The sequence below is a fragment of the Carcharhinus amblyrhynchos genome, chromosome 5 (assembly GCF_965287045.1).
Source record: "Carcharhinus amblyrhynchos chromosome 5, sCarAmb.v2.hapA, whole genome shotgun sequence".
NCBI lineage: Eukaryota > Metazoa > Chordata > Chondrichthyes > Carcharhiniformes > Carcharhinidae > Carcharhinus > Carcharhinus amblyrhynchos.
This window is the reverse complement of record NC_137328.1, coordinates 59,957,871-60,102,049: the sequence shown is the minus strand read 5'-3', so window position 1 is coordinate 60,102,049 and position 144,179 is coordinate 59,957,871. Positions and strand designations below refer to the sequence as shown.

The following is a 144,179-nucleotide window of genomic DNA, read 5'->3' as shown; positions in this document are numbered from 1 at the left end:
TGGCACTGCTTACTCAACATCCTGGCACTGCCCATCTGGCATTGGGCAGTGCCAAGGGGCAGGATCTGAAGGGGAGAGGTAAGGCCTGAACGGGAAGGATCAGGGCTTGAAGGGGAGGGGCAGGGCTTAAATGGGGAGGGGGCAAAGGGGAGGCAGGGAGCTGTGCAAATGGGGATTGGTCAGGGCGGTGAATGAGCTGGGAGGCAGGAGGTAATCGGACAGCAATCGTCAAGAGAGTTGGGGGCAGGGATGAGGGCAGGAATGGCAATCAGACAGAGGGGGATGGGCTGGCGATTGGCCTGGAGAGCGGGACAGGGATCAATCAGGGTGCGGGGTCGTCTAGGAGGGGACAGGGTGACGATTGGCTGGAGGTGGGGTTCTATGATCCGGGGGTGGGGGCAGTGAGATATGTTATTATCACATTGCTATTTGTGGGAATTTACTGGATGCACGTTTTCTGCCATGTTATATTACAATATTGAATGCAATTCAAAAGTATTTAGTTAGGTATAAAGCTCTTGAAGTTTCCTGTGGTTATAAAAGGTGATATATAAATGCTAATCTTGATTTCTATTTAACATTTCCATTTCTATTCTAATTTCTGATTTCTATTCTAATTAATGCCATCAGAGGGACCTCTAGTGTTCAGTTAACAATGTTCAAGTACAATTTATGCAAGTGGGAAGCAGAGCGGAATCGGAAGGGGTACTTTCAAGTATTGTAAGGTGTTGGTAATAATTCAGTAGGTCTGAAAAATCTACCTTATATGTAGAAAAAATGTAATTCTTCATCAACTCTTAGAATTATTTACAAATATATAGTAATGATAAAAGCTAGGAGCTGTTTCCATGCTTGCTGGTACACATGGCTCTGTCCAACTAGTGACAGTTGGACACTAATGACCAACTCTGGATGTGTGTTATATGCTCTCTTCTATCATTGTGTGGGTGGTAATGTACTCATTTTGATATTAATCCTGTATGTGGCAAACATTTATACTAAAACAATGCTTTATGCAATTTGTTTAAAGTGTTTATAGTTTACAGTTATTACTATCATACATTTACATTGTCATTATTACATTATCACTACACTGTCTTCCCCATTCAAGTCCTTCAATTCAAAGTTCAGGTTGTCTACAGGCCTTATACCCCCTCCACAATATGTTCATGCCTCTGTTGGAGGAATGGTAGGCTCTGTCGTTGCTCGTTCTTTCTGTAAGTTTAGAGATTATTCTGGAACTGGGGTATGTTTTCATCCTTTTCTTCTAGTCATTAATGTTGAACCACAGTTTGTCATTTCAGCTGTTGCATTGGTTGATGATTGCTACCCTAACTCATTTCATGTGGGTTGAATGAGCATTGTTTTCATCCCTTGTCATTTCTTTTGCTTCTATTCCTATCGTATGGGCTGTGGTGATTTCCTCTGTGTCAAGGATGAACATTCCTGTAATTAGAATGAGGTTTAGTGTTTACTCACCTCCATGTTTCACTGTAAGCAAAGGATAACTGCTTCCAAGTTCCAGCATCTTTTGTGGCTTTGGCATGCTGGCTGTTCAGTGGTTGCTGTTGTAGGGGCAGACATTAGAAATTTGTATGGGTAGACATTAGAAATAAGGTATAGTTTTAGGTGGGTTTAATTTAATGTTTCTGTGCCTGGAAAGAATTTATATTTGAATTTATGCTGGACGAAGGTATTTGTATGTTTGGGGGTTGGTTAAGTTTCATCTGTGTTTCGATTGTGCTTAGAGAGAGAGCTATGGTGTGAAGAATAAACATATCATAGCAAGAGCGTTGCTTAGCAACAGGAGGCCCACTTTCCTTTGTTCTTTCATTTTAACTGCAAGCCAGAGCAGTTAGAGACAGATCACTGAGAGTGTGCAGCTCTCAACTCTGCCAGGACAAGCTGGACAAGACAAAGAAGTCGCAAAGATATGGACTTCCTAAGAAACAAGATATAGTTCAGACAACCAGGGAACTGGGACAGAAAGAGGGTTTCAGCCAACTGAAGTTAAGTCAACCAAGGACACGTTATTGTTGAAAAGAATTCAAGGAAGAATGCTGTGAGTTAAAGGGACAATTGAATTAACTAAATTTAAAATGTGACACAGACGTTCAGACACAGATGAAACATTTTGATGTAATTTTAATATGAGTCTGTGATTTGAGAGTTAAAGTAATTGTAACCAGTTTAGACACCAGTCAAAACAAAAAAAATCTTAAAAAGGTTGGTGTAAAATCTTTGACTGGATTTACTATCAAAATTGGAACGGAAGCTTTTTTTAAAAAAAGTTACTTGTAAAACCTGGACTGGATTTCAGAATGAAACCTGCTAACAGAAAGCAGAAAGAGAGAAGATTCTAAACTGTGCTTTTGGGAGTGGACTTTGGAAACTGTCATATGACAATCATCTGGGGAATTTCTGAGGAGAAATCCACAGACACTAACTTGGGTTCAAAGCAGAGTGTGAGCTTTATCACAGCCAACATGCTTTATAAGGGACTTTGTTAATGAGACCATTGTAGTTTAAGGTTTACTTTGTGTTCCCTATTAATCTTAAAATCTGTGTACATTTAATAATACAAATAGTTCACTATCTAAATTGCAGAAATAAAGAAAGCATGTTTTTCTTATACTCACAATACCATCAGTGCTGAATAGAGAAGGAGAGAGTGCAAGACTGTGTCCTCAGCCCCCTACTAAACTCCTTATACACCTATGACTGTTGTCAAATTCCCCACCAGCTCGACTTATAAGTTTGCTGATGACACCCTCGTAGTAGATTGGATCTCAAAGAATGATGAGACAGAGTACAGGAATGAGATAGAGAATCTAGAGAGCTGGTGCAACTACAATAATCTCTCCTTCAATATCAACAAAACAAGGAGATAATCACTGACTTCAGAAAGCATAGTGGAGAACATGCCCTGTCTACATCAATTGGGGCGAAGTAAAAATGGTTGAGAGCTTCAAGTTTTAAGGTATCCAGATCACCAACAATCTGTCCTGGTGCCCCCATGCTGACACTATAGTTAAGAAAGCCCACCAACGCCTGTACTTTCTCAGAAGACTCAGGAAATTTGGAATGTCAACTATGACTCTCACCAACTTTTACAGATGCGCCATAGAAAGCATTCTTTCTAGTAGTATCACAGCTTAGTATGGCTCCTGCTCTGCAAGATTGCAAGAAACTACAAAAGGTTGTGAATGCAAACCAGCTTCCCAATTCATCCACTCTATCTACACTTCCCGCTGCCTCAGAAAAGCAGTCAGCATAATTAAGGGCCCCACTCACCCCGGACATACTCTCTTCTACCTTCTTCCGTCAGGAAAAAGATATAAAGGTATGAGGTCATGTACCAACCGACTCAAGAACAGCTTCTTTCCTGCTGCCATTAGGCTTCTGAATGGACCTACTTTGCACTAAGTTGATCTTTCTCTACATCCTGGCTATGACTGTAATACTACATTTTGCACTCTCTCCTTTCCTTCACTATGAATAGTATGCTTTGTCTGTATAGCAGAAACAATACTTTTAATTATACTAATACAGGTGACAATAATAAATCAAATCAAAGGAAAAATCCAGTTCCCAGGATTTTTTGACCTTTGAGCATAGCATGAGAATCAATAGTGGTCTCCACCATCAGAGACCAGATGCAATGGCCACACCAAAGATGCTCAGAGGCCATTGAAGTGCCTGGGTGATTGGAGATGGCCAGGCAGTGCCCACATACCTTGGCAGTGCCAACTGGGTACTGCCAGTGAGTCAGGGGCAGGATCTGAGTGGGCTTGGGGTCTAAGTGGAGGCTATGGTAGGGGAGGAGTCATGCAGGGGGGGCTATGCAGTGGCGGGGGGTAGGGGGGTGCGTACGGGATAGAACAAAGAACAACCCAGCACGGGAAACAGGCCCTTCGGCCCAACGAGCCCGCGCCGCCGCATCACCCTACACCTATTCTACCCTGCATGTCTACGAATGGGACCCTACTCAGTCAGATTCAGGGAAGAAATAGTGTCAATTTGGTAAAAACCGATTAGCCTAAGAGCACATCTTTGGGGTGTGGGAGGAAACCGGAGCGCCCGGAGGAAACCCACGCAACCACAGGGAGAATGCGCAAACTCCCACAGACACAGGCCCAAATCCATTTGTACAGGATTGTACAGGAGCATGAAGGGATGATGATGGGTTAGCATGTTGGGGGTCATGATAGGGGCACATTAGTGGCCAGGCAGGGGAATCCACTGGTAAGGCCCCATGCCAGCAACCCGTGTCAGGGCGGAGGTGGGGGAAAATGTCATTGATGAGGGCAAGTGTCCTGATGTTCGGGGAGGAAGAGAAGGGGCCTCCCAGTCTACTGAGAGATTGAATTAACTTTGTGAAATGGCACCAGAGCTCTCTGAACCCAAACTTAACAGAAAATTCCAGTCTTAATTTTTTTGAGAGAAAATTCTGCCCATTGTTTTCATTAATGACTTAGATGATGAGATAGAGAACCAAGTATCCAAGTCATCAATGTAACAGAGATGCATTGCAGGCCATGTAGGTGAAAGATTTGATCAAAGTTTTCAAGATACTGAAGAAGATTACAGGGTAAATGGAACTAAGCTTTTTTTGTTAGTTAGGGAGTCTAGGACCATGAGACATAACTTAAAAGGTGAAGTTAAAACTACTTCTACACACAAAGTGTGGTACAGATTTGGAACTCTCTTTCACAAATAGCAGTTAATGTTCAGTCAATTATTAATTCTAAATCTCGAATGGATGAATATTTGTTAACCAAATATGTTAAAGGATACAGAGCAATGGCAAGTATACACAGTTAGAGCAACAATGATCTTACTGAATGTAGAACAGGTTTGAACTGTATACTCCAGTGTCTGTGATTCCCATATTGTAATCCTCCTTAGATAGGAGAAGGGTGCCAGAGAACTGGAGGATTACAAATGTTACATCCCTGTTCAAAAACGGCAATGGGATAAATCCTGCATTTACAAGCAGATCAGCCAAACTTGAATAAAATTAATTTGTTTTTGGAAAAATATGTATTAATAAATCCAAGTCAATATGAATCGTACAAAAAAATTTAATTTGACCAATTTGATTGAGTTCATTGATGAAATAAAGGATGGTAGATTTGTTAGCTCTAGATTTGGTTACTTGAACTTTCTCCTGACTTGTCTCCCATCTTCCATTCTCAAGGTTACCCTCATCTCTGCTGTCTGTCCCGACCAGCAGGACACCCCATTTTTCCATGACACTTATACTATCTGACCTACATTAGTTCCCAATTAAGCAATGCTGATTTTAAAATTCTAATCCTTGTTTTCAAATTGCTCCATTCCTATCTCTGTAGCCCTTCCAGCCCTGCAACCCTCTAGCTGACAAGTTCCTCAAGTCTGATATTCTCTTTCTGAATTTTTCCATCTCTCAACATTACTTTCTGCCTTTACACACTCCTTCTAACTGACCTCTTTGATCATGTATTTAGTTATCTGCCCTGACATCTTCTTACATAGTTTGTGTTAATTTGTTTGATAATGTTCTTGTGTAGCATTTTACTTCATTAAAGGTGTTACATAAATGTAAGTTATTGTTGTTGTGAACGGTGGTGCATTTGACGTTGTTTACATGGACTGTAACGTGGGCTAGTATTCTCCCAGCTCCCTGCTCTAATTCTTTAGCACAGAGGGCTGGGAGATTCTTGCATCAGCCAATACATGGGGTTTGTACAAGCGGTCATGCCCTACTCGCATCCCCCAGGACCGGATTTCTGGTGGTGTCTGCTCCATGCCAAAATCAGCGGGGAGGCACAAAGAGCCATTTATGTGCTCATTGTAATATAATTTAAATACTTACATTTTAAGTATGTAAATCCTTAAATTATATAACATTTTTGGGGAGGGCTTGATCCTGCTGGAGTGAAGGAGAGCCATCGGGGCCCCCCTCAAAGGGTTGAACTCTGGGTGGGGCAGGGGGAGGGTCCCCCTGGGCATTGGCACCCTGGCCAGCCTGTGCCCCCTGGCACTCCCCAAGAGGCAAAGTGCCAAGAAGGTGGGGCATATTGAGGGCTGGGGGGTCCTGCTGCCACTCTGCATAGGGGTCGGTGGCGGAAGCAGGGAAGCCAGCAATTGGGGCAGGTTGGGAAAGGTGGAGAGGGTAGGGGGGTGTTTTAGCTGGGGGGGGCGGTCAGCCTGCTTAGAGGGGTCAGGGGAGGGGACAGTTGGCACTGAGAGGAGGAGATTGGAATTGCGGGGGAGGAATTACTGTATTACTGTCAAGGGAGAAATCAGTGGGGGGATAGCTGAAGATTGCAGCAGTGCAGGGGGTGGGGTGGGGGGGTGGTCAGGGCTGCGCCAGGAGTGGTCAGGCGTGGGGGGGGGTGGGAGGTGGAGTGCCGCTGTTGCAGGGGTCATGGGTCTGGCCAGAGATCAAGCTGGCCAGCAATTGGGAGACCATTAGTGCAGGGCCACTGCACATGCACCGATCTCAGTACTGACAGTAACCCGCTCAGTGCACTCAGTTCATCGTCATCTCCAGTGGGAATAAGACCCACCCCCTTAAATTTAATGATATTCATACTGGTGGCCTCTGCAGTACAACGTGGGAGATTCTTCTTTGAATTCCCACTTTGACACTTAGAATTTTTTTGGGAGAACCCTGCCCATGATGTTTTATGAAGTATGACATAATAGATTTCATAGCAAATTGAAGCTCATGGGATTATAGGGACAGTGACTGAAGGGATGCGAATTTTGCTGATAGATAGAAAGCAGAACATGGTGGCAAATGGTTATTTTCACTCTGGAAAAAAAGTGTGAAATGGTGCCCCCCCCCATGGATTGGAAACTTGGAGTTGTAGTAAATAGTGAGGCTGATTGTAATAGACTCAATGAGGATTTAGACTGGGGAAATGGACAGACAAATGGCAGAGGGAAATTATTGCAGAGAAGTATGAAGTGATTCCTTTTGGTAAGAAGAATGAATAGGTACAACATAAACTTAATGGTATAATCTTAAGGTTTTGTCAGGAACAGGCAGACGTAGATGTGAATATTCACGTTTTTGAAGATCATAGAATCCCTAAAGTATAGAAGGAGACCATTCAGCCCAATAAGTCTGCACCGACAACAAACCCACCGTATCCCTGTAACGCTATGTATTTACCCTGGTAATCCACTCAAAAATAGGGTCAATTTAGCATGGCCGATCAACCTAGCCCGCACGTCCAATGTCCAAAGATAGCAGGACAAATTGAGATGGCTGTTTTAAAAGTTTAGCATTGGGAGTGGAGGCATTAGGTATAAAAGCAAGGAAATTATGCTTGCTATAAACACTTAGTGTTTATAAAATACAGGTTCACCGCCCCCCCACCCGATGGAACATTATGGACAATACATCACAGGAAGAACGTCAACATTCTGGAAAGGATATAGACAAGGAATGTTGGTAACCAAGAATACAAATTTAAGTCAACTGGCAAATTAAAGAAGGTGAAAACAAAGGCAAAAATGAACTATTGCAATGTGTTAATATGTATGTTATGCTCTGCATTTACACAAATTCAATAAAGATTTGGAAAATGGTTGGATTATTATGGGGAAAGGAAACATTTGCTGGCTTTGTGGAAACAGCAAGGGACCGGGACTAATTCTAATCATGGAATCACAGAATTCTAATTTTAGAATTCCTACAGTGCAGAAGGAGGCCATTTAGCCTATCAAGCCTGCATCAACAACAATCCCACCCAGGCCCTATCCCTGTAACCCTGCCTATTTATGCTGCTTATCCCTTTGGGGGTAATTTTGCATTGCCAACCAGCATATCTTTGGAGTATGGAAGGAAGCCGGAATATTGGAGGAAATTCATGCAGATACTGGAAGAACGCGCAAACTCCACACAGACAGTGACCCAAGGCTTGAATTGAACCTGGGTCCCGAGGGCTGTGAGGCAGCAGTGCTAACCACTGAGCCACCGTGCTTTCCTAATTGAGTAACTCTTTCAAAGAGCCGATACATCTGCATATTTCTTTGCTGTAAATGTCCATGACAAACAGATTGTTTTGGAAACATGAAGGATTGTGCTACAGATGTTAATGAAAGAATAAAAGATGCAAATTAGTTTCATCTACTCATTGTTCACATAGCCTTCCTCTTTGATATTGATTTGGCTGATTTTCAAATGAATTGTCATTTCTCAATTTTTCCTCAAAATATTATATTTTATGGGCTGAATCTTCTATGTAGGTTCATCATTAGAAATACACTGAAGTAGGGCTTTGAATCATTGCCCAACCTCACTGTAACTCCACCTATTACTTGTTTGAAGCTCATTAGATTTACTACAGGCTTTTTGTACTTTCACTCATTCCCTTCAATTTCTGCAATATTAGAGACAAAGCAATCAAAATATTAATATTTAAGCTTTATTTAAAAAAAATTGAAGCTAAAGCAATTTGATTTATGTGCTTTGCTTTATAATGGACTTTAGAGAAAAATAAATTTTATGTTATAAAGTTTATGTGACTGTTTCATGAGAAATGCCTATCATAAATAGTCAGTTGATTTGATATTGCAGCTGCCAGTGAAAGCTTGTCTCAATTACATCACCTTTGTAACTGAATAGAAGTTGATATGTCTCAAATAATGTGCATATCAGAGAAATTACACTATTATTGTTTATTTACTTATACTCTTTCATGGGATGTTGGCATTACTAGTGAGGCCATCCTGTTGCCTATCCATAATTGCCCCTGAACTGAGTGGCTTGCTAGATCAATGCAGTGGACAGTGAAGAATCAAATACATTGTTATGGGCCTGCAGTAACATGTAGGTTAGACTGGCTAAGAAGGGCAGCTTTCCTTTCCTTGAGGGATGTTAGTGAACCAGATGGGTTTTTACAAAAATCAATGATAGTTTTATGGTCACTATTACTATTAGGCAATGGCTTAGTGATATTTTTGCTAGGCTATTAATCCGGAAACTCAGTTCATGTTCTGGGTACCTGGATTTGAATCCCGTCACAGCAGATGGTAGAACTTGAATAATAAAAAACAATCTTGATGACAATGAAACTATTGTCGATTGTTGGAAAAATCCATCTGGTTCACTAATGTGCTTTTGGGAAGGAAATCTTCCACTCTTACCTGGTCTGGCCTGCATGGGATTCTAGAGCCACAGCAAAGTGGTTAACTCTCAACTGCCCTCTGAAATGGCCCAGCAAGCCACTCAGTTGTATAAATAAAGACAACTAAGGATGGGCAATAAATGTTGGCCAGCCAGTGATAGCCATGTCCCAGGAATGAACAAAATGAAAACCAGCTTTATATTCCAGATTTATTAATTGAATTTGCTCAGAGCCCGGCCCTCTGGATGACAAGACCAGCGACAAAAAGATAATAATAGCCTCATTTAACTGAGAAGCAGGCCAATATCTAGGTTAGTATCGAAGAGTGGAAATTCTTATCTCCATGACCCATCACAGATTTATTTTTTTCTGTAAGTGCAGCAAGGAAATATAACAAAGTAAGGTATTTATTTACTAACATCAGTTGGTAAGGAAGACAATTTGTATATTTTTCAGAAACTAATTAAAAACATTTATTTTGTTACTTCTGCATGGTGGTTATGGAACTGATTAATAATCAGTTTGGACTAATAATCAGAGCCATGAGTTCAAATCTCACTATGGCAGTTCAATTACTTAAATAAAAAATGTAGAATATAAAGATAGTATGAGTAACGATTATCATAAAACTAATGTTCTTGACGTAAATACATTTGCAGTCCTTATCTGCACTGGCCTATTGTGACTTCAGACCCTCTCCAATGTAGTTAATTCTTAACTGCTCTCTGAAATAATTTAAGAAAGATATTCAGTTGTATTCAGGAAGACATCTTATCATCAAAGGCAATTAGGGATTGACAATAAATGCTGGACCCAACAGCAATGCCAACTTTCTGTGAATGCATTGTTTTTAATAATTAATTACCTTGAATTAATTATACTTCTTTTTGAATCATTTTTGTGGAGGTGCACCCCATCTTAGAATCAGTTTAATCTGTGATTTAACATGAGCAAAATCATATGTAATATGTTAGAATGTTTTGAAATAGATTATAATGGGATGGCTTGAATCTTTAATATGTACAAGACTTCTTGATTAGGTTCTGCATATCATAGTTTGCAAATCATAACGGGTGGGATTTTCCAGCTGCATTCCCCCCAAGATTGGAAAATCCTGCCGAAGTCAACGGACTTTTGCATGGTACATGTCCCACCCGCTACAATTCCTGTGGCAGGTGAGACGGGAAAATTCCATCCTTAAAATGTTTAAAATATTTCAATACAGAGCTCAGAGTCCAAGTTAAGCTGAATACTGTTGCAAAGTTTTAAGGCCCGTGCTAGTTTATTATAATCATCTAAAAATTTTCAGCCCAAATGGAATATACAAATATTTCATTTCACTAAGATAGGGATTTGCCTGAGGTTCAACAAAAAAACTGATGTGCCAATGCGTAAGTTCAAGAAAATATAAATATTAAAGTAGGAATTTATCAAAAATGGAATTTTGTAGGATTCTGTCTAGAGTAGAAAATCTGGATGACTGATTAATGCAAAGAAGGTAAGGATCACATCATCTGGGAAAAATCAGGATGGTGTAAATATTATTATTCAAGGAGATGCAACTGACCATTTGGAAAGAACATAAGAACATAAGAACATAAGAAATAGGAGCAGGAGTAGGCCATCTGGCCCTTCGAGCCTGCCCCGCCATTCAATAAGATCATGGCTGATCTGTCGTGGCTCAGTTCCACATTCCCGCCCTCTCCCCATAACCCTTAATCCCCTCTCTTATCAAAAACCCATCAACCCTCTTCTTAAAAATATTTAGCGAGGTAGCCTCCACCACTTCAACAGGCAGAGAATTCCAGAGATTCACCACCCTTTGAGTGAAGAAGTTCTTCCTCAACTCCGTTCTAAACCGCCCCCCCTTTATCTTGAGGCTGTGCCCCCTAGTCCTACTATCCTTTCTGAGCGGGAAGAGTCTCTCCACCTCTATCCTATCCATCCCATTCATCATCTTATACGTCTCAATGAGATCTTCCCTCATTCTTCTAAACTCTAACAGGTACAAGCCTAGTTTATTCAGCCTCTCCTCATAGCTCAACCCCCTCAACTCCGGCATCAGCCTAGTAAACCTCCTCTGCACTCCCTCCAAGGCCAAAATATCCTTGCGTAAGTACGGCGCCCAAAACTGCACACAGTACTCCAGCTGCGGCCTCACCAATGCCCTATACAGCCGCAGCAAGACCTCCCTACTTTTATATTCAATCCCCCTCGCTATGAAGGCCAGCATCCCATTCGCCTTCCTGACCACCTGCTGCACCTGCAAGCTGGGTTTTTGCGACTCATGCACAAGGACCCCGAGGTCCCTCTGCACCGTCGCCTGCTGCAGTTTTTCTCCACGTAAGTAATAATCCTTCCTACCATTATTCCTACCAAAGTGGACCACCTCGCACTTGCCAACATTAAATTCCATCTGCCAGTTCCTGGCCCATTTGCCCAGCCTATCTAGATCCTTCTGCAGACTCTCCATACCCTCCGCACAATTTGCCTTTCCACCAATCTTGGTGTCATCAGCAAATTTCGACACCATACACTCGGTTCCCTCCTCCAGATCATCTATATAAATGGTAAATAGCTGAGGCCCCAGCACCGACCCCTGAGGCACTCCACTAGTCACCAACCGCCAATCCGAATAGCACCCATTGACCCCCAATTGTATAACTTTTGTAAACAATTGTATAACTTGGTGGGTTTGTGTGAAAGAATGACAGTTGCAAAGTGAACATAGAAAGATGGGACTGGAATTGCATCTGTTCCTTTTTGAATATTAAGGTGACAGATATTTCTGTGAAAATGTAGGTAAGAATTTGAAATGAAAGCTATCTTATATATGATCGGCGTGATGGAACATGAAAAATGTTAATGAGCAAAAGATATAACCGCAGAAATAAGTTGAGGAATAAAAGCAAATTACTGCAGATGCTGGATAAATGAAATAAAAACAGAACATGCTGGAAAGATTCAGGTCTAGCAGAATCGGTGGAGACAGAAATATAATTAATGGGTCAAATTTTCCCACAAAATGGGCCAAGTCTCATTTTCAGCAAGAAAATCGGTGCAATTCCTGCCAGCATGGCAATGTGACCCACACTACAATTTGCGGGCACTTTGAAAATACTTTTCCCCGCCTGAAAAGCTCCGTGCATGAAGCACAAAGTGTCTGATTCACCCAGCCCAGGGATTATCTGAACAGCTGCATTTAAACAACTCCGGAGCACTTGCTGTCATTCAAGCAAGGAGGATGGCAGCAAAAAGCCAGTTCCTAGATACACAGAAGGGGCCCTCACCCCATTTGCTGGATGCGGTAGAGAAGATATCCAGGAGGTAACAAATCCTGACTGGGATACGGTGACAACATTGGTCAGTACCAGCAGCCTGACCAAGAAGGTGGGAGACGCGATGACCTAAAATTAATGACCTACTTTGATCAGCCAGGGTAAAAGCTTCCTTTCTCTTCTCTGCACTCTATCCTTTTGTCACCCTCCAGAATATCACCTCGATCCTAATGCGCCACCTCGCAGGACCCAGTATTTGACCTTCCCCCGGCATCCTCAACCCACCTCCCCGTCACTCCAGTTCACAACCTCTCCCTGTTTAAGCTCAGTGTCCACAATGTCAGATGTTATTGACATCTGACCCACCAGGAGGAGCTTGTCCACAGCTAATCCAAGTGAGAGAGGATAGGAAGAGGGATGCCTGAATTGAGGATCTCTATATAAGACAGCCATGGAGCTTACGGGGGAGAAGCGCACAGAAGGAAATGTTCTGTGAAAAAAAAGAGGAATTTTTGCACCCTCATCCAAGTAACCAGTCTTAAGTGAGTTCTGTGCAGTCCAAAACCTTGACTAGGCCATATAGTAAAACCATGACCCTTGCCTTGCAGGCACATCAACCGAAGGACCTGGCCCATCTAAAAGCATCTCACCCCTCACCCTTGATCCCACTTTGGAGGACACAGGTGAAGTGTAATGTCTTTCATTCACACCACTTATTGCTATGGAGTGACACAGTTTGATGGGCAAACTTAGCAAGCAGACTTATGAGTCTCTATCTGGTGACCAACCTTCAGCAGCCTTCAACCGAACTGGGACCTTTTCCTGTCCCTGACCCCTTTCTGGGACTCCTTGTTTGGAACTTCTCCCCTGAGCCCTGCCTTGGACTCTAATCTTCTATCCAATTCCAGTCACTTGACCAGATTTTTGTGCTATTTGTCTTCCGGCAAAGCTGTACTGAGTTTAAAAAACGTAAAAATATTTAGCTGTGCATGTGCAGTCTGGATCCAGTTTGCACAGGTGCAAAAATTCCAAGGCCTTTCAAGAGTTGAGGTTCCCAATTTCCATTCTTAATGTAAAAATAGGTTTGACTTTCATAAAAAGTTTGAAGTAAAACACAGTGTCATTATAGAATGGAACAGCCCTAGTGAAATAACTGGTTGTGATGGCAAGGCAGCGCTGATCAAACATTGCAATCAAACTGTCAAAGTTCATTCATAATAATTAATAACTGGAATGAAATGTAAATCTTGAACTCTGAGCATCTGATAGAAGTAAACGCAGCAGCTTGTGCTTTGTGATAAAGAAACAGAATTAGGTAGATCAAGGATGGATAATGATAATATGAGAGATCAGGACATTTCCCAACATAAGTGAAGGGACTGATCAGACAGAAAACTACAAAAGGATACAAAAGATTGTGAACTAAGCCCACTCCATCACTCAAACCAGCCTCCCATCCATTGAAACTGTCTACACTTCCCGATGCCATGGAAAAGCATCCAGCATAATCAAGGACTCATGCACCCTGGACATACTCTTTTCTGCCTTCTTTCGTTAGGAAAAAGATACAAAAGTAACAATACATTCTGCACTCTCTCCTTTCCTTCTCTATGTACAGTATGCTTTGTTCATATAGCATGCAAAAAAAAACACTTTTCACTGTATACCAATACATGTGACTATAATAAATCAAATCAAATCACTTGCAAGGATATGTTTAAAAAGGCCAGACTTCCAGTTGACAAAGCAGAAGAACTCTCTGAGCACAGGAATCCATGCAAAGAGCAGTGAAGAAAATCTGTAAAAAAGGCATGCCCCCTTTTTACCACACAAGCTAGTGTACAGGAACTTAAATGTCCAGTGTGAATGGTAGTGAATGGATGAATGTTGGCACATGGGTGAGTGGATGTATGAGTGAATGGATAGGATGTTAAGGTAGGTAGGTTGGTGAGGTAATTATAAGTGGATAGGGTGGCAGGTGGGTGAGGAGATTATTTGATAGGGTTTTAATGTGTGGAGTGTGGCAGGTAGGTACGGTAGCAAATCAATAATGTGGCAGGTTGGTGAAGTGAGTCGGTAGGTGCAGGTTGGGTCGGTTGGGGTTGTCAGGCTGGGGGCTACTCAAGTTGGGTAGCTAGGTAGTCAGGTGGAGTTGGGAAGGGTGGTTGGGTTGGATAGTGGGGGCATCAGTGGGTCAGGAGTATAGTTAGGATGTTGGTTGGGGTAGTTTAAGAGGTCAAGCAGAAGGGGTAAGTCAGTGTGTGATTGCAGCGGCATGGCGGGGGGGGTGGGGGCACTGGTCAGTTGTACAGTTATCCAGGAATTAGAATACGATTTTTCTGTCTAATGTTTCCTGGGTGTCCTGGGTAATTATTCATATAAGTTGCTACAGAACTACTCAAAGTCTCTTCTTGCAGTCATACTTACTTGCCCTGACGGCTGATGGGCAGGTGAGCCAGTAAGATCGCAATCAAGTTGAGAAATTGGATTTGTGCTTGATTTCACACCTCTCCCGATCTTACTGGCACTGGAGATCTGGCAAATTCAGTTGCAAGGCTGATCTCAATATCTAAATGCTATCTTAAGTAGCACTTAAATATTACTAATGAGCCCCGGGATGCTATTGTCCGGGCTCACTTGCCTCTGTGGCCTATCTGGTGAAGTTTCTTTCTGTTGAGGATCATGTATGGTCCCCATCAATGGGGACCAGATGTAATGGTCTTGCCTGTAGGGCTGGAAGCCATTGAGGCCCCCGGGAGGTCGAGAAGGGAGAGGAGATGCCCCTTGGGCAGTGCCAGTGTGCACCCTGGAACCACTAACCTGGCACAGTGGCAATGTCCATCAGGCGCTGGACAGTGCCAAGTGGCAGGCACTTAGGGGCAGGGCCTGAGGAATGGGCCAAATACAGAGCGACAACACTGTGCAACAGCAATTGAGGGGGCGTGACACTCTGCAACAGCAATTGTGGGCGGGCCACTGCCACTCTGCAACAGTGGTCGGGTGTGGGGGGACTGCTGTGCATTCTGCAACTGGTGACTGGCTATCGCAGGGAGGGCAGTATGGCTGTGATCGGTCCATGTGGGAGTGAGGGGATCAGACAGCCTGTGCAGGGTATGCGGTTGGCAATCAGTCTGGGTGGGGATGGTGGGGGCGATCAGTCAAGATCGCCCCCACCAGGGGGGGATTGGTTGCAGAACCCCACAGTTGAGGGGGATGTTGGGGGGGGAGTTTTGGCCAAAAAAGCCAGCTATAGCTGGGGGAGGCAGTCACAGAGCTCTGTGCTCACAGAACACAAAGATCTGCACATGCGCAATCTGCTGCTATCAGCTGGCTTTCGGGCGAGCTAGGCCCCAGCCATCTCCCCTGCAGGCGAGAAAGTGGTTTGGCCTCATTTTTTTGAGAGTCAATTAAGATTCGATTTTGAAGTCGCCCAAAAAAAAGTGCAAATGTCTCCCATTTTCATGTTCGTTTGGCACTTAGAATGTCTCTGGTAAAATTGGCCCTCTCTGATTCTAACTCAGAGTCTGATACTTCTTTGGAGGGTACTGGGGTGCACAAGAAATTTATCCATCAGAAGTTCAAACCTCCTGGGCAATTCCCACAAAGTCAGTATGTCGGATCTTCTGTGAGAAATACAATACACATCTTGGATCATGCATCCCGTCTCTGAAGATCCAGAGATCTGGGCCATTAGTTTAAATATTTCGATCCAATTTCCCTCAACCCTATGCACTTAAAGATTAAAAGATTGATCTCCCTAAGAATATTATGAGAACTAAGTGATTTTAAAACTAGGTACTAGTCGAATGACTCTTCGCTCCCATTATCATGTGAGGGAACTAGAACTGGCCACAGTATTCTTGATGGGGCTTAATTGAGGCTTTGTACAAGGACGCTATGATGTGCTTTTTTTGTATTGTACATATGATCTCTTCTATGCATTCTACTACTCTACTTGCTTTTGTTCTAACCTCACAATGCTGATCCTTTAAAAATTGAGACGCTTCAACAGCTGGGCATTTTTCTTCCTCAACAGACTTTAGTTGTGGGTGGCACAGTGGTTAGCGCTGCTGCCTTAGCGCCAGGGACCCAGGTTCGATTCCCAGCTGGGGTCACTGTCTATGCGAAGTCTACATGTCTCCGTCAGTTTCCTCCGGGTGCTCCGGTTTCCTCTCTCACTCCGAAAGACGTGCCGGTTAGGTGCATTGGCCATGCCAAATTCTCCTTCATTGTACCCGAACTGGCCCCAGAGTGTGGCAACTGGGGGATGTTCACAGTAACTTCATTGCAGTGTTAATGTAAGCCTACTTGTGACACAAATAAATAAAAAAAACTTTAAAATCCTGCATGGCATGTTTATTCATGACATTTGCTTACTGATACATATTATATTACATTTATCTACGTTAAATGGCATCTGTTATATGTGGGACTATTCCCCCATTGCATCAAGGTCTGATTGTGGTCTTTTTTTCTTGTTAAGTGTTCTGACACTAGCACTAATCTTTGTGTCAAATGGGAATTTGCAGATCCCAATGTCTTCATCCAATCATTAATATAGATAGTGAAGAGCAATAGTCCTATTGCCAATTCCCGTAGACCCCATTAGTAACTAAACACCAAGTAGAAGCGTTGCTATTAATAATATTATGCCTATGAAAATGCAGCAAATCTTTACATAACCATTGGTCTTCTCTCCCAATTTCCCAGTTCTAGATTATAAATTAACCTACTGTGCAGGACCTTGTCACAGCCTTTTAAAAATCAAAGTGTACTGTGCAGAGTAGACTATTTTAATTTACAAACCTATAAATCTCGTCACAAAAGTCAGCCAGGTTAGTTACATATGACCTTCTTGCCAAGAATACAAGTTGAGAGCCTCAAATTACCCCTTCTCAGTCGAGGTTGTCATATAAGATATCTCTAATGATTCCTTCTGGCAATTGACCGAGAGCTGAATTCATGTGAATAAGTACATAATTTCCCAATTCCAACTTGTTTCCCCTTTTGAATATTGGCACCATGTTAGCTTCCCTCCAGTTCATGGAAAAATGTTCTGATTTCAGCATGTTGTTGAATATATAAGGAATGTGCTCACTGCACAGAGATTTGAACACCATCTCATGAATGCTTTCAGGAAAAGCAGTCTAATTTCAAGTTAAGACTTTTCATTCTTCCCACAACTACATCAGCACCCAACTTGGTGGTTAATTCTTCAGTGGCAATTGTATATTGGAATCTTGGTAGCTGAGCCTTGTCTGCCTGACAAAAGACTGAACAGTCAATCTGCACTTCTTGAGTTCCCTGCCCACTGATAGGTCTGACCCACAGTGCCACAGCTGTCACCAAGTGTTAGGTCAATCTTAAATCCACCCCAACTAAAATTGGTTACATACAGGGCGCAACCTGGAGCTATACATAGTGATTTCTTTCCATCAATTGGCTGACTAGGAATCCTTCCTGATCTTACCACCTGCCAGTAGCATATGCTGGAAGGATTTACAATTTGATACTAAACTTACCATGTTGCGAATGAACACGCCAGTGAGCTCAGCTTCTAAGCATCCCATTCTCACAGTGCAATGCATGATCCCCCCCCCCCCACGGACATCTGGACACCCTTGATTAGCATGTACCCCTACCCCGTCCCCAACACAGGTCACCAGCAACAGTTCCCCCAATGGATCTCCCAGCCTGACCCCAGACTTGTCCCTCCATTATGACTGCCTTCGTGATCCACCCCTGCATGACCCCTCCCTATCTGAATCCCCCCTTAGTCCCCACTCAGGACCCCCCAACCATGACACTGCTCTGGCACTTTGTCAGTGTCCAACTGGCATCACTAGGGGTGCCAGGTGGGCACTGCCCGGCCATCTCCTTATCACCCAGGGGTTTAATGGCTTCTGAGACCCCGATGTGACCATTGCACCAGGGTTGCCACTATTGGAGATCAGTCGTGACTGTCACTGATACCTTACAGTGCCTGAAGTGCGGAGACTTCTGTACGCTGGGATTTAAACAGGTCATGTATATTGAAATGCTACTTTAAATATGCTAATTGATCTCATGCCCTTTCTGGTCATATGCAGGGCTGGATCATGAAGGCACCACTGGTATTCCAGACTTTTGACCCAGTATAGCTACTAAAGATTTGTGACCTGTTTACTAAAGTGAAATTTCTAACCAATACAAACTGGTGAAACGTGTTGCGATTCAAGCACTCCATTTTCTGTCTGTGCATGTGATACCCAATATGGTGTTAATCTCACTGCTAATGACTGGTGATCACATCCTGGTGGACATTAAACTCACTGGAAACGAGCTGCAAGATGTGGAATATTGATTTGATTTATTATTGTCGCATGTATTGGGATACAGTGAAAAGTATTGTTTCTTCTGAGCTATACCGTTAATTGAATACATGTGGAAAAGGAAAGGAGATGATGCACAATAAAGTGCTGCAATCACAGATAGGATGTAGGGAAAGATCCACGTAATATATGGTTGGTCCATTCAAAAGGCAGCAGAGAAGGAACTGTTGTTTATTGTCTGACAACATTACAACCGAAGTTATTAGATTTCAAGCCAGAAATGCCCTCACCAACAGGTGGACCATGGTAACCTGTTGTGTAAAATAGGACAAGAGACAAGAAGTGCTAACTATGGGCCATTCAGCAGGATGGACTTAGGAGATAAATCGGTTACCTAGTACAAAACGGCTGATGAATTGAATTCCAGTGGTTGGGAAGAAAGGAGGATAAAAGAAGGCTTAGACCTTTCATGCAGGAGAACCCACGAAGAGAAAGACCGGGACCAACTCTCCAAACGATAATCCAAAGTTAGACTTCGCAAAGAATAGCCCTGCCAGGCCTGATCAACCTGAGGACAGATGGGGAATATCACCAACTCACATGAGAATAGTTTTAGTTTATGTAATTACGGTAATTTGTTAGTGAGTTGTTTTTAGAGCAATAGAGCATTGTGATTGTTTAAACAAGAATTTTTGTCTTGGATTACCTCTGAAAAGTGTGTGGGATGTGCTTCCAGACACAGGTCAACATAAATGCCAACTACGACAGGACTCAGCCTTGATATCTCGAGTTAAATAGGTTCTGTCAAGTCCGACTTGAACGTAACTGACCAGTGAACCATCTTGAGTAATAAACTAAGAGAAATGGCTACAAATTTTAAATCAGAATGGGTGCAGGTACTATGTGCATATCTGGATGAGAAGTGGCCACATTGGTATTAAGTTCTGGGCTGTCTAACAGAGAAAGAAGTCTCACAACACCAGGTTAAAATCCAACAGGTTTATTTGGTAGCAAAAAGCCAGTAGTTTTCGGAGAGCTGCTCATTTGTCAGGTAAGTGCGAGTTCTGTTCACAAACAGGGCAGATAAAGGCACAAACTCAATTTACAAAATAATGGTGAGAATGCAAGTCTTTACAGGTAATCAAGTCTTAAAGGTACAGACAATGAGAGTGGAGAGAGGCTTAAGCACAGGTTAAAGAGATGTGTATTGTCTCCAGCCAGGACAGTTAGTGAGATTTTGCAAGCCCAGGCAAGTCATGGGGGTTACAGATAGAGTGACAGTTGAGGCCATCCTCATGGGTGTGGAACTTGGCTATCAGTCTCTGCTCAGCGACTCTGTGCTGTCATGTGTCGTGAATGCTGCCTTGGAGAACACTTACCCAAAGATCAGAGGCCGAATGCCTGTGACGGCTGAAGTGTTCGCCAACAGAAAGAGAACACTCTTGCCTGGTGATTGTCAAGCAGTGTTCATTCATCCATCCATTGTCGTAACATCTGCATGGTCTCCCCAATGTACCATGCCTCAGGACATTCTTTCCTGCAGTGTATCAGGTAGACAACGTTGGTTGAGTTGCAGGAGTATGTACCGTGTACCTGGTGGATAGTGTTCTCACATGATGATGGCATCCATGTCGATGATCTGGCACTTCTTGGAGAGATGGCTGTGGCAGGGTTATGTGGTGTCGTGGTCACTGTTCTCCTGAAGGCTGGGTAATTTGCTGCGGACAGTGGTCTGTTTGAGGTTGTGCGGTTGTTTGAAGGCAAGAAGTGGGGATGTGGGGATGGCCTTGGCGAGATGGTCGTCTTCATCAATGACATGTTGAAGGCTCTGGAGAAGATATTGTAGCTCCTCTGCTCCGGGGAAGTACTGGATGACAAAGGGCACTCTGTCTACCATGTCCCATGTTTGTCTTCTGAGGAGGTCGGTGCTGTTTCTCGCGGTGGCGCGTTGATCTGTCGACCGATGAGCTGAGCGCCATATCCTGTTCTAATGAGGGCATCTTTCAGCATCTGGAAGTGTCTGTTGCGATCCTCTTCATCTGTGCAGATCCTGTGTATACGGAGGGCTTGTCTGTAGGGGATAGAGGAAAGGTAATAAGCCGTGGATAACGAAGGAGGTGAAGGAAAGTGTTAAATTAAAAGCGGAGGAATTTAGAGTAGCTAAGAGTAGTGGGCGAGAAGAGGATTGGGAGAGGTTTAAATGTCAACAAAGATTGACAAAGAAGTTGATAAAGAAGGGTAGGAGAAACTATGAAGCTGGGCTAGCGCTTAATATAAAAAAGGATAGCAAGAGTTTTTATAAATATATAAAAAGGAAGAGGCTGGCTAGGGTGAACGTTGGTCCTTTAGAGGATGAGAAAGGGGACCTTGTGGTAGGGGATGGGGATATGGCTAAGGTATTGAATAACTTTTTTGTTTCTGTCTTCACGGAGGAGGACGTGAATAATTTGCTGGGTGTTAGTGATGGAAAGGTGGTAGGACTGGAGGTTCTTAATGACATTACTGTTACTAGAGAGGCGGTGCTCGACAGACTGGAGGGGCTGATTATGGACAAGTCCCCAGGACCGGATGGAATGCATCCGAGAGTTCTGAAAGAAATGGTGGAGGTGACAGTGGATGCCTTGGTGGTTATTTTCCAGACATCGCTGGATTCCGGGGAAGTACCGGAGGATTGGAAAACGGCTAATGTTACGCCGTTGTTTAAGAAGGGTGCCAGGCAAAAGGCGGGGAATTATAGGCCGGTTAGTTTAACGTCTGTGGTAGGTAAAATGTTAGAATCCGTCATTAAGGAGGAAATTGTGAGGCATCTTGAAGGCAATTGCTTGACAGAGCAGACGCAGCACGGTTTCATTAAAGGGAAGTCGTGTCTGACAAATTTACTGGAGTTCTATGAGGATGTGTCTCGGGCGGTGGATAGAGGAGAGCCAGTGGATGTGGTCTTTCTGGATTTTCAGAAGGCGTTTGACAAAGTACCTCACAAGAGGTTATTGCAGAAGGTCGAGGGACATGGAGTTGGGGGTAGGGTGTTAGCGTGGATAGAGGATTGGTTGTCAAATAGGAGGCAGAGAGTGGGGGTCAACGGGTGCTATTCGGATTGGCGGATGGTGACTAGTGGAGTGCCCCAGGGGTCGGTGCTGGGGCCTCAGCTTTTTACCATTTATATAGATGATCTGGAGGAGGGAACCGAGTGTAGGGTGTCGAAATTTGCTGATGACACGAAGATTGGGGGAACGGCAAATTGTGCGGAGGGTGTGGAGAGTCTGCAGAAGGATCTAGATAGGCTGGACGAATGGGCCAGGAAATGGCAAATGGAATTTAATGTTGGCAAGTGTGAGGTGGTCCACTTTGGTAGGAATAATGGTAGGAAGGACTATTACTTACGTGGCGAAAAACTGCAGCAGGCGACGGTGCAGAGGGACCTCGGGGTCCTTGTGCATGAGTCGCAAAAACCCAGCTTGCAGGTGCAGCATGTGGTCAGGAAGGCGAATGGGATGCTGGCCTTCATAGCAAGGGGGATTGAATATAAAAGTAGGGAGGTCTTGCTGCAGCTGTATAAGGCATTGGTGAGGCTGCAGCTGGAGTACTGTGTGCAGTTTTGGGCGCCGCACCTGCGCAAAGATATTTTGGCCTTGGAGAGAGTGCAGAGGAGGTTTACTAGGCTGATACCGGAGTTGAGGGGGTTGAGCTATGAGGAGAGGCTGAATAAACTGGGCTTGTACTCGTTAGAGTTTAGAAGAATGAGGGGAGATCTCATTGAGACGTATGAGATGATGAATGGGATGGATAGGATAGAGGTGGAGAGACTCTTCCCGCTCAAAAAAGACAGTAGGACTAGGGGGCACAGCCTCAAAATAAAAGGGGGGCGGTTTAGAACGGAGTTGAGGAGGAACTTCTTCACTCAAAGGGTGGTGAATCTCTGGAATTCTCTGCCCGTTGAAGTGGTGGAGGCTGCCTCGCTAAATATTTTTAAGACGCGGGTTGATGGGTTTTTGATAAGAGAGGGGATTAAGGGTTATGGGGAGAGGGCGGGAAAGTGGAACTGAGCCACGACAGATCAGCCATGATCTTATTGAATGGCGGGGCAGGCTCGAAGGGCTAGATGGCCTACTCCTGCTCCTATTTCTTATGTTCTTAACGTGTTTAGGGTGAAGTTGGAGAAGTGGAGCATCGCAAGGTTATCTGTGGGCTTGCAGTACAGTGAACTGCTGAGGTGACCGTCCTTGATGGAGATGCGTGTGTCTAAGAATGCAACCGATTCCAGAGAGTAGTCCATGATGAGTCTGATGGTGGGATGGAACTTGTTGACGTCATCATATAGTTGTTTCAGTAACTGTTCACCAATTGTCCAAAGGAAGAAAATGTCATCGATGTATCTAGTGTATAGCATCAGTTGAAGGTCTTGTGCAGTGAAGAGGTCTTGTCTGAACCTGTGCATGAAGATTTTGGCATATTGAGGTGCGAATTTGGTCCCCATGGCTTTCTGTGTGTCTCGCTGGAGAACTGGATGAGGAAGCCCTCCACTCACATTGTCTGTACCTTTAAGATTTGATGACCTGTAAAGACTTGCATTCCAACCATTATTTTGTAAATTGAGTTTATGTCTTTATATGCCCTGTTTGTGAACAGAACTCCCACTTACCTGACAAAGGAACAGCCCTCCAAAAGCTAGTGGCTTTTGCTACCAAATAAAACCTGGTGTTGTGAAACTTCTTACTGTGTTTACCCCAGTCCAAGACAGGATCTTTTCCACATCCTGTCTAAAAGATCCCAAAAAACCTAACGGAAGTCAAGTGTGGGAGACAGCAGGATAACATAGCAAACAGGTTGAGTGGACCAAGCGCGATGCTTGTCTGCGACTTGGAGAGAGACCATCTGAACAGAAAAATTAGAAATTAGAAGAAAATCGGAAGTCAGAGAGGAATGAGAAAAGTTGAAATAGGGAGCTGCAACTGCTGAAGCAAATCAGCATAGTTTAATTATACATATGGCTCACTTCCAGACTGAGACTGAAGTCAAGTTAAGTAAGACTGAGAAGGAAGTGTGAGCTGAACAAAAGATCTGTGTCGTGCCCAACAAATGTGCACCAATTTAATGACAGCCCTTACAGTGTTGAGAAAGAAACCACACACTGATAAACAGGACCATACTAAATGTCAGAAAGACATATAAAAAAACAAAAACACAACTGTCCATTCAGAAGCATCGTTTGCGCAATGGATCACAACAATGCAAGTGACTGAAGGAGTCAAAAAGGAGTCTGACTGAAGAGGCATATAGATATGAACACCACGATGATAGTGAGTGGGACCAATCTCCTCCAGAACCCATACTGATATCCATAGCTCCACCTATGTCAATAGCCCCCTTTACAAAAAGTGCAGCAGGAACAAACCATGACCAGTACTCCCTATTCGGTCACCCAGTTAACTGATTTGTCTAAATTAGTAGCAAAGTACGACAGTACAGGGGATCCATTTCAAATGTTTGCTGCCGTCACCCAACAGAGAGAGATGCATGGGTTGGATGACAAAAAGGAAGTAAAGCTTTTGGGTATATCTGGGTTCGATGCTGTTTTCAGCATCGGACCCAGAAAAACAGAGGACAGGGCACCCTAGACAATGAAAGATGCAATTTGTAATGCAGCAGGGTGAGAAAGAGAGGATTACGGAAGGATTACACGGGTGTCGTCAGGGTGTAAAGGAACACTCATCCACTGTTGGCAATCATTTGTGGGGAAATTTTAATGGACTATATGGGGCAGACCTAGATAGAACTTATCAGACAATAAGTAGATGGTTGCAGATCCCGATATCCAATTCTAACTCAGAGACACAGGATGCGTGTGACGCATTTGAACCCGATGACAATAGCTATACAGAAACTTGGGTTCTGAGGCCTGTGACCCTCGTATGGGAAAGGGGGATAAATATGAAAGGCCAGAAAATGAAGGAATATGCCCCTCCCCAGCCCAATCTGCGAGGAGAACATGGGCAGTATCCTGGAGGAATGAAGGTCAAGGAGGGCCAGGACTTTGTGGACCTCCTCCCATATTCCAACCAGACCAAGGGCAGAGCTGAAATTCACACCAGAATAACTCTCAGACCTTTGTGGGATTTGGTCCAGACAATGGTGGAAAGATAACAGGAAATGTGGAAAACCAGGCCACAGGGCAAGCTATTGTACAGCCCAAAGATGATCCCCAAAGGACTCCATCTGAGGAACAACCCTTTGGCTTGCAAGATGGGAATGAAACTAATGTGGAGGGTGCAATCCACCTTAAGGTAGAGGAAAACAAGGGAAAGCTGTATCTAGTGTGCGATTCACGACAGGTCAGATTATGGTGGACTGTGATGAGGAATGATGGGGGTAGGCCTCGGTTTGATGGGTGTGTGAATATGAATGAGATTCTTTTGACTGACCAGTGATTACCTGCTTGGTAGGAGGCCACTTTGCGAAATGTTTATGGGACACTGGAGACTCTAAAATCTTAAAACTCTAGCCAACGTTACGACTCAGACTGGCAAACCACAAGACCATAGTTCTGAGCAGAATTACCAATAACAGACTGGTATTTTCACTCAAAAATTACCTTTCCGGATGGGAAATTATGAATTCAACATGTGTTCTTGTAGATTTGGGGAGGGATGATCTTGAACATTTTGGGAGTCGAAGTTACCAGGAAGCAAGGCTTCACGTGGGACACAGCTAACCACTGTATCTGACATTGCCCTGATAGAATGAGACCATTGCTAATACCCTTAGGTATTAGCTGGTATGCAGAACGAGTTTCTTGTATGGTTACTCTTTGGGTAAAGCTGACAGAAATGTCAGATTATCCAGATGTGCAGAGGCTATTTCAAACTCATGAACATGTCTTTGCCATCAATAAGCATGATTGTGGAAAAATAGAGGTTGAGATCCTCTTGGAGAGACCAGGCTATCACCCTCAGAAACAGTACCGCATAATGCTGAGCAAGATGTAAGAAATATAGTGGATAGATTGATTTATTATTGTCACATGTATTGGGACACAGTGAAAAGTATTGTTTCTTGCGTGCTATATAGACAAAATATACCATTCATAGAGTACATAGTGGAGAAGGAAAGGAGAGGATCTAGAATATAGTGTTACAGTCATAGCTAGGATGTAGAGAAAGATCAGTTAAATATGTATGAGGTCCATTTAAAAGTCTGATGGCAACAGGAAAAAGGCTGTTCTTGAGTCATTCGGTACTTGATCTCAGACTTTTGTATCTTTTTCCCAATGAAGGTGGAAGACAATGTCCAGGGTGCGTGGGGTCTTTGATTATTTCTTGTTTAAGGGATGTAAGTGGTATTGAGAAAATTCCTTATAATCCCCAATGCTCATTGCAGTGAGAACACTGTGATGAGTCTCCTTGAACTAATCGTGCTTATGATGGTGCCCCATGATGATGTTAGGTAAAGAATTCCTTTCTTCATCACTATCTTTCCTGTCATATGAAATCATTAACATAGTGAACTTCAAATGCAGCGAAGTAAACAGAAGTACTGATACACCAAACTTGATGTTTTCACAAATGAATCAATCTGTCAAATAATATCCGAATGAAATATATCTGAAATGGAGTTAATCCTACAAAATCGACAGCAAACCACTGTTCTGCTACTGTACATTAGTTTAATATGAGTATTGTGTAGAATGGGAGGAATAGGACTTAGAGAATGCTGACTAGGAAAAGGAACAAAAGAGGAGAAAATGTTCCTTTGCTAATTAATCCACTGTGTGGCATGTGGTCTAGCAAATACCTAATACTTTGTTGAATTATCTGAGAGAAATCAAAGTTCCTTTTAAAGTCAGTGTGAAAATGTTTGAAAATTAACTACAGGCTATTTACGATTAAAAGGAATCTGAAACATTTTCTGCTCATATCTGTTCTATTTGTCACAATCTAGGTGCAGAAAGAATTACAGTAAATTGTATTTGCTGAATTACTTTGCTTACGTGGAAGGGACTCTGTATAAAATTTATTTTATATAGTATTTTAAACAATATACATGTATTGATGAATCAATTAATTGCTTTGTAGCCACCTTGTGGACTAGTCATGTAATAACAGAAACAATTATTTGAGAAGCAATTGTTAAAAAGATAAGGATACTTGTGTCTGAATAATTACTTCTACTACCTTGGACAAACCATAAAAGTTTGCGTCGCTATGGTTTTATTTGACTGACGGATATTTCTACTTTATCACCTCTTGACCCTTGAAGGTAATCAAGCATATCTGTAAATTTCCACCTAATTATATAATCTAGTTATTCAACCCTGTCAAGATAAAACATTCTTTTAACTGTACCCAAACTATTTTCTTCCAGACTGTCCAAAATATTTTAGAATTTTCATACAGTTCAATACCATAATATCAACTCTTGTTCCCGGGTGTCAGATTCACATATCCACCACTCTGGGGCACACAAGGAGTTCTTGCAATCTCCAGTATTGCTCAAGACTTTACAAATGTGAACTTATGGGCTGAGAAATTCAATCATGCAGTGCTTGTTTTACAGGTGCTAAATGATCCTCTAAACCTTTGATTTGAAACAGCAAGCAGATATTAATAATGAACTGTAAGTACAGATGGCAAAACAGCAGCATCAAGAGCCCACACCTGAAACAGGAGGTAGGCTGTTTGCATTTTTAAGTACATGGTGAAACACTTTACCATATTGAGTCAGCTGCAATCAAGATAACCAGGGATGCCCGAGCCCTAACAGACGGTTCTTAAAGATCGTAATATATATGGTATATGATATAAAATGTCTTTAGTATGATTTAATAATGATATATTTACCAGAATATGGAGCTGGGAGCAGGACTGCATCATGTCACATTAAAATGAGGAAGGTAGTGAGCAGCCTCTTAGCCTATTTCTAACCACCCCATCCTCACCATCCAGACGTTATCAGGGGAATTAGGTGCCTGTCAATAGAAAGGACTTCCTCATTCCAGATTGTTTTGTGACCACAAGAGATACTGTAGGTTTGTGCAAAGTATCCAGAAAGCTGCCATGATGCCTACATCCTGTGTCATTCCCAGATGCTAAGGCTGATCACTATACAAGCTGGTGCTGAGGACAAAGGCTAATCGCTGAAAAGATGATTGATGATACCGCTAATACATCCTAGGATTCCAGTTGAGAAGATCTGCAGTGGTAGTTGGGGTAACATGGTGGCATAGTGGTTAGCACTGCTGCCTCACAGCGCCAGGGACCTGGTTCAATTCTGGCCTCAGGTCACTGTGTGGAGTTTGCACATTCTCCCGTGTCTGCATGGGTTTCCTCCGGGTGCTCCAGTCTCCTTCTACAATCCAAAGATGTGCATGTTAGGTTGATTGGCTATGCTAAATTGACCCTTAGTATTAAAGGGGATTAGCAGGGTAAGTAAGTTGGTAATGGAAATAGGACCTGGGTGTGATTATGGTCAGTGCAGACCCAATGGGCTGATTGGCCTCCTTCTGCACTATAGGGATTCTATGTAGTCAAGCCTCCAGAAGTGCAATAATTGAGAAGACAATGGGCTTGCTAAAGATTGGTTCAGGCAATGAATCTCTTCAGGGGGAGCACTGCAATATTTCTTTGTAATGTGTCTTCCTTATTGTAGTGGGCGGCTATACTCTACACAGGCTTGCTCTCAAGGGGACAACTGATTGCAAAATGAAAGCAACGATGCTATTCCAGAAGCTGCAGAGGAAGATTCCAGTATCAAATCTGAGAGAGCCAAAACAGCCCTAAGGTAAGAAGCAAGATCTCGAATTGAGGATGCTTGTGAGACACAGGGTGGCCTTGATTCAGAGGTCTTTCAGTTAGGACTCGAAAGCAAGGAATCAAGATGATGGCAAGGGAAATGCCATCTTGCTGGCTGGTGTTGAGGCACTCCTGGTCACCCTCCACTTATGTCCCTAGCTCTGAAATAAACCTTGCAGCCCTTTGTATGTGTGACATAGAACTCTGAGGCCTCTTCCCTAACAAATGCACATTTAAGTGTAAGATATATCTGCACCATTATATACATGTCAATGAAAAATTATTCACCCGCAAGACTTCTTACATTTTTTCAAAGTTTCATGTTTATTTATTAGTGTCAAAAGTAAGCTTATATTAACACTGCAATGAAGTTACTCTGAAAATCCCCTACATGATAAAAGTGACTTAAATTTCCACTTAGTGCTACATCTTGGTGCTTCCTGCTCAGTGGCAGCTGAATTAGAGGCATGCTGCTAACTCTGATGACCTGTCAGCCATAATGATTTTGCCGGCTATCCTCTGATCGCTCGGGCATTTGTAGGTCCCGAGTGGGCAGGAGAATTCAGTGCCATGGATGGGCATTTTCAGTCATTGCAGTGTCCTCGGACGCAATTGTCACTGATAGAGAAGCTGCTGCCATTATCAGGAGCATCCTAACCCTCAGATGCATGGATCTGGAGGTCATCTGCCAACATAAAGTTCATTTGAACTTCCCTGCTCAAAGATGGACAGGACCCCAGCAGTGATTAGGTACCTCATCGGTTGTTCACACTGGCAGTGACCTGCTGAGGTCACTCACTGATGGACTGGGCTTCTAGGTCTGAATGCAACCCAGAAATCCCTGATTGAGTTCCTGGAGCTGCTTTTCTCTGAGAGTTGCCACTCTCACTAAGGAGGAAGCTGCGCATTTAAAGCTGTGAGCTAACGCAGCCCTCATGCTTCCCTAACACAGAGATTGTGGCATGCAGGGCCACAGGGATCTCTATCACACCTTCACATGCATCCCACTAGACAGCTAGCATTTGCTGCATAATAGACAACACCAGGGGCTTATCATCTGCCTCAGGTTCAGCATCGTCCTGGTTGCCAGCAATAGTCTGACTGCATGGTGCACTGGGGGAAATCTGCCTCTACTAGTTTTTCAAATGAGTGTGATGTGCCTTCCCTGGTGCGCATTGCTATCTGCTCCAAAATGCTTATGCCTACCAACGTGCCTGTATTTGCGCTGTTGCATGGGAAGAGGGAGGATAAGATGTGGGTGCATCTGTTGCAGGTCATCCGCTGATTTCAAAGAGGGGCCTTGGGATTCCTCAGGCGTTTAGAGGATGTTCCATCTGAGGGAAGGAGAGAAAATGTCAGTCTTGAACAACAAAATCAGAGTATATGCATTCTGGTTGCTTTTCAGAATGGACATCTGGCTGAGCAAAGACTTCTAAATGGATGAGCAATGGGGATAACTGGATTTCACGTCAGCACAAAGGAGGAAATAATGAGAGCTCATCAGAAAAGTATGGCAATAATGACAGGGGATTTTTGACTAGAAAAATCAAGACAGGCAAAGATAATGTTGATGAGGAATTCAGAAAGTTTTTGGGATAGTTTCTTAGAACAGCAAGTTCTGGTGCCAACAAGCTATATTAGGCCTGATTATTGTGCAAAAAGATAGATTTAATTAATAACCCATAGTAAAGGCACCCCCACATGGCAATGATGATAATATAATTGAGTTTTACATTCAATTTGAAGGAGGGAAGACTGAGTCTGAGATCAATATTTTAAACTTAAATCAAGGCAATTATGATAGCTTGAAAGTAGAGCTACCTAAAATGAACTGGCAAATTAAATTAAAGGATAGGCAGTGATCTTGTTAAAAGACAGAGCAGGCCCAAGGGTCTGAGTGGTCTACTCCTGTTCTTAATTCATATGTTTATATATCTTGCCTGAAATCTTAAATCTGTGTTCCCTAGATCATCAGCTAATGTGAAGAAATCGTTTTTGTCTAAGCCTGTCATATTTTTGTACACCTCTATTAAATCTCTCCAATCTCCTGTGCTACAAGGAGAACAATGCAAGTGTTTTCAAGCTAACCTTGCAACTGCAATCTCCCAACCATGGAACAATTCTGGTCAATCTCCACGCCCTCAAGACCTTCACATCTTACCTAAGGTGGATGACCAGAACTGGATGCAGTATTCTAGTTGGGATCTAATCAGAAAGTTTTACTTTTAAAATTATGCTCAAGGTGTTAATATACAAACAAATTGTACACAAACATACCTTGTGGTAAATATTCCCTATTTTATTTTGAGTATTTAACTGGTCATTCATCCTTTTGCTGTTTGTGAGATTTTGCAATGTAGTAAACAGTTGCTAATTTGTATAGATAATGAGGGTGATCTTCTGAACTTGTTATACCTGGTGCTAATCGCCCTGATCCAGAAAATAGCCTGCGGGCCTAAAAATCAGTTTTGCACTGGGCAAACAGTTTGCATTATCCCAGTCGCTTACTAATGGCTCAAACTGGATCATGCCCTTTGCGGGTACAAAGCAGATTTGCACATTGCTGCATTCTCCCAGCTCCTGGGATCTTTTGACCTTCGGGCGTGGGTTCCTCAGGGAACACCAACAAATACTCCCCTCCAGCTTGAAAACATTTTTTGTCACTACATTCTGCCTTTTTCCCCTTGGTAACTTTCATATCCATATTGTCACTGTCCTTTTAATCCTGTGGTCTTTAATTCTGCTAACAAGTCTATGATTGCCTGTTAATGACTTTTCAGAGCATACACTCTTTTTAACCTTATCAATAGCATAGTTGGAGATAAATAGATTTCATCCAGTAACCATTAGGTAAATGTGATTGAGGGGACCAAATTTAGAAATTAAATACTCCACTTTTACAAAAGAGAAAAAACTGAGGATTGGGGGACATATGCTGGGTATCACTGATAAAAATATGATAAAGATAATAGAAGGAAAGAATCCTAGCTCAAAGTCCAGATGTAAAATCAGTTCAAGTGGAACCACAAAAAAGTAAGGGGCAGAAAATACTGGTGAGAGTAGTTATATAAACCTCTAAAAGTAGCAGAGGTGAACAAAGCATCCATTGAGGAATTAGATGTGCAAACAACGAGGTAAATAAAGCTCCTGACCTCAATTCAGCTTTGGTTCAAACATGGACAAAAGAGCTGAATGCCAGTGGTGAGGTGAGAATGACTGCCCTTGACATCAAGGCAGCATTTGATCCAATATGGCATCAAGGAGCCCCAGCAATACTGGAGTCAATGGGAATCATGGGGGAAACCCTTCGCTGGTTGGAGTCATACATGTCACAAAAGAAAATGGTTGTGGTGATTGAAGGTCAATCATCTCAGCTCCGGGATATCACTGCAGAAATTTCTCAGAAGTTTTGTATTCTCGGCTCAACCATCTTCAGCTGCTTCATCCATGACCGTCCATCTATCATAAGATCAGAAGTGGGGATATTCGCTGATGATTCACAATGTTCAGTATCATTCGCGACGCCTCAGATACTGAAGCAGTCCGTGTACAAATGAACATAAGAACATAAGAAATAGGAGCAGGAGTAGGCCAACTAGCCCTTCGAGCCTGCCCCGCCATTCAATAAGATCATGGCTGATCTGTCGTGGCTCAGTTCCACATTCCCGCCCTCTCCCCATAACCCTTAATCCCCTCTCTTATCAAAAACCCATCAACCCGCGTCTTAAAAATATTTAGCGAGGTAGCCTCCACCACTTCAACGGGCAGAGAATTCCAGAGATTCACCACCCTTTGAGTGAAGAAGTTCCTCCTCAACTCCGTTCTAAACTCCGTTCTTATCTTGAGGCTGTGCCCCCTAGTCCTACTATCCTTTCTGAGCGGGAAGAGTCTCTCCACCTCTATCCTATCCACCCCATTCATCATCTTATACGTCTCAATGAGATCTCCCCTCATTCTTCTAAACTCTAACGAGTACAAGCCTAATTTATTCAGTCTCTCATAGCTCAACCCCCTCAACTCCGGCATCAGCCTAGTAAACCTCCTCTGCACTCCCCCCAAGGCCAAAACATCCCTGAGACCTGGACAATACCTAGGTTTGGGTTGACAAGTGGCAAGTAACATTCATGCCAGACAATAACCATCCCCAAAAAGACCTGAAACGTTAAAAATTGTTTCTCTCTCCATAGATGTAGCCAAACCCACTGGGTATTTCCTGCAACTTTGTTTTATATTTCAAATCTTTAGCATCCACATCATTTTATCTTTATAATAGTGGGATTTGCTGATTTATAAATTGAAATGAGAGGTTCACTGATGGCATTTTCATACAATTGCAGAAAGCAACAGGTTTGGAACCAGAAATCAATTGCCTAGTGAGGATATTGCAGACCAAAGGATATGGGGGGGAGGGGGAGATCAGGATATTGAATTTGATGATCAACCCTGATCAAAATGAATGACAGAGCAGGCTGAGGGCCAAATGGTTCTACTTTCTGTGTTTCTATGAGAAGGCCCTAAAAATAGCAGTAGAAGTACTAAAAGTCATTTACTGGAGGTTAGACTTACATTGCCTATTTGTGAAGACAGAGTGCTTCAGCTGCAAGAAGGTCATCTTGTCAAGGTATTTTGAAAGAAACAGCAGTTACCTCAACCAAAAGAGAAAATGTTGGAAAATCTCAGCAGGTCTGGCAGCATCTGTAAGGACAGAAAAAAAGCTGATGTTGAGTCTAGACAATCCTTTGTCAAAGCTAAAAGGCATTGAAAGTGGGGGAGATTTATACTGCAGGGAGAGGGGGTGCAAGATGAGTGGGGTGCCAGAGAAACCAGTTAATAGCTGTCACAGAAAGAATAAAGGGTGTGAATGGCCAAACGGCAGAGAAGCTAAAAAGGTGGGATGGGGATGGGGCGGGGGAAGGAGGAGGAGGTGGATGGATGGATGGGACAAAGATAAGATTTAGAAAAGGAGAAACAAAGGCGGAGAAACAAAGTAGTGGAAAAGAGTGGGAAGAAAAACATAGAGAACAATAAAAAATTACATAAAATAGAATGAAAAAGGATCGAGGTGGGATAGAGCAAATCATCTGAAGTTGAGTTCGATGTTGAGACTGGAAGGCTGTAAAGTGCCTAGCTGGAAGATGAGATGCTGTTCCGCCAATTTGTGTTCAGCTTCACTAGAACATTGCAGCAAACCAAGGACAGACAGGTGGGCATGGGCGTAGAATTGTGTGTTAAAATGGCAAATGACTGAAAGGTCGGGGTTCTGATTGCGCAGAGATGAAAGGTGCTCAGCAAACCAATCACCCAGATTACGTTTGGTTTCTCTGATATTGTCACTCACCTGATGAAGGAGCAGTGCTCTGAAAGCTCATGCTAGCAAATAAACCTGTTGGACTTTAACCTTGTGTTGTGAGACTTCTTATTGTGCCCACCACAGATCAACACCGGCATCTCCACGTCAATAGGAGCATCATGTATAGGAACAAGGAGGTTATGCTGAAATCTTACAAGACACTAGTTGGACCTCACCTGGAATACTGAGTACAGTTCTGGGTGGCACAATACTGGAAAAATATGAGTGCATTGGAGAGAGTACAAAAAAGGTTTACAAAATGGTTCCAGAGTTGAGAAATTTCAGCATAGCGTTTTGGCAAACAATCGCAAAATATTTTGAAACTCTGGAAAGTATTTGAATCACAGGGTAGATGATGATGGTCTACATAAGAACATAAGAAATAGGAGCAGGAGTAGGCCATCTAGCCCTTCGAGCCTGCCCCACCATTCAATAAGATCATGGCTGATCTGTCGTGGCTCAGTTCCACATTCCCGCCCTCTCCCCATAACCCTTAATCCCCTCGCTTATCAAAAAGCCATCAACCCGCATCTTAAAAATATTTAGCGAGGCAGCCTCCACCACCTCAACGGGCAGAGAATTCCAGAGATTCACCACCCTTTGAGTGAAGAAGTTCCTCCTCAACTCCTTTCTGAGCGGGAAGAGTCTCTCCACCTCTATCCTATCCATCCCATTCATCATCTTATACGTCTCAATGAGATCTCCCCTCATTCTTCTAAACTCTAACGAGTACAAGCCTAGTTTATTCAGCCTCTCCTCATAGCTCAACCCCCTCAACTCCGGTATCAGCCTACTAAACCTCCTCTGCACTCCCTCCAAGGCCAAAATATCCTTGCGTAAGTACGGCGACCAGAACTGCACACAGTACTCCAGCTGCGGCCTCACCAATGCCCTATACAGCCGCAGCAAGACCTCCCTACTTTTATATTCAATCCCCCTCGCTATGAAGGCCAGCATCCCATTAGCCTTCCTGACCACCTGCTGCACCTGCAGGCTGGGTTTTTGCGACTCATGCACAAGGACCCCGAGGTCCCTCTGCACCGTCACCTGCTGCAGTTTTTCGCCACATAAGTAATAGTCCTTCCTACCATTATTCCTACCAAAGTGGACCACCTCGCACTTGCCAACATTAAATTCCATTTGCCAGTTCCTGGCCCATTCGCCCAGCCTATCTAGATCCTTCTGCAGACTCTCCACACCCTCCGCGCAATTTGCCGTTCCACCAATCTTGGTGTCATCAGCAAATTTCGACACCATACACTTGGTTCCCTCCTCCAGATCATCTATATAAATGGTAAATAGCTGAGGCCCCAGCACCGACCCCTGGGGCACTCCACTAGTCACCAACCGCCAATCCGAATAGCACCCATTAACCCCCACTCTCTGCCTCCTATTTGACAACCAAATAGGATACATCCTATTTGCATCCTATCTGCAGTAAGGTTCAAGCAATAAGAAATGCTCCACACTCCTAGAACATGTTTGAACTCAGGTCTTCTTTGTATTTGATGAATTACAACGGTAAAGTCATACCAAATTTGGCAACCTTATTTAATCCATTGAATGAGCCTCTCCTGAGGAAGGATTTCCCATGGAATTGGACAAAGGAGAGTGATGAAGCATTTCAATTGTCTAAAAATAAATTGATAGATGGTACATGCTTGGGTATTATGTATTCGAAAGAGTAAGCTCGCATGTGGTTCCTCTCCATTTGAAGTAGGTGCTGCGATCTCTCATGTATTAGACAATGGGATTGCATTATCGATTGCATTTCCTTCAGTGCCAGTGAGTAAAATGATGCTCAAATAGAACAGGAAGTGTTGTTTTTGATTTTTGGAGCAAAAAGCATTCATAAATACTTGTACAGTTATACTTTCATGATCACATACCCTCACACTCAATTACTCACCTTCACTAAATTGTATGACAGGAGGGGGTGCAGGAAGAGCAGCCTAGGCACTCAATCCCAGGTGCCTGTCAAGGGGAGGGCCAAGAACCCAAGGAACTCTGGGAGAAAAGGGAGTGCTGGGACAAACAGTGGGAGCCAGGCCAAGTGGCTTTAGCCATGAGAAAGCCTGGTGAGCAGAGGCCCTGCACATTCCAGCACCTCTGTCTCTCTTTCTCTCCCTACAATTGGGCAAGCAGTTCCTTGCAAAAATCTTCAATCTCAGTGACCCACTGTACCAGCATTACAGCCATTGCTCCACAGACTGCAGGTTGGATATGCCTGCCTAAAACAAAGTTTTCATTGTGGGAACGACATTTAGCACGATCAAGAAAAGAGAAACACAACAGGCAACAAGAGAGTTGTGAGACTGGTAGCATAAGAAAGAAGTCGGAAAGTAAATCAGAATTTAAAGGTGAACAAGTGGTTGAAGTGGTTACTGTGTAAATGTGGTCCTTGCACAAATTTAATCAAGATATTTGGTTAGGTTTGGACATATAGATCATTTTTTACTCTGGCAAATGGACTACAATGTGGGCAAATGTGAAATTGTCCATGTTGGCAGGAAAAATAAAAAAGTTTATTAGCTAAAATGGTGAAAGATTGCAGAGCTCTTAAATATGAAAGTATCTGGGTGTCCTAATTCATGTATCACAAAAGGCTAGTATGCAAGTATAGTAAATAATTAGGTAAGCCATCGTTTTATATTGAATGTTATCGTTCATGGGGAGGAGAATTGATTAAAAAAGTAGGGAGGTTATGCTTTGCTTGTATAGGGCATTGGTGAGGCAATATCAGAAGTATTGTGTACAATATTAATCCTCCTTATTTAAGGAAAGCTGTAAATGCGTGAAGCAGTTCAAAGGCTGACTCAACAAATGATATGAATGGGCAGGTTATCTTACAAGGAAAATTTGGAAAGCTTAGGTTTCAGGCACAACCAATTCAAACCTGAGTCAGGGTCAGACACATCTGACGAAGTGGAAAATTCAATTCAAGATCAAAAATCGGTCTTTGTTGCAGAAAACACCTCAATTGTACCAAAATGCGTCAAGGTCCTTCCCCAACTTCTGGAAGTTTGGGACAAGAAAGGAAGTATCTTCTGAGAATAGAACTAGTGGTTAAGTTGAATATAATTAAACATAAGTTTCATAGATTTTGAACTTTCATTTATCCTTATCATTAAGGAGGGAGGAGTGCAACAGCATCCTCTTAGGAGCTATTTGTGTATGCATGCATATATAATTAAACCAGAATAAACTAATTTTAAGTTGGGTACTTTGAGCTTTTTATATTGCATAATCTTTTTTCTGTCCTGCAAAGATATCACAATTCGAGAAGAGTAATGTATCTGTGTGTTGAGTTTAAAACAGTTATTTTATCTAACACCTCCTCAGTATTCAATAAAATACTTTCTTTATAATTTTAAATTATAATACCAGGACCAGAAAAAAGTTTTTTCCCTATTCACTAATTCCAATTGGCAGTATAAAACAAATAACACTGATTTGCAACGGCTGCAATAGCTACTATGTCTGATTAAACAACACTGATCATTTCAGCAGACAATGAATTACCTGTCCTGGGGCTGTGCCCGGCCGCCATGTTGAGCAGTGACAGTTGGAGCTGGCGGGAGGGGGCGCGGGCTGCGCAGCCTCAGTGCTAGCTGCAGTCAGCGGAGCAACGGCGATAAGAAACCCGCCGCCAAACACTAATGGTAGGTCAGAATTTGTGCGTTAATATAGTGATGTGTTCCGAGCAAGAAGGGGAGCCTGGACGATTGCAAACACGCAGAATTAGAGATGGGCGGCCAGCCTTAAGATGAGCCGGAAGGCTCTTTTGTTTTGCTTGAGTGACACATCCCCTGTGATTTTCTTGGTGCGGGGACGGGAGCAGAGTGAGCAAGTATCTGGGGTACTGCATTGTCTCTCAGAGGCCCGGAGTGATCCTCAGGAGGCAGGAGTGGAAATTCCATCATGACTCCTTGCCCCCTCCCCCCGCCGTCCCCTTGCCACCCTTTTGCCCTGCTGCCCCCTTGCCACCCCATCGCCCCCTTACTGCCTTGCTGCTCCCTTGCCCTGCAACCCCCTTGCTGCCCCCTTGCCCTGTTCATCACCCTTGCCACCTTACCCCTCTCTGCCCCCCTTGCCACCCCTCCCCGGTCCCCATGGCTGCCCCATCTCCTCCTCTCCCTTGCACTTTCCAGATCTGACAGTGGCCATTTTAAACTCGTTTGTGAATTTGTGCCATATACAATGATCTGATCGGAGTAACCATTTATTCCACACAATTGCTTTAACGTATCTTTTTTTGTCAAGATTGTATGATGAGAAAGTGGCTCGGGCCCTAATTGTGACATTGTCGACAAGGCCAATCTTATAACGTGAGAAACTGAGATTGCCAACATGTATGTTGACAAGTGAAGGTAGAGGGTGGCAGAGAACCCATTCGTGGAATTCTTAACAAACATATCAAGGAAAGGGAGCTTGTTGGACTGTTCCATTTCAAAGGTGAAATTGAGCTTAGGCTGGTGTGCATTAAATAAATTGTTACATGCAGTTACAGATTCAAATATAATAACAATCATCTACATATCATCAGAAATATGCAACAGACAGGAAGTTAGGGGTCATTGCATTGAAAGCGTGTTTCTTGTGGGATCCAACAAAAATGTTAGAGCCAAGAGGGATCTATTGACAACACCATATATGGAATAGCAGCATGAGTGGCATTTCCACTAACAGGATGCTGCTGTCAGATTAAAAAAGTTCTACTTGCCCAACAAATAAGGTAATGTGGTATATGGATTTCAGTGTCAGTGCAATGCCAGGTATTTTGGCCAGTCATTAGGATGTACAGCGTCTCATATTGGCTGTTCACAACAAGCAGAGTACTGACTGTACTCAACCAGCCTCTGTTGCATAACTCAGAACATAATTTCAAACATTAGACCTGATTCCACAATTGGACAGCACTTGCTGAACAATTCTGTGTGTGCTAAGACTTATGAAGGCTCACATTTACTCCAATGTATTTTCATGATAGGGCTCTGTTCTCTGCAAGGACCTTATCAGCACAGTTTCCAATTGAATGCACCCCTTGCTGTCATGAAACTCGTGGCAGGGGTGTACACCATCAGAGAGACTGGAAGATCTTGCCAGCGTGAAGAGCCGGAAGGTTCTGGCCAACGTATCGAGGCATTGCGTCCTTTTTGAATTAAACCAAAACATGGGAACAGTAGTTCCTTCATGTTTTTTCTGTGGCAGCACTCATCCAATCAGAGTTGATTTGCCAACCAAGCAGCATCCTCTTCTCATGCAGTATAAATAGTTTCTCCCTTTGAAATTTGTATTGATGAGAACAAGATAAAAGACTTCAACACCATGGCCTTTTCCTTTTTTTTCAGCAATAAAAGAAAGACCATATGATGAGAATTTTTGCTTGGGCAAGGCAGGTACTATGGCAGCAGAATTACATGTTTTGGGCTGAAGTCTTTAGTTGAAAATTGAAATTAATAATCTAGGATCCTGGAGTTTATAACAGTTTATCACAGTTTTGTTTTTAATTATAAGCTATTTTTGGATGATAAATAAAATGTATAATTTGCATGTAAAGTGCTCTGAAGAAATGAGATACAGATTTTTACATTCTGGCCCATTGCTTCACATCAGTTTCTTACTTTTGATTCTTGGGAGAGTTTGGAGATTAAGAAAATAATTACATTTTTCCCTTGCTTGTTTCTCCTAGCATTAAATGATTGAATCAACTCACTTGTGCCAGCGAAGGCCCATGGATTTTGAAGCTCATTATGATCACTTGTGTGCTCTTCATGACCTGGTTCCATTGAAAGCTGTCAAGGCAAACTTAAATCAAGGTGTTTTAGATATTGATGGTGATGGGATCAAGCCATCAGAGTGGGCACCGATTCTCAGCTCCATTAGCATTAACAAGAATTTAACTTTCCTTGCAGTTAAAAGTTACTACCAGCCTGGTCTTGGAGAAACAGGTAAGATACCTGACTAGTTTAAGAAGGTTGTTGAAGAAGTAGAGAAATAATAATGAAGTAATATAGAGAAACCTCTCTATCAAATCCCTCCATAATTTTAAATATTAAAGTTTATTTATTAGTGTCACAAGTAGGCTTTCATTAACACTGCAATGAAGTTACTGTTAAAATTTCTGAGTTGCCCCACTCAAGTGCCTGTTTGGTTATACTGAGGGAGAATTCTGCACGGCCAATGCACCTAGCCAGCATGTCTTTCGGACTGTGGGAGGAAATTTGAGAACCCAGAGGAAACCCATGCAGACACAAGAGAACGTGCAGGCTCCGCATAGATAATGAGCCAAGTTGGGAATTGAACCTGGCCTCCGGCACTGAGATAGCAGTGCTAACCACTGTGTCACCATGCTGCAAGAACTTGTTCAAGTCATCTCTCAGCTTTCCCTTTTCTAGAGAAAAGATCCGAAACTGCTCAATCTTTCCCATAGTTATAACCTCCTCAGTTCTGACAGCATCTTTGTAAATTTTTTTTCATCTACAAAGAACAACCCAGCACGGGAAACAGGCCCTTCGGCCCAACAAGCCCACGCCGCCGCATCCTCCTACACCTACCCTGCCCTGCATGTATGCGAGTGGAACCCCTAACTTAGCCAGATTCAGGGGAGAATAGTGTCAATTTGGTATGCCAATCAGCCTAAGAGCACATCTTTGGGGTGTGGGAGGAAACCAGAGCGCCCGGAGGAAACCCACGCAACCACAGGGAGAATGCGCAAACTCCCACAGACACAGGCCCAAATCCATGTATCTGCACAGCTAGCAGTGCTAGTCACTGAGCTGTTGCGGCGCCCGTCTACCGGTCCAGGATCAAGCACACACACCGACACGAAGTACTAGGCCACTCCCGGAACCTCCAAGAGCAGCCCACGCATAATCCACCGTGTGCATGCCCCTTGTTTGACAACAAGGTGGACCGCCACCTGCGGAATAAAAAGACAAAAACGTTAACATGTAAGTCTGCATTTCCGGTGTCTCCCGAGGCTCTGACCCTATTTAATACCCCCTACTATAACCCTCCATCCTTGTTTCGCTCATGTGTCTATCTAAGTAAACCTTAAACAAGTCCAACGTTCCTGCCTCCACCACCCTACTCGGTAGCGCGTTCCATACCCCCACGACCCTCTGCGTGAAGAACCTTCCTCTCATATCCAAATTATACCTCTCCCCCCTCACCCTTAGATCATGACCTCTCGTAATTGTACCCAATCTAGGGAGCAGCCTATCGCTATTGACTCTATCTATTCCCTTCAGTATCTTACATACCTCTATCATGTCTCCCCTCAATCTCCGTCTTTCCAAGGAGAAGAGTCCCAGTTTCTCCAACCTTTCCTCGTAACTCAGTCCTTCCATGCCAGGCAACATCCTGGTAAACCTCCTCTGCACCCTCTCCAGAGTCTCCACGTCCTTCCGGTAGTAAGGTGACCAGAACTGGACGCAGTACTCCAAATGCGGTCTAACCAACGTTCTGTACAACTGAAGCATTAGACGGCAGCTCCTATACTCTATACCCCTTCCTATAAAGGCTAGCATTCCATAAGCTTTCCTCACAACCTTCTCTACTTGTGTCGCAACCTTCATAGACTTGTGAACCTGCACTCCCAGGTCCCTCTGTATTTCTGTACTCCTAATCGGTCTACCTTTTATCACGTAGCTCCTCTCTGCATTATTCCTTCCAAAATGCATCACCTCGCATTTGTCAGGATTAAATTCCATCTGCCATCTATCTGCCCAATGTACCAACCTATCTATATCCTGCTGTATCACCTGACATTCCACCTCAGTATCCACCAATCCTGCCATCTTGGTGTCATCCGCAAACTTGCTGATCATACCACGTACGCTCTCTTCCAAGTCGTTTATGTATACTACAAAGAGGAGAGGTCCCAGTACTGAGCCCTGCGGCACACCACTGGTCACTGGCCTCCAGCCCGAAAAGGTCCCCTCAACAACTACCCTCTGTCTCCTATTGCCCAGCCAGTTCTCAATCCACCTAGCTACCTGCCCTTGTATCCCATGCGCCTTAACCTTTTCTACCAGCCTACCATGAGGGACTTTGTCAAACACCTTACTGAAATCCATATAGATGACATCAACGGCTCGCCCATCGTCAACCTCCTCAAAGAATTCTACCAGATTCGTAAGGCAAGACCTCCCTCTAACAAAGCCATGTTGCGTATCCCTAATCAGATCGCAACGCTCCAAATGCTCATACATCCTACCCCTAAGTATTTTTTCCATTAATTTTCCTACCACCGATGTCAAACTCACTGGTCTATAATTTCCAGGGTTATCCCTACTACCTTTTTTAAACAGTGGTACCACGTTAGCTACCCTCCAGTCTTCTGGGACCTCACCTGTGTCCAAAGAAGAGACAAAGATTTGCGCCAGAGGCCCAGCAATTTCATCTTTCACCTCCCTAAGCAGCCTGGGATAAATACCATCAGGCCCCGGAGCTTTATCCGTCCTTATGCTACCTAAAAGCCTTAGCACTTCCTCCCTCGTAATGGATATTTCCTGCCACTGATCTACAGCTCCCTCCAAGACACTGCACAACACCGAACCCCTCTCCTTCGTGAATACCAACGCAAAGTATTCATTCAGGATCTCCCCCATTCCCTCCGACTCAATACATAACTCCCCTCCTATGTCCCTAAGAGGACCAATTTTCCCTCTAACCACTCTCTTGCTCCTAATATAGGAGTAAAATGTCTTTGGATTTTCCTTAATCCTATCAGCCAAAGCCATTTCATGCCCTCTCTTCGCCCTTCTAACTCCCCTTTTTAGCTCCCTCCTACTCTCTCTATATTCCTCCAGTGCACTCTCCGTACCCAGTTGTTTTGACCTAACATATGCCTCCCTCTTCTTCCTAACCAAGTCTTCGATACCCCCTGTAATCCATGGCTCTCTAATCCTACCTTTCCCATCCTTCCGCTTAACCGGAACATGCCTTTCCTGCAACATTTTCAGTTTGCCCTTAAAAGCCTCCCACTTGCCAACCGTGGACTTGCCAGCTAAGAGTCCCTCCCAATCAGTGTCCTTCAGCTCCCTCCTAATCTGGCTATAGCACACCTTCCCCCAGTTCAGCACCCTCCCGTTTGGCCGGCACTCATCCCTTTCCATTTTTATCCTAAAGTAGACGGACTTGTGGTCACTGTTAGCCACATGTTCGCCTACCTCAACCTCAACCACCTGGCCCGGCTCATTACCCAACACTAAATCCAGTATAGCCCCTTCCCTAGTTGGGCTACTCCAGTGTCTCTATCTCCTTTATGTAATATAAAGACAAGAACTGACTACTCCAGTCCGATCAAACAAAGATTCTATGCAAGTTTATTCAATTCTTTTTGTTTTGAAATAAATGGCAGAGTTTTGTTTGCATTTTTAATGCAGTTGTTAACTAGCATTGCTACTTTAATGATTAACAAATGTACTGCTAGATCCCTTTGTTCTTCGAGCGTATTCAGACTTCTAGTTTCCAAAGACTATGTGGCCTCCATATTCTTCCTACCAAAATGCACTGCCTCTCACTTAACTGTATTGAAATTCATTTGCTGTGTTTGTTAACATGCAGTGATAATAGAAAGCAGAAATGTGTGGGTATAGCTGTCAGGAATGGATTTTCAGCTCAGGTCTCTTCTCTTGAAAAAAGATTGAAGTGAGGTAATGGGAACCTTTACAATGATGAATGGTTGGATATAGAGAAAATGTTTCTTTTTGTAAGGAAGAGCACAAATAGAGGCCATCAGATTCAGCTAAGTCATAAAATCAGTTTGGGGAATTCATGAAATTATTTGCATAAGATGAATGAGAACGTGGAACTCACTACCTTAGGTAGTGGTTGAAGCATTTGATATTGGTACATTTAAGGGAAATCAGCAAATATTTGAGGGAGAACAGGATGGTAACAATGGTAGATTTAGATGGGGAAAGATGGGTGGCTTAAATGGAACATAAACACCGACATGTTGCAACTATACCGGACCTTGGTGAGACCACGTTTGGAATATTGTGTGCAGTTCTGCTCACCTCACTATAAGAAGGATGTGGAAGCATTGGAGAGAGTGCAGAGGAGATTTACCAGGATGCTGCCTGGTTTGGATGGTAGGCCTTAGAGGAAAGGTTGAGGGAGCTGGGGCTTTTCTTTTTAGAGCAGAGGAGGATGAGAGGCGACTTAAGAGGTTTGTAAGCTGATGACGGGAAGAGATAGAGTGGACGTGCAGAGACTATTTTCTCGGGTGTATGTAGCTATTATTAGGCGACAATTATAAGGTTCGTTGTGGGAGATATAGGAGAGATGTCCGAGGTAGATTCTTTACTCAGTGGTTGGGGTGTGGAATGCACTTGCCTGCTGTGACAGTGGAGTTGGACACTTTACGAACTTTCAAGCAGTTATTGAATAGGCACCTGTAACACACCAGAATGATAGGGAGTGGGATGGTTTGATCTTGGGTTAGGACATAGCTCGGCGCAACATCGAGGGCCAAAGGGCCTGAACTGTGCTGTACTGTTCTATGTTCTATGAACTGGTTGGTCCAAATGACTTGTTTGCCCTATATCTGATGCAATCCTGTACAAAGATAATGCTGACCTTTCAAGGAAAAGTTTGCTTTAAAAAAAAGCCAATATCAAATATTTTGAACTTATTTTAGTGTAAGATTGTAAACAAATCTACTGTGAAGTGAAAGTCTGGTCTAGATACTAAGATTAGGATTATTTAGGATCATTTAAGAAATCAAAGAATCTCTACAGTGCAGAAGAGGAACTATTTAGCCATTGATTCTGTGCCAACTCTTTGACAGAGTATCTATTATTTATTTATTTATTAGTGTCACGAGTAGGCTTGCATTCAGTTACTGTGAAAATTCCCTAGTAGCTACACTCCGGCACCTAAGAACATAAGAAATAGGAGCAGGAGTAAGCCATCTCGCCCTTCGAGCCTGCTCCGCCATTCAATAAGATCATGGCTGATCTGAAGTGGATCAGTTCCACTTTCCCACTTTCTCCCCATAACCTGTTTGGGCATACCGAGGGAGAATATAGCATGGTCAATGCATCTAACCAGTTCGTCTTTCAGACTATGGGAGAAAACCAGAGCACCAGGAGGAAACCCACAAAGGCCAGAATTGAACAACAGTTCCTGGAGCTATGAGGCAACAATGTACTACTATATGACTGAACACTGGGAAATAGCATTTCTTTGGAAAAACGTGAACTTAGTGCCCACTTTTAAAAAGATAGTAAACAGACTTGTGCTGCTACATGGAATACTTAAGGTGGATAGCAAGAATGCTTTTAAGGGGAAATTGGATTAATAAATGTAGGAAAATGCTACGCAATAGAGTGAGATGAAGCCAGGAGATATGTTGTACCTAGTTTCTTATATGATTTTTGTTGAAATTCCATGAAAGGCTTGAAGATAGTGGGTTAAGGTCCCACCGTAGGACTTCAACCGTGCAGGGTGGGCTTCCTTGGTTTAGGAAACCTGATGGGTAAATGGGAGGCATGAAGAACTGAATCATGAGTTAATTGTGTTGACAGAGTTGGTTGCAGGCAAATTGCATGTAAATATTCGTGTTTTAGGACTTTTTTCTCTTCTTTGTTTTCTAAAGGGAGTGAAAGATATAAACAGCACTTCAAAAAATGCATACCAGCTATCCGGTCAAAAGACTTTACAATTCAACTCTGCAAGTCAATTAGAGATTGTCTAAGTGTTTCCAGTGCTCTAAAATCTTTAGAATTACAAGGATTACCTTTGAGGCACAGAGATCTTATAGTATTAACAAAGGTGAGAAAGTATTAATTGCAAAGCTGCATTACTGCAGAAAAACATATCACTAACATTTGTTAATTACCTGTTGCAATTTACTTAAGATCATTCTTGACATAAGTGATGTATTTGCTATCTTGATCAAAGAATGGTTAAAAACTTACAGCACATAAGAAAACCATTTGGCCCAGTCTGCTTTTGTTGGCATTTTGAAAGAACAGTCCCAAGCCCCCCTCCTTTCTTCCCTGTAATCCTAAAAATTTCTTAATCTCAAGTACCTGTTGACTGTCTTTCAGAATAAAAGCAAATTACTGCAGTTGCTGGCATCTGAAACCAAAAGAAAAAATGTGAGAAAATCTCAGCAGGTCGCGCAGCATCTGTAAGGAAAGAAAAGAGTTGACATTTTGAGTCCAGATGACCCTTTGTCAAAGCTGAGATATATCAAAGAATATATTTTCTCTATATTCCTGTCAAGGCTCCACATAGATAATGTTTGCCTATAAGTTCATCTCTTGATCTGCCTGTTTCTTGGAAAACGGACCAATTTTTTCCACCTTTCCACATAACGAAATTACCTCATCTCTGTCAACATTTTGGCAAATCTGCTCTGTATCCCTTTTCAGACTGTTGCACCTTGCCTGAAGTATGGTGACCAGATTTGTCCACAACCTCTGATCTGAACACTGATTAACACAATTCCAGCATGTTCCCTTTGCTTTTATATTTCCCTCATTATAAATCCAGATAATCCATATCTGTATGGACACCAAAACTTCCCTGCCCTTCAATTTCTTTCAACATTGTGCTATTTATAGCATGTTCTCTTTCCATATTAATTCTCTCAAACTTTATCACTTCACAGCTCTTTTCATTAAACTTCATCTGTTACCCGTCTGCCCATTTCACCATCCTGTCAGTCATCCCGGCGATTCTATTATAGAATCAAACAAAGTTGCAGCTCAGAAGAAGGCTACATAGCTCAGCATGCATGTGCTGGGTCTCTGAAGAAGCAATTCACTGAGAGCCATTTATCAAGAAGAGCAGGGATCCTAATGGAGATCATTGGGTAACTGCACAATAAACTTTCCAATCTTTAAAACAGCTGTTCATTTCTATGATTTCCTGTCACTCACCAATCTCATATCCATGTTGCTACTGCCCCTTTTATTCCATGAGCTTTAACTGTGCTCTCAAATCTGTTGTGCAGCATTGTATGTAATGCCTTTTGGAAGTCTTTATACGTCTCACTAACCTTCTGTTACCTCATCAAAAACTCAAGCAAGGTTGTTAAACAGGATTTGCTCTTAACAAATCTGTGCTGGCTTTCTTTAATTAACCTTCATTTGCCCAAGTCACTGTTGCCAAATTTTATGCCATCTGCACACTTTATAATGCTGCTCTATACCGAGTCTGTCATTTATAAAAATTGGAGAGTTATGGACCTAAAACTGATCCTTGGGGAAGAGCACAGGAAACCAGTTCCACGGTCAGAAAAGCACCATCCATCATCGCCCAATAGTGAGTAAATTTTATCTCTAATTTCCCTTTAACTCCGTGAGTTTCAGTTTTAATAAGCCTCTTGTGTGACACTTTGTTGAACATCTGTAACTCCATATATAAATATATCTTAATTCCAACCATCTGCCTTGGCTCCACATCTCTTGAAACCTTTGTCCAGCAAAAAAAAACTTGCAATTTCGGATTTTGAGCTAGCATTTACTTTTTTTGGAAGAGTGTTTCTCACTTCTTCCAGCCTTTGCATCACTAGAACACTTAATCTCCTCAGAATTGAAGTGTCCTGATTTTAAGCTCACATCTTCTAGTCCTGTACTCCCCAACCAGTGGAACCATTTCCCTACACCCACTCCATAAATTTATTTCAAAGTCTGAAATACCTTCACTGTTGGCTCAGTTCGCTAAAAGTCCATATGGAGTGATTGTGAAACAGTAACGGGGGGGTGGGGCGGGTGGAGGCAGAGGGGGGTTGGGGGTGGAGGGGGGTTGGGGGTGGGGAGTGGGTAGGGGGTGGCGGAGGGGGGTTGGGGGTGGGGTGGAGGGGGGCGGGCGGATGGGTTGGGGGTGGGGAGCGGGTTGGGGGTGGGGAGCGGGTTGGGGGGGTGGAGGGGGGTTGGGGGTTGGGGGTGGGGAGCGGGTTGGGGGTGGGTGGGGGGTGCGGAGGGGGGTGGGGGCGGGTGGGTTGGGGGAGGGGGGTTGGGGTGGGTGGGCATGGGGGATGGGCAATTGATTATTGGTTTGGGGATAGCCAAGTAACCCTGTTCTTCTGGATAAGCTCATTAATTTTAAATAAGGCTGCTTTCTTCAACTTTTGAGAACCATTTGAATTTAATGGTTGTTATTGGGTTTACAATGGGGCAGGTTTTCTTGCCTGGTCAGTGGCTGCTGGGCAGGAAACAGAATTTAAAAATGCTCATGAGATCCTGCTGTTAACTATAGCAGAACATCCTTCTTTCCAACTCTTGCTTTCTCCCTGCTTTTCTGATCCAGCTAGGACCAAAGTCTTCAAAAGCTCATAGATTGCTCAACTAAACTAAAAACAAATCAAATAACTATGTTTATCAAATTGTAATTGGTAGTTGATACAAAGGAGGAAATTGGACAATGTGCATATTTCTTTAAATCCATCAATCACAGAATGTTAATATACTTTTTATACAATATCCAGCCATAATTGCCTCTTGATATATTTAATTGTGAATGTCATGTGCAATTCTTTAGGGTTTATCCAGGACCAAAACACTACAGAACCTTTCATTAGCTTATTGTCCAATAGGAGACGATGGACTGAAATGTAAGTTGCTGTTTCTACCAGATTTCTATTGTTAGGTAGTTCATAATTTTTCACATTTGTAACATCTAAATTTTTTCTTTAGTTATTTGTGAGAGTGTGAAGAATTCTGCATCCATCAAAACAATTGACTTCACAGGCTGTAACTTAACATGGCGTGGAGCAGAGCACATGACCAACATTATTAAGGTAGTTTTTTAATTTCTGTTGCTTCAGAGATGCTTTTTTAAATCACAAAGCAATCAAACATAAGAATTTGTCTTACGGGGTAATTATAAACTAATGCTGCAGTACTATAAAGGCCATGTGCTTCTGTTTTATATAGCATCAAGCAACAAAAAGACATAGTCAAGTCTGGGCAGAAAGTCTTCGTTACAGGCGTCCTGATCTAGATTGTATGAATGGTTTGCGTCGCATTACCATGAATTGTAATACACTAATTGGCGATATTGGAGCTACTGCCTTTGCAGATGCCCTCAAAGATGACCTTTGGCTTAAAGGTATGTTGAGCTGAAACAATTATTGCTGTTTTTGATATGCAGATGAATTTTAAATGTAAAGGTATGAATTTCTTTTAGTTTGAAAATAAATATGATACAGGATCAACAGTCTCTTGTTTACTCCTGTCCAGTGTAATTGATTGCTTATTTGGTTTTGAAATGTAACTATGGTATCCCAGTGGACCAATGGGATGAATGATGACGATTAGGAAATTCCCAGAATTAACCTTTAGCTTGCCGAATTTATTAATCTTAGCTGGTTTGCAATTGAGTTGAGAGCATCTGTATAAGGGAGAAGGGAAATCGGCTGTGTTCCATCTTCTGATTCCTAATTTGGTTATGCTGATATCAAATGGATATGGGATTTGGCTCTGCACCACACAAAAAAATGAGCTGGTCCTTGGCAATTTAGCAAGAAAACAAATGACCTGTTCGCTATGTTATCCTATTTTCAGTAAATAGAAACTCCAAATGTTTAACTTGATTTCCAACCTGTACTACTCTTATTCCTAATTTTTTTTGTTGACAGGGCTGAAAAAGTTTATGTTTAAGCTTGAATCAGTCCAGGGTGGTAGCATAAAGAGCAAGGACAGCAAAGTAAGAGGCGCAACAGGAGCCCTATAGCAGACCATCAATAAATCAAATGCTATAAAGTGTGATTATACAGAACAGATGTGTATGAAAGAGAATCCTTTTTTAAGTAAATCCTTTGCTGGAAACTGATTATATATGCAGGGCTTTTGTGTGGAGTCTGGAAATTATAATGGTTTTCAATTTCTAATTCTAAATAATTCTCCTATTTCAAGGGCCACAGCACCCCCATTTCCACCCACCCCACAGAAATGCTAGCTAATTGGGAAAATCAGGTCTTGAGCACTACTTATTGCAATGTTGTATTGGTAGAGGCTTGCATACTACTCAAGCTATTGCTACTGTGTGGCCCAAGGAGAAAAGATTTATGATTCAGGAAAGCTGAAAAAACGCCAGTGAATTCATCTGAACAACAATATGGATCCTGTAAATACATCAATTAACATCTGTGGAGAGAATAGGTCTGTTAACATTACAAATTAGACTAGCCACCAGAACTGGAAAGTTAGCAGGTAAGCAGAATATATAATGGAATGGAATCCAAGGAAGTAGTAAGGAAATGCAGACACACATGTTCTCGCGTGTGCAGACGCAAAGCAAAATAATCTGTGTATTTAAATGGGGAATAGTTAAATGCTGTAGTGCTCTTAACATCAGAAACAGATAAAATGAGAAATTAGTTGTTTATGAGATATAGAAAATAAGAAGAATTTGAGACAGGCTGCAGCAGCTCAGGTGAAGAATATAAATAGTGGCAGCAATGTTTTCCAATGCAGGGTACTCATCCCAAGTAACCTGAAATGCTAATTCTCATGCCCCACATAATCAATATGGTGATTTTCACGGTGACCCAACGGTTAGCACTGTAGCCTCACAGAGCCTGGGACCCGGATTCGATTCCAGCCTCATTGACTGTGTTTGTACGTTCTCCCCATGTCTGCGTGACTTTTCTCCAGGTGCTCTGGTTTCCTTCCTCAGTCCAAAGATGTGTGAGTTAGTTTGATTGATCATGATAAATTGACCCTTAGTGTTGGGGGATTAGCAGGGTGAATATGTGGGGTTACGGGGATAGGACCTGGGTGGGATTGTTGTGGTGGCTTGATGGGCCAAATGGCCTCTTTCTGCACTGTAGGGTTTCTATGATTCTATGAATATTAATATCAGAGAGACACAATGGTCCAAGTAGAATGTCATGGCTAAACTGGCATGGTGATAATGTGACCTTAAAAAAAATGATTTTTTAAAGACCACATTTTATTTTTAAAGACTGAATATCAAGATGGCTCTCTTGCTCAAAGAGAGCAATGATACCTTTTCTGATATTGACTCAATGTTTGTCAGACCAGGAGATAGACAAAATGCCACTGGTGGGAGAAGAATCCACCTGCCTAATGGGATTACCCCAATATCTATTTGGACCAAGACTTGTTACTGATGTGATGTCACATGATTCATTGACCATCTTTGCTCCCTGTTAACGGATCTTACAATGCTCAAACTGACTTCAGAGTGTAACCTTCACTGAGTCACACTTTCAATTATCGAGGCTGACGAGCAAAGCCATGATACTGTTATCACCTAGGCTGTTGAAAAGCCACACCTTACTCTTGAAAGAGAGATGAAGAGCCCCTCTCTCCTCTACCCTGCTCCAGTTTTAAATCTACCCAAGAAACCATCTTCTGGCAGATAAACTTTAGGAGCCATCACAGTTGTTGAGGTATCTCTGCAACTTCAAAGCCTTCACTTCAGTTAACGTAACAACCCAACTATGAACTGACAGGTTTTCACCAAAAAAGAGACTGAGTTAAATTCTATTTTTATAATTACTGATTTTATTTTCATTGGTAACTCTTGTGTGAGTGTCAATGAGATGTCATTATTTTATGAATCTCCAGGGCAGAGATGTGGAAAAATAAGCAAACTGTCTCCTTTTCAAATATAGAAGTTTGCTTCTGGGTTGTTTAAAACTGAATTGAGGGTAAGAAATACACAAATCAACATACAAATATATTTGATCATTCCAAAAAAAGTAACACTTTAAAAATTTCTGTGACAGCATTTACTTAACTGTTCCCTCCGCAGATACTAAGCCACTAAGCTTTTCAATGTTTCATGTTTGATTTCCAGCATCTGCTTTTTTTTTTGCTTTGATCACAATTCTTCACCCTGGTGCTAAGACAGTTGAAAATATTCTCTCCAGCACACATCAGAATTGTTTTGGTGGGTAATGTTCACAGTATGGGTGGTTCATTGTGCAAAACATTCACTGCTGGTTGAGTGACAGAAACAGAAAGTAGCTGTAAGGAGTTTTTTTATGGACTGGAGGAATGTATTCTGCAGGGATCAGTACTAGGCCTACTGCTGTTATTGGTGTTTACAGATATTAATTACATTAAACTTGGATGTACATAACACATCTTCAAAATCTACAGATAACACAAAAGTTGAAAATATTGTGAACTGTAGGAGGGTAGTTGATAGACTTCAATTGTATAGAAGCTGGTGGGACAGATAAAATTTACTGCAGAGAATTGTAAGGAAATACATTTTGGAATTTGAGTGGAGCCAATGGTGTCAAAGCACTTCAGTATCCATAGAAGTCTGTTCAGTTCACGATTGAGCACTGTTGGGCTGGCATGGGGGGGGGGGGGGAAGGTGAGGACTGTCAGGACTGGTGAGGGGATAGGTGAGCACTTTCAGGAGGGCAAGGGAAAGTAAGCATTATCAGCTAGTGAGGAGAAAACATGAGCATTGTTGAGTGCTGTGGGGGAGCAAAAGTTGTCAAGAGGCAGGTGACACTGATGAATATTGTGTAGGGTTAGGGACATAGGAATTGAGCACTGTTGGATGTGACAGGGACATTTTAAAAACTGCAAGTCACTGAGCTGAAAGCAGAGCTTAAGAGGCATATCTTCAATTCATGATGAAGAAGGGGGTGTAAATTCACTTCAGTTACACTTCACCATTTGGCCTTCCCACTCTGCTTGAAACTAGAGCTGTAACCGTGGGTGGAAGGTGGTGGAGGTGTGTAAAATGAGAATTCTTTGTGATTTGATGGCGGGGGCATGGCTGACTGGAAAGTCTGGTTTACTTTTCAAGCAGCAAGTTGATCGGATCTGGACTACACAGATTGAGAATCGTGGAGGCAGATTCAAGCATAGATTTCAAAAGTGAATTGGCCAAACACCTGAAGATAAAATTTGCAGGACTGTAGTGAAATTGTAGGAGACTTGCATTAGCTGAATATTCTTGAAGGAACTTATTAAAGCAATTAACATGTTGAAAGTAATTAATTAAAGTTCCTTGTATATTTTACTGCACCTCTATTACATCTGTGGTAGTGACTGCCACTGGTGTTGTGTGCTGTACCACCGCCCTCCCGTGCTTTCTTGATGTGAAAATTGGACTTGTAACCCAATAGGAATACTGCTGGAGGCTGATTTACTGCTGAATAGTTTTGTTTATTTTGGGAGCTGTTAACTATCTAAAGCTGATCATCATCTCTTGTTGAACCAAAGTTAAAATATTTTGACATTTTGTATGATTAACTTTTTATGATGAAAATATCTGTATAATTTTACAACAAACTGTTTTGGCTTAATATAGTGTTACTGGTGTTGAAGTGTTCTACACTTCTGTCTCATGGTTACATATTTAGATATGGTGTGCAAGTAAAATAAAGGTAATGCATGGCCTTAATATACTTTCATCTCCCAGGTCTTGTGTATGGTACCAGATGTGGATTATGATTAAGGTCAGAACATATGGGATTATGGGACAGGTAGCAGGATGAATAGCATTCTGGCTACAAAGCAAAAAAGTGTACAGGTTAAAGGTAGTTACTCAAACTGGCAAAAGACACCAAGAGATGTTCGACAAGGATCAGTGATAGCACCACTGCTGCTTATTTACATAAAATATTTGGATCTTGAGTATTGTTGAAAAAAGAGACATGCCAAAGCTCTTTTCTTTCAGTAATTTTCAAGTTCTGTACTACCAAAAGATTTTGACCTTGGAATCAGAAGTACAATTTTAAAACTTGCAAATGACATCAAGAGGACTGCGATGAAATTTTGGAAGACATTACTAAAGTTGAAAGAATAGCTATTTAATTGCCAAATGAACTGGAATACAGGTACAAATTGGTATATTTTGGTAGGAACAATAAGGAGAATGCACAGTCCTTCAAAAATAAGTGTCTAAATGAGTTGGGGAGCAGAGGGATTTGGACTTTAGAAATACAAGCAAATGAAGCACTGAAGTTCATTTCTGGTGGAACTGAATGGAAAGGCAGGGAAGTTGTGCTAAGTGTATATAGAACCTTAAAGTATTTGTGAAGTACTATATTTATAATATGGAGTTCTAGTCTCCATATTATAGAAGATATAGAGAAACATTGAAGAAGATGCAAACAAGATTCAGCTCAGGGCCGGGGCTCTTTTCCCTAGAAAGGAGAAGAGTTAGCGATGACCTGACAGAGATTGTTAAAAGGATTGATGGAGTAAGATGTTACATTGCAACTAAGACTATAATTAGGGGCTTTTAAATATAGCAATAAAGTTACTTAATAATCCAACAGTGGATTCAGTAGACTAGTTAGAATATGTAACATGCTGCCACAAGGAGCAGTTGAGACAAGTAGCATAGATGCATTTGGGGGTAGATACATTACAGGGAAAGGAATAGAAAGATCTGTTAATGGAGTCAGATGCAGAAGGGTGGGAGGAGGCATTATTTTTGGTATATAGCTCAAATGGCCTATTTGTGTGTGTTAGAAACACTACGTTAATATTGCCTGTAGTTGGAAAAAGCTGGCTTATGTGTTGCTTCATATTTGATATTAAATAAATTTATTGAAATTGTTTTTTTATTACAGCCCTTGATTTGCAGCAGTGTGGAATTTCTGATAAAGGGGCCAAAGCGTTGCTTGATATCTTGCAGACCAATAATATGTTAATTGTTTTGGATGTTAGAAAAAATCCATTAATTGGTAAGTTTTATATCAGAAGTGAATTTGCTTTGTATGTTTGTGTAACTTTTTTGTGTTTTAATAATTACATTTTTATGTGTCTGAATGCCTCCTCACATTTGGCCATAGTGAAAATAAGGCAAAGTAGTTGATGTCAAGTGCTGTACTATTTTACTAACGTTCAGATATCTTTGGCATAATTTGTAAATACGGTGCAGTGTAGCATCTGTAATATGTTTTACTTTTGCTTTGAATCTCTCAAAAAAAAACTTCTCTCATTACAATTTTATTACAGTTCCTCACAACGTTCCTTGTGCTGGCTGGCCTATAACTGCTGTGAACTGCAACTTGGATCTTGTACATGAAGTGAACAGGTTTATGTATTGCAGGACTAACAGTTGCCATTTTGTCAAATGTTTTGCACTTGGATGTGTTGGAGATGCATCCAGGTCAATTCAATAGGCGTATTACAACATGCAGCCAGACCAGGTTGTGCATACTAAAGTTGGAAAAAAATTACAGAAGCAGGATGAGTTAGCAATTTAAAAGTGACATGTAGTTTAATTTGTACCAATATTTTAAACTATTTTCTAGATCATCAAGTTAACACTTCAACATCCTTGGATTCTTTTTTCAAAGTCATATTTTATTGGTAACACCCACGGTTAGTGGCATGATGGCACAGTGGTTAGCACTGCTGCCTCACAGTGTCAGGGACCTGGATTCAATTTCTGGCTTAGCTTACTGTCTGTGTGGAGTCTGCACGTTCTCCAGTGACTGCGTGGGTTTTGTCCGGGTCCTGTGGTTTCCTCCCACAGTCCAAAAGATGCGCTGGTTTGGTGCATTGGCCATGCTAAACTTTTCCTCAGTGTACCCGAACAGGTGCCAGAATGTAGCAACTAAGGAACTTTCTCAGCAACTTCTTTGCAGTATTAATATGAGCATACTTGTGACAATAATTAACTTTAAACGAATATAAAAATAACTTACTTAAAACTACCTCTATTTCCTAACACAATGCAGAAGGAAGCCATTCAGCTGATCACTGGCTTTCTGAAAGCACATTCTGCCTAATCCTGCTCCCTTGCCATATCCCTGTAACCTGGCACATTCACTCTCTTTTCAGATAGCGATCCAATTTCCCTTTGGATACCTCGATCAAACTTGTCTCCACCATCCTGTCAGGAAATTCGTTCCAGACTCAAACCACTCTCTGGTTGAAAAATGTTTTCTTCCCATCACTTCTCCTTTTTCCCATTACTTTCAACCTGCGTTCTCTAGTTCTTGAGAGAGAATAGTTTCTCCCTATCCACCTTGTCCATACCCCTCAGGATCTTGAATACCTCCGTTAAGTCTCCTCTCGGCCTTCTTTTCTCCAAGGAAAGCAGACCCAACTACTCCAATCTATCCTCATACTACTGTTGTTTATCCCTGGAATCATTCTTTAATCTTCTCTGTACTCTCTTCAATGTCTTCACATCCATTTCAGTTGCTAACTCTTTCAACATACTAATTCTTTCAATTTACCACCTACCTTTAGTTTGTCACTTTCTCCTTCAAGTCTCCAGCTCATCAACTTTCTTGTTTGCAATACCTGTTCCTCTGACACTCATGCTGCTGCTTTCCTCCCATTCCCCAATTCCCACTCGCTTTTTCTGTCCTCCCACTTCCCAGCTGCCCCACTTGCCATTTTTCTCTCCAGAAACATCACTTGAAGTGAGAGCATGGAAAAGGGCCAGCAAGACGAGAGTGAGGGAGTGGGAGAAGCAGCAAGCATGATGGTCAGGAAGAGAAATCGTGAGTGAAATGATGCCGGCAGACAAGCCCACTGAAAAGACATGTAACAAAACAGCATTGGATTCAAGGCAGGAAAATGGAGGCTGCTTCCATCAGATCTTACAATAACCAGCTAGACTTTCGCCATATAGCATGCTGGGAGCTGTAGCAATCCATTGCAAGAATTCTATTAGGACCGAGTTTTGTCTCCATAGCTATCATTGCTGTCTTGGAGGAGAGGTCACTCATAGGAATATAGGACTTCAGCCCTTCAAAACTGCTCTGCCATTCCACAATATCATGACTGACCTGATTGTGGTCTTCACTTTGCTGTCTGCACCCCAGTTGCTTGTCCCATGATCCCATTGGTAATTATGATCCATGGTTTGAGAACCACTGAACTAGGGAGTCTTCATAAATAGTTATTTTTCAGACTGGAGGATAGTAGACAATGGTGTTCCCCCAGTGGTCAGTATGAGGACCACTGCTTTTTGACATATGTGAATTTGAAAATTTGCTGATCAATCCAAACCTGAAGATATGGCTGACAATGAACCTGATCTAGTTGACTGTGTTTCTGTCCACATGCAGCAAGACCTGGACAACATTCAGGCTTGGGGTAAGAAGTGGCAAGTAGCATTCACGCCAGACAAGTGCCAGGAAATGATCATTCCCCAATAAGAGGGAATCAGTGACATTCAATGGCATTACTATCACTGAATCCCTGCTATCAACATATTGGGGGTTTACCATTGAACAGAAACTGAACTGGACTGGCCATGTAAATACTGTGGTTATAAGAGCAGATCAGAAGCTTGGAAGTCTGCAGTGCGTAATACACCTTTTGACTTCTCAAAGCCTGCTTACCATTTACAAAGAGCAAGTCAGGAATGTGACAGAATACTGTCCATTTGTCTGAATGAGTGCAGCTCTAACAGCACTCAAAATGCTCGATCTCATCCAGGACAAAGCAGCCTGCTTGATTGGTATCCTTTCCTATAACATTCACCCCTCCACCACCGATGAATGGTGGCAGTAGTGTGTGTCATCTGCAGGATGTACTTCAGAAACACACCTTCTTCGTGGGTTCTTGGAGAGTGGATATTGGGAACCTTCATGTGAAAAACAGTGTTTTTGTGAGACCAGTTTGTCCACTGTGACAAGCATTTGGTGGGGGGGAATTGATGTGAAATCCGTAGAAGTTACTTTGGGAGGAATCTGTCACTTGGTCTAGAGTGTGGTGTGTCTGATCACAGGTCATCTATTGGTTTATATGGACTGTGCACTTCCTGCAAACATTAAGATATTTTGTAACTTGCATTATCCTTACAAATCTGCATTCCTCAACACCTTCCAAATCCACAATCTCTACCATCTAGGAGGACAAGGGTAGCAGACACATGGGATTACCTCCACCTCCTCCAAGTCGCTCACCATCTTGACATGGAAATATATTGCTATTTCTTCACTGTCACTGGGTTAAAATCCTGGAATTCCCTCTCTATCAGTACAGTGCATATACCTGCATCACAAGAACTGCTGTGGTTCAAGATGGCAGCTCATCATCACCTTCTCAATGGCAGTTAGAGATGAGCACTAAATGCTTGCCTAGCTATTGATGCCCACATTCCGTAAATGAATTTTTGAAAAAAAAGAAAGACACATGAAGGCATTAAGGAGCAAGAGCGGGAATTTGATCAAGGCCCTGTACAGTCAAGTAAAATTATGGAGTATCAGAAGAAGGGGTTGAAACCCTCGAGACGGATCCTTATTGAAATGTCCACATGAAAGTATAGTTTGAGAAGAAATTCCAAGGTGTGTTCTTGGAGAGTGGATATTGGAAACCTTCATGCGAAAAACAGTGTTTTTGTGAGACCAGTTTGTCCACTGTGACAAGTATTGGCGGGGGGGGGGAGTCGATGTGAAATCCATATAGAAGCTACTTTAGGAGGAATCTGTCATTTGGTCTAGAGTGTGGTATGTCTGACCACGGGTCACCTATTGGTTTATATGGTCTGTGTACTTACTGCAAACATTAAGATATTTTGTAATTTGCATTATCTTTACAAATCTGCATATACCTGTAAAGGTATAGTTGTGGATCAAGGAGTAGTGTAATATAGTTCAATTGTTCAAAAATACATCAGATTCCTATAACTGTTCAGTAGCTACCCTCCATGTTTCCACACAAAAAAAAATTGAAGTTAGGATCTTTCAAGCCAGGTTCCATTCTGCAACGTGATTTGCCCAGTAGTAAAGTAGCAATGAGTTCATTATAAAAGAATCAATGAATTGTAACTTTCAATCTGTGACATAATTATCTAGATAAATTTAAACATACTTGTGAAGTGTTTCTGTCTAATCAGAAATGGCCTTCCTTTTAAGAATTGGCAAGCTAGTTGCTTTGGTCGTCTAGTCATTGTCATTCACTGGGTCAATTATTCCTTAAAGAATGTGGTGCTTATTAGTTCTGTTAGTTTAGAGCTTTAAAAAAATTTAGACTTTGGTCAGCATTGCATAATTTCTAATGTTTAATCAGGATTGTTAGTGATGATAATACAGCGTAATTGATCTTTAGTTAAGATTTTACCTTTTCCTCTAAGATTCTTATTACAAAAAGATATGATATAATTTCCAAATATTTAGCAGTCATTTTGTAGTGTTTTATTGTTGTGTATGCATCAAACTGAAGATTAATATGAGTAAACCGTGATATTTATGTCTAAAATTATTGGGAGCTGAAATCACGGGTTTCAAAAAGTATGAGGGGGAAACTAGAATGAGGACATGGGGGTCATAGATGGAGACTCTATTCTTGGAATGGTGATGGAAGGAAGGTGTAATGACTCAGGAAGCCAAACTGGAAAGGAGCATTTGCGAAATAAAATGACCACCATGCTGTACACAAATTATCCCTCATTGGGATTATGGTTCAGCCTGACTTATAAAAGGCTCAGGTAATGAGTTCTAGCTGAGCTGCCCACTGCCTGTTACCTGGGGAATGCATAATCAACGAGTCCCATAGGCAGATCAATCAATGATTCCCTATGGACCTCATGGGGGTTATCATAGAAGGTTTTCCTTTGTTCTTGATTCTCTTGTCTCCCCTCATTGCTGCGTGCATATGGATTCATGGAAATTATTAGGACCTCATACAATAGCGGTTGCTGTGAAATCACAAATAAAAATTCTCAACTACTGGCAGCAAAACGTTTACAAAGTAAATCCAAATGTTTGGATTTCCAGATATCCAATATTACATGGTCAGAATGTCATGTGACCCAATCTCCAGGATACCTGCCAACCAGAGTTGGCAGCCCAATTCTATCAAATAGCAGGTAATGATGAGATACTATTGCTCTACCCATCCCCAGCACCCTAAACATTGGAAGCTGCAGTACAGAGGAGACGGTCACAGATAGGAGTCTGCAGAATATAATTCTTTCCTCACTCCCAATTTGATTGGGATCTTCTAGGCACTGTGATCTAACAGCAGACACTTTGCCCTTTGAAAGCTGCTAATGTCTCATATCCCAGAATTAGGTTATTTTTTAATGGGAAAAATCCTTGGGATGGCAGTGAACGAAGAAACCCAACAAACAGGAAATAAACTGAAATCATATATTGCTGCTGACTTCAGAGTTGGGCATGATCTCAGGTTAGGGTGGAAAAAAGATGCAATGCTGCAAGAGATGCAGTAAATCCTGTCATATTTGGTGCATCCTATTTATTATTTGAAAATAAAGATGCATGCAAATAAAGGATAACTAATGCAAGTCCTTAAGTGCTTGTAATTTATAGGTTTCATTGTATTCTGATTTCTAGTTTTTCTGTTTTATCTTCATAGTCAATTAGTTCTGAATTATGGGTTATACCTGGGGCCTGCTGAGCAGTAGAATGAGACTGTCCATTGTTAGATTCAAGAATTCACTGACACTTTATGATGGGTACAAACGTACAGGTTTATTAGGAGTTCCTTTGCCTCTTACAAGATGTGCACCAGCTTCTCAGTCTTGCTCGCCCTCTCTCTCGCTCTCTCTCTCTCTCACATTGATGTCATCAGTCTTCCTCGCTCACTATTGTTTTTACAATACAATATTATACATCATTTCAGAGAACACCCATTTACATTCATTGGCTCATTAAACGCATTCACAGAGGTGGCTGATACTGATTTGTCCGAACCTCTGGTTATGTGTTATTCATGAGTTATTTTCTGCTGAGATTAGCTGATCACTGTGAGTACGTGATAAGCAGCACAATAGCAGAGTAGCATGTGCCTCATACCCCAGTAAAAACAAGATAGTAGGAATTATCCTGTACTACAAATCTATGATAGACATAAACTTACTGTAGAAAATGTTAACACAAATATAGAAAATGTTGTTAAATTATAAAAGTACAACAGTAATTAAAAGGTAACAATTTTTAGAAAGAGATAAAAAGGCAATAGCTAGCTAGGTAATAGCAAGCTTCCTACACCATATTAATTTCACTCTGCTCTTTGAGAACTGGCAGAGAGAGGAAAATTTAATTCCATTAGTTCAGACTGGATGCAAACCACTTTTCTGAGGCAAGGTGACAGTGTTCTCTTCCAGTCTGTAATCTGGTCTCTGAAAGCATCCACTAAGATGAAAGCAAATTATTGTGGATGCAGGAATCTGAAACAAAAACAAAATGTTGGAAAATCTCAACAGGTCTGACAGTGTCTGTGGGAAGAGAACAAAGCTAATGGACAGGATTTCCCAGCCTCGTGAGACAGCCAGTGAGAATATCGAAGCCCTGCAGAATAGGGTGTCAGCCAAAAATCAGAATTTCCAATGGCTATCGGAATTCACCCGACTTGTGCCGCCTGTCCCAATTGAGTTCCTGCCATCAGTTGGCAGCAACCCAATTAGTTGTAGGTTTGATGGCCAACTCACCAGTCCCTGCCGTGTACCTGGTCCCAGGGGGAACTGCAGTCAAAGCCTGACTTGACAGAAGGTGGTTTCTCAAAAAGGAATAAGTGGTTTAACTTTCTCTTTTGTAAACCACTTATCCCTTTTGAATAAACCATAGGCTGTCAGAATGAATATTAACATTGCTGGTAAGTTCAATGGAGGTATTTGAGATGCAGTCAAGTGTGAAGAGAAATAAAAATAAATGCAGCTGTCAATGGAGGTCTTTCTCAAAGTGCTGAGCTTTGAAATTCACAGATCAAGGCTTTCCAGGAGAGGGTTTGAAAGGTTTCAGATTCCCAGGAAGCCTCAAAAACTCCAAAAAGCTGTGTGCATATCTTGGTGCTGAGTTCACAGTCGTGCAGATTTAATCACACCTCCCCCCCCCCCAAACACACACACATGTAAAATTGACATCTCCTCTCCCACACCAGAAGCTTCTGATAAGGAGAAAAGGAAACCTCTGCTTCCGAATGGAATGCTGCAGTGATTTAAAAGCCTACCAGATGACCGGGGGCATGGAGATTAAAGAGACCTGGCTACTTCAAAATTTTTATCGCTGACAGGCAGCAATGCAGATGTTGATCGCAGGGCTGCCTGAAATCATCATTCAGGTCTTGTTCAGCTCTGCCAGGGCTAGAAAGGGCAGTCTAGCCACGAGACTCCCATCACAGAGGAGAGTGGTGAAGTCAACTCCTTGCCTCCAGGACCTTGAGGGACCCTTCCACTGCAGTTTGGCAACAGCAGAGGGGCAAATGGTCACTGAACTTACCTCCTTGAACCCCTTTGTGTCTCAAGGCGCCAGGCCAGGGTGTTAGTGCCAGTGTTATGTTTGTTTTTCATGAGACTCTTCTGTCCTTGATACAAAGGCAAACAAAGCCCTTTATTTGGCCTACATATGTAGGCTGGCTAACCTTCGCTACTTGACTTCCACTCAGTGCTGGAAGTCAGCAAAAAGCATGCCGGAGTAACAAGGCTGACCCTTTTTATACAGTTTTACTATTGCATCAGGCAGATGTGATTTCAAACGAGACTTAAGCATACATCACCCAATTCAATCAAAAACAGTAGTTACAGGAATTGCTGCATAAGAAAGAACATTCTATTCAAATATGCATTTACTAGTAACCTCCACCCGTCAGAACAAAGCATAATGTCTTTAGGAATCGCTATCTGTTAGCACTAAAGAGAACATTGTCACGTACTTAGCTAAACTTGCACCCCAGCCATGGCCAGCAAGCTGGAGCCTGTGGTTATCTTGTTTTGTCCGTTTGCATGAGCTGTTTCCCCTCCATTCTTGCAAGCCCAGTAGTTCACCTTGCCATCTACAGTGGACATTAACTCTTTAATATCTCACCAGGGTGCAAGGAGGCTGTGCACCGTTGACATTGCCAAGATGCTTGGCTTGAATGGGGGTCTGAGAGGGAGAGGGGCAGATTGAGAAGGGCTGAGTGGGAAATCTGAGCGGGGGTCGGTGTGGTGACAGGTCATCCTCATGCCTGTGTAGTGGGTGGAGGAGTGGAGAGGAGAGGATACCCTTCTATGCTGAGGGGTTGATGGTGCTCTCCTGATTAGTGTGGAGGCACTGCTTTGTTAGGGGGAGAGGGTCTGGATCTGCCGCCAAGCATGAAGTTTGGCATGCCCTTTTAGAAATGACTTCCTGATCTCAAAATAGCGGGTCTGGCCAGTAGATCCATTGAAATGACCTCATTAGTAACTTCAGGTGGGTGAATCTCACCTGACGGATGCTCCCAGTGCCAGCTCCTGGAAACGCTCCTGTTTTCCTGCTGGCAAGGGCACTTAGCATGAAAACAGGAGAGCTGAAATATCAATTCATTTCATTTTACAGTATGTTGGTTTTTCACTCATTTTATGATAACATGAGATTGTATTATTTGGTAATATGCTGCGTCCTTGTTCAGAAAACCTTATAAAATTAAGTTCAAATTTGTAAAGTTCATACAATTTCTACTACAGATAATGACATTTTTTCTTCCCTTTAGATCGGTCCTTAACAAAATCCATTATTGAGAGAATATTACTGAATGGAAATGGAGTGAATTCTGAGGTAACAGCTTCTTTTATCTCGTATAAAGACAATTCAATACTGTTTTTCAACAGGAAATGTTTAAGTTAATATCGCTCGTATCAAACCAAGTATTGTCTATTTTCAGTGCACCCTTTGGAATATTCTCACAGTGCACCATAGAGTAATGGGGTACTGCCTGAATAAGATCTATGCTTGATCATGCTTTCATAACTAATATGATATTAAGTCAGGGAGATTCCAGTTCTAAAAACAATCAACTTGTTGTATACAATTGGTATGAAAGACAAAATATAGCTAAAGGTTGAGGTGGGAGTGAACCCACCTATTTAGTTAGAAAATGCTTCTGACTGAACCGCCTTCAGTAATATTAAAAGTATTACATCTAGTGTGCACTTCCTGTTTATCTTGCTTCTGTACAATTGCTATGTAATTCATTTGTTACAAATTATTTATGCATTGTTATCATATTAAAAACTCAAACTTGAGGGTTCTGTGCATTTTATTTATACAAGATTCTTTATTATGTAGTGTCAAACTACTTGAAGTTAGTTGGCACTATACTACACAGTCACTTGCTTCCTTTTTATTTCTTTCTTTTCTCCACGCCCCCCCCACACAAATCTATTGGAGCCACACCATGATTTTGTTTCCATTGTCCCAACTCTCAGTGCCCAACCATGGAATTTGCCATCTTCACCCAACCTAGGGTCTGTTCAGTCAGTTCTCACTTTTTTGATTGAAAGATTCCTTTTCAAATTGATAATCATAGACCAATGCTCACCACCCCCACCCCTTATCTAAATTGCAATGTCATATGATGCTCATAATGTGAAAGTGCTGCTCTTAAAGAGTGTTTTGATAATGCCTTTACGAAATGAGGCAATTACTTTGAGTGGCGATTTCATTAGAGACAATGATGAGACAGACCAGAGAAATGTGAGATGAGAGTTAAGTGTAACTCTACCAACATGCTATGCGTTCAAAGAAATGTTAAAGGAACGTGAGCATTGTGGCAAGGCCAATATTTATGGCCCACTGCTAATTGCCTTTGATAAATACTGGTGGGCAGCCTGTTTGAACCACTAAGGTCCATGAGGTGTAGGTTCACACGTGATACTGTTATGGTGGGAGTTTCATGATTTTGACCCAACAACGATGAAGGAACGACAGGGTTTCCAAGTTATGATGCTATGTATCCCACTGGTGTTTCATTTGTGCATGTTGCCCTTTAAGCAAGTCAAATTGACAATTTTTCCCGAATTGCAGGAATCAAACTAACCAGCAATTAATATAAAAAGAAAATACTCAGGCCAGAAAGCATTGCAATGACACCTGTTCATTGCATGGTTCCAAATTGAGTACAGCCTAGTATCACAGTAGCAGTTGGCCTCCTGCCAAAGGTAAATGCAAGACTTGCTGCCAAAAACCAGGGCATCCAAGGTGCCTATCACCAAGAAGAAAGCTGAGACTTTGGGAATGGGCATCTTGTCAGCTGCTCAGCAGGACTAATACGACTACTATTAATTTATACAAAGCATCAGACATACCTTTTTGATCTTCCTGCTATTCCCCTTGTGTCTTGTGTTTGTTTTTTCTTTCTCTCACCATTAGAGAGATTATTTTATAAATCCCCTGGCAAGTCTTATAATCCTGAATTTGAGGACAGCTCATCTCATTGATCGGTGATTCGATCCGACTGTGCTCCTTTCTCAGCTCAGCTGCTGAAAATGTGCTCCATAACCATTGGTATCTCAAGCCTTGACTATTTTTGGCTGACCTTTTATGTTCTAACCTCCAAAAACTTGAAGTCATCCAAAACATTGCTATCTGTGTCCTAAGTTGCACCAAGTCCTCTTGGTGTCCTAAGTTGCACCAAGTCCTCTTAGTGTCCTAAGTTGCACCAAGTCCTCTTAGTGTCCTAAGTTGCACCAAGTCCTCTTAGTGTCCTAAGTTGCACCAAGTCCTCTTGGTGTCCTAAGTTGCACCAAGTCCTCTTGGTGTCCTAAGTTGCACCAAGTCCTCTTGGTGTCCTAAGTTGCACCAAGTCCTCTTGGTGTCCTAAGTTGCACCAAGTCCTCTTGGTGTCCTAAGTTGCACCAAGTCCTCTTGGTGTCCTAAGTTGCACCAAGTCCTCTTGGTGTCCTAAGTTGCACCAAGTCCTCTTAGTGTCCTAAGTTGCACCAAGTCCTCTTAGTGTCCTAAGTTGCACCAAGTCCTCTTAGTGTCCTAAGTTGCACCAAGTCCTCTTAGTGTCCTAAGTTGCACCAAGTCCTCTTAGTGTCCTAAGTTGCACCAAGTCCTCTTGGTGTCCTAAGTTGCACCAAGTCCTCTTGGTGTCCTAAGTTGCACCAAGTCCTCTTGGTGTCCTAAGTTGCACCAAGTCCTCTTGGTGTCCTAAGTTGCACCAAGTCCTCTTAGTGTCCTAAGTTGCACCAAGTCCTCTTAGTGTCCTAAGTTGCACCAAGTCCTCTTAGTGTCCTAAGTTGCACCAAGTCCTCTTAGTGTCCTAAGTTGCACCAAGTCCTCTTAGTGTCCTAAGTTGCACCAAGTCCTCTTAGTGTCCTAAGTTGCACCAAGTCCTCTTGGTGTCCTAAGTTGCACCAAGTCCTCTTGGTGTCCTAAGTTGCACCAAGTCCTCTTGGTGTCCTAAGTTGCACCAAGTCCTCTTAGTGTCCTAAGTTGCACCAAGTCCTCTTAGTGTCCTAAGTTGCACCAAGTCCTCTTAGTGTCCTAAGTTGCACCAAGTCCTCTTAGTGTCCTAAGTTGCACCAAGTCCTCTTAGTGTCCTAAGTTGCACCAAGTCCTCTTAGTGTCCTAAGTTGCACCAAGTCCTCTTAGTGTCCTAAGTTGCACCAAGTCCTCTTAGTGTCCTAAGTTGCACCAAGTCCTCTTAGTGTCCTAAGTTGCACCAAGTCCTCTTAGTGTCCTAAGTTGCACCAAGTCCTCTTAGTGTCCTAAGTTGCACCAAGTCCTCTTAGTGTCCTAAGTTGCACCAAGTCCTCTTAGTGTCCTAAGTTGCACCAAGTCCTCTTAGTGTCCTAAGTTGCACCAAGTCCTCTTGGTGTCCTAAGTTGCACCAAGTCCTCTTGGTGTCCTAAGTTGCACCAAGTCCTCTTGGTGTCCTAAGTTGCACCAAGTCCTCTTGGTGTCCTAAGTTGCACCAAGTCCTCTTGGTGTCCTAAGTTGCACCAAGTCCTCTTGGTGTCCTAAGTTGCACCAAGTCCTCTTAGTGTCCTAAGTTGCACCAAGTCCTCTTAGTGTCCTAAGTTGCACCAAGTCCTCTTAGTGTCCTAAGTTGCACCAAGTCCTCTTAGTGTCCTAAGTTGCACCAAGTCCTCTTGGTGTCCTAAGTTGCACCAAGTCCTCTTGGTGTCCTAAGTTGCACCAAGTCCTCTTGGTGTCCTAAGTTGCACCAAGTCCTCTTGGTGTCCTAAGTTGCACCAAGTCCTCTTGGTGTCCTAAGTTGCACCAAGTCCTCTTAGTGTCCTAAGTTGCACCAAGTCCTCTTAGTGTCCTAAGTTGCACCAAGTCCTCTTAGTGTCCTAAGTTGCACCAAGTCCTCTTAGTGTCCTAAGTTGCACCAAGTCCTCTTAGTGTCCTAAGTTGCACCAAGTCCTCTTAGTGTCCTAAGTTGCACCAAGTCCTCTTAGTGTCCTAAGTTGCACCAAGTCCTCTTAGTGTCCTAAGTTGCACCAAGTCCTCTTAGTGTCCTAAGTTGCACCAAGTCCTCTTAGTGTCCTAAGTTGCACCAAGTCCTCTTAGTGTCCTAAGTTGCACCAAGTCCTCTTAGTGTCCTAAGTTGCACCAAGTCCTCTTAGTGTCCTAAGTTGCACCAAGTCCTCTTAGTGTCCTAAGTTGCACCAAGTCCTCTTAGTGTCCTAAGTTGCACCAAGTCCTCTTAGTGTCCTAAGTTGCACCAAGTCCTCTTAGTGTCCTAAGTTGCACCAAGTCCTCTTAGTGTCCTAAGTTGCACCAAGTCCTCTTAGTGTCCTAAGTTGCACCAAGTCCTCTTAGTGTCCTAAGTTGCACCAAGTCCTCTTAGTGTCCTAAGTTGCACCAAGTCCTCTTAGTGTCCTAAGTTGCACCAAGTCCTCTTAGTGTCCTAAGTTGCACCAAGTCCTCTTAGTGTCCTAAGTTGCACCAAGTCCTCTTAGTGTCCTAAGTTGCACCAAGTCCTCTTAGTGTCCTAAGTTGCACCAAGTCCTCTTAGTGTCCTAAGTTGCACCAAGTCCTCTTAGTGTCCTAAGTTGCACCAAGTCCTCTTAGTGTCCTAAGTTGCACCAAGTCCTCTTAGTGTCCTAAGTTGCACCAAGTCCTCTTAGTGTCCTAAGTTGCACCAAGTCCTCTTAGTGTCCTAAGTTGCACCAAGTCCTCTTAGTGTCCTAAGTTGCACCAAGTCCTCTTAGTGTCCTAAGTTGCACCAAGTCCTCTTAGTGTCCTAAGTTGCACCAAGTCCTCTTAGTGTCCTAAGTTGCACCAAGTCCTCTTAGTGTCCTAAGTTGCACCAAGTCCTCTTAGTGTCCTAAGTTGCACCAAGTCCTCTTAGTGTCCTAAGTTGCACCAAGTCCTCTTAGTGTCCTAAGTTGCACCAAGTCCTCTTAGTGTCCTAAGTTGCACCAAGTCCTCTTAGTTCATCACCCCTGGGCTTGCTGACCTATATTGGCTCTTAGATAAGCAACACCTCCATTTTAAAATTCTCATCCTTGTTTTCAAATCTTTACATTACTTTACCCTTCCCATTCTTCGATCTTCTCTGGACCTGGAACCCTTAAATATCAGTGCTGCTCAAATTGTGGCCTCTTCAACATCCCAGATTTTAATTACTCCACTATTGGCAGCTGTGTAATTGAAAATTAAATTCACTATAAACTGATCTTGGTGTTTATTGATAATTTATCAAGCTCTGTTCAGTGCCAGGAAGGAAGAATTTCCACCTTTAGTGGAATTCCGACTTTTTGATTGTGTAATTCCACCCTTTGAAATATTTTTCCGAACTTTGTCTCCCCCTACTGGGGTGTGTTTGAAATATGTCATGTCTTAAACATTTTAAAAAGCTCACAATGCGACTCTTGAGCTTATGGATGCAATAATAGAAAGGAAACAGGCTTGCCATTAATTCTGACAAAAGGGGATGTGTTTGTGCAGTATACCTCCCCCTGGCCACCTGTCAGACAAAGTGTCAGAACAGGAGCTGCCAAGTGAGGAAGGATTGAATGTACTATGTAAATATCACAAATTGCAAATTCTGGGCACTGTTCCAGGATCGAATGTACGCCAGAGTGCGATGTAGCCTGATTGAATTTCCCCATGACTGAGGATTAGGAGGAAATCAGGTGGCTAGCAGCCATTCAGAGGTACCACTGGGCAGTTTTTATTTTCCCTGTCACCCTCCCTATAGCACCTCCTTTGCAGGTTAGATCTATCCTGGGAAGACTTCTCTCACACCAGTAGTCCCATATTTGTTGTGGACAACAACTGATGAGAGCTGCCTTTTAGGCTGTTGTGTGCCTTTGGCCTAAGGGTCTCTCTTTCTCACTTGGGCGTATATGTGTGTTTAGTATTGGAGGACAAAGTGCTGAAAAAGGGCAAGAGCCAAACTCATTTTGCTGGTTACGAAGCACCAGGGATTTGGCCTTTTATCTACTTATGTCTTAATCTCTGAATTCTCTAAAGCTGTTTAACTTTATTGACCAACAAAGGGAGTTAAACATGCCTATGTCATTAAAAATTAGTAGAAGAGGTAGAGTGTTCAGTTTATAATTTTATTTTAGCAAACCTCACAAATGAGGCAAAAATATGAATTTTAGAAACACATTAGTTTGGCGGCCACCATACTTTTAGAGAAAACCATTAGTTATTCAAAATTCCTATGTACTTAATACCAATTTGTATTTATAAAGGAGCTTTAATATAAAAGTCCCCAGGTATTTCAGCAGCGTTATTAAATTATCTATGATACCAAACTATAGGAAGAGATATTGGGTCAAATGAAAAAAACCTTGGTCGAAGAGGTATATTAAGGACTATCCTAAAGAAGGAAAGTGAAGAATGAAAAGGGAGAGGTTTATGGATGGAATTTCACAGCTTAGGATCTTGGTAGCTGAAGGTAATAATGGTGGAGCGAGTAAAAGCTTAAGAGCCTGAATTTAAGGACCTTCAGATATTTCTGAGGGTTGTGGAACTGGCAAAGATTATAGAGTGAGGGAGAGCTAAGATCATGAGGGGGTTTGAAAATATGGATGAGAATTTTAAATGAAGTGTTGCTTAACCAGTAATTGGTGTACGTCTGTGAACACAGAGATGATAGATGAGTAGAACTTGGTGTGATTCAGGATATGGACAGCAATGTTTAGATTACGTCAAGTTTGCAGAGGATAGAATGTGGAAGGTCAATCATGAGGTCATTAGGATAGTCAGAAGGGGACGCAACAAGGCTTGGATGAGGCTTTCCAGCTGTAGATGAGCAGATTCAGGGTGGTGACAGGCAATGTTATTAAGGTGGAAATGGATGATCACAGTGATGGTGCAGATGTGTGTTTGAAATCCCATCTTCTGATCAGAATCTTCTGGTAAAGCCTCAGGGAGGGATGAAATTGGTGGCTTGGGAATGGAGTTTGTCATGTGGACCAAAGACAATGAGTGTATTCCAACTATTTAATTTCAGGAAATTTTTGTTACTTATTACTACGTATCAAATAAGTAATCAATGAGTTCAGAGACAGTGGAGGGATTTGGAGAAATGATGGTGGTGTAGTGCTGGGTGTTGTCAGCATATGCTTGAAAACTGATGTTTATAATTACAATTATGTAAAACCTCATTTCAAATTTGCAATTTACAACCTTTGTCTTGCAACTAGACTGTTAACTGTTGAAGTAGAGCTATGCAGTAAATCAAATTCGGCATGTTAGATCATGGCCTGGAGTTTCCTGTGCAGGTCAGTTGAGAAGTTAGATCCCAAAATGCTCTAATTTTTTTCTTGTCTTGAAAAATGTTCAGACGTTTTTGCCTTCACCCACTCTCATTGCTTCGCACTGAATGAGTTATGGTATGTAATGTACATCATATCATCATATATATATATATAGATGATCTGGAGGAGGGGGATGAGTGTAGGGTGACGAAATTTGCTGATGACACGAAGATGAGTGGAAAAGCAAATTGTGTGAAGGGTGTGGAAAGTCTGCAGAGAGATCTGAATAGGCTGAGCGAGTGGGCGAGGACCTGGTAGATGGAGTATAATGTTAGCAAGTGTGAGGTTATCCACTTTGGCAGAAATAGTAGTAGGAGGGATTAAGGCGAAAAGCTGCAGCATGCTACGGTGTAGAGGGACCTGGGGGTCCTTGTGCATGAGTCGCAAAAACCCAGTCTGCAGGTGCAGCAGGTGATCAAGAAGGCAAATGGAATGTTGGCCTTTATAGCAAGGGGAATAGAATATAAAAGTAGAGAGGGTACTGGTGAGGCCGCAGCTGGAGTACTGTGTGCAGTTTTGGTCGCCGCACTTGCGGAAGGATATATTGGCCTTGGAGGGAGTGCAGAGGAGGTTCACTAGGCTGATACTGGAGATGAGGGGGTTGGCCTATGAAGAGAGACTGAATAGACTGGGTCTAAACTTGTTGGAGTTTAGAAGGATGAGGGGGGATCTTATGGAGAAGTATAAGATAATGAAGGGGATGGCTAGGGTAGAGGTAGAGAGATTCTTCCTGCTTAGAAAGGATAGCAGGACTAGAGGACACAGCCTCAAGATAAGGTGGGGGGGGCAGTTTAGATTGGAGTTGAGGAGGAACTTCTTCTCTCAAAGGGTGGTGAATCTCTGGAATTCTCTGCCCGTTGAAGTGATGGAGGCTACCAAGCTAAATATATTTAAGTCACGGGTAGATAGGTTTCTGATAGACAGGGGAATTAAGGGTTATGGGAAGAAAGCGGGAAAGTGGAATTGATCCACTTCAGATCAGCCATGATCTCATTGAATGGCGGGGCAGGCTCGAAGGGCTCGATGGCCTACTCCTGATCCTATTTATTATGTTCTTATGTTCAGTCTGCTGATAGGCTGAACCTGAGTTTGGTGATGATTCCGCAAACATTGGATGACATATCAACATTTAATTTGATTTCAGCTGAATAAAGCTAACTTTTTATTATGTTTCTAAAATTGAAGACTTTCTTGCTTCTGTGTCATAGAATTGTCTCAATCTTTGTCAGAACCCTTTGTTTAAAATGTGGCATTTACTGTGGTAGACAGAAAGAGTGGTACAATGGGCTCTCCATATTAAATGTACCATCTTTGCAACATAAGCAAATAATGTTGTCCTTGTATTGTGAATGTCTGAGAATAAAAAAGTGAATATTTACAAATATTCAGAATGATGAAAGATGCTGATATTGTGCCTCTATCTCCAAGATCACAACAATTCAAATGCTTATGTTTTCTAACTGTCAACAAAGAGTGCATCATTCTTAAGAAGCTTTCCATTTGTTTTTAAAATTCAACTTTTTAAACTAACTCGCTTTAGAATGAAGAATGTTCTATGCTTTCTCTCCCTCTTCCACTTTCCTCAATGTCTCCATTTGCTTAAGATGATTCCTGATGTTTCTGGAGCAATAGCTAAAACAAGGGTTATAAACTGTTATTTGTTTTTCCCCTTTATTAACAGCTCAGAATAAATAAAACTTTTGAAATTCATCCTTTGCTTTTTCAATCATCGTGAAGGAACAGCATTTTGGAGATTAAGAAGGAAACATTCTAATGGTGGCACAGTGGTGAGCACTGCTGCCTCGCTGCGCCAGGGTCTCTGGTTCAATTCCCGTCTTGGATGACTTGTCTGGGGGGAATTTGCACATTCTCGCCATGTCTGTGTGAGTTCCCTCTGGGTGCTCCGGTTTCCTCCCACAGCCCAAAAATGTGCAGGTTAGGGAGATTGGCCATGCTAAATTATCCCTCTAGTGTCAGGGGGATTAGCAGAGTAAATAAGTGGGGTTATAGGTATAGGGCTTGGATGGGATTGTTATGGTGCAGGCTCACTGGGCTGAATGGCCTCCTCCTGCATTGTAGGGATTCTAACATTCTAACTAGCTGGCAAGTTTAAAATTAATAAATACATTGAAACATTTTAGGAAGTTGTGCACACTGCACTTGGTCAGCCTCCAAGATTCATCTTCATTTAATGATGTTCCTATTTTGGATGAAAATATTAAGTCAAAGCCCATGATAAATTAAAAAGCAAATGCTGGAAGGTCTGGCATACATGGAGAGAAACAGACTTAACGTTTCAAGACCAATATGACTCTTCTTCAGAACTTTTTCTCTCCACAGATGTTGCCAGACCTGCTGAGTTTTACCAGCACTTTCTATTTTTATATTATATAAAATGGAAGTTTATTGATGTGAGGGGTGTTATTATTGGGAACTGAAACAGTTTCCTTTTTATGGCACTCGAGCACAAAGTTTTTTTATGACAAATGTGAAAAGAAGGAATTTGTTTTCACTAAAACAACAGCTTTTATTGTATTATATCTTTAATATAGAACACTGTTCCAGATGCTTTGCAGAAGCATGTGAAGACAAAGGAATTGATGGGGGGGGGTGACAAAAGCTTGGTTAATGGGATAGCTTTTAAATTGCATACTAGAAAAAGGGTGAGAGGTGGATGGGTTTAGGGAGAGAATTCCAAATTATGGGGTAAACAGCTGAAAGTGTGGCCTGCAATGGCGATGTGAAAGAAGGGACAACTGACAAAAGGCCAGTCAGAGGAACAGATTTGGGAGGAATGGTAAGGCAGAAAGAGGTTACAGAGATAGTGAGGGGAAGCTGAGAGTTTTGGATTAAAAGACTGGGGAACCGGTCGCAAATACAAGTAAAACATTGAGCATAGAAAAACTGCAGCACAAACAGGCCCTTCGGCCCACAAGTTGGGCCAATGATATGCATATCTACTAGGCTTACCTATAACCCTCAATTCTATTAAGTTCCATGTACTCATCCAGAAGTCTCTTGAAAGACCCTATCGAATTTACCTCCACCACCACCAATGGAAGCCGATTCCACTCACCCACCACCCTCTGAGTGAAAATCTTACCTCTGATATCTCCTCTGTACCTATGTCCCAGCACCTTAAACCTGTGTCCTCTTGTAGCAACCATTCCAGCCCTTGGAAAAAGCATCTGAGAATCCACCCGATCTATACTTCTCAACATCTTATACAATTCTATCAGGTCACCTCTCATCCTTCGTCTCTCTAAGGAGAAAAGACCGAGCTCCCTCAACCTATCCTCATAAGGCATGCCACCCAATCCAGGCAACATCCTTGTAAATCTCCTCTGCACCCTTTCAAAGCTTCCACATCCTTCCTGTAATGAGGCGATCAGAACTGAGCACAGTATTCCAAGAGAGGTCTGACTAGGGTCTTATAAAGCTGCAACATTATCTCCCGACTCCTAAACTCAATCCCTCGATTGATGGAGGCCAGTACACCATACGCCTTCTTAACCACATCCTCTACCTGCGAGGCCGATTTAAGAGTCCTACTGACCCGGACCCCAAGGTCCTTCTAATCCTCTACACTGTTAAGAGTCTTACCCTTGTTATTATACGCCTTCATCCCATTTGACCTGCCAAAATGGACCATTACACGTTCATCCGGGTTGAAGTCCGTCTGCCACTTCTCCGCCCAGTCTTGCATCCTATCTATGTCACACTGCAACCTCTGACATCCCTCCAAACTACAACACCACCAACCTTTGTGTCATCAGCAAACTTTCCAACCCATCCCTCCACTTCCTCATCCAGGTCATTTATGAAAATTACAAACAGCAAGGGTCTCAGAACAGACCCCTGGGGCACTCCACTGGTGATCGACCTCCATGCAGAAAAAGACCCATCTACAGTCATTCTCTGCCTTCTGTGGGCAAGCCAGTTCTGGATCCACAAGACAACAGCCCCTCGGATCCCATGCCCTCTCACTTTCTCAAGAAGTCTTGCATATGTGAACTAGGGCATGAGTAATGAGTGAGAAAGACTTGATGGTGGAAGTACGCTCTTTCTACTACTGTATTTTTAAAAAACCAAAAAAGTGCAACTTGCTCCAACAGTCAAACTAAACCAGGACATGATGATACAATAGCTAGTACTGCTGCCTCACAGCGCCAGGGACTCAGGTTCAATTCAAGCGTCGGGTGACTGTGCGGAGTCTGTACGTTCTCCCTGCGTCTGCATGGGTTTCTTCCGGGTGCTCCGGTTTTCTCCCATAGTCCAAAGAATGTGCTGGTTGGGTCCATGCTAAATTCCCCCTCTGTGTACTTGAACAAGTGCCAGAGTGTGGCGATTCGGGAATTTTCACAGTAACTTTATTGTAGCGTTAATGTAAGCCGACTTGTGACCCGAATAAATAAACTAAAACATTATATAACATTTTATTTTTGTAACGACTGCATTTCAGCATTTGACATGATTTTTGTCTTTTACAAACTTCAAGTATAATTGGCTGGCGCTTACATCTTCTAGAGACACTGCTAAACAAAAGCAAAGAAGAAAAACTATAAAGTTGGGACGTGGTTTGAAAGGAAAAGCAACTATTCGTATAGGTAATGATGTTTGTTTTCCAACTCATTTTTTGTAATCATTGAATATTAATATGTATGAATGCATCATAATTAGATGGTTAAATTGTTTAAATTAAAACTACATCATTAACATATGTTAAACTATGGTCTGTACTAATTAAAAAAATAGTATTTTCATAAGCTTAGCATAATTGTAAAATTTCAGATACGTGGGGTAGAATTTAGTTAGTCCACAAACTACACTTGGGTGGCTTCACGTTGAACCATATTTCACTGGAGCGGGTCAGCTCTTGGCATGCCTTGTTAGTCATGGTCTTGCATATTTAGACTTTAAAATTTTTTCTCCATAATGTTGCTGCTAACTGCACAGTGAGGGCAGTATTTGGAACCTTGATGAACAAGGAAACAAGTGGGATGCATGCCAAACGTGGGCAGGATCATAAAATCCATCATGGCGACCATTTGCTGTACTGGTTCTAGCTTCTGATTGGAGCCATTTCTGGAGAATGCATTTTCCTCAAGACATAGTAATATTTTTCCTTCTCGAGTATCTATCCAGTGTCATCTTAAATGCTATAATTTACATGGCCCTTAGGAAATGTACTTTTTACCTTTTATGGTGCTCCAGTCTATTCTGTAATTAGATGTCCAAAACTACAAGCATTACTTTATAATCATAGAACCCTACAGTGCAGAAAGAGGCCCTTTGGCCCATCGAGTCTGCACTGATCACAATCCGCCCAGGCCCTACCCCCACATCCCTACATGTTTTACCCAATAATCCCTCTAACCTAAGCATCTCACTAAGGGGCAATTTTAGCATGGCCAATCAGCCTAACCCGCACATCTTTGGACTGTGGGAGGAAACTGGAGCACCTGGAGGAAACCCACGCAGACACGAGGAGAATGTGCAAACTCCACACAGACAGTGACCCAAGCTGGGAATCCAACCCAGATCCCTGGAGCTGTGAAGCAGCAGTGCTAACCACTGTGCTACCGTGCCGCCCAATTACTTCATTTACAAATTTATTTTATTTATAAATTATTTATTTATAAATTTACTTTATAAATATGGCCAATGCAAAGAGAGAGAGTATGTGTGTGTGCTTGATCATGTGTGTACTTGAATTTACAACCTTTTGACTCAGAGAAAAGCCATGAGTTACACTTGTAAATATATAAAGCACTTAAGAGAAAGGAACAGGAATAGACCATCCATCCCCCAAGCCTATTCAGCCATTCAAAATCCTATCTGAACATTCCCACTCTGAGTTACACTATTGGTCTAGAAGCCAATCAGTTAATCTCAGTCTTCAATATATCTACAAACTACAACTGAATGTCCACAGCCCTCTGGATAGAGAATTTCTTGTAATTCAGGTCCAAAACTCCAAAGTGTTTTGCACTTTGAATTTGGCTAGGGTAAGCATGATATGTTTCACTTTACATAAGATTCAAATAGCCCACCAGGAAGCTTTTATGAAACAGTTTATTTAAGAATACAGTAAACGTGTATAGAAAGAAAATTAGCAATAACTTTTATCAGTCACAAACAAAAACAACAATCATCATATTGTATAAACTTCAACAGCTAAGCACTGTTCCAATGAAATACATCCCATAAACAAAATCTTTGCCACAAGTTTAACACAGCAAAGACTGCTCACTTGATACTGGAATTTAGTCCTTTGGTTGAGTACTGAAATTCTTTTGAGAGACACACAGACAAGCTTGGAGTCAGAACAGCTTCCCAAAACACTAGGGACGCTAGTCAAGCCAACCACCAACAGCAGATTTTCTACTCCAGAAACCTTACTTCTAGCTAACAGCAGACTCTATAATACCAGGGAGAGAAAAAAAAACACTTCTTTCCAGCTTGATGTTTACCTTCTTCTAAACTAAAACTGAAAATCTTTCAATTTTTCCCCTCGGGAGAACCACCTGACTTTGACTTTCCAATCAATTTTCCCCCTCATAATGCAAGGTCATAAAAGATCCCAGAGTAAAAATAATCAAAATCTCAATTAAGACATTAACAACTAAAGGATTTCTAGTAGATGGCCTGACAGCCATGAGGGAAAAAAAGCTGAAATGGTCTGCTTACAACTGTAGAGAACATGATTTTTAAAAAATTCTTAAAGGTAAACTAACATCACAAATTGGAAAGAAATTTTTCCTCAAATTTATCCTAAATAATCAGCCTTTATCCTGAAACTATAGCTCCTAGCTCTAGAATCTCCAGGAAAAGGAAGAGTGATCTTCGGTCTAGGTGAAGTTTGCAGTCACTCAATCTAATGCCTAACTGAAGGACACATCAGCCCCAATCCTTCCTGGAAGAAAAACCTAAATAACAGGTAATTAGGTCAAAGTGATTATGGCGTTGTATACTGTATGTAGTAGTATGGATATTTCTTTGGGGTAGAGTCAAAACCAGTGCAAATCTCACTAAACCCACTCGAAATATATCAAAGATTTTCACACCACATTTAGAGGGTGGATTTTAATGTCCTCTCCCTTAATTAAGAAAGGATATACAATTGCATCAGAAGTAGTTCAGAGAAGGTTCACTTGACCAATTCCAGGCATGAAGAGATTGTCTGATGAGGAAAAGCTGAGCACATTGGGCCTATACCCATTGAAGTTTAGAAGATTAAGAAGGGATCATATTAAAACATAAAATCCTATGAGGACTTTACAGCGTGGATGCTGAGAGAATGTTTCCCCTTTTGAGGGAGTTTAGGATGAAGGGGCACAATATAAAAAGTTGGGGTCTCCCATTTGAGATAGGAGATGCAAATATTTTTTCTCTCATTGATCTGTGAAATTCTCTTCTCCAGAGAGCAGTGGAGGCTGTGCCATTGAATATACTCCAGACTGAGTTATATTAAACTTTCAAAGTTTAATGTTTATTTATTTTTAGTCACAGGCAGGCTTAAATTAACACTGCAATGAAATTACTGTGAAAATCCCCGAGTTGCCACACTCAGGTGCCTGTTCAGGTACACTGAGGGAAAATTTACCACCGCCAATGCACTTAACCAGCGTGTCTTTTGGACTGTGGGAGGAAACCGGAGCATCTGGAGGAAACCCACATGGACAAGGGGAGAGCATGCAGACTCTGCACAGACAGTGACCCAAGCTGGGAATCAAACCTGGGTCCCTGGTGTTGTAAGACAGCAGTGCTAACCACTGTGCCACTGTACTGATTTTTGATCAACAAGAGAGTCAAAGGGCTGTTGAGGGAGGGGGGTGGAATCTGACTAAACTGCAAAGCAGGCTTGAGTGGCCAAATGGTCTGTTCCTCCCAAGTTTCGTTCCCTTGCGGTGATTTCAATGGTCAGGTGGCATTTAGTCAGATGCATGGGTGGCAAAAATGGGTGGCTCTACCTTTCCATCCTTAAGGGTCATCTTGCTACTGCTGATATTACTGAGATACATGAGAACATTTCTGTATTATTTCTCAGCATATCAGAAAGCAGTGTCCTCCATGTCTCTTAGCTGTACTCTCTCCTGGATACCAATTAACAAGGTTCCAACAGAGGTGAATCTTCTCAAAATGCAAGTCACTACTGCATTAAACTTCTATGGCGCCAAATTCTTCCACGCTATCACTGGTGATCAACATCAAAATGAATTTTCCATGATCAACAGATATATCACACAAATAATCAATGCCTTATTTATAGTGGGCATCTTCTTCACTTTTCTATTGAAATGAGACATTGGCTGAACAAGGCGCAGCATTTTTACTGAGTGACATGCGTGCCCAGCTGTACCAAGCATTGTAGATTGGCTTCCATGTACTATCTAGAACATTGAATCTAGCAGTAATTTCTTAAAAGGCATGGTGCCTGGATTGCCAAGTGCAGCTTTTGCAACAGTAGATCTATTTTTATTCATCCAATAAGGAAGTAAATATGAGGAGTACTGTGTTGCTTTGTCAGTTGTACACGAACTACGGGTGTAATTCTCCAGCCCTTCCTGCCAGTAGAATCTTGTGCGTGAGAAATGTATGTCACCATCAACTTTGCCAGGATCGGAAGATCCCATGGGTAGCTGTTGGTCAGCCACTTCTGTGATGGTGCTGAAGAATTCCACCCTACATTTGGGTGATTTCACATTGAACCATATTTCACTGGAGCAGATCAGCCGTTGACATACCCGGTTCTGCACATTTAGGCTTTAAAAGAATTCCCACAAATGCTAATTGCAAAGCAAGGACAGTATCTGGGACCAATGTGATAAACAGATTATTTCCCAATTGAAATGGATCTTGGTAGGCTCTGAATCAGATTAGAGGTGCATACCAGGTGGTTGTGGTGTTAGTTCTGCATGATTTTTCAGTTTCTTTTGGTGAAGTTCTTATCGTCTGATTAGCATCTCTCCACAGCAGTAAAATTGAAATTTAAAACCTTTAGAAAATGCACAGCACTGGCTCTGTTTATTTTAGTTCACAAAGTGTGCTTTTGTTGCAGGGTTTCCTTGATGTTGCGCCTGTTAATGTGTTTATTACTTTTGTTTCCTTGAAGTAGCCAGGCAGAGTCACAGTGGGTTCAAAATGGTTTATTCTATAGCTATAGGAGTCTGAAAGCACTCAGAGTGCAGAATTCAGGAATAGACAAGCAATTTCAAATTTGATTATGAATAATTAACATATACCAATCAAGGTATATGAGTTATCTCTATTCATTCACTGCTGAAGTTATTTTTATTTCTTTTAATGCTACAGTAATATGGAGGTGTGGTAAGATCATAGTCTTTGGTGATAATTATTGCATTATCTGTATTCTCTTTGTGCAAAAACTGCCGATTGTATTGTATCAGTTGAGCGGATCATTGCTATAATATTTAACTGTTAAACAATCCTCTTTATTAAAATTTTCCTTCCTCATTTCAACAGCAATGTCCTGACTATATCGCAAGTATTTATGATAAACCTAATGTGAACTCCCAACAGTAGCAAGATGGTTCTGTTGATAATTTTCCCATCAGGAGTTGTTTTGTTTATTGTTGTATCTGTTGTTCTGAAACTGAATATTATTTGTTTCTTTCCTGTCTGATTGATTAACTATCAGAGAGGTAGCTAAGAGAGAACTTTTAATATCCTTCAGTGCATGCATATGCAGACTAGCCTCCCAAATGTTCGGAATTGTCCTTAGCATGCTAAGGCAAGAATCCTTGCTATCTCAATACTTAATGTCTGGTCAGGTAAGTTTGCAATACCTCGAGAGGGATCTGTCAAGCATTTGTGCAGCAGCTTTTCATCACTGGAGTTACATTCCCATAGTGAAACAGAGTAAGATGACTCTCTCCAGAACTTCATCCCAAAGTCTAGATTTATGTGGTTAGTGTAGCCTTTGAAACAATACTAAATTTACAATGTGTATGTACCCTGAAATATGGATAATATCATCTAAGTTCAATGTATATTTCATAATTGGTCAATAAATGATACCGTCTGGCACAAAGGAGAAACTATTGTTAAAATATTCCTGCAATATAAAATCTGCCCAGAATAATCTTGCTCATGAATTTAGATTTTGTTTAATGTAGTAAATCTTGCAAAATAGCTCTAATCTTCAAAACATTTGCCACAAATCATTTAATGAATTTGAACTTACTTTGGTTTAAACTGGTAAGTAATTATAAGTAATAAAACAAAAATTATGTGATGCTTCTATATTTGAGTATAGACCCAAGAGGGAAAAGTGTGATGGAACAAAACTGTTAAAAGGATGGGTTTAAAGTTTATTACATATAGGTGCCCAGATTAAATCTTCTAGATTCTTAAAATAGTTCATTTTCTTCTTTTGGAATAGAGTCAGAATGTAGCATCAAATTCAGCAATCTGTGGCCGCAGAATCAGGTTACACTATTTTAGCTTTTCATTGAGAGTACAAGATTATTAAACTGGTTAATTAAAATTGTTTCTATATTGTTTTGTTAGACATGCTATTAAAATTCAATAATTTGATGATAAATGCCTGTTCTGCTGGCACAGGTGCAAGGAAAGTTGCTGAAAATGATAAGAAGAGTGCTCCTCTTTCTTCAGATTTTATTCCAGAACCACTGCCACCAGGCGCAGAAGGATATGTACCATGGCGTACTGCTGCACGTGCCAACAGATTCAGGTAATCTCTTTTTTCAAAAATGCACTTTTTTAAGGGTACTGTTAGGAAGTTGGAGTGAAGTCAAAAGTAAACAATTGGATAAAAAAGAAACTGATAAGGATTTAGCTGTATTGATGTCTTGTGATATGCAGATTAATCTAGTAGCAGGTGAAACAGATTTGTTAAGCAAAATAGAGACTAAGAGGGACTTAGATTATAGCCATGCCTAGTTACAATATAGACCTCTCTCTCAGAATCAAGCTGTTGTGCAGGAAAGAAAGCAAAAGAGGTCTAGCTGAGTTGGTCCCCCAGAGGTTCTGCTCTAAACTAGAAGAATGGTTCACAAAAACAAGCTAATAGTCCTGTGTGGTAATAATTTGCAAGATTTGGCTCACATTGCTAAAACCTATGGGATGTTGTTTTGGGAAAGATGTATTTTCAGAGTTTAGGGAAGTAAATAGATGGGACATAATTTAAGTACATTGTGGGTAACCAATATTGTAGTTAATTGTAAATGTTGTTCTTCATTGTTGCCTTTCTTGTGTGTTTTAACATTTAATAAACTTTTTGTTATTTGAATAATTCACAACAAAAATGATCTCTTTAATCACCCAGGTTCATCTGTTTTTCCCCATTTTTTTTCCAATTCGCAAAAGTACATAGTTAAAAACTGGTGTACCAAGTTTTCCTTCTGGGATTTGGGATGCTCTTGAACAATAGCAGGGTTCATCATAGTACATTAAAAATAATGTACCTTCTTTTGGTTTATCTCCTGGTATTGAATCCTCCCAGTAAAATTTCTGAGATTTAACAGATTAGGTGACCATTGATACGTCCTTTGGGTTTGTTAGTGCTTTGCTGTGGTGTGTAGGTGGATTCTGTCTTATGAAAAGGTACAGTGAACGTGATCTTCATAGCCAGACAAGTCCAAGAAAAGTGTAGAAAAACAGCTGCAACCTTTATTGATGACCTTCTTTGATCTCTCAAAAGGTCTTTGACTTATCAATCAGGACGGATTGCAGAGTATTCTCCTCAAATTTGGCTGCCCGCAAAAATTTGTTACCACCATCCACCCACTGCATGATGACATGAAAGCCATGATCCTTACCAACGGATCTGTCACAGACTCAGTTTGTGAGTGCAAACTGGGGTCAAGCAAAGTAAACACCAATGCTCCTTTCCATCTTATTTGCCGCAACTCTTGTGCCCCATCTCTATAAAACTCATTGCTGGGATGAAGCTACTCCACACAACAAGTGGGAAACTACTTGCCCTACAATACCATCGTTTCAGAACTAAGATCACATCAACCTTTGTCATTGAATTGTGCATATGCGCACACTCTGAGCCCGAGCCCCAATCTACCTCTTCATGGGGTGTATGAAAGTATGGACCTTAGGCTAAGCACCCAGGACACAACAAGGGAGGCGATAGCCCAGTGGTATTACTGCTAGACTATTAGTCCAGAAATTCAGCTAATGTTCTGAGGACCCAGGTTTGAATTCCACCCTGACAGATGGTGGAATTTGAAGTCAAAAATGATCTGGAATTAAGAATGTACAGATGATAATGAAACTATTGTCGATTGTCAAAAAAAAACATCCAGTTCACTAATGTCTTTTAGAGAAGGAAATCTGCCAAGTTTATCTGGTCTGGCCTATATATGACTCCAGAGGCACAGATGGTCTCTCAACTGCCTTCTGAAATGGTCCAGCAAGCCATTCAGTTGTATCAATTGCTAAGGAAGGCAGCCCACCACCACCTTCACAAGGGTAACTAGGAATAGGTAATAAATGCTAGCTAGCCAGCAATGTCCATGTCCCATGGATAGAAGACAAAAAAACACAAAAGTCCCCTGCCAGCCTGCTTCCGCTGCACAACACTGCCTCTGACTATCATGGTGAACCTTTGAACAATGTTAATCATTCCTCATATTTGGGGAGCCTCCTTCCACTGAGGGCAGACATTGATAACAAAACTCAACACTGTTTTCAGTGTTGGAGAAAAAAAATGTTTGAATACAAAGACCTCAAACCTTGCACCAAGCTCCTGGTCTACGGGGTTGCAGTGCTACCTGTCAGGCTTTATGTGTCAGGGAAATGGCCAATGTATTGCAGGCACCTTAAGCCCCTGGAGCAATATCACTAGTGAAGCCTGCACAGATTTAGTGGCAGGATAGGCCAACATTCCCAGTATCGAGGCACAGGTTATGGTTAATAAGCTATGTTGGGTGAACTACATTGTCCATATGCCTGACCCAAGACTACCAAAACAGGCTGTCCACTCTGAATGTTGTTACATGGTTATTAGGAGAGCAGAGGAAACATTTCGGTGATATCCTCAAATCCTCCCTGATAAAAATGCAACAGCCCCCATTGATTTGTGAGAATCTCTTGCTTGGGATCATGTAAACTGATAAGAAACATCCAGGATGGTGCCAACTATTTTGAATGTCTCCAGCTGACCCAGGTGGAGGCTAAGTGCAAACAACTGAAGAAGCATACGAAAATCCTAGCATCCTACCCAACTGCCACACTTCCTGTCCCATCTGTGATAGATGGTGTGGATCCAGTATTGGATTTGTTCGTCACCTCAGGTCTCACAATTCTGGAATGGGAGCAAGTCACCCTCAGTCCCGAGGAACTGTCTAAAAATAAGAAGGCTATTAATAGTGCTAAACTGTGACCCAAACTGAATTATGCAAGTTTTATTTATCTCATCTTTTCTCTCTCTCCGCCTCAACAGTCACCCTGATTATCTAGACCCTCTTTAAAAAGAAAACCACTATACTTTGCTAAGTGGGAATTAAGATTGGAAATCCTGATCAATCTTTCCTTCTCGAACCCTGGATTATGAACAATTTGTAGCACCTCTGATGGATGGTTCATGATAATTCAGCAGACTTAGAACCAAACCTGAAGTTTTCTTACCCATTATTTACTGTACCCGTTATGGCTCACTATTTACCAGATAAACTTGCTGAGTCATTCATTGAGCTCTATTTAATTTCTTTTGCTACATGTATTCAAATTCAGTGAAACATAATGTAACATTTACCGATTGGTGCTGTGACTTGCCATATTTTACATGGACAATATCATAGTTTTTCATTAGATGCTTGGTGTTACAGAAGAATCAATAGCAAAACATTACATTTGTACGTTGAAAAAAAGCTTTGCTGTAAGTGATGCCCGAAATATTTATCAAAGCATCTGATTAGTATTGAGTTTAGAATCATGTCACACAATTTATTTTTTATTATATTTAAGTATCCATTTAAATGGTATTGGTGCCTTCCCACCATTTTCCAGCACAGAGCAGACACACACTCAGGCGAACCCCGCAAATCGGCAGACGCGAGGATCTCGAGGCCCACATCTGGAAAATTGTGTACAGTTGTCTCCTTATTTAAGAAAGAATATAAATGTATTAGAAGCAATTCAAAGAAGATTCGCTTAACTGGGTAGGGTGGTCGTGGAGTGGTGGGGGGAGGACTGTTATTTTATGAGGAAAGGTTGGAGTTTAGCAGAACAAGAGATTATCTTATTGAAACACGTAAGATCCTGAAGGGGTTTGACAGGGTGGATGCTGAAAGGGTATTTCCCTTTGTGGGGAAAAACTAGAACTAGGGGAAATAGTTTAAAAATGAGGGATCTCCCATTGAAGACTGATTAGAAGAATTTATTTTCTCACAGAGAGGCCGTTAACCTTTGGAACTCTCTTGCCTGGGTAATGGTGTCGGCTGGGTTATTGAATATTTTAACCTTTGACTTCTTCGTTCGTCAAGAATCTATGATTGTTACCATAATCAGATCAGCCATAATCTCATTAAATGAACAGGCCCGATCGATGAATGGTTTGCAAGTTTATAAACCAGTTGTAAGTATTAGTGCCACAAGTAGGCTTACATTAACACTGCAGTGAAACTGAAAATCCCCTGGTCGCCACACTCCAGCACCTGTTTAGGTACACTGAGGGAGAATTTAGCATGGTCACCCAACCAGCATGTCTCTTGGACTGTGGGAGGAAACTGGAGCATCTGGAGGAAACCCACGCAGACATCGAGAGAAGGTGCAAACTCCATACAGATAGTGACCTAAGGTGAGAATTGAACCTGGATCCCTGGCACAGTGAGGCAGCAGTACTAACGACTGTGCCACAATGCTGCCCCTAAAAAGCTGCCTTCTGCTCCAAGTTTTTAAGTTTGTAAGAATTGCTGCTGGGTGAATTACTGCAAGCTTGCTAATTTCCATAACTGGAAGAACTAGTAAGCATTGGTGTCTTCAGGAGAATTGTGGATTATTTGCTATTGATGTAATGGGTAATGGTTATTTTCTTATTGTTAACAGGAATATTCATCTCGGCTCACCACATCAAAATAGAGATGTTCAGGTAAATGTGCAACTGTAAATCATAGCAGCTATTGTATTCTACATATGTATTATAAAGCTGCTTCACTTCCTATTGTCCCAAACAGATATTTTTAACTTGTGATCAAAATCAACCAAACTAACCACCGCAAACGACACGTTGCAACTCATATGCATGATGTCACGGAAACATGGATTTTTAGCACTCTTTTGCATGTGCTATTGGATCACAATCAACAGCATTCTGAAGAATGTGTTTGATTTCAATAACAACTTATTTTCCAGAAGTTTTTAATTTGCTTGGAGCTTGCATCCAATAAAAGGTTTACCTTGTTATTAGGAACAAACAGCATGAAGCAATTTGAGTCAGGTATGGACACCCAGATATAGAGCAAATCTTCCTTTACTCTGGTATATCTGAATTTTCCTTAATTGCATGAATGCTAACAGCCAGCAGAGAGAAGTTACATAAGTTTGGGTTGGATTTAAATGAACTTTGTAAAGGGGATTGTGTGTTAATCTGTCACACCATTCACTACTATAAATTGACATTTCGTAAAGTACACCTTACTACTTTAATGTTGTCATTTACCAAGCAATGATAAAATGCTGAAGCAAAGTATTTGAAAATTATAAAGCTTCAGTGTTGTATTTTCCTAACTTAATCTCGTTTTAAATTATGAGACTGAGTGATATGGTAGGAAAACCTTCCATCTCTCTTACCTGAGTTTAAATCCACCCAGATTAATGGAACAAAATAGTTTTACAATAGAAAATCAGAATTTAGATCCTCTTCACTACCACTCACACTCTAGCGATGTATTATAAATAAATACTTTCAGTAAGATAAATATTTAGATTGAATTGTCAATGTTTTGTGCAGACTAGTAACCCAGTGATGGTCACATTGGAGAGTGCATCATCTTCAGAAACTGAAGAGCCAATCTGTACTCCAAAGCCAGAGACACGAATGAATGTTATGGAAGGTTCATATGAAGCAGTAAAGCAGTACAAACATTTAAAGGTAATGCTGCTTGTGCAAACAAGGATTTAATCATTAATACATTAAAGCCTAAACTTTCCACTGTAGGTTTTAAAATTAGATTTCTTATTGAATGTAGGGATCATCTATCAAACAGCTTATGTAATGTAGTAAACCAATACAATATGGATTTCTTGTCTGTGTCTATACTGTAGAAATATACAGAGAATTCATTATTCACTTAAAAATTGGAGCCTAATATATTAATTTTTGTTTGGAGGGAAAATTCTGTAGTTTGTACACTCACTATTGTAATAGTGATGTAGAATAAGTCCCCTCCGTGGCTCATCTGCTTGTTTTAAATCTTTTTGATAAAATTGGTACTTATCATAGCCTGGGTATTAAAATTTTCCCAGTCCAAAACCAAAGTTCACAGAGGCCAATTATCACCCTGGCTGTGATCAATTAAAACATTACGTATAACAAACTTCAAGAGGATTTTTAGAATAGAAGGCAATTATTTTTGAAAATCAGTGCTTTTTCTGATAGGTGTCAAAGCAAGTCAGCTAGCTCAGGTAATGGCATGTGGAATTGTGTGTAGGATTGGAGCTGATTGGAAGTATTCCACTTGTGTTTATATAGTGCAGAGCTAGATAAGCTGGCAAGCAGAATAATGGAAAATCCAAACTTTTGAGGTGACAATGGTATGAATAATAATTTCAGCAGTGTATATATACTTGGATATAGGTGTCCTTTATACCTAAAGTGGAAGTGGATAGTAATGGATCGGATGTGGGATTTGAATCTCAACCCTGGATTGAATGGGAAACAGAATTTGCATTAATTTAAATCTCAGAAGCAACAGGGAATGTAAAGAAGAATATGAATTTTCTGTTCCGAGCTGAAGTGGCTTTGTCTTCCTGATTGAGAGGGAAGAAACTCTGATTTGCTTGGTTTGTTCTAATGGCTCGTCAGACAGCACAGTAACAATTATGGAATTTAACACCGTGCTTGTAAACGATGATGCTACTTCGGACACCTTATTAATGAGAAATAAAAGAGCCTGAAAATGGACCTGGGAACTAAGTCTTAATTCTATGAGAGCCATGATTATATTCACTGTGTATTATGTCCACCTTTTGCCTTCCTTATCAGTGACGGAGGGAATCCAAGCATTCCACTTAAATATCTAAATTTTCACCTTCCATTGTTGTCTTCCAAATAAAAGTCAATTAATCTTGGCTGTTAGGTTTTAGTAACTTCATTTGTTTGAATTCCATGATACTTACAAACATAATCCAGCATTCTAATTTGGTAATAATTCATTTTTACTTCACACTTCTTGTTTCAGGTGGAACTAGAAGAATGTCGACTGAGACTGGAGGAAGAAATGAGAGCACGGACAAAGGCTGAAGCTCGATTGATGGAGGTAATGGGGAAACCAGCCCTTTTTTCTACTTTATTCTGTCTTCCTGTAGATTACCTTGCCATTCATTTTATGTTCATTTTGGTGAAGTATGATGGAAGACTGAAACTTTTAAATTGATTTTTGCCTTGTGTATTGTATCATAATTACCATGTGAAACTGTACATGAAGAATGGATGAACATTGTGAGCAACTGAGTGTCACCAAATTCGACAGCAACTTCTCTACTTATGGCATTTGCTAACTTCATATTGTTTCACATCTCTTAAAACTAGAGATGTGCAATTAATCTTTTTTAACTAATGTATCAGGGTTAGGTTACAATTGGAAGAGCGTCTTATTAACATTCAGTTATTAGTTCATAAAGTTTTTAACCTCCCCTTTCCTGTATTTAAATCCACTAGTAATTAAAAATTTGCAAAAACTAAAGCAAGCTTTTAATCGTAGTTCCAGCACACTCTACTTGACAGTAAAAAATGTGATGTTTTATTTAAGTTTCGTTAACTTGCAAATAAATTATTTTACAATCTTGAAAAATAACTAGCTTGTCCACTTGTTTTATTCTATTGCAGCAACTATCATAGATTAGAAGATCTACATTTGTAATTGGCGTGCTATAAACAAGTTACACTTGCTATCCCGCCTGATGGTACATTTCAATCATCTATTAAATAATTAAGGAGCAAAAGAGCCCTTCCAGCCTATGTGATGCTACTTTTATATTGTTTCATATTAAGTGGAACCTTTATGTTGCAAAGTTAACATATATGAACAAGTCATCATGCTATATACAAAATACTATTGGCAAACATTATTAATTTGTAATGTATACAGTTGGGTACCACTATTCATCAAGATTTATTAGGTTCTATAATAAGTAGTTCCATTTATTAAAAGTACACTGCAAGTTGGAATTTGACTGACAGAGCTGGTTCTTGAATAATAGAGGTGAGAGGAATCAAGGAAATTTTACCTGCAATATTAACTAAGTATCTTACAAGTGATGGTTGCAAATACCTCATATGTCTGACAATTGATTGTGATTTATCCTATAAGGCTTTTTATATTTTATTGTGTAAGGAGCACAGAGACAATAATGATGCAAATGGAATTTAATGTTGGCAAGTGCGAGGTGGTCCACTTTGGTAGGAATAATGGTAGGAAGGACTATTACGTGGCGAAAAACTGCAGCAGGCGACGGTGCAGAGGGACCTCGGGGTCCTTGTGCATGAGTCGCAAAAACCCAGCCTGCAGGTGCAGCAGGTGGTCAGGAAGGCTAATGGGATGCTGGCCTTCATAGCGAGGGGAATTGAATATAAAAGTAGGGAAGTCTTGCTGCAGCTGTATAGGGCATTGGTGAGGCCGCAGCTGGAGTACTGTGTGCAGTTTTGGTCGCCGCACTTACGCAAGGATATTTTGGCCTTGGAGGGAGTGCAGAGGAGGTTTACTAGGCTGATACCGGAGTTGAGGGACTTGAGCTATGAGGAGAGGCTGAATAAACTAGGCTTGTAAAGAATGAGGGGAGATCTCGTTGAGACGTATAAGATGATGAATGGGACGGATAGGATAGAGGTGGAGAGACTCTTCCCGCTCAAAAAAGACAGTAGGACTAGGGGGCACAGCCTCAAGATAAAGGGGGGGGTGGTTTAGAACGGAGTTGAGGAGGAACTTCTTCACTCAAAGGGTGGTGAATCTCTGGAATTCTCTGCCCGTTGAAGTGGTGGAGGCTGCCTCGCTAAATATTTTTAAGACGCGGGTTGATGGGTTTTTGATATGTGAGGGGATTAAGGGTTATGGGGAGAGGGCGGGAATGTGGAACTGAGCCACGACAGATCAGCCATGATCTTATTGAATGGCGGGGCAGGCTCGAAGGGCTGGATGGCCTACTCCTGCTCCTATTTCTTATGTTCTTATACTGTTGAATTTTTTAAAGTTTGGGAAGATCATAGAATACATACCATTTGGCCCAACGAATTTGTGCTAGTTCTTGTACTCCGCACAAGTATTTTCCTATTCCACCCACCTCATCTCAGGCATCCAACGCATCTTTCTATCCTAATTTTTCTCATGTACCCATAGGAACAGGAGTAGGCTATTTACCCATTTGAGTGTGTTCTGCCATTTAGTGAGATCGTGGCTGACCTGTGACCTATATCCTGTATCCTTTAAAGCCTTTGGTTAATTTTTTAAAATTCCATCAATCTAAGATTTAAAACTAATATTTGACTTTGGTTCACCTGCTAGTTTCAGGAGAAAGTTCTGAATTTCTACAAATGTTTGCATATAGAAATTTTTTCTCACTTCACTGCTGAAAGTCCTGGCTGTATTTTATTACGTCCTGAACTCCCCAATTACTCATCTAGATCTCTTCTGAAAACATCTAATCAGAAACTAAATTCTGGTGGAGGCTCCCAGGGGTTCCGTGATGGACCAGACTGATGTATAAAATTTTAAAATACCACAAAGCTGCTTAACTAAAGGCTGGCTTCTCCAGATTTTAGCCTCCAATTGAATGAGCTGGAAACAACATGAAACAAAGTCTTCAAGTTTCCAGATCATAGTGAGAGCGTAGTAGTGAGGCGAGAATGGAACAGTGGAGCAAGAGCAGACAGTCGGGTGGGATATGGGGAGAGGGGATGGGGGAAGGTGACCATTGGAAATAGAGAAGACTTGTATAAATGAGGTGTTTGTTTGCACCTGTTGTGCAAAAACAATCAATTTTTGTGGTTTAACTCTTCACATGGTAAAAATGTTTCTTGGTCCTGTCAGTGATCTTGGGAGGTCAAAAGGGTTCCATGGCAGGAAAAGTTTGGGATAACCTGATCTAGGCTAGTTGCCTCAGCCACTTTCTGTGGTGGTGAGTTCCACATTCTAAGCGTTCTCAATGCTGAAATTTTTCCTTAATTCTTCACTGGACTTATTAATAACTACCTTGTATTTATGACACCTTTTCCCACAAGCAGTAATGTTCTTCCCATTCCACAATTTCATAATTTTAAAGACCTCTATCAGGTCACTGCTAGGTTTTTAAGGAAAATAGTTCCAAATTGTTCAACACAATCATTTTAAAATTACATTTTATTGTCCACAAGAAAATAATTGACGTTTAGTGACATGTATATTTTATAATGTCAGAATATTTTATGACCATTGAAAGTGCTGCTTGACCAATGCACTCTTTGCTTTAAGATTTTAGTTTAGCTTTGCTGCATTGTAGACATAGCTATGTTTTACCATGTGATGCAAGGTCAAGTTATCTATAGTAAGTTTATGCTGTTGACTTTGCTTAAACTTCCAACAATGAAACCAGTAAAGGTTAACAGTGTGAATAAAAAAATGGAATAATATAACCCAAGTGGTAATTACAAAATAGTTTTTGTATTTGCTTACCTTTGTTAGCTTGAGGTTGAGAATACCCGGCTTCGGAACATTAATCTCTCTCTCTCTGATGCCCTGCATACGCAATCAACAACAAGTACCATTCTCGAGGACGAAGGTGTGCTTGAAAGTATTGAAGCCTCTTTCCAAAAATTTCATGCCTTTTTAGATCTCTTAAAGGATGCTGGGTAAGCTGCAGTTTTCTGTTTCTGCATTTCTTGCTGCTTTATAAACGTGGCTTTTATTTAAAATATTGTAGATTGCCTTATGACTAACAACCCTGTTTGCCCTGGAAATTTCACAATATACTTGAAATCATTCGAAGATTTTTGACAACTCAATCACCGATGTGTACAGTAATATACCTACCTAATTGATTAATTGACACAGTGGCTGAATATCTAACCTCTGACTGACTTTACTGATCACAATTTGCAAAGCTAATGTACTTAAAATGTAGGATGAAGAACAATTAAGTACTGATTATGAACAGCTGCATTTTTTGTGTTCTGACCTCATGTTTTCTTTAACATTTATTAGAATTTAACTAATCTCTACTTAGTGACAGAACAAGGATTGTAAATTATAAAATATCCTAAAAATTAGTGAAAACAGCACTTAGGAATTCCACTAATACATGTGAAACATGGGTAGATTTGCTTGCAAGTAAACAAACCCTGCTTTATCTGAATTAAGTGCTAAACATTTCACTCTGCATGAATGAAGCCCTAACAAAAGTAGATATTTCGTTTCCAAATGGCAAATGTAAAATTCAAAAGAAGCCTTAAAACTTACTTTAAAAAAAATCCCAATTTTAATATTGCAGCAAACATTTCCTTTCAAAGGCCTTGCTTCTGTCCAATAACATGGGTTTGCTTTCTAACCTTTTCCACAGATTATATAGCTAGCTAAAAGTTCAGGCTCCCATCTGACAGTCCCTCAACACTCTCCTTTTGCGCTCTGATTCTACTGTGCTGCACACTTTTCAAGCCACCCACACTTTGGAAGCATTTGCTAATAGTCCAGTATTTGTGGAAAGTGTGGTAAAAATAAATGGTAATGAACTTCTATCTTGCTTTCGTTCACTTCCGACCTGTCATCTGGAAGCAATTGACAAGCAAGTGCTGTTACATTGTAAATAAAATTACATCTCCATTTCTTTATATTTAATCTCAGCAATTATAACACAGCCTGAATGAAGGAGGAAAAATGCAATCAAAATCATTGGTAGGCAAGCAGAACACTCTGTTTTAATTCTTTGGGTTTGTTCAAGCAAAGCTGTGCCTCGTCCTTTTTGACTATATGCTAAAGAAGCAAATCCGCGTGTTTCCCAACCAGAAACCATGGATGAAGAGGGATATCCACTGCCTACTGAAGTCTAGGTCTAAGGCGATCAAGTTAGGCATTGAACTTCTTCCAACATAGAGTTGCCTAGTGGTGAGGGGTTGTTGAATATGGCATTGACTCCCAAAGTCTTGACCATAACTTGTTGGTTTCTTTTCACAAGCTTCAAGAACGAACATTCTCCTCAGTTGAAAAATCTGAAAATTCCAGGCTTTAGGCCTTACTACTACAATCACAGACTTGATACTTGTAATCAGCCTTCAAAGATCTTGTTGCCTGATGTTGAGTGAGATGGCTCTCACCTGGTTCCATTATTATCTATTTAATTGTAGTCAAGGGGCCCGATTTTACCATCAAGTTGCACCTGTTCTCGTGTGCGAAAACTTGGTAAAGTTGAGCATGAGATGAGTAGCGCTATCTACAACTGCCTCCATGCCTGTTCCCCCTTTACCAAGCACCTGACATGTCTGCGATCGGGACCACATCCAAAACGGACGTGACAGCAATTTAAATGCTGGACACCCAACTTTACCAGCACTTCTCCCTTTACCACCATGTTGGCCAATTCTGAATCGACATGAATCAAACATGCTCAATTGGGCACTCCATCTGTGAAGGTTAGTGAGGAGTTAAGTGCATGGTGTCTGACGGCTCTCTGCTATTCACGGGTGTTCTGTTGTTGCGGCCTTTTTCTGTGTCAGGTCGGTGGCGGCTCTGCAAGTGTGTGGGGGGCAATTGCTCTCCAGGGTCCTTGATGTCCAACTTGCAGTACACATCCCCATTTCAGCATTAACCTTGAGTCTTGCGGTGCTGCTGGGTCATAGTGCACTCAGCTCACTTTAAGCTGTACGATGTGCACAAAGCCCTTGCAAATAGTACTGCTGCAGTCTCTCAACTTTGCAAGGTGCTAGGGGCAAGCAGCGTTCCATAACCCCTACAGGTGTTCCTCTCTATCTCTTCCTCCCACCACTACTCTCTTCACCCCTTCAGCGTGATAACATGGCTTTTTCTATGCAACCAATAGATCTAGCTTTTTTTTGGTTGTTGCTGAAGCTGAGGAGGAGGAGCAGGAGGAGGAATTGTGGGCACAGGAGGCCTGGGCCTTACCACTTCCAGGACCAGAGGGAGACGACAACCAAGCCTTCAGTTGCCTCAGTGCCAAGTCCTGGAATTCCCTCTCTTCACCTTGCCTCACTTTCCTCCTTTAATACACAGTTCAAAACTTACCGCTTTGACCTGAATTTTGTTCACCTCTCTAAAAATATCCTTATGTTACTTGAGTGTCTTGTTTTGTTTTATAATACTCCCGTGAAGTGCCTTGGGACATTTTATTAAGTTAAAGATCTGATAAGTTCTTGAGTAAGGAAATCGTGATTGGGTCTGCATTGTATCACGTAGATATCGGGTTTCTGCCTTAATAGGTTTTGTATGTGAGTTGTATTGTACTTGATTTCAACACAACATATGTAAATATTTTGCAGTCTTGGGAAATTGGCCACCATAGCTGGAATAGACCAATCAGACTTTGGTCTTATGGGACAACCTCAGTTGTCATCCACAGTTGGAAACAATGAGAATGAATCAATGAAAGAAAAAATACCACCAGAAGTACCACAGGTTATGCAGGTGAATAAAGATTACAATTTTTAAAGAAAGAACTTGTAATTACATTGCATGGTTTATGTCCTCAGATGTCCTAAAGTGCTTCAAAGAAAACTAATTACATGCTGGTGATATGCAGTTCTCAATTTGTGCATAGCAAGATCTCTCAAAAACAATGAGATAAACTACCAGTTAATCTGTTCTGGTGGTGTTGGTTGAAAGATATCTTTTGATCAGAATAAATGTTTAGAGTATTATAGATGAAGAGAATTATACCCATAATATAAACTTAACCAGTAGTTGCCATCTATAAATTGATCAAAATGCATTTTGCAATAACATGTTGGCCTCGATTCTGCCATCCTGTTGCGCTAATTCTTTAGCGCAGTGGACTGGGAGAATCCTGCAGCGGCAGATTTGTGGGGTTTGCGCAGGTGGTCATGCCCCACTTACATCTCCTAGTGCCATATCTCCAGAGGTGTCTGCTCTGTGCCAGAAATCGGCAGACACACACACATTTAAAAGGTCGTTTTAATATTATTTGAATATGATTAGTGTGCCCAGGACTGAAGACTCCGGGCCCGTTAGTGTCTCCCACTCTGCCAAAGTTTTTTACTGCAGCGGGGATTACAATAGCTCCCCACTTTTGGGGAGCTTGTGGCTTGACCCCACTGGAGTGGAGCAGGGATAATTGGGGCCCCTTTGGGTTATGCAGGGTGGGGGGGGGGGGGGGGGGGGTGCTGATACCCCCTAGGCATTGGCACTCTGACAGTGTCTATGTCCAGGGGGCACCTTGGCACTGGCCATCAGGCATAGGGCAGTGCCAAGGGAGCAGGGCCTATGTGGGGATGGGCTTATGGGCTGATCATTGGGGGTGAGGGATCCCGCTGCCACTCTGCAGTTGGGATTGGTGGGGGAAGGAGAGAGGCCAGCAATTGGGGCAGGCTGGGAGATGGGTGGGGTTGAGGGGTCGGCACTGTGGGGGTGGGTGCTGGAGCTCAAGGGAGGTGGGGGTCAGGGCTGTGCCCAGGAATGGCTGGGGGCGGGGGGCAGCAATCGGGCTGTGGCTGGTGTTTGAGGGGTTGGGGGGGGCGGTGCGTGAGGGGAGCTGGTCACCAATCAGGAGGCCATCAGTGCAGGGCCACTGTGCATGCGCCAACCTAGGCACTGACAGATAGGAGCATGTGTAGTAGTCTGCTCACCGCGCTGATTTCAGCCTCTCCAGTGGAAATAGGCTCCGCTTTCTAAAATTTAATGATATTGAAGCTGGTGGCCTCTGCAGTGCACAGAGTGTGGGAGATTTTTCACTGAAGTCCCACTGAAAAAAACAGCGTGAATTACAGTTTTCACGTGAATGTGACTCTTAGAATTTTTTGGAAGCATTCCGCCCAATATATACTGTTATTTATTACTGGTCTCTTATTTATTTAGGCTTTGACATATTCTTGTCAGATATGTTGATATTTAACTAACCTTTAGATAATTGATTGTCAGAGTATTGTGTCATTATTAGATTGTTTATTATCAATAAAATAATGTAAACCATCTATATTTACAAAGCAATAAGTTCCAACAATCTTGGTTAGGTACTGAACTATTAAAATAATTTTTTCACCGCAGTGAATTTTCATATTAGACTCTTTTAAGGAACTTAAATTACTGCATAGAGACTTTAGATTGAATATTAGAATTTAATCTTGGTAAAGATCTTTTGAGAATACTTTTTATTAAGTTTGTTAGCTACGTTGGCTTATGTGTCTCTGATATCTCATAATAGAGTTGAAATATTCCAAGTAAGACAACTGTTGCTCTGCAGAATTTTTAAAGTGCTCTTTTTTTCAAAGAAAAGGGGAGGTGAGAAGAAGGTTCTTTCAAAGAATCAGGGATCTATAGAAACTAATGACCTTTTGTGCTGCACATTTTAATGGAAATCTAGAAATCCCTGAAAACAATGTAAAATGTTCAAGTACCTATAAAAAGTAAAATGGTTATGTGAATTTCTTCTGTAGTTTCTTTCTCTACCAATGTTTTCTTTCTTGCTTCAGTTTCATAAGCATCTGCTATCCTCATGAGTGGCTGTTATTCAAGTATAAACTATGGCAGTAAATATTAGTGGGTTAATTTACCAAAGAGCCCTTACATTGAGTTTGATTATTGTCAAGCAATCTATATACTTTTGTTAATCAGCACCACAGTCAGTAATGCTTTTCCTTTCACACAACCAGAAGCACTGAACTTAGCTGAAGTTCCCTCTACCAGATTAGTTAACTAAGTAGAGTGTAAGAATTGATCATCTTATTTTGTATCATTTTGCTACTCTGGCAATTATCAGTGTGTCTGTTGGTGTTAACTTGTCTTTTCTGTTCCTGTCACCTTTCCGGATGTTACTTATTTGATGTGAATTTTCAGCAATTTCTGTTTTTGCTATAAAAAATTAGCTTCACTTATGTTGTGACTAAACTTGATATCTAGTGTATAATGGCTTAACTCTAATGTGGAGGTTTTCAACACTCATCAACAAATGTTTGGATCAGTTGAGGCATTTTACACTAATGTATCCTTTACAAATGAATGAATAACTTTTTGCAGAGCATCTGGCAAATAAATCAGCTTTGGACAGCATAGGTATTGTTAATCATGTGTGTCTTCTAAGCACAGATTCATAATAAAATTGACAATAACAACACATTGTTGAGAAAATAGTGATAACGTAAATATCAGGGAAATCCAATAAATTTAATTATTTTCTGTTTGTTGTATATTTTTAAAAACTATTAAGAAATGTAGGTTGTAGGCTGATTAAAGGCAGGGACAGTTTGGTTACGTGAATGGAACTCATGCTTTTCATATGCTGATGAGCCTTGCAAAACTGTAAACAATTGTTTATCTCAGGCAAGTTGGTAACAATAGGGACCAGAACAAAAATTGAATTGGGTGTTAGCGATTCAAATGAGTTGAGGTGTGAACTTTGCCTTTACATTCTAAAAGGTAGATGCATGAAATGAAGGTTATTCAGTTTGACTTCTGAAGAGATTAATTCAAGTAAAAGAAGATTAAAAGGGAAACATTTTATATCAGATGATTACAAAGGTAGCTGTTTGAGAGCTCTCCCAACAGCAGGAAGAGCAGTTTTAACTCCTTGCAGGCAGTGTCTGTGAAGGAAGCCTGCCATTAGAAACCAGTTTTGTTCAACTTCAGAAGCAACCTCAAAGAAATATAACTGCCAGGTATAGCAACTGTTACTGGATTTTGTTTGTAGTTTGTAAAAACCTATAAGATGTTTAAGTTTGAGGAAAATATCTCTGATGGTAGTGAAATAAAATTGTTTAGAAATGGATAAAGTTAATACTGTGTATAGCCATTATTTTAGTTGTGTTTTTCCTGTCGTCTTTATTGTTGTTTATTTTATTGTTTAATAAATGTTCATTTTTAAAATCATCAGAAAAATCAGAAAAGATTTTTAAATCTTTTGTCACATTATTTCAAATTGCAAAATACAGTTAAGGGCAGTTGTTTCAAGCTTTTCTTCTGGGATTTTGAATACTCCTGCCTTTATCACCAGTTGTGTTCTTAACACTCAATAGGTCAAGCAAGTTGGGAGAATGTTTAGAGGGAAAGCAGAGTTTGGGAATTAAGCTTCCTTTAGCTAAATGAGCAGAAAATTATTTAAGCTCAGATAATAGTCAAGATATGACATAAATTTCTACTGTAACTATTTAGACACTATTGTAAAATTATAGCTAAATTAAGTTTATACATGTTGAAGAAACGCAAGTGTGTATGCCATAGCAAAAAGTAACTTGTAACAAATCGCTTTTCTCTTTTTGTTTCTCTGATACATGTTAATATTTTTGCTTTAGCTTTTGGCTGGAGATCAGGCCTTTCTGAAACGTTCTGAACCTGCACTGATCGCCAATGGTTCCACCACAAGTCCATCTGTTCAACTTGAACATCAATCAATTGACTCTAAGCCCAAAATCTTACAATATAGTCATCTGGATTCCGAGAATAAATTTCCAAAATCTGAAGAAGCCATTGGCTCAAATGAAAATAAAACAAGCAACCAACATTCTTCAGGAAGGAATGGTGAACCCCAAGAACATACTTCAGAAAAATTGCTGAGCCTTTCGGAAGATGACCAGCTCATTGTTTTAGGCACAGTTGACACACAGCCAAAAGAATCATAAAAGGAAAATAGCAAAGGAATTTTTTTACAAGAGAAATAGAACAAATTAAAAGTCTTGATGCAGTTTGTAACAATGGCTCATTTTCACCAAAAGGAGTGAACAGAAGTTAACGAAGGGCTGATGATGAAAATTCTATGGAAAGGAATCTGATATCCTCAGGCATTCATTCCATTAGTGGATTGCATAATAAGCCAGATGGAGATCTTTAAATGCTATATGTAGTCTTCCATTTTGGAAAATACAAGTAGTGTTGTAGTCTGAAAGACTTTTAACATTTAGTGAATTTGTCCATTGTCTTTTTTTAATGCTGGATAATAAAATCTTAAATCATATTCTTAAATTTGCAGGTCATATTAAGTTTTTGAGTATGCAGCCTATTTCTGAAAATGTCTCATTCTGGGCAGGTTCCCACTAGTCAGAGTGGTGGGAAATCACACCCTGTTATATACTCAGAACTCATTAATTATGCACAAGTGAGTATATTTATGAATCACCTAGCAGGTTGGAAACTGATTCATTAACCTGCTGTTATCTAATGGGGTCAAAAGTCCAGGTGCCATGTTTAAACACGTCAGCACATACATTGCACTCTCTTCAACCAAGCTGTCCTCAGAAGTTCTTTAGAGATTTCTGTGCAACAGAAAAGGGCAGACATCCTGACTTCTAGCCATGGCTCCCTTGAGGCTCAGATTAGAGAAGTATGCCAATACTGGGATGTGCTGTACCCAAGGGATTGACCTAGGAAGCACAACAACCTTACCCCTCCATGCTTGGGAGGCCATAGCAAATCAGGTCTTTGTGGCTAGCTACTGACTCCACAGTGCTAGCCAGTGCAGGAAGAGAATGAATGATCTCCTGTACTTCTCAGGGTAAATTAACCTTCAGCTCACTTCAGTATCACACATTCACCATGGCATTATGCACTGAAAGGGTTTCACTTTTCAGCTCTTCAGGGATCTCACACATTAGCAGGGAACGCCTAACAGCACTGATTGCCTCACAGATGCTTTCACGTCAAAACCATCTCATCTATCAAGTTGCACAAACTTCATCCTATACCCTTTCTGGGAAGGGCTCAACACTCACACTCATATTTCTGAATACCCAATCCATCCCTTCTCATCACATTTCATAATTTTCCTTCATAGATTCCAGCTTGCCCAAAACAGGAGGTAGAGATCCTGAATTTGATTTATTGTCACAAATTAGTGTATAGTGCGAAGTATTGTTTCTTGTGCACTATACAATTCATACTGTACATAGGTAAGAAAGAAAAGTGCAGAATGTTTCAGTTGTAGCTAGTGTGTATAATAGTTTTAGAAGCATAGAATAAGAGTAAAGAATAGAATTAGAAGGTATGCTGGGCTCAGCTTGCAAAACGTCTCTATGCTCCTGCGCTCCAAATCTTGATTAGATCCCATATGGGAAGAGGGATGGCCAACATCACACATCTCCAAATTTAGGTAGAATGCCACCAAGCTTGCTGGAGAGGACAGGGATTACTCTTGTGGGAAAGCCAATGTTTTTTTTGTCCCAGCAACCTAGTATGGATGAGATCTTGAATTGATCGCCTGACATTCACAGTGGGTGGCATACAATCTGCAATTTTGTCTGATGTGGCTCCAACATGGGTGACTCAAGGTCACCAAGGGAAGAGTGGTGTTCCTATTGGAGACTTTGGTCTAGAAGATTTTCCTGGATTTGCATTTGGACCTGTGCTCCATGTCTATAGGTATTGGTGGGATCCATCACTGACTGGTCAAGGCGGAGGCGTGGCACTTTGTTCTCAAGGAGTCAGGAAGGAACCCTAGGGCACCCTGATGCCTCCAAATAGAACACAACAAGGGTGTCCAACCACTCAGAAGCCCCTCTGCCTACAACCAGATCAAGTCCAGCTGGCCAACTGAGGAGGGTACATCTACCCCTGAACACTGGACCCTTATCAGGCTGGGTCTCTCCAGGTCTTGGGTCAGCAAAGGATCTCTGCCAATGTTGTCACAGACAACAGGGTGTAGCAGGCTGCCTTGGCCTCTGCTGCAGATGTTATAGGCTGGATATGAGCGTAATGTTTGGTAAATTAAGAAATAGTAATTTTTTCTTGGTCAAGGGTGCTCAGCCACTATAAATTCTGCATTTTTCTAAGCATATTGAGAATGGTTTGATTATTTGTAGATATCATGCTTATTTATATACATGCCCTCTTGTGATTCATCCTCCCACTCAATGATTACTTCCCTTTGTGAGGTTCTCATTTGTGATGTGAATTTGATAGTTAGAGCATAATGTCAGGGAGATGCATTAAAATCTTAATTGAAAGTGAGTTCACACTAAGTTGTAACCCTTATTGCTGGTGAGATGACATCGTGTGAGGGCTGCTTAGTAGCCTGAGGGGATAGCTGCAGTTTTGTGTCCTAAGTGGTAATGCCAAAGCAAAAGGTCTGACAACTTGATTTCTCCAACCATGCGTTTACCTCGCTGCTCATTGTAATTTCTCATAATATTTGCACAGTTGTGGTGACTTTCACTTTGCATGCATCCAGGGACCACCGCTGACCTTTTCAGAGAACATGGTCTGGTGAATCATGAGGATCGAAGGTGCAAATGTGAATGAGGAACTTGCTATTGATACGACTTTTAGAGCGAGGGAATGAGTTAAAATCCTGGCTGGGTTGGGGGGGGTGGAGTCCCTCCCCCTCTGCACCCCTGTGGCCACACCCCCCTCCCCATGTATTCCCCTCCCCTCTGCACCTTTCTCACCCCTTGTTGCTTTCTCCCTCTGCACTCCAGCAGTACCTCCTCCTGCTCCTGCTCCTGAATTGCATTCCTGAATGTATACTTAAATGTAGAGACCACAGAAACTGACTGAACAACCCAGTGATCGCATATTTCAGTGAAACGTTCTGTCCTTGATCATAATTGAGGGATGAAGTGGAGATGGTGGCAAGCTTCAAGTTTCTAGGTGTCCAGATCGTCAACAACCTGTCCTGGTCCCTCCATGCTGATCCTACAGTTGAGAAAGCCCACCAGCACCTCTGCTTTCTCAGGAGGCTAAGGAAATTTGGCATGTCTGCTATGTCCCACCAATTATTACAATTGCACCATAGAAAGCATCCCTTCTGGACTTATCAGCTTGGTATGGCAGTTGCTCTGACCAAGCCTTAAGAAACTACAAAGAGTTGTGAACATAGCCCAATCCATCATGCAAATCAGCCACCCATCCACTGACTCTGTCTATACTTCTCACTGCCTCAGAAAAGTGCAAAGTCTGAGATCACGTACCAAATGCCTCTTCCCTGCTGCCATCAGACTTATCAGCCTGGTATGGCAGTTGCTCTGACCAAGCCTGTAAGAAACTACAAAGAGTTGTGAACATAGCCCAATCCATCATGCAAATCAGCCACCTATCCACTGACTCTGTCTACACTTCTCACTGCCTCAGAAAAATGCAAAGTCTGAGATCACGTACCAAATGTCTCTTCCCAGCTGCCATCAGACTTCTGAATAGGCCTACCTTATATTAAGTTGATTTTTCTTGACACCCAGCTTTACTGTAACACTACATTCTGCCTCCTCTCCTTTCCTTATTTCTATTTACTCTGTGAACAGTACGCTTTTTAACTTGATATTTTGTTTTGGAGTTTGTTTTAAAAATGACAACAATCACATGAAGTCATATAATTGATAATAATGTTAGATATCATACATTTTTTTCTAAAGAAACCCAAGTAAATGATCACATATACGCCTCTAGCTCCTACTCCCACATCCGTTGTCTGTCTCTACCCCGGCTTCTCAGTCTTGATGCTGGTAAGAGGACAGGGCAAGTCGTAAAAATCATTACACTAGCTTGTTATTGGGCTGAATGCAGATCTTAAGGGTGTTCCTCCATTTTTCCATGATCACAAGTTCTGGGCCAATGTTCCAGGCTGATGATCTTGATGAAAAGTCAAGATGACCTGAAGAAAAGTCATTGGCCTGAAACAATAACTTTTTCTCTCTTCACAGATGCTGTCTGACCTAGTGTGATATTTCGAAAGGTGTGTTCTTTTACTTTGGATATTGGTTAATACAAAGGTTGTAGGTTATAGAACATGAAAGAGCCTCTGCCACATGCACAAAAGGTGTCTTGGAATGCAGGTAAAATGTTACAAAATAAAATAATGTTCTCACGAGCTTTACCTTTCTTTAATAGTATTACAATAGAAAAAGGCTGAAAGTAGAAAAGACACTATTTGTTGATAAAGGAACTGTTCATTGCTGTTTTCCATGAAACTAGTACCATTATTTACTCTCAGCACATACACAATACTGCTTTGAGCTTTAAGCAAAATCAAAACATTTAGTTGTTCAGTCAATTTCACCTAACCACACCAACGTAAACTCTAGTCACTAGATGTTCGTTTAGTGGCTGTGACTAAAATGGTTTCTATGTATTTTATGCTTTGACATAAATACACTGATGGATGGAGCATTTTTCAGACAGTGTTTATACAACATCAACTCAGGCTGCAAGTTTCCGTAGGAGTGTCTCTCAATAATGCAGCTCTGTATTATGATGTTTTATAATTATGTTTATTAATTCAAATCAAAGTAAGCCAGACCAGATATCTAATACAGTAAATGACAAAGCTAAGTTACTGACAATTCAGTCAGTCCTACTTCAGCCCCTGTAACTCTGCAAGTTTTTTTTTAAGCCCCCATGCAAATTGCTTTTGAAATCATTGATTATCTCTGCATCCATCTTCCTCCTGGACAGTGAATCCCAGGTCATTACCACTCAGCATTGAGAGGTTCCTCACATTCTTCTTGCATCCCTTGCCCAAAACCTTAAATCTGTGTCCCATAAGTCCTTGTACAATCAGCTAATGGAACAGTCTTTACATTTCTGGTCTATTATTATGTAAGCCCCTATCAAATCTCCCTTCAATCTATTTTGCTCCAAGAAGAACAACGCCAGCCTTTCCAACCTAACCTTGAAACTAAAACACCTCCCCAATCCCCCATCCCGGAAATCATTCTGGTAAATCTCCTCTTCAGCCTCTCAATGTTAATGGTCAGTACCCTGCTCAAGATAGACAAAGTGGCAGTTTTTCTTAGGAAGGAACAGATGTTTGACCTGCCAGAGGCCATCAGTGGCTTCAAAAAAAAGCTTGCCTGCAAGTCGGTGTCAGAAAACAAAGATAGGTTTAAGTGATTTGTATTTGTATTGTTAAATATCATAAAAAGTTATAGATTTAAGTGTATTTAATTTCGTGTTTTGAATTGGAATGGAGAATTGGAATAAATGGATCTTTCCAGGGTGGCATTAATGAGTTATTAAGTGTACTCAAGACAAATTGATAAATATTTGGATAAAAAAAGCATCAATGGCTAATTGTAAGAAGATAGCGTTGAGGTAGCAGATTAGCCATGGCCTTATTGAATGGCAGAAAGGGTGAAGTTGCATATTCTATATTTCTGGAATACAAGAGAATAGAAGGTCATGCTTCAACTTTACAAAACCCTGGTTAGACCGTACAGAGAGTCCTGCAAGTATGTCTGGGTATGCACCTTAAGGAGGCTATATTGGCGTTGGAAGGAGAGCAGTGTAGATTTGGAGGAGGGAACCGAGTGTATGGTGTTGAAATTTGCTGATGACACCAAGATTGGTGGAACGGCAAATTGTGCGGAGGGTGTGGAGAGTCTACAGAAGGATCTAGATAGGCTGGGCAAATGGGCCAGGAAATGGCAAATGGAATTTAATGTTGGCAAGTGCGAGGTGGTCCACTTTGGTAGGAATAATGGTAGGAAGGATTATTACTTACGTGGAGAAAAACTGCAGCAGGCGACGGTGCAGAGGGACCTCGGGGTCCTTGTGCATGAGTCGCAAAAACCCAGCTTGCAGGTACAGCAGGTGGTCAGGAAGGCGAATGGGATGCTGGCCTTCATAGCGAGGGGGATTGAATATAAAAGTAGGGAGGTCTTGCTGCGGCTGTATAGGGCATTGGTGAGGCCGCAGCTGGAGTACTATGTGCAGTTTTGGGTGCCGTACTTACGCAAGGATATTTTGGCCTTGGAGGGAGTGCAGAGGAGGTTTACTAGGCTGATGCCGGAGTTGAGGGACTTGAGCTATGAGGAGAGGCTGAATAAACTAGGCTTGTACTCGTTAGAGTTTAGAAGAATGAGGGGAGATCTCATTGAGACGTATAAGATGATGAATGGGATGGATAGGATAGAGGTGGAGAGACTCTTCCCGCTCAGAAAGTATAGTAGGACTAGGGGGCACAGCCTCAAGATAAAGGGGGGGGCGGTTTAGAACGGAGTTGAGGAGGAACTTCTTCACTCAAAGGGTGGTGAATCTCTGGAATTCTCTGCCCGTTGAAGTGGTGGAGGCTACCTCGCTAAATATTTTTAAGACGCGGGTTGATGGGTTTTTGATAAGAGAGGGGATTAAGGGTTATGGGGAGAGGGCGGGAATGTGGAACTGAGCCACGACAGATCAGCCATGATCTTATTGAATGGCGGGGCAGGCTCGAAGGGCTAGATGGCCTACTCCTGCTCCTATTTCTTATGTTCTTATGTTACCAGAATAATACCTGGACTCCAAGACTTTATAAAGGGATTACGCAAACTAGGATTTTAGTCCTTGGAATTTGGAAGATTCGAAGTTTTCAAAGATTTAATGGGATCACATAGCGTACATTGAGAGAAACCATTGTGGAGTTGTGGAGTCTAGGTATAGAGAACATAATCTATAAATTAGTGTCAAACTTTCAGAAGTGAAAGTAAGAAAAGCTCTATACACAGTGATACAAGTTTGAAACTTCTGCAAACAGGAATTTGTGCTAGATCCTGTGTTAGTTTTAAATTTGACATTGATAGGTTTTCATTATCTGAAGGTTTCAAGGGATAGGGGGAAAAGACCAGAGCTGAAAAACGTGAAGCTAATTTATTTCCCTGCAAGTAATCTGTATAGCTGAGGTTGGACTTCTTAATCCCTGTGCTTTTCCTTGTTGACAAAATCTATTAAGATCTAAGCAAGGTGTGGAGTTGCAGGCGTTGGACTGGAGTAGGCACAGTAAGTAGCCTCACGACACCAGGTTAAAATCCAACACATTTATTTGGTAGCATGAGCTTTTGGAGCATTGACCCTTCATCGGGTGAGTGAAGCATTCAGATCACACACAGGACATATGAAGACACAAACTCAGATAATAGTTGGAATGCAAGTCTTTACGGGTAATCAAGTCTTTATAGATGCAAACAATGTGAGTGGAGAGAGGGTTAAGCCCAGGTTAAATTGTCTGAATTGTCTCCAGCCAGGACAGTTCATGAGATTTTGCAAAACCAGGCAAGTCGCGGGGGTTACAGATAGTGTGACATGAACCCAAGATCCCGGTTGAGGCCATTCTCGTGTGTGCAGAACTTGTCTATCAATTTCTGCTCAGCGATTCTGTTTGTCAAGTGTCATGAAGGCTGCCTTGGAGAACGCTTACCCAAAGATCAGAGGCTGAATGCCCTTGATAGCTGACGTGTTTCCCAACAAGAAGGGAACACTCTTGTCTGAATTACAGGCCGGTTAGTTTAACGTCTGTGGTAGGTAAAATGTTAGAATCCGTCATTAAGGAGGAAATTGCGAGGCATCTTGAAGGGAATTGCTTGATAGAGCAGACGCAACACGGTTTCATTAAAGGGAAGTCGTGTCTGACAAATTTACTGGAGTTCTATGAGGATGTGTCTAGGGCGGTGGATAGAGGAGAGCCGGTGGATGTGGTCTTTCTGGATTTTCAGAAGGCGTTTGATAAGGTACCTCACAAGAGGTTACTGCAGAAGGTCAGAGGACATGGAGTTGGGGGTAGGGTGTTAGCGTGGATAGAGGATTGGTTGTCAAATAGGAGGCAGAGAGTGGGGGTCAATGGGTGCTATTCGGATTGGCGGTTGGTGACTAGTGGAGTGCCCCAGGGGTCGGTGCTGGGGCCTCAGCTATTTACCATTTATATAGATGATCTGGAGGAGGGAACCGAGTGTAGGGTGTCGAAATTTGCTGATGACACCAAGATTGGGGGAAAGGCAAATTGTGCGGAGGGTGTGGAGAGTCTGCAGAAGGATCTAGATAGGCTGGGCGAATGGGCCAGGAAATGGCAAATGGAATTTAATGTTGGCAAGTGTGAGGTGGTCCACTTTGGTAGGAAGAATGGTAGGAAGGACTATTACTTACGTGGCGAAAAACTGCAGCAGGCGACGGTGCAGAGGGACCTCGGGGTCCTTGTGCATGAGTCGCAAAAACCCAGCCTGCAGGTGCAGCAGGTGGTCAGGAAGGCGAATGGGATGCTGGCCTTCATAGCGAGGGGGATTGAATATAAAAGTAGGGAGGTCTTGCTGCAGCTGTATAGGGCATTGGTGAGGCCGCAGCTGGAGTACTGTGTGCAGTTTTGGGCGCCGCACCTGCGCAAGGATATTTTGGCCTTGGAGGGAGTGCAGAGGAGGTTTACTAGGCTGATACCGGAGTTGAGGGGGTTGAGCTATGAGGAGAGGCTGAATAAACTAGGCTTGTACTCGTTAGAGTTTAGAAGAATGAGGGGAGATCTCATTGAGACGTATAAGATGATGAATGGGATGGATAGGATAGAGGTGGAAAGACTCTTCCCGCTCAAAAAAGACAGTAGGACTAGGGGGCACAGCCTCAAGATAAAGGGGGGGCAGTTCAGAACGGAGTTGAGGAGGAACTTCTTCACTCAAAGGGTGGTGAATCTCTGGAATTCTCTGCCCGTTGAAGTGGTGGAGGCTGCCTCGCTAAATATTTTTAAGAAGCGGGTTGATGGGTTTTTGATAAGAGAGGGGATTAAGGGTTATGGGGAGAGGGCGGGAAAGTGGAACTGAGCCACGACAGATCAGCCATGATCTTATTGAATGGCGGGGCAGGCTCGAAGGGCCAGATGGCCTACTCCTGCTCCTATTTCTTATGTTCTTATGTTCTTATGATTGTTGAGCAGTTTTCATTCATCCGTTGTCGTAGAGTCTGCATGGTCTTGCCAATGTACCATGCCTCGGGGCATCCTTTCTTGTGGCATATCAGGTAGACAATGTTGGCTGAGTCACAAGAGTATGTACCGTGTACCTGGTGGATGGTGTTATCACAGTAAAAAGTCTGACAACACCAGGTTTAAGTCCAACCGATTGATTTGATAGTAAACTCACAAGCTTTCGGGGTTTGTCCCTTCGTCAGGTGAATGGAGAGTCCTGGCCTCAGACAGAGCATATAAAGCACAGACAGTTTACAGATTACTGATTAGAATGCGAATCTTTACACCTAACCTGCTGTTCAAGTCCTAAAGTGGCTGACAATGTGAGTGGAAGGAGCACTGATCACAGGTTAAAGAGATGTGATCAGTGCTCCTTCCATTCACATTGTCGGCCACTTTAGGATTTGAACAGCAGGTTAGGTGTAAAGATTCGCATTCTAATCAGTAATCTGTAAACTGTCTGTGCTTTATATGCTCTGTCTGAGGCCAGAACTCTCCATTCACCTGACGAAGGGACAAACCCCGAAAGCTTGTGAGTTTACTATCAAATAAATCGGTTGGACTTAAACCTAGTGTTGTCAGACTTTTTACTGTGCTTACCCCAGTCCAACGCTGGCATATCCACATCATGGATGGTGTTATCACATGAGATGATCGTATCTGTGTTGATGATTCGGCACTTCTTGCAGAGGTTATTGTGGTAGGGTTGTGTGATGTTGTGGTCACTGTTTTCCTGAAGGCTGGTTAGTTTACTGCGTACAATGGTCTGTTTGAGGTTGCACGGTTGTTTGAAGGCAAGTAGTGGAGTTGTGGGGATGGTCTTGACACAATGTTTGTCTTCATCGAAGACAAGTTTAAGGCTCCAGAAAAGACATTGTAGCTTCTCTGCTCTGGGGAAGTAGTGGACGACAGAGGGTACTCTGTCCGCCGTGTCCCATGTTTGACTTCTAAAGAGATATGTGCAGTTTTTCACTGTGGCACGTCGGAACAGTTGATCAATGAGCTGAGTGCCATATCCTGTTCTTACGAGGGTGTCTTTCAGCGTCAATGGGTGTCTGTTGCGATCCTCCTCATCTGAGCAGATCTTCTGTACATGGAGGGCTTAGCCATAGGGGATGGCTTCTTTAACGTGTTTAAGGTAGAAGCTGGAGAAGTGGAGCATTGTGAGGTTATCTATGGGCTTGCAGTACAGTGAAGTGCTGAGGTGACTGTCCTTGATGGAGATGCATGTGTCCAAGAATGCAAACGATTCTGGGGAGTAGTCCATGGTGAGTCTGATGGTAGGATGGAACTTGTTGATGTCATCATGTAGTTGTTTCAGTCCATGAGTCCAAAGAAAGAAGATGTCATCAATGTATCTAGTGTATAGCGTCAGTTGAAGATCCTGTGCAGTGAAGAAATCTTGTTCGAACCTGAGCATGAAGATGTTGGCATATTGAGGTGTGATTTGGTCCCTATGGCTGTTCCATGTGTCTGAATGAAGAACTGGTTGTTGAAGGTGAAACCATTGTGGTCCAGGATGAAGCGAATGAGTGGTAAAATTGCATCTGGAGGTTGGCAGTTGTCGACGTTGAGTACTGAGGCAGCTGCAGCAATGCTGTTGTTGTGGGGGGTGCTAGTGTAGAGTACCGAGACATCCATTGTGACGAGGAGTATTCCTGGTTCAACTGCTTTCAGATTGTGGGAGGAAACTGGAGCACCCAGAGGAAACCAAGCAGACACGAGGAGAACGTGCAAACTCTGCCCAAGCCAGGAATTGTACCCAGGTCCCTGGCGCTTTTAATGAAACTTTTTTGATAATTAAGAAGGAATGGACTAAATGGATCATGTATCCAGTCAAAGTCTTCCATACGTTTGGAGGGGATGTAGCATTCATACTTCTCTTGTGGTGTTTAAGTTGTGTGGAGATAAAGTTCAATACGGTTTTGCCGGCAGGATTTGCTGATGCCAGCTTGAACATGTCAATTGACTCACTTGCCACTTTTTCCTGACAAAGAACAGTTTTGATCTAAAGGCTTTAATTTTATTTTTGGCAGTCAGAATATTCTTGTTCTTCCCCTGTATTTTAACGTTCAGCTCATTCAGATAGTTGAATATGTCTGAAAGGTTTGCATGCTTAGTACACCAAGAATCATCACATACTAATCTTTGTGTGGAAATTTATTCAGAGCTGAAAACTCTTTCAGCGCATTTCAGAACTCATAACTATGTGGGAAGACCTTGTGATAAGCTGACTTCTTCATATATCTCTTTAAAATCAGCCTTTTATTATAAACTATAGTAAGGGCTCAGTATGCCAGCTGGTGGTGCATCCCAGAGCACTGGATACAGAGTTACAAAAAAAATATACTTCCAGATTCAATTACAAGTAATTAGTATATACCAATCGGAGATGTACATTTGTATAGAAGTCGCCTATATCCACTCAACTATTAAGTTTATATCATGCATAAGGTTTATGTCATACTAAAACCAATCACCACATGCACATGTCTACTTGATTATAACATCCAATTAGTGTAAAGGCTTGAATATTCTATCTGGTCTGATATACCTCCTAAATTCTATTTGTTCTTAACACAACAACTTGTGTCTGATTTGCAGGTATCAATTATCTTCCTCATGTCTCAGGTCTCTGGTTCTTGATGAATTCTCTCAGGCTAGCGAGGTTTGGTAGACAAACCAATTCTATGTTAAATTGGTTAACAGTGTTGCCTCCTTATGTTATCTTTCGACCATTTGGTTTTCTGAACAAATTGAAAGAAGCCCCATATTGTTTTATAGTCTGTGAGAGTTGATACTATGATGTTTCTCAGTGAGCTGATGTTTCTCCTGAAAACTAACAGCCTACAGTTTGTGCCCTTGGGTACTTATTCACAGCTAGTGATTTTTCTGTTCAATTGAGTATGATTATTAGTATGGCCACTAGTCCCTTTCACTGCGAGATATTCTGGGCAGCTTTTTGCTGGAGGAGGTTGGGCTGAGCAAGGTAGCTGCTGAAAAAGGCATAAGGGAATCCATGGGAAGTAAAGAAATGGATGGGCAAGAAAAAAAATATGAAGACAATAGGCAATGAGCTGACACTGCAGGATTCTACCTTGCTGTTTGTAGTATGGTCATGGATTTGTTCTTTGTGACAATGCACCATGTCTCCCTGTGCTATTGCCTTTAATATCATCTTCCATTTCATGGTAAGCTCTTTATCTCATGTTCTTAGAAACTTGATAGCCACCTTGGGAAAATATTTCCTACTATTCTCTACTTCCTCCTAAACGATTGGCAGGTATATCAGCGAATCCCAAACAATGCCTCTTCAAACTTTTGAAGGGCTTTTGAATTCCTCACCTATTTAGTGGCTGCCCAATCTTGGGTGCGATTCACTGTTGATGCATACCCATTGCACATGTATGACGAAAATCTGAAAATGTGGACAGGTTCAATACCTTGGATTGGGAACATTTGACTGTTGGAGACCATTTACGTAAGTACAAATAAGCATCCAGAGGATTTTCACATGATCATCCTCAGGCATCTTGAAACTACAGTCTAGTAGCTCCAACTACAGCCTTTGTATTCTCCCTGCGAATTAGTAAAAGCACATTAGAACAGTTGGCTGGCCCAATTGTTCTCTCAGCAGCCAACAAGATCTTATTTACAATGTTTGGTAATCTGATTTAATTATGGGGTATGGTCAGAATTGGCTTTAATAGATTGGTCTTATTATTCATATGCACATGGCAGGCATTTGCACAATCACAGACACTTCCCAGGCACCCAACTGCCATCTGCTATCTTCTGCTGATCAGAGGAGTGTTTTGCCATTCCCTCAGACCATTGTTAAAGTGGCTGATAGTATCTGCCAAGACACTGGGGGCTCAGGTCTCAGTCACAATCAATATACAACCACCACATTCTTCATCCATGAGAAATCTGCAGTAGTGCCCAGCTGCACCCCTCCATCATCAATAACCTTGTTTGGGGTGGGCAGAAGCTCCTCCGTCAAAAAAGGTTATTGCAAGCACCCATGCTAGGTTTGGACCGGACATGTCCATTTGCTGCTCTTCCACCACACTCCTGCTGGAACTACAGCTGGAGTCTGCTTTGAAAAAAAGAGTTTTTGGTCTCTGCTTAAAAATTGGATTGGGCCATTTAGGGAAGTATCCATGGTAACGTAAAGGTTATGTTCAAATTTAGCTACTTTAATTCAATTAGAGGCTGATTTTCCTCTTCAATAGGCAACTTGAAACATAAATGCTGCAAACAAAGATTAGTCTATCTACCACTTACATGCTTTCCAAATGACTTGCATTAAAATCATGTGAACTGCCGTTTTTAATTAAACACTGCAGTAGAATTAAGAACTTTGTTGGCGAAGAATGCTTTTCTAGATTCATTGTGTTCAGTGTTTTATAACCTATTCTAGTTAAAAGTGAGGCTAAGGCTGGAACTGGTAAACAGCACCTATTGAATTGATATTTTCACTTTATATTGAAGCATTCTTGACCTTTTGGCTAAGTTCAAGCCCAAGATGGGATAAAATGCTTTATCTTGTCAGCTTGGATTTTGTCTCTTTTGTGGAGATTACGAATTGGATTCAATTGGATTTCGAATTTTGTTTTTGGAATAAGCAATGAATGGATTCAGATCCAACTGGTTCATTCTGAGTATTTGCTTTGTAACTTTCAGAATGGAATAAAAGACTTGAAGGTCAACTTAGCATTCTGTCTTTCATCTAATGGTTTCCCACCTCTGCCCCTTCCTATAAAAACCTGTGCAAATCAGTGGCTGTTTACACATCTTCAACAATGTAAAAACTATGGGTGGAATTTTCCCAAAATTTGGCAGTGTCAAACTGAAATCTGATGTGTATCTCTCCAGATGCACCACTGTGTTTTCGCACCAGAATTTCTGGGAATTTGGTGAGTGTGGTTTGCACTGTCACTCAGTGGAGCAGGGCCTGATGATTGGAGGATGATAAATTGACAGCAGAAGTAGTTGTAAAGCATTTTAATTAGATTAGACATTATTAAATTGAAACACTAAATCATTCTAAAATAATACTTAGATTAAAATCAGCTGTGGAGGTCAGTTTAATATAGAATATAATAGCATTGTGAACAGTTTCAAAGATTAAATTCTGAAACTGGATTTAAAATGTTTGCCACTTTACAGCTTTAAAAATTGTTTCCATTTTTAATGGTCTTCCTCACCTGGATGCAATAACATAGAACCATGTACTTTTGTACAGACGCTGGTGTCAACTACTGCCAAATATTATGGTTCTCTTTGCTTTGAAATGTAAAAGATAGAAGTTTATTCGAATTCAAGAATGTCAAACCAAGGAGCTAGTTGCAGCAAAGAGAAAATTGATTGCAATAAATCATCACGTCCTAACATATTATTTTCCTCTGAACTCATTAGGGTTCAACTGAGCAATTTATTCCACCTTTTATGATCTGGCTGCATTTGTCTCATCTGGCATACTGGCTGTTGACTGAAACTTCGCTATTTTGCCATAATCCCACAAAAAATCCTATCCTACACAATTAAAAATACTTTAGGGAGGAGTCAGCAAAAGGACGATTGCATAATCTGTAAAAACACATTTGAAAAGGAAACAGTGCCAGAGGGGTTGTGGGCTGCACGGTGGCAAAGTGGTTAGCACTGCTGCCTCACGGTGATTGCTGCCTCACAGCGCCAGGGACCTGGGTTCAATTCCAGCCTCGGGTAACTGTCTGTCTTAAGTTTGCACATTCTGCTCATGTCTGCGTGGGTTTTCTCTGGCTGTGCCTGTTTCCTCCCACACTCCAAAGGTTGGGTTTATTGGTCATGTTCAATTGCCCCTTAGTGTCAGAGCGATTAGCAGGGTAAATGCATGAGGTTATGGGGATAGAGCCGAATGGCTTCCTTCTGCACTGTAGGGATTCTGTGATTTGCTATGATTCTATGATAGGCAATTAGCTTTATTCCTATATGAACAGGTCTAGGGAATGGTAGACCAACCTTAACATCAATGGTTGAAAAGATATTGGTCTGGTTTTGCCATTATGATGACATACTATCAGGTTTCAGAGTCATTATAACTGTGAAACTGATGGCAAACCTGGTGTCTGGGCATACATACATAAATACAGACTCAAAGATGTTATTGACAGTGATTTCCTGCTCCTCCAAGCAGTGGGTTGTTGAAGTCGCTGCAGGTAGAATTCTTCTGGAATCATTTGAATTGGCATGTGGTGGAAATGGTGGCGTAGTGGTAATGTCACTGGACTAACTTATCCAGAGACCCAGCTAATATCCTGGAAACATGGATTCAAATCCTACCATGGCAGCTGATGGAATTTAAATTCAATTACTAAATCTGAAATTGAAAACTACTGTTAGTGACACTAACCATGAAATGATTGTCAGAAAAACCCATCTGGTTCATTAGTGCCCTTCAGGGAAGTAAATCTGCCATCCTTAACTGGTCTGGTCTACATGTGACTCCAGACCCATTGTTACCTGCCCTCTGAAACGGCCAGCAAGCAACTAAGTTTACCAAGGAAGCAAATGCTACCTAGGTCATGGTGACAGAAGAGGAATGTCACTGAAAAGGTTCAAAATTGATGAGGAAATGGTAGTGGATAAACTACTATCAGCACTGTGCCTTTGAAATGATAGTTTTCTAAAGCTGCTCTTTCTTGATCAAAAACCTGTATCAATGGCTAGTTACAAACTTTCAACAGTTTGAAAACTTTCTCTTGTCACCTCTCCAGAAAATCAAATAATCCTGCACAACAACTTCATTATCCAACCATTATTGGAAGATTGGAAAGCAGCTAATGTTACGCCGTTGTTTAAGAAGGGTGCCAGGCAAAAGGCAGGGAATTATAGGCTGGTTAGTTTAACGTCTGTTGTAGGTAAAATGTTAGAATCCGTCATCAAGGAGGAAATAGCGAGGCATCTTGAGAGGAATTGCTTGATAGAGCAGACGCAGCACGGTTTCGTTAAAGGGAAGTCGTGTCTGACAAATTTACTGGAGTTCTATGAGGATGTGTCTAGGGCGGTGGATAGAGGAGAGCCGGTGGATGTGGTCTTTCTGGATTTTCAGAAGGCGTTTGACAAGGTACCTCACAAGAGGTTATTGCAGAAGGTCAGGGGACATGGAGTTGGGGGTAGGGTGTTAGCGTGGATAGAGGATTGGTTGTCAAATAGGAGGCAGAGAGTGGGGGTCAATGGGTGCTATTCGGATTGGCAGATGGTGACTAGTGGAGTGCCCCAGGGGTCGGTGCTGGGGCCTCAGCTATTTACCATTTATATAGATGATCTGGAGGAGGGAACCGAGTGTATGGTGTTGAAATTTGCTGATGACACCAAGATTGGTGGAACGGCAAATTGTGCGGACGGTGTGGAGAGTCTACAGAAGGATCTAGATAGGCTGGGCGAATGGGCCAGGAAATGGCAAATGGAATTTAATGTTGGCAAGTGCGAGGTGGTCCACTTTGGTAGGAATAATGGTAGGAAGGATTATTACTTACGTGGCGAAAAACTGCAGCAGGCGACGGTGCAGAGGGACCTCGGGGTCCTTGTGCACGAGTTGCAAAAACCCAGCTTGCAGGTGCAGCAGGTGGTCAGGAAGGCGAATGGGATGCTGGCCTTCATAGCGAGGGGGATTGAATATAAAAGTAGGGAGGTCTTGCTGCAGCTGTATAGGGCATTGGTGAGGCCGCAGCTGGAGTACTGTGTGCAGTTTTGGGCGCCGTACTTACACTAGGATATTTTGGCCTTGGAGGGAGTGCAGAGGAGGTTTACTAGGCTGATACCGGAGTTGAGGGACTTGAGCTATGAGGAGAGGCTGAATAAACTAGGCTTGTAAAGAATGAGGGGAGATCTCGTTGAGACGTATAAGATGATGAATGGGATGGATAGGATAGAGGTGGAGAGACTCTTCCCGCTCAAAAAAGACAGTAGGACTAGGGGGCACAGCCTCAAGATAAAGGGGGGGGTGGTTTAGAACGGAGTTGAGGAGGAACTTCTTCACTCAAAGGGTGGTGAATCTCTGGAATTCTCTGCCCGTTGAAGTGGTGGAGGCTGCCTCGCTAAATATTTTTAAGACGCGGGTTGATGGGTTTTTCATAAGAGAGGGGATTAAGGGTTATGGGGAGAGGGCGGGAAAGTGGAACTGAGCCACGACAGATCAGCCATGATCTTATTGAAAGGCGGGGCAGGCTCGAAGGGCTAGATGGCCTACTCCTGCTCCTATTTCTTATGTTCTTATGTACGCGTTAGAGTTTAAAAGAATGAGGGGAGATCTCATTGAGACGTATAAGATGATGAATGGGATGGATAGGATAGAGGTGGAGAGACTCTTCCCGCTCAGAAAGGATAGTAGGACTAGGGGGCACAGCCTCAAGATAAAGGGGGGGCGGTTTAGAACGGAGTTGAGGAGGAACTTCTTCACTCAAAGGGTGGTGAATCTCTGGAATTCTCTGCCCATTGAAGTGGTGGAGGCTACTTCACTAAATATTTTTAAGACACAGGTTGATGGGTTTTTGATAAGAGAGGGGATTAAGGGTTATGGGGAGAGGGCGGGAATGTGGAACTGAGCCACGACAGATCAGCCATGATCTTATTGAATGGTGGGGCAGGATCGAAGGGCTAGATGGCCTACTCCTGCTCCTATTTCTTATGTTCTTATGTTCCTATGTTCCTATGTTTGCATGTAACACACCTTTTAATATATTCTACATACAATTATTGTTTTATTTACCAATTACTTAGTGAGGTTATTGTCAATAGCCGGCTTTTAAAATTACATTGTTGTAAGGCAGTTTTGTTGAGCAGCTCTTTTGTAGAAACACTGAATCATTTCAAAATAATATTTAGATTGAAACTAGCTACGGCGATGGAGTAATATTGACTTTAATAATGTCGTTTCAAAGATTATGTTCTGTAACTAGCTTTTAATGCTCATCACTTCACAGGTATCAAACACTGTTTCTAGTTTTCAATAATTCTTCTCTTTTGTCCTCACCTGAATGCCATAATATGGAATCGTGTACACTTCCATAGACAATGGCATCAGTTACTGCCAACTATTGTCAGTACACTTCTCCTTGAAATATAGTTTATAAAAATGAAAATTGTCTTTTTTATTTCAAAAAAGCATCAAACTAAGGAGCTAGCAGCAGGAAAGAGGAAGCTGGAGGTAACAATTAACCATATCTTAACATATTCTCTCCCTCTGATTCCTCAGGCAACTTTTCTGTACTCCCGCCAAAGCCTCCACCTTCTCCTGGTAGAGTGCTGACCAGAATTGGACACAGTATTCCAAACGTTTTATATAACTGTAACATAATTTACCACCTTTTATACTCGATACCCCACCTAATGAAGGCAGGCACGCCATTTGCTTTTGTCACCATCTTTTCCACCTGTTGCCACTTCTAAGGATCTGTGGATCTATACTCTGTGTATCGATGCTCCTGATGGTTCTGCCATTTATCTTATAGCTCCCACCTGAAATAGATCTACCAAAAATGCATCAAAAATTTGTCCAGATTAAATTCCATCTGCCATTTCACCACCCAATTTTCTGGCCTATCTATATTCTGTTGTATTCTCTGGCAATTCTCATCATTATCCACAAGTCCAGCAATCTTAGTACCATCCGCAAACTTGAGAATCAGAGCAGCTATGTTTTGTTCAAAATCAATTACATATATATCACAAACAGCAGAGGTCCCAGCATTGATCCCTGCGGAACACCACTAGTTAGAGATCTCCATTCAAATAAATACCCATCACCGCTACCTTCTGTCTTCTATGGCCAAGTTAGTTCTGAATCCATCTAGCTAGTTAATGCTTGATTCCATGTGATTTAATCTAAAGTTTATTTATTAGTCAGAAGTAAGGCTGATATTAACATTGCAATGAAGTTACTGTGGAAATTCCCCTAGTCCCCACAGTCCGGCACCTGTTGGGCTAAATGCACCTAACTAGCTCATCTTTCATACTGTGGGAGGAAACCGGAGGACCCGGAGAAAATCCACACAGACACAGGGAGAATGTGCAAGCTCCCCAACGACAGTGACCCAAGCCAGGAATGGAACCCGGGTCCCTGGCACTGTGAGAAGCAGTGCTAATCACTGTGCCACTAATTTTTTGCATCGGCCTGCCATGAGAAACCTTGCCAAATGCTTTACTAAAGTCCATGTAGATAACATCTACGGCCTTTCCCTCGTCAATCATTTTTGTTCACTCCTCAAAAAAACGCAATCAAATTAGTGAGACATGATCTCCCTCATACAAAACCATGCCGTTTGTCGCTAATAAGACCATTCAGTTCCAAATATGTTTAGATACTATCCCTAAGAATCTTCTCCAACAATTTCACTATCATTGACACCAAGCTCACTGGCCTATAATTATCTGAGTTATCTTTGCTACCCATTTCAAATAACAGGACAAAATTGGCTATCCTCCAATTCTCTGGGACCTCACCTGTGGCCAATGAGGAAATTTGGATCTCTGTTAGACATACAGCAATTTCCTCTCACTTTTCCCTCAATAATCTGGGATAGATGCCATGTGGCCCTAGGATTTGTCTACCTTAATGCTTTTTAATACACCTAACACTTCCTCTTAATGATGACATGCTGTAGATGGTGGATTGATAGATCATAATGAACAGCTTCCTTTGAGGTGAGTGGTGATCACTTTCACTTTGCCTGACCCCAAAGTTTGGGCCATTGGAATTATTACTCAAAGTTGTAAAAGAAAGACATCTAGAAATTAAAAATACAATTAGGAGAACTCAACACAAACATCAAAAGAGAAGGTCATGCATGGTCAACCTTATTGAATTCTTTGAAACAGGTAGCAGAAAGAGCAGACAAAAATAAATCAGTAGACATTTTACTTGGACTTTGAATTGGACCCCAGCACAAACTAAATGATGCTATTATGAGGAGAATGCAAGAACAGATGGGTGGGCTGCATATTCACAAATCCCTGAAGGTGGCAACATAGGTTGGTAGGACAGTTAAGAATGCATCTGTAACATTTTGCTTTGTATATGGTGCATTGAAATCTAAAACAAGTTAAGCTAAGTCTTTACAAATCATTGGTTCGGCCTCAGATGGAGTATTGAGTACAATTCTGACCACCCAATTTTCTGATGAAAGATTATTGAGCTGAAGCATTAACTCTGTTTCTCTCTTCACCAACACTGCCTGCCTTGCTGAGCATTTCCAATGTTTTACAGTTTTGTGAAGGATAGGTGAGGCTTGGTTGTTGGGGGGGGGCGGGGTTGGGGGTCAGGCCACCTTGGAAAGCGTTTGGAGGCAGTCACAGACTACTGGGCCCTGAGGTGGGCTGCTTAAAAGGCTTAGTTCTGTGGAACTTCATCCCAGTTGTAATGACAAAAGCAAAGCTCTCAACTTTTATCCCTCATACCTTACCACTCCCTCCATCCCACTTACATCATGCCACCTCATTGCTCCACTCACCCTCCACAGCCTCTCATGTCCCCATGGCAAGATGTCCCCTACACATTCCCTATAATTCTTCATGCTCCCATGCCAATCTGTGACACCTCCATACCAATGTATTTATTTACACACTGTATAGAACCAATGAATCTTCTATGTGTAAAAAAAGTTTTTAAAAAATGGTCATCCATTGATAATTTTCTGCTTCCTTTAAGTAAGAACCCAATTTTACAACAGGCCAATTAAAGTGTCAATCATCTTGATTCTTGAAAGTACCAATAGCTCAAACTGCAAGCACTTGAAATATCTTCAACTTATGTAGATAAGCATTATGCAATTGACAGAAGAGATCAGAGAGCCAGACCAATCAGTCAAATAATGTTTTTCCTTTTAATTCTGATGTTTCAGTACTTTGATAGATGTCTTGGCTTTTGGAATATATGAAATGAGAAGATGGAGGACATCAAGTTGGAAAACCGGGGGACTGCTGCCAATGGTAGGGACCTCTGGAGGCTGATTGTTCAGAGGGACATTGCAGCCAATGGGCCCTGCACTTTCTCAGTCCACTGTCTTCATTTGCAGCAAATGAGGTAGTGATTTTCCTGAGTCACACATGTGATGTTTAGCATAGAGTTCACCAACAAGGTGTAAGCTTTGTCTCCTGAGACAGAAGGCTGCCAAAAAACCTGTCTACTTGAGAAGTCACTAAATTCCAAAATAATTAATTATACGTGGTTAACTCTGCGTATAATTGCGTGCAGAGAAGGTTCACAAGGATATTGCTGGGACTTGAGAAGCTGAGTTACAGAGAGAGATTGAATAGGTTAGGACTTTATTCCCTGGAGCGTAGAAGAATGAAGGGAGATTTGATTGAATAAGATTTTGATGAGTATAGATAGAGTGAATGCAAGCAGGCTTTTTTCACTAGGCTAGGGGAGAAAAAAAGAGGGCATGGGTTCAGGGTGAAAGAAGAAAAGTTTAAAGGGAATATTAGAGGGGGATTCTTCACGCAGAGAGTGGTGGGAGTGTGGAATGAGCTGCCGGATAAAGTTGTAAATGCGGGCTCACTTTTTATACTTAAGAAAAACTTAGGTGGGTTCATGGATGAGAGGGGTGTGGAGGGATATGGTCCAAGTGCAGGTCAGTGGGACTAGGCAAAAAATGGTTCGGCACAGACAAGAAGGACCAAAAGGCCTGTTTCTGAGCTGTAATTTTCTATGGTTCTAACTCTGTAATATTTTCTGCAAATGTTGCCAGATATGCTGAGTAGTTCCAACATTTTCAGTTTGTCTTTAAGAAGTTCCAGTATCTGCAGCATTTTGCTTTTCAACTTGTAGGTGAAATATGTTTGTTACTGCTTTGAAAGACTTGATCAGGTGATGCATAGCATGCAAATAACGTAGGGCAATTCAAAGCTAAGAAACACTGCAAGAAGAGCTTAGAGTGAAAAGCTACAGGCACCATTGTGAAGCACAAGAGAAAGGAGTATGATGATGCAATGTGTTATTCATAGCCTGCATGTTTTTAACAACCAGCTGATATACAAGTTGATTCAAAATACAGGATTCCAAAATTGCTTTATTACAAAGCTACTGTTTGGTTAATAGAGAAACATAGAGTGAAATAATCCATTTCTCTACATAAACATTTGAATTATATTTTCATATTTGCAACGAAAGTACAAGATATACGGATACATTCTATTATCAAAATGAGCTTTTTTTCTGAAGACGTCAGGTTTCCCATAAGGAATTTCTTTGTAAATGTAATTAAAACAAGTTTATGACTAATCTCTACTAAAGTGTAATGTAAATGGGTTTGTGAAACACTTGATGTATTCAGTGGGGATTAAGCGGAGTGAGAGTCTTGGTGTTGCACCTTCACGCACTGAACGTCTGCTGCAATCGGTGCTATTCTTGCACAAAGCTGCTGCAGTCACGCAAACATCTCGTGTAGGAGCTACCAGCCAATTGGATGGAACACGAGCCCGAGAGTGACTAATCAGAAGGCGCTAAATACAATTGCCATGTGAAAAGAGCCAATAAGAAGCGTTAGCAATGGGTGGGCACAGCCTGGGGGGAGGATCCTGCCTCAAGTGAAGTGAAGTGAAGGGAGGACAAGAGTCAAGAGTTTGTGCAGAAACACACATAATCCGAGATGGAAAATGGGAGAAAGCAAGTTATCAACTTCGGGGCTGGTCCTTCCAAGCTGCCGCTACCGGTAAGTTACTCTGCGTCCCTTCTTCGTTCACCAGTCGTGTTGAGAATGCAACTCTGTTGCTAGGTTGGCGGAGCATTGCACTGAAGACCGTCTGAACTTGATGTGACTGTGAATGCATCATAGCGAATGAACAGAATGGAGGTCTTTATTAGAAGGCACAATACTGCTTCGAATCGTGCCAACTATAACGGCACATATCTTTTTACTCAGTAGCTTATCACGGATAAGGGAGAAAGACTTTTTTAAAAAATCGTACACTTGCTATCATGTCTATTATTTGCTTTTTTTTAGGAGATCCAGTTTCATTTACAATGGATATTATCTCCGTCTTCTGTATCCTTATGAAATGCCTCCCTTCTGGCGATTTCACCCAGTGGTGAAGGGGAGGTCGAGACTTGTAGTTGGTGTGATCTTCGAAAATACGTGATTATTATTTTGTATTCTTCTAGGAAATGCTAGGGTTCTTATGGTTGCTCAAAGGGCATATCTGATGCACATCCCTGCTGTTTCAATGTATTGGAAATAAACACCAATAGGAATTTTTGTATTTTCCCTGTGCCTAGCTCATGGCTAATAGTAGCCAGCGAATCATATCAGGTGGTGTCTCTTCCCAAATCCAAAGTTATCGCTGGTGGTCTCATCTGATTTCTCATTTCATTTTGATTTTTGATTTGATTTATCATTGTCGCATGTTTTAACATACAGTGAAAAGTATTGTTTCCTGCATGCCATATAGACAAAGCATACCATTCATAGAGAAGGAAAGGAGAGAGTACAGAATGTAGTGTTACAGTCATAGCTAGGGTGTACAGAAAGACCAGAATGCAAAATAAGTCCATTCAAAAGTCTGACGGCAGCAGGGAAGAAGCTGTTAGTATGTGACCGCAGACTTTTGTATCTTTTTCCCGATGGAAGAAGAATGTCCAGGGTGTGTGGAGTCCTTAATTATGCTGGCTGTTTTTCTGAGGCATTGGGAAGTGTAAACAGAATCAATGGATGGGAGGCTGGTTTGGGTGATGTATTGGGCTATATACACAACCTTTTGTCTTGCAGAGTTGGGCAGAGCAGGAGCCATACCAAGCTGTGATACAACCAGAAAGAATGCTTTCTATGGTGAATCTGTAAAAGTTGGTGCAAGTCACAGCAGACATGTGAAATTTGCTTAGTCTTCTGAGAAAGTAGAAATTTACATGTTGTCCCTTAGCCACATCATCCAAAAACACATCTGTTTCCATATCAACATGTACCATGATGTAGCTGTACCTCAAGACCACCTATCTCTATTCTTACACTGCCTTTAAATTGTCTACTTAAACAAAGAACAACCCAACACGGGAAACAGGCCCTTCGGCCCAACGAGCCCGCACCGCCGCGTCCTCCTACACCTACCCTGCCCTGCGTGTATGCGAGTGGAACCCCGAACTTAGCCAGATTCGGGGGAGAATAGTGTCAATTTGGTATACCAATCAGCCTAAGAGCACATCTTTGGGGTGTGGGAGGAAACTGGAGCGCCGGAGGAAACCCATGCAACCACAGGGAGAATGCGCAAACTCCCACAGACACAGGCCCAAATCCATGTATCTGCACAGCTAGTAGTGCTAGTCACTGAGCTGTTGTGGTGCCCGTCTACCGGTGCAGGATCAAGCACACACACCGGCACGAAGTACTAGGCCACTCCCGGAACCTCCAAGAGCAGCCCACGCACGACCCACCGTGTGCATGCCCCTTGTTTGACAACAAGGTGGACCACCACCTGCGGAATAAAAAGACAAAAACGTTAACGTATAAGTCTGCATTTCTGGTGTCTCCTGAGGCTCTGACCCTATTTAATACCCCCTACTATGACCCTCCATCCTTGTTTCGCTCATGTGTCTATCTAAGTAAACCTTAAACAAGTCCAACGTGCCTGCCTCCACCACCCTACTCGGTAGCGCGTTCCATACCCCCATGACCCTCTGCGTGAAGAACCTTCCTCCCACATCCAAATTATACTTCTCCCCCCTCACCCTTAGATCATGACCTCTCGTAATTGTACCCAGTCTAGGGAGCAGCCTCTCACTATTGACTCTATCTATTCCGTTCAGTATCTTATATACCTCTATCATGTCTCCCCTTAATCTCCGTCTTTCCAAGGAGAAAAGTCCCAGTTTCTCCAATCTTTCCTCATAACTCAGGCCTTCCATGCCAGGCAACTTCCTGGTAAACCTCCTCTGCACCCTCTCCAGAATCTCCACGTCCTTCCGGTAGTAAGGTGACCAGAACTGGACGCAGTACTCCAAATGCGGTCTAACCAACGTTCTGTACAACTGAAGCATTAGATGGCAGCTCCTATACTCTATACCCCTTCCTATAAAGGCTAGCATTCCATAAGCTTTCCTCACAACCTTCTCCACTTGTGCCGCAACCTTCATAGACTTGTGAACCTGCACTCCCAGGTCCCTCTGTATTTCTATACTCCTAATCAGTCTACCTTTTATCACGTAGCTCCTCTCTGCATTATTCCTTCCAAAATGCATCACCTCGCATTTGTCAGGATTAAATTCCATCTGCCATCTATCTGCCCAATGTACCAACCTATCTATATCTTGCTGTATCACCTGACATTCCACCTCAGTATCCGCCAATCCTGCCATCTTGGTGTCATCCGCAAACTTGCTGATCATACCACGTACGCTCTCTTCCAAGTCGTTTATGTATACTACAAAGAGGAGAGATCCCAGTACTGAGCCCTGCGGCACACCACTGGTCACTGGCCTCCAGCCCGAAAAGGTCCCCTCAACAACTACCCTCTGTCTCCTATTGCCCAGCCAGTTCTCAATCCACCTAGCTACCTGTCCTTGTATCCCATGCGCCTTAACCTTTTCTACCAGCCTACCATAAGGGACTTTGTCAAACACCTTACTGAAATCCATATAGATGACATCAACGGCTCTCCCATCATCAACCGTTTTTGTCACCTCAAAGAATTCTACCAGATTCGTAAGGCAAGACCTCCCCCTAACAAAGCCATGGTGCGTATCCCTAATCAGATCGCAACGCTCCAAATGCTCATACGTCCTACCCTTAAGTATTTTTTCCATTAATTTCCTTACCACCGATGTCAAACTCACCGGTCTATAATTTCCAGGGTTATCCCTACTACCTTTTTGAAACAGCGGTACCACATTTGCTACCCTCCAGTCTTCTGGGACCTCACCTGTGTCCAAAGAAGAGACAAAGATTTGCGCCAGAGGCCAAGCAATTTCATCTTTCACCTCCCTAAGCAGCCTGGGATAAATACCATCAGGCCCTGGAGCTTTATCCGTCCTTACGCTACCTAAAAGCCTTAGCACTTCCTCCCTCGTAATAGATATTTCCTGCCACTGATCTTCAGCTCCCTCCAAGACACTGCACGACACAGAACCCCTCTCCTTCGTGAATACCGACGCAAAGTATTCATTCAGGATCTCCCCCATTCCCTCCGACTCAATACATAACTCCCCACCTTTGTCCCTAAGAGGACCAATTTTCCCTCTAACTACTCTCTTGCTCCTAATATAGGAATAAAATGCCTTCGGATTCTCCTTAATCCTATCAGCCAAAGCCATTTCATGCCCTCTCTTCGCCCTTCTAACTCCCCTTTTTAGCTCCCTTCTCCTGTCTCTATATTCCTCCAGCGCACTCTCCGTACCCAGTTGTTTCGACCTAACATACGCCTCCCTCTTCTTCCTAACCAAGTCTTCGATACTCCCTGTAATCCACGGCTCTCTAATCCTACCTTTCCCATCCTTCCGCTTAACTGGAACATGCCTTTCCTGCAACATTTTCAGTTTGCCCTTAAAAGCCTCCCACTTGCCAGCTCACAGTCCCTCCCAATCAGTGTCCTTCAGCTCCTTCCTAATCTGGCTATAGCGTGCCTTCCCCCAGTTCAGCACCCTCCCATTTGGCCGGCACTCATCCCTTTCCATTTTTATCCTAAAGTAGATGGACTTGTGGTCACTGTTAGCTTGTCTGACACCCAATATTAGATGAGCAGAATTTTTCTTCAATTCATCTTTAGGAAGACCAAACTCAATAGGGGTAATTTTACTGGCTCATCACACTGGTCATTAGGCATGGCAAGATGGTAAGATCGTAAGAGAGGCAAAAAAACTGGGCTCGTGTCTGTTTTCTGGCCCCTCTCTCGATTTTAGCAGCCCCAGTCTGCTGGCATAATCAGCTGGTGGCATGAGGCTGATTTTAATATTTAAGTCTTCATTTAAATATTATTAGTGAGCCTGGGACATAATCGTCCGGGTTCACTTGCCTTAATGGCCTTGCCAGTGGAGGCCCTCACTACCCACCAGGCAGCACCAAGGTGGGGCCTAAATGAAGGGGTGGGGCCTGAAGTGGAGGCAACTCATGGGGGGGCTGTGCACTCTGCATTGGGGTTTGCCGGGGCAGCAGTCGAGGGAGAGGGGGGTTGAATTGGGGATGGCAATCGGCCAGAAGGGTAAATTGGAGGAGCTGCAATTGGGGATGGACAATTGGGGGATGGAGGGATGAGGGTGTGATGCCCGATGTCGGGGGGAGGTGGCAATCTCTCAGTGCACCAAGTCCTCTTGTGCATAGTGCAATGGGAGATCATGGTGCATGTGCAATAGTGCCCTCTAGCAATCAGCATCCAGCCTTCTGGCATAAATAGACTCTGTCCACTCCCCCTACTGGCAAGAATCACACTCTGCCAAATTTCTTTTCTGAATGTCATAAGATAGATTTTTTTTCTCTTGCTGAAAAAACGGGTCTGAAACTCCCATATTCATGCTCATTCGGCACTTAAAATTTTTTTGACAAGATCGCCCCCATTGTGTTTGGTCTCTGCTATGAAGTCTGCTTTCTAACCACTGACTTGATTCTTTTATTGCAATTGTTTGAGACTGACGTAGACTGTTCATAATGTGTCGTATTTGACTCCAAGATGTGTTTCTGAGCATTATCACTAAGACTGCTGTAATATTGCCTGACTGCATCCTTGCCTCAGCTCATCAGGTGCTGAAGCCCTTCATACTGTTGTTTCTTTTGGATTGACTATTCCAATAGATTTCTCCCCTTCATGTACTTGAACTCATTCAAAACCTTGCTGCTTTTTATTTATTTATTTATTAGTGTCACAAGTAGGCTTACATAACACCACAATGAAGTTATTGTGAAAATCCCCTCGTCGCCACACTCCGGCACCTGTTTGTAGAATTTAGCGTGGCCAATGCACCTAACCAGCACGTCTTTCAGATGTGGGAGGAAATTGGAGACCCAGTGGAAACCCACACAGTCACAGGGAAAATATGCAGACTCCTCACAGACAGTGACCCAAGCCGGGAATCGAACCCAGGTTCCTGGCGCTGGGAGGCAGCAGTGCTAACCACTGTGCCACATGGTCACCCTAGATCCTAACTTCTGTCAGATCCTATTTACCATCACCCTATATTCATAGACTTGCATTGGCTCCTAGTTGACTAGCCTCTGGGTTTTTTTAAAATTCACATCCTTTTCAAATTTTCTTGGCCTCAACCCATGTCTATCCCTGTAACCTCTAGCCCCACAACCCTCTAATATCTGTGCTCTTCTAATTCTAGCCTTTTGAGTGCCTATGATTTTAAATACTCCACACAGTGTTTAACATTGCTGCATTCTTGGTCTTGGGAGTTTTCATTCATTCATGAGATGTGAATGTTGTGCAAAAACTGAGCATTTATTGGCCATCCCCAATTGTTTTGAGAACGTGATGGTCAGCGCCTGCTTTGACTGTTGCAGTCCATGTGGTAAAGATATACCCACTGTGCTTTGGGCAAGGAGTTCCTAAAATTTGACATGGCAACAAAGAAGCAATTAGTTCCAAGTCCTTGTAACGTTAGTCTGTGATTTGGAGAGGAACTTGCAGGCGCTGTGTTTCCCAAGCCTCTATCGCCCTTGTCCTAGATGTTGTGAAAGTAGTCTTGAGTTGCTACAGTGCATCTTGTAAATGGTACCTTGCAACCACAATTGCCAGTGGAGAAGGTGAATTTTTCAGAGGTTGGATGGGATGCCCATCAGGTGAGCTTTTGACTGTCGCTGGAGCTGCACTCATCCAGTCAAGTGGGGGGAGTGTTTCATCACTTTCTCCACTGCCTTGTGGATGGTGGAGAAGCTCTGAGGAGTCAGAAGATGAGCTGTTTGCCAAAATACCCAGCTTCTGACCTGCTTTGTAGCCACAGTATTTCAACTGCTTGATCCAAATAATGATGCTCAAAAGGTTGATTGTGGGGGATTTAGTGAAGGCAGTCGTATTGAATGTCATGGAGAGGTGATAAGATTCTGTTATTTGAGACGCTCATTAGCCCGTGATTACATGGGGTGGATGCTGTCCAGATCTGAATGCCTGGAAAGCTTCATTATTTAAGGAGTTATAAATGCAATCATCAATAAATATCCCTGCTCCCATGATGGAGGGAAGGCCATTGAAGCAGTTGAATGTGGTTGAGGCACTGACTTGAAGAACTCTCTAGCAAATTGTCAGATTTCACTAGAATTCTGCTCTTTTGCCCATATTTGGATCAAGGCTGTAATGTGGTCCTACAGAACCAAAGCAAGACTTGGATGAGTAATTGCTGCTTAATAGCACTGTTGACAGCACCCTTTTTGTCATTTGCTATTTGAGAATGGACTGATAGGGTGATAATGGATCAGAGATTGGCCCTGTATTTTTTTTGGCAGATTATACATACTTGGACAATTTCCCTGAGAAAATTAATGGAAATTGAAACAACAAAATTTTAGAAATAGTTGTGGATCGGTCAGCATTTGAGAAGTCCCTACTTTCAGGATTCGCTGTGTATGTTATGATTTGATCTACTCATTTCCCCTTGGTTTAATGGATGATATTTCATATCTCCAGGTCTTGCTACAAGCACAGAAAGAGCTGTTGGATTACAAGGGGCTTGGAATTAGTGTTCTAGGTGAGTTCACAAATGGGTAGCTTAACTTTTTATGTTAAATGGCCATTGTGTTTTCGTGCTGTAACTCTGCCTTTCTTTTCCTTCCAACAGAAATGAGCCACAGATCCTCAGACTTTGTCAAAATTGTCAATGCAGCAGAAAATGATTTACGAGAGTTGCTGTAAGGAGCAAGTGTGCTTAAATTTATTTGTTACAGTCTCAAAATGACAAACAATGAAATACTCTTTGAAGTGTGGCCACTGTTGTAGTGCAGAAAGCAGCTAATATGTACTCAGAAAACTCCCACAAACAACAACAATGATCAGATAATCACTTTTTTGTGATGTTGTTTGAAGGATAAATGTTGGCCAAGACATTGATAACACTGATAACTCCTTCCTTTCTCCTCCAAAATAGTGCAAAAGGGATCTTTGTTTTTAAAACGCATGCAGGCATATAAGGTCTTGGTTTAATATCTGGTCTAAATGACCAGTACAGCACAAAATGTTAGCTTTGATTTCTTGTGCGCATCGAGTGAGACTTGAACCAGGAACCTTGATTCAGAGGCAGGTGTACTAACAACTGCATCATTGTAAGCACAAATCAATGATGTCAATAATTTAAGTATTATTAAACACCAGTGGATGAGATCAGCCTGAAATTAACTAACGGCAAACTTGCAAGTGCAGAAAATATTTGTTTGAATATTGTATGTACATACATGTAATAGCCAGTTTGATGTTAAACTACCTTTATTTAGTTGGTGGCATTATAACACAGCATGTACCCAGCAGAAGCAAGTCTAACTAGTTTGTTGACTCTGTTCAAATATTTCACATTCCACTAATGTAGTCAAGTGGTTAGTTAGAGAATATATAAAAATACAAATTCGGAGCAGGAGAAAGCCACTGGTATCTGGAATTAAGAATCTACTAATGACGATGAAACCATTGTCAGAAAAGCCCATCTGGTTCACTGATGTATTTTAGGGAAGGAAATCTGCCGTCCTTATCTGGTCTGGCTTACAGAGACCCACAGCAATGTAGTTGACTCTCAACTGCCCTCAGGCAATTAAGGCAGGCAATAAATGCTGGCAACCAGCAATGTCCATGTTCCATGAATGAATAAAAAAATGCCCTTCAAACTTGCAGTCCATTCAATAAGGTCACAGCTGATCTGATTTTCATCTCACCTGCACATTCCTGCCAATCCCTGATGACCTTTCACCCTCTTACTTAACAAGACTCTGAGCATCTCTGCCTCCACCACCTTTTGAGGAAAAGAATTCCATAAACTCAATCCTCCAAGAAAAATAACAATTTCTCATCTTTGTCTTAAAAATAAGGGGTCACCCATTTAAGAGTGACTCCTGGTTCTAGAGTCTCCTACAAAAGGAAACATCCTTTCTACATCCACCCTGTCAAGTCCCCTCAGGAATCAGCTCACCTATTCCTTTTCTAAACTCCAGTGGATACAAGCCTATCCAGTCCAGATTTTCCTCAAGATAACCAGCCTTTTCCAGGTATTCCCTGAACTCCTCCCAACGCATTACATCCTTGAATAAGGATATGCTCAAGGCTGAGATGGTTAGATTTTTTTTTAACCAGTAAGGGAATCAAAGGTTATGGGGATAAGTACAAAAGTGCAGTTGAGCCACACATCCACGTCCTTCCTAAATATCACCTAGTAATATCACCTGAGTCGATGGTTAAAAAGAAAAAGGAGGCTTATGTTCGGATGAGATTGGAGGGCTCAGATAGTGCACTAGAAAGCTTTAGATTGGCTAGGAGGGAGTTGAAGAGTGAGTTGAGAAGGGCTAAAAGAGGACATGAGAAGACTTTGGCTGATAGGATTAAGGAGAATCCTAAGGCGTTCTATAGGTATGTCAAGAACAGAAGGTTGGTCAGGGCAAGATTAGGGCCAGTTACAGACAGCAGGGGGAAGTTGTGTGTGGAACCGGAGGAGATTGGAGAAGTATTGAACCAATATTTCTCTTCGGTGTTCACGCAGGGGGACATGAATATAGCTGAGGAGGACATTGGGTTGCAGGGGTGTAAAATAGACAGTATTACGGTTGATAAAGGGGATGTGCTGGAAATTCTTGAGGGGCTGAAAATAGATAAGTCCCCTGGTCCGGATGGGATCTACCCTAGGATTCTCTGGGAGGCTAGAGAGGTGATTGCAGAGCCTCTGGCTCAGATCTTCAGGTCGTCATTGGTCTCTGGTGTAGTCCCGGAGGATTGGAGGATAGCGAATGTTGTCCCATTGTTTAAGAAGGGGAACAGAGACTTTGCCGGGAATTATAGACCGGTGAGTCTTACTTCTGTTGTGGGCAAGGTTTTAGAAAAAATTATTAGGGATAGGATTTATAGTTATTTGGAGTGTAATGAATTGATTAGAAATAGTCAGCATGGTTTTGTAGCGGGTAGGTCGTGCCTTACTAACCTTATTGAGTTTTTTGAGAAGGTGACCAAAGAGGTGGATGGGGGCAAGGCAGTTGACGTGGTATACATGGATTTTAGTAAGGCGTTCGATAAGGTTCACCATGGTAGGCTTCTGCAGAAAATGCAGATGTATGGGATTGTGGGTAATCTAGGAAGTTGGATCAGGAATTGGCTATCAGATAGGAGACAGAGGGTGGTGGTGGATGGTAAATATTCATCATGGAGTACAGTTACGAGTGGTGTGCCTCAGGGATCTGTTTTGGGGCCACTGTTGTTTGTAATTTTTATTAATGATCTGGATGAGGGTATAGTTGGGTGGATTAGTAAATTTGCTGATGACACCAAAGTTGGAGGTGTGGTAGATTGTGAGGAAGGGTGTCATAGTCTGCAGGGAGACTTAGATAGGTTGCAGAGCTGGGCCGAGAGGTGGCGGATGGAATTTAATGCGGAGAAGTGTGAGGTAATTCACTTTGGTAGGAGCAACAGATGTGTCGAGTATAGGGCTAACGGGAGGACTTTGAATAGTGTGGATGAACAGAGGGATCTAGGTGTGTGTGTACATAGATCCCTGAAAGTTGGGAATCAAGTAGATAAGGTTGTTAAGAAGGCGTACGGTGTCTTGGCGTTTATTGGTAGGGGGATTGAATTTAGGAGTCGCAGTGTAATGTTGCAACTGTACACTACTCTAGTGCGGCCGCACTTGGAGTACTGTGTGCAGTTCTGGTCCCCGCATTACAAGAAGGATGTGGAGGCGTTGGAGAGGGTGCAGAGGAGGTTTACTAGGATGTTGCCTGGTATGGTGGGGAGGTCCTATGAGGAGAGACTGAGGGATTTAGGGTTGTTTTCGTTGGAAAGAAGGCGGCTAAGAGGGGATCTTATTGAAACATATAAGATGATTAGAGGTTTAGATAGGGTGGATAGTGATAGCCTTTTTCCTCGGATGGAGAAAGCTAGCACGAGGGGGCATGGCTTTAAATTAAGGGGGGGTAGCTACAGGACGGATGTCAGGGGTAGGTTCTTTACCCAGCGGGTGGTGAGGGATTGGAATGCCCTGCCTGCTGCAGTTGTAAATGCGTCTAGTTTGGGGGCGTTTAAGAGATCTCTGGATAGGTTTATGGACGAAAAGGGATTGGTATAGGCTAGTGGGTCATTGTTTTTGTAACTGGTCGGCGCAACATCGTGGGCCGAAGGGCCTGTTCTGCGCTGTAATGTTCTATGTTCTATGTTCTATGTTCTACCTATAAATATTCAGGTCACAATCTGTGAAATTCTGCAGCCATGTCTGTCTAATGGCTATTCATGCAGACAGTGATAAATAGGTACGATCTATCAGTTCACCTATTTCATTTTGAAGTACATTCAAATATAGAGCCTTTAGTTTTGTCCTTTTTTAAAATTATTTTTGTAACTTCTAGCCTTGTCTGAAGTTTTACTTTTTTCAATTTATACTCAGACCAGTCATGATATCATTGAATGGAGGAGCAGCAGACTCGATGGCCTACTTCTGCTCCTTGGTCTTCAGGACAAATGCTGTACACAGTACTTCAGATGTGGTCTCACCAATGCCTTGTGTAACTGAAGCATAACCTCCTTTTGTGGGCACCAAGATCATCCTGCATCTCAGAGTTCTGCTGTTTCTCGCCTTTTAGATTATTTATTCTTCCTGCCAAAATAGACAAGTTCACGTTTTGTTACATTTATACTCCATTTGCCAGATCTTTGTCTTCTCACCTAACCTATCTATATCCTTCTGTAACCTCTTTGTGTTCTCTTTCCTACCTATCTTTTCATCAGCAAATTTAGCATGCAAATTATTTGCATAAATTGAAAGTTGAGACTCCACTGTTGATGCCTGTGGTACAACACTTGTTATTTCTTGCCAACCAGAAATTGACCCATTTATGCCTACTGTTTGCTGTTAGCTAGCTAATCTTTAATCCATGCAATATGTTACCACCTGTAATATAACGTTTTGAAGTAGCACCTTATCAAATGCCTTCTGAAACTATAAATACAGTAGTTTTTCTGTATTCACAGCACTTATTACTTATTCAAAGAACTCTAATAAATTGATTATACCTGATTTCCCTGTATCCTGAAATATCCCTTTAAATATCTGTCACTGCATCTCTATTAACCTATGCCTTTACAAAATCTGCCCAATCACTTTCACCAGCTCTTTTTTTTCAAAGCATTTAATTAAATTGCATTTAATTAAATTTAAAAGTAATAGCCTTAAAGACTCACTTATCTGTGTCATATTATGATTACTCCTACCTCAGGGCACCCTCACTGAGGTTACTAATTGATCCTATCTTGTTGCTCAATACCTGGTTTAGTATAGAATTAAGGATTATAGTGAGCGGTTGGGTAAGTAGAGCTGAACCTACAAAAAATCAGCCTTCATCTTATTGAATGGCAGATCAGGCTTGAGGAGCCAAATGGCGTACTCCTACTCTTAGTTCTTATGTTCATATTGGTTCCTGATTGGCTCCAGAATGTGCTGTTCTAAGAAAATATCACAAATAAACAGAGTTCCTTAGTTGGGCTACCTTTGCCAGTCTATAATGTAGATTAAAATCGTCCGTGATAATTCCTGTACCTTTCTGACAAACTCCTGTTATTTATTACTCCCACGATCTGTTTATCAGATTAATACCTTCCTTCCTGCCTTGTTTCTAATCTGATATATCACGTCTTCTCAATTTTGATGCCTTGCCTCCTTTGCTAATTGTACAGTTAAATGGACAAAATGTCCTTGCAAACGAAATTTCACTTGCATTAGTTAAAATTGTCTATGTATTGCAGTGTAGTAATGATCAGAACAAAGATCAAACTCCTTCAGGCAGTGTTTCTTGCGTCACTTCTTTATGGGTATGAAACTTGGACAACCCACCAGTAGCACATAAAACAACTAGAAGCATTCTATTTTTGCAGTCTGAGATTTTTTTGCAGCAACAGTTGGTAAGAACCAGCCCCTAAAACAAGTTCTTGCAAAGTGCCACATACCTGACATTAAAAGGATACTCATCGCTTAGCTTCATTGGGCTGATCATCTGGTTTGCATGGAAGATTCCTGCATAACAAAAACAGTAAGCATGGGAACACACAGTACAGAACATCCCGTACTTAAATATAATCTGAAAGCCACCCTCAATGCTTGCAAACTGTATTTTCCCCATGTATTAGGATCCAATCTTGGACAGATCCAAATTGGAGAAGTCAGTCATTAGTGATTTCAGCGTTTGAGGAGAACAAGCATTGAGTACCTTCAGGATAAGCAATTGTGGAGCAAAGCCAACACCTTCATCCATCCCACCAGCACTAACTTCACGTGTAGTGTTTGCAATCTGTTACGCAGATTGAGACTTGGCCTAATGTCACTTGCAGCATCACTAACCTAGACTGTAAACTGGCCTTTTTGTCCTGAGCACCCATCTGACAAAGCGATGGGAGGAGATTCCATCAGTAATGGAGGTTAAGGGGCTGGTGATTATATTTTTAATGTTCAGAGACCCTAGGAATTGATGATTTTATTGTGAGCGTTGACTGGACGAATGCTGCACAATCTTTTCGATCAGTCTTTAAATTGAGGCTTTGCCTGCCTCCTTGGGTTGGCTTGAAAGATCCCAAGGCACTTTTTCAAAGATTAATAAGTTCTGGTCGTTACCATTCCCGACATGTTGAAATTGTGGTTACACTACAAAAGCACTTTGTAGTTATATTTTCTGACGCCGTAACTGCAGGGGGTGTACTGTCCCCACACGCGCACACTAGACTGCTGCTTGAATCAAAAATGCACAGCTATGTTAAAAGATGGAAAAGATCACAACACTGCTTTCCATTCTTCCTTCTGCCTCTGTTTGCTATTCCCTCCCACTGGAGCAGGAAGCTGAGCAAGCAGCATAGCAGATGACAGAGAATGTAAAACCTCCTGCAGTCTGCACTGCTTTTGGGAAGTAGATGGCAGACACACAATAGTGACAGCAGGACCTGCACTGGAGGATGGAGTGAGAACCAAATTTCTGGTGGCAAGAATTAGTGTATTTTTTTAAATATTGAGTACGAAGTGCTTTTGGATCCTGAGATCATGCAAATGCTGCACGAGTACTTTAATGTGTAATGTCCCAGTTGGAAGACCGTCTGTTTAACATTTAAATGTTATGCAAGTTTACCAAAAAATTACAACCCATTTATTTCAAAAGTAATCTTTGCAAAAATTTAAAATCACGTTTGACATTCTTCCTTTGAAGTAGGGGAAAATTCAGAACCTTCACTTGCAACATTAATTCCTGTGTGTATCTTATTACAGAAATATACCAGAAAACTACAAGGTGATTTTTCTCCAGGGAGGCGGAACTGGTCAGTTCAGTGCTGTCCCTTTAAATCTTATTGGATTAAAAGAAGAAAGATGTGCTGATTATGTAGTTACTGGATCCTGGTCTGCCAATGCTGCCAAAGAGGCGGCAAAATATGGAAAAGTGAACGTTGTCCACCCCAAGCTTGATGCATACATAAGTAAGAACTTGTTTGTTTGTATTTGATTGAAGGATCCATTACTGCTGACTGAATATATAAGACGATAAAGTTTTCTCTTGTTTTCCAGAAATCCCAGATTCAAGTAGCTGGAATTTGAACCCAAGTGCCTCCTATGTTTATTATTGCGCCAATGAGACTGTACATGGTGTGGAGTTTTCCTTTGTCCCGGACACAAAAGGAACTGTGTTGGTCTGTGACATGTCATCATGCTTTCTTTCAAAGCCAGTGGATGTCTCTAAGGTATGTCCAAAATTTCAACTTTTAGGATTGCCTTTGCCCCTACATTTGTAGCAGGTAACTAGTTAACAAGAAAAGTTATTCTATGCAAATGAAATACCCTTTTCTCTGAGATCAGAAAAACTGGGATTGTGGATCTCGGAATCTGAAACCGAAACGAAAACACTGGAAAATCTCAGCAGGTCTGACAGCTTCTGTGGAGAGAGAATAGAGCCAATGTTTTGAGCCTGGATGACCTTTTGTCAGAGTTCTGGATGACAAAGTGTCATCCAGAATTTGGCTCTATTCTCTCTCCACAGAAGCTGTCAGAACTACTGAGATTTTCCAGCATTCCCAGTTTTTGAAACTGGGATTGATTTTGCTCATAGAAACATCTAACATCATCAATGCCTTTGAAAATAAGACAAAACTGCTTCCAGTGGCAGAGAGGGGGAAAGTGTTATTTTATGCCGCAAGTTGTTGTGACCTGAAAAGGTGGTGGAAGCAGATTTGATCAAACATTTATCCAGCTTCCTTTTTGGAACTTTTTAAGTGGAAATCTGCATGGACTATAAGGAAAGAATAGGGAATGGGATTTAAAAAAAAACACATGCAGGCATGATGGACTGAATGGTTCTACTGTGCTGTATCATTTCATTTTAGGAAACGTTTGAGAATCTCATTCTAGGATTCAGGTGAACCAAACCATGCCAAAAAAACAAGGTAGCTTATTTTGAAAGCAGTTTGGTTCTTCATGGCACGTGCCTGTAAAAAAAAAAGGAGATGCCGGCGTTGGACTGGGGTAAACACAGTAAGAAGTCTGACAACACCAGGTTTAAGTCCAACCGATTTATTTGATAGTAAACTCACAAGCTTTCGAGGTACGTTGTCTACCTAATACGTTGCAAGAAAGGATGTCCCGAAGCATTGTACGTTGGGGAGACCATTCAGACGCTACGACAACGGATGAATGAACATCGCTTGACAATCACCAGGCAAGACTGTTCCCTTCCTGTTGGCGAACACTTCAGTGGTCACGGGCATTTGGCCTCTGACCTTTGGGTAAGCATTCTCCGAGGTGGTCTTCACGACACACGACAGCGTGGAGTCGCTGAGCAGAGACTGATAGCCGAGTTCTGCGCACATGAGGACGGTCTGAACAGGGATCTTGGGTTCATGTCACACTATCTGTAACCCCCGTGACTTGCCTGGGTTTGCAAAACCTCACTTACTGTACTGTCTGGAGACAATACACATCTCTTTAACCTGTGCTCAGTGCTCCTTCCACTCACATTGTTAGCCACTTTAAGACTTCAATAGCAGGTTAGGTGTAAAGATTCGCATTTTAATCAGTAATCTGTAAACTGTCTGTGCTGTTGTATGCACTGACTGAGGCCAGAGCTCTCCATTCACCTGACGAAGAGGGAAACCTTAAAAGCTAGTGAGTTTACTATCAAATAAATCGGTTGGACTTAAACCTGGTGTTGTCAGACTTCTTACCAAAAGAAAAATAGGCAGCTGTATATAATAGCAAGCTGTGCACTAAGCAAAGTGAAAGTTGCCATAGCCTGAGGACTACAGGCTGCTTTCCCCTTTTGAGAGAGAGAGCTGACTCATGATGATTTAACTTGAGGGTTGCCACACCTCAAGTGAATAATAAGGTTGAGAAGGTGAGGCCCTCACGGATAACATCAGCTGATATGGGAATTGAACCCATTCTGTTGGCATTGCTTCGCATTGCAAACCTGCCAACTGAGCTAACCGAATCAGGGTTCGTGCACAACTGATGGCTTGAAATGCATTTGGGTGACAGTCTTTTATTTTTTTGCTAGAAAATGATACAATGGGAATTAAGTTAAATGGGTAGCAGGAGAGTTCAGAAATATTCATAGTTATAGATGTTTACAGCATGGAAACAGGTCTTTTAGCCCAACTTGTCCATGCTGCCCCTTTTTTTATTTTTAAACCACTAAACTAGTCCCAATTGCCTGTGTTTGGCCCATATCCCTCTATAACCATCTTGCCCATGTAACTGTCTACATGCTTTTTAAAAGACAAAATTGTACCCACCTCTATTACTAGCTGTGGCAGCTTGTTCGAGACACTCACCACCCTCTGTGAAAAAATTGCTGTCTGGATCCTTTTATATCTTTCTCCTCTCTTACTTTAAACTTATGCCCTCTAGTTTTAGACTCCCCTACTTTTGGGAAAAGATATTGACTACCTAGTTGATCTATGTCCCTCATTATTTTATAGATATCTATAAGATCACCCCTCAACCTCCTATGCTCCAAGGAAAAAAGTCCCAGTCTATCCAGCCTCTCCTTTATAACTTAAACCATCAAGTCGCAGTAGCATCTTAGTAAATCTTTGCTGAATTCTTTCTAGTTTTTAATATCCTTTCTATAATAGGGTGACCAGAATTGTAAACAGTATTCCAAGCTTGGCCTTACCAATGTCTTGTACAACTTCAACAATACATCCCAGCTCCTGTAATTAATGTTCTGACCAATGAAACCAAGCATGCCGAATGCCGCATTCATCACTCAGTGACTCCACTTTCAAGGTGCTATGAACATATGAGCATACTGATGGATAGTTTGCTGAAACTGAGCAGGTGCAATAACCAGTAGAAAAGCTAACTTAGAGTGCACGTGTTAGCTGCAAAAATCTCTACCAGGCACTTTAAACATGTCAATAAAATGGCCCAGAAAGGCTGTGAGGTGTGTGTTGGAAACCTTTTGAGGGAGAATCTGGTAATATGAGCTCTGGACTCTCTTATGAATTGCCAAATGGCCTTTTCATTGTGTGACCTTTTTAAAATTATTTTCTTAACTGATAATTTATCTTTTTGCTCTCTTCGCAATAACCTCCAGTCCCCCAATGATTGATCTTTGTAGCATATTTTCTCCAGGCTCTGTTTTCCCACCACAAATGTGCCTGTTGTCAAACAGATTTTTAGCCCTAAATGTATCATAGCTTTCTACAATGAAGCACTGGGAGAAGTCAGATCCCATGCCACTGTTAGTGCCAACATTTTCCTCCTTATTCTTTCCCCTTAGCACTATCTGAGCTAAACCAAGCTGTTCTCAAGTTATTTTTTTAGATGTCAGATTTTCTCCACAAAGGCTACCGGCCAAACTCTCCTGTTCTTAGGCTCAGTGCCCATGCCAATGGAAAAATGTGAGTATTTCCCACTGGCACTTGCAGTGCCTGTCAGATGGGATGTACCCACCTGAAAGATGCTAATAACCCTCTGTTCAGAGACTGAGACTCAATTTTTAAAGAGTGGTCCAACTTCCATGTCCAGCCCTCCACAAAATGAAATAGTGCCCCCTTCCAACTGACCAGCAGTGCACAACCAACTCACTGCCAAAGAGGGACATGTACTCCTTGGAGCTCAAATCTATGACTGAGCTTTTAGTCACTCTTCCCAATGTTTCAAATTAACTCAGGTTGACACTTCAATGCAGGACTGAAGGATTGCTGTGATGTTAAGCATCATCTTTTGGGTGAGGCTCGGGTGGAGTTAAGTGATCCCAGTGTAATAATTAAAAGAAGCAGATTGATTTCATGATGTACGAGCCAGCATTCCTTCATTTTGCTTGGTTACTGCCACATCAATGTGTGGGGTGTTATGCATTTAAATTGGCTGCCATATATTCTATCCTACACTACATTGGTGCACTTAAAAATACATTTAGTTTTGAAGTGTGCATTGGGATATACTGATGGCGTGCAAGATGCTGTATAAATGACTTTTTTTCACCTTTTTGGCTTGAAGTATTTTCACTTGCTTCAATGAAGTAGTTGATGGGTTTTCTAGATACCCTAGACCTCCAACATAATAGCAAACCCAAATTACCTGGCAGCTGAATCCCATTTACTATTTTTTTTTAATATAAAAGCTGCCGGGAGTACTTTAGGAGATAATGATAACTAGAATTTGTGTTATTCAACTCAGTAGTTTGCTTGTTACTTCAAAATTAGATGAGAGCTTGCACAGCAATGAAATTGATTAGAATTTTACTCCTTTCTGCAGTTTGGTTTGATTTTTGCTGGTGCTCAGAAGAATGTTGGTTGTGCTGGAGTGACTGTGATAATAATCAGAGAGGATCTTTTGGGGTTTGCACTGAAGGAATGTCCTGTAATTTTTGACTATAAAGTACAAGGGAATAGCAATTCCCTCTACAATACTCCTCCAACCTACAGGTAAATGGATTCTGTTTTTTACTGCCTGAATAAATGTTGGTGCAATTATTGGCTGTGCCTTTTATTCTGTTCCATGTGGCAACTTGAGAGAGTCACAGTTTTGTAAGAATAGAATCAAACTAAATGGTACAAGTTAAGGCAAGTAGCAAATGCTTGGCTAAATGTCATCCCTCAAATTGTAAGCTAGAGTTGTGCAGCTCCGGTGTCTACCTCGCTACTTGAAATTGGTAGCTGCAAAGTCAATGCAAGCTAATCTTAACTAATCATGTCTGTGTTTTTTTTAATGATGTAAATTTTGATTATTACCAATAAATTACGGGAACTGACTCTAGACTTGGTCAAATTCCTTCATAGATTGAGCTTCTAACCTTTTTTTAAAAAAAATCACTGTCTCAATACTTTTTTTCTGTATAAAATTCAACATTGCATTCACCTACTCTCATCTACACTTTCTACTCAGTTGTTAAATTTCTCAGTCGTCCAATCTGACTGAGATGCACAGCACCTTGCCCTGTTTCCCTCCACTCCCACTTTCAGCAAATTCTTGTACAAAAGAATCCCTGACTTGTCCTTGCACCTCTAACAATGTGCATGTTGGATGCTTTTACACTAAAATCTGGGTCCTTGGTTGGATTTGATAGGCTGAATGGCCTAATTCTGCTCCTAATATCTTCTGATCTTATGTTCTTTAACTTTATTCTGTTCAGTAAGTAAAGCTTATTTATTAGACACAAATAAGCCTTACATTAACACTGCGGTGAAGTTACTTTGAAATTCCCCTAGTCACCACACTCTGGCACCTGTTTGGGTCAGTGCACCTAACCAAATCTTTCAGAATAAAATACCCATCACCATGGTGGGAGTAAGTGAGCTTGAGTATTTTCCTCTAGTGTAAAATAGAATTGACATGAAGCCCTTGAGCATTAAATGTTGTTAACATGGAGTCATTAGAGGTTTACAGCATGGAAACAGGCACTTCGACCCAACTTGTCCATGCCATCCTTTTTTTTTAAAACCCCTAAGCTAGTCCCAGTTGCCTGCATTTGGCCCATATCCCTCTATACCCATCTTACCCATGTAACACTTTTTAAAAGACAAAATTCTGTCTGCCTCTACTACCACCTCTGGCAGTTTGTTCCAGACACTCACCACCCTCTGTGTGAAACAATTACTCCTCTGACCCTGTTGTATTTTTCCTCTCTCATCTTAAACCTATCCAGTCTAGTTTTAGACTCCTACCTTTGGGAAAATATATTGACTATCTACCTGATCTATGCCCTTCATTATTTTATAGACCTCTATAAGATAACCCCTCAGCCTCCTATGCTCCAAGGGAAAAAGTCCCAGTCTATCTAGCCTCTCTTTATAACTCAAAAACACCAAGTCCCAGTAGCATTCTAGTAAATCTCTTTTGCACTCATTCTAGTTTAATAATATCCTCTCGACAATAGTGACAAGTTCTGCACACAGTATTCCAGTGTGGCCTTACCAATTTATTGTAAAACTTCAACAAGACATCCTTACTCTTGTATTCAATGATTCACTACTCTATCTACCTGTGACTCCATTTTCAAGGAACTATGAACTCATACTCCTAGATCTTTGTTCTGTAATTCTCCCCAACGCCCTACCATTAACTGAGCAAGTCCTGCCCTGGTTCAGTCTACCAAAATGCATCACCTTGCATTTATCTAAATTAAACTCCATCTGCCATTCATCAGTCCACTGACCCAATTGATCAAGATCCCTTTGCAATCCGAGATAACCTTTTTCATTGTCCACTATGCCACCAATCTTGGTGTCATCTGCATGACATTCCTGTTAAAGTTCCAACATGGTTTGGCACACAGTTGTTGGGGCTTGTAATTCTGAGCAATCTTAACTTTCCATAATTTCTGCATCATTATTATTATTGATGAATAATTTCATTGGGTTGGAGCTCAGTGTGCCAAGTGAGTGCTAATGCCTATTCATTTCAAGAGATTGGTGCCTAAACGTGACCATCCACCAAAATGAATGGTGTTTCAATGTAAATTAATCTGCTACTATAGATCTACAAACTTGATCTTTTTTCTGTGAGATGTGTATGGGATAATAACTAGGTAATCTTCTTTTCAGCATTTATATCATGGGTTTGGTCTTGCAGTGGATTAAGAAGTGTGGGGGTGCTCAAGTGATGGAACAAAAGAGTATTGCTAAATCCAAGCTGATTTATGATGTAATTGATGGATCCAATGGATTCTATGTGTAAGTTATTTTTTTCAAACACGTAACATTTACTTAAATTTGTATCTGGCAATTAAACAGCCATTGCTTTGTCTAGAAAGTAGGTTTAACTGTTTTTGAAAATTCTGCAACCTCTACTTGTGATAGCCAACATGCTAATTCCAAGCAAATACTGATTGGAGTAATTGTAACATTTTGTGATGGTGTAATAAGGGTGATATCACCTTGCCTGTTATACATCTGAATTGTAGTTGATGGAAAAATAAAATGATGGCTGATCCAATATCGCCCATATAACAAAATCTCAAGTTAAAATTTAGCTGAGTTACTTCAAATTCCTTCAGTAGATGAGAATTGGTGATGGTGAGGACTTTTTTTTTGAAGCACTGCAGTCTTTGTGATGTAGGTACACAAACTATATTGGTGAAAGAGATTTCAAAATTTTGATTTCCAGTGACAGTGAAGGAACAGCGATTATAGTTCCAAGATGCGGGAAGGAATTTCAGGGGAGGTGCTCTGGGCTTTGGAAGGAACTGTCTAAGGAGCCTTACTGAGTGTAGATGATGTACAATGCTGCCATTGTGCATCAGCGATGGAGGGAGTGAATGTTTGTGGAAGGGAAGCCATCAAGAAGGCTGTTTTGTCCTGGGTGGTGTCAAACTTGTGTGGTTGGAGCTGCACTCATTCAGGCAAGTGGAGAAAATTCCATCAACTTCTGGCTTGTGTAATGTACATAGCTTTGGGAAATCGGGAAGTGAGTTTCTCACTACAGAATTTCCAGCCTCTGACCTGCTCTATAGCCACTACAAGGCTAGTCTAGTTCAGTTTCTGGCCAATGCTAACTCCCAGGATGTTGATAGTGGGAGATTAGGTGACAATAATGCCATTGAATAATGAGGTGAAATAGTTAATTCTCTTTTTAGAGACAGTTATTATCATATGGTATGACTCCAATCAATGGAGTATTTTCCCTGATTAATTTATCCTCATGTCGAGACCATTTTTTTAAGGGCTCCTTGATCCATACCTGGTCAAATACTGCCTTGATAATGAGGGCTGCCATTCTCTGTCTCTCTCTCTCTCCCCTCCTCAAGACAATAAAAACATTTTGTTCTTAATTTTAGGTGTCCACTTGCTTCAATCTGTAGAAGCAGAATGAATATTCCATTCCGTATTGGAAATGCTAATGGGGACAGTGCTCTTGAAACTGAGTTTCTCGACAAAGCTGCTAAACATAACATGATATCCTTAAAAGGCCACAGGTAAATCTGTCAATAAGCTATGTGATTTGTACAGTGGAAGCTGTGACTTTAATTAAGTAAACCTTTGGGAATGCTATTTAATCACTTTTCTAAATGTGCAGTTACATATATCCTGTCAAAGGGTTAGAGAGGTGTGGCTTTTTTTTATAAATTTGCCTTTATCCAATAGTGCTAATTCTATTGCCATCTGCTGTTTGTGCTAGATCTGTTGGTGGAATTCGTGTTTCCCTCTATAATGCTGTGACAGTGGAAGAAGCTCAAAAACTGGCAGAGTTTATGATCAACTTTATGAAAGAACATCTTGTGTAAACATTTCAGTTTTGCTTTTAACACTGCATCTTATTTCTACAACATGGACCTGTAGGTTTTCAGGAAACGCTCAGCAGGTCTGGCAACATCTGTGGAGGGAGAAACCAAGTCAACATTTCAAGTCAAGCACATTTTGGATGGCAATCATTGACCATAAACAATCTCGGATTTGCCAGACCTGCTGAACATTTCCAGCATCTGCAGCACTTACTTCTGCTCCAATTATTTTGTGTCCTGTTGGTGGTTAGTGTAGTGTAAGGACGATCAGAAATTTTACAAATGTAAATCTTTGTTCACCAGCTATAAGCTGTAGGTTAGTGGAGGAACCACCAATGTATTGTCTAAGAATCTGAATTGTAATCTAGTGCTTTTATTTTGTGTCTCCCTTTAATTCAATCTTTCTTTAAAGCTAGCCTACTAACTAATTGAATTGCGACTATGGAACACTTACAAGGAAAAATGCAATTTAATGTTATGAGTAGTAGTTCCACAATTTGTGAATAAATAAAACCTGAACAAAGACCAGAATGTTACTTAGTTTTCTCAGTAGAACTGATCAGATATCCTGGCACTTTATGTGGACCATATTCAATACTTATTGAAATAAAAATAACCATGAACTATGTGGCTTTTTTGCATTGAAGTTTTATTGATTTATGCTTCCTTTATAATCTGGGAACCGTTGGTTTGAATCTCTGCGAAAACATTTTCTACAAACGACTGGGCTGTTTGATTTTGGCATGACGTTGAACTTGTTTTATGGAAATATATTTCCTTACCTGAATAATTGTGCTTTAAGAAAAGCTTAACATCTTCTGTTTGGACCTCCCTCCAATACATGTGCAAATAGATAAATATTGGTATACTGAATATTAATAAACTTCATATTTCTCGATATTAGTTAGATCGTTCTTTCTTTCTTTTTCCCCCAACGGTGGTGGAAATGAAGATGATCAATGATTTCGAAAGGAATTTGGATGGGCATTTGAAGAAAATTGAACTAGCAGGGCTATGGGGAAAGGGTATGCAATGGGATTGATTGAATTGCTGTATAGAGATCTGGCACGGACCAAATAATCCCCTGTGCTGTTATGATTCCAGCAAGGCTGTAGAATTACTGTAACTGTGCATAACACTAAACCT

The 144,179-nt window shown here is 41.7% G+C and overlaps 2 protein-coding genes across 7 annotated transcripts; both read left to right on the top strand.

Moving 5' to 3' along the window:
- The first annotated feature begins 37,424 nt into the window (after window positions 1-37,424).
- Window positions 37,425-98,535, top strand: cep78 (centrosomal protein 78). 5 transcript variants are annotated; one of them, XM_080188875.1, is made up of 17 exons: window positions 37,425-37,511; window positions 39,542-39,800; window positions 45,461-45,636; window positions 48,355-48,427; window positions 48,510-48,613; window positions 48,750-48,924; window positions 54,392-54,505; window positions 63,201-63,265; window positions 74,717-74,825; window positions 79,534-79,548; window positions 80,857-80,935; window positions 85,264-85,306; window positions 86,168-86,308; window positions 87,618-87,695; window positions 91,092-91,258; window positions 93,896-94,040; window positions 97,877-98,535. In XM_080188875.1, exons 2-17 carry the CDS (start codon window positions 39,548-39,550, stop codon window positions 98,201-98,203), a joined length of 2,064 nt encoding a protein of 687 aa, XP_080045001.1. In that variant the 5' UTR covers window positions 37,425-37,511; window positions 39,542-39,547; the 3' UTR covers window positions 98,204-98,535. The 5 variants fall into 5 exon arrangements, with proteins under 5 accessions (XP_080045001.1, XP_080044999.1, XP_080045002.1 ...); XM_080188873.1 differs by having other exon boundaries at window positions 80,806-80,935; XM_080188876.1 differs by lacking the exon at window positions 79,534-79,548.
- Window positions 98,536-120,770: 22,235 nt separating this feature from the next.
- Window positions 120,771-143,911, top strand: LOC145343061 (phosphoserine aminotransferase-like). Of its 2 annotated transcripts, XM_080188870.1 has the most exons (9): window positions 120,771-120,899; window positions 127,789-127,849; window positions 127,940-128,009; window positions 134,585-134,790; window positions 134,879-135,051; window positions 139,070-139,239; window positions 141,358-141,486; window positions 142,590-142,727; window positions 142,931-143,911. In XM_080188870.1, the coding sequence occupies exons 1-9, from the start codon at window positions 120,837-120,839 to the stop codon at window positions 143,034-143,036; spliced, it is 1,116 nt and encodes a 371-aa protein (XP_080044996.1). In that variant the 5' UTR covers window positions 120,771-120,836; the 3' UTR covers window positions 143,037-143,911. The 2 variants fall into 2 exon arrangements, with proteins under 2 accessions (XP_080044996.1, XP_080044997.1); XM_080188871.1 differs by lacking the exons at window positions 142,590-142,727; window positions 142,931-143,911 and adding an exon at window positions 141,920-142,181.
- The last annotated feature ends 268 nt before the right edge of the window (window positions 143,912-144,179 follow it).

Excerpts from the sequence above, each read along its gene's own strand:
- LOC145343061 (XM_080188870.1), top strand. The coding sequence starts at position 120,837 with ATGGAAAATGGGAGAAAGCAAGTTATCAACTTCGGGGCTGGTCCTTCC. Across the intron at positions 120,900-127,788 it reads CTTCCAAGCTGCCGCTACCG|GTCTTGCTACAAGCACAGAA; the intron begins GTAAGTTACTCT and ends TCATATCTCCAG. Across the intron at positions 128,010-134,584 it reads AATGATTTACGAGAGTTGCT|AAATATACCAGAAAACTACA; the intron begins GTAAGGAGCAAG and ends ATCTTATTACAG.
- cep78 (XM_080188873.1), top strand. The coding sequence starts at position 39,548 with ATGATTGAATCAACTCACTTGTGCCAGCGAAGGCCCATGGATTTTGAA. Across the intron at positions 48,925-54,391 it reads AGATGACCTTTGGCTTAAAG|CCCTTGATTTGCAGCAGTGT; the intron begins GTATGTTGAGCT and ends TTTTTATTACAG. Across the intron at positions 87,696-91,091 it reads CTGAAGCTCGATTGATGGAG|CTTGAGGTTGAGAATACCCG; the intron begins GTAATGGGGAAA and ends TACCTTTGTTAG.